The sequence below is a fragment of the Diplotaxodon limnothrissa genome, linkage group LG9 (genome assembly GCF_057381915.1).
Source record: "Diplotaxodon limnothrissa isolate DT_005_m linkage group LG9, D_limnothrissa_male_GT1.1, whole genome shotgun sequence".
NCBI lineage: Eukaryota > Metazoa > Chordata > Actinopteri > Cichliformes > Cichlidae > Diplotaxodon > Diplotaxodon limnothrissa.
This window is the reverse complement of record NC_140604.1, coordinates 11,921,796-12,059,101: the sequence shown is the minus strand read 5'-3', so window position 1 is coordinate 12,059,101 and position 137,306 is coordinate 11,921,796. Positions and strand designations below refer to the sequence as shown.

The window sequence follows — 137,306 nt, the reverse complement described above, 5'->3', positions numbered from 1 at the left end:
GTGGTCTATTTGTCAGGAAGTCCTTGATCCAGAGGCAGATGGGGGTGGAGAGTCCCAGGTGAGACAGTTTCTGGACCAGGATCTCCGGGATGATATGATTGAATGCTGAGCTAAAGTCCAGAAAGAGCATTCTCACATAGCTTCCTCGGTGCTCCAGGTGACTCAGCGCAGTGTGGAGCGCTATGGTGATAGCGTCCTCGGTGGAACGATTTGTCCTGTAGGCAAATTGGTGGGGGTCCAGAGTGGGAGGCAGACCGGCCCTGATGTGCTGACAGACCAGTCTCTCAAAGCACTTCATCACTACAGGCGTAAGTGCAACAGGCCTGTAGTCATTTGGGCTGGCCACAGCTGTCTTCTTGGCGATGGGGATGATGGTGGAGGTTTTGAGGCAGGGCGGGACGGTGTTTGATGACAAGGAAAGGTTGAAGATTTTAGTGAAGACTCCGGTCAGTTCGTCAGCACATGCTCTGAGAACCTTTCCATGTATTCCATCAGGACCTGCCGCCTTCCTGGGATTCACTGACCTTAGAACACACCTCACTTGGTGCTCCCTAAGTGTTAGTGTGCCAGTGCTGGGGGCGGGTGGAAGTGGTGTGGCAGCTGAGGGCTTGATCGTCTCAAAGCGGGCGAAGAAACGGTTTAGATCCTCAGCCAGTGAGGCATCAGTCCTAGATGTTGCCTGGTTATTGCTTCTGTAGTTGGTAATGTGATTGATCCCCTGCCACATTTTTCTGGGGTCGTTGACCCATGTGCCTACTGCTAAACCCCAAAATAACTGTGCTGTTCCACGTCCACATATTTTTTTCCTCAACAGTAATAAAACCGTAGACTTATTTAAATGAGAAACAGTATTTATTCTGCCCCTGAGCTGCAAATCTCAGCAGAGAAAGCGACTGCCTATCAGAAAAGCATCCAGCTGTAGGCACTGAGGCATGACTTCATGGACGGACACACACCGCACAACAAGGACAGATCTGGATGGCGCCTGTTAAGAAAGTAAATCCCAAATCACTCGCAGGGGCACGTAAATCTGAACGGGATGGCCCTGATTCACAATCAGCCCGAGGCAGGCAGCTCTTTGCCTGTGAGCAAAGTACAAATCCACCAAACTGTGTGGCCACATCCTCCTCCCCCTCTTGTTCCCCACTAATCCGTTTTCAATCATGCACTTTTTGGATTATGCTTTTCTGTAATTCTTCTCAGGTATTGTTTTATAACTTAATATGATATTTCAATTTGGGTGAGTTGGGTTATGGGTTTAGGACACCGTGCAGGATTGGATAAGCAGCAGAGGTCTGCAGGCAGCAGATTGGAGCGGAGGGTTAGTGCCCGACTGAAAGGAGCACGATAAACGTTTGACACAAAGTCCGAATGGAGCAGGTGCATAATAGTGGTGAGGCTGACCTGATTCAGTCTTTTCCAAACGCATCCCACCCGGTGACGTGAGCCCTGTGTTGGTCCTGACACTTACTCACTGTCTCACCTCCAAAGAGACACATAGATGCTTTACATAGCAAGCTATGACTCCCTGTCATCACTAAAAGGTGATTAAAACTTGAATAATAGTGATTAAAATGAGATTCCCTAAATTTCCTTCCTCAACTTTTTGAATGTTTTATAACCAAACAATATGAACTCACCCAGTCTCCACACAACTCTGAAGGAATGTGGAGATTTGTGATATTTAAAGCAATGCAACAGTGTTGTGTTGAGTTAAACATTAATCAGCTTTGGTACTTTACCCACTGCCGTTATTGCATTTAAAAACATTGTAGCACCTCATGTATTTGTCAGTGGCACAATCTACGACAGCGCTTTCAGTGTCTGTAAGTATGAATTGCAGAAAAGTGTGTAAGATGTTTTCATTCTTGTTCATGTTCAGAATACTTCTGCCACTATCTTTCTGACACAATTTGACTAGTTTGTGTCATTTTGAGGATTTTGTATTCTAAATTAATTTTTAGTCTTGTTTTTATTAGTTGCAGTTTTATGTTTCTGCTCTGTCTCATCTGTTAGCATTGTTCCACTGTCTCTGTCATATGTAGCGCAAGTCTTTTTGCTTCTGTGTTAACCATTTGCATTTGGTTTGTTTCCTGTTTTACTTTGAAGGTGTGATTTCTTTCACATCTTGTGTTAGTTTTACTTGCTGCTGTGTGATTATCCTGATTGTTTTCACCTGTGTGTAATTTCATTGCACCTGTGTCTCATTCCCCCCTCTTTTGTGCTCCCAACCTGCCCAGTGTGTTTAAATAGTCCCTTCTTCCTCTTTGTCCTTGTCAGACTGTTTGTCAGCTGCATTGTTATGTTTCTGTTTGGCCTCCCTGTGCATACCCTCTGTGATCTCCTTGTGCTTCTGGGTTACTGATTATTTAACCCTTTGGTTTACTTTCTGCCCTAGCATGCCCTCTCTTTAACTTTTACTATTACTTGCACTATTCCTGTATTAATAACCTGCCTTCCTCTCCTCCTTCCACCCCATTGACTAACGGACAGACTCTTCTGGATACCGGCAACATTACCGTCCATTCAACAGGTGCAAAAAATTCAATACATCCGTCCCTGGCATCCGCCAGACAGGGATGTGCAAAAACAGCGTAACTCATCAATTTACTAATAACCATCATGAAGAAGAAGAAGAGGAAAAGGAAAACAAAACTTAACAGCACATAAGTGAAGTGGTGAGATACTGGAAGAGTGGGCCTCGTGATTATTGGTCTCTTAAGTAAAGAGCCATCTATTGAACCCACTGATGGATTTGATGGCACATGGTCATTTTGTCCTTGAATAATAATACTCCTCCACATTCAAACACACCCTCCTTTCATTTCCCTTGCTGACCTTTAGTGCGTCTTGTTCGTCACAGCCTTACCTTAACATGTTAACATACACGGGGTTATCTCTTAGTATTCAGGTACTTTAGCCTTTTATTGGCGAATGGCTTCATTTACAGAATCCCTGTTCAAACCCAGTCTGCGTGAGCTTAGTGTTTTTAGGCCTTGAATAAAAGACAGAATCGGGCATGCTTCTGTTTGATTTATCAGTTGATTGACTTGCTTAACCCCTCTAGTGTTGCAATATGTTGTCATTCACAGCTTATATAATCCATTGTTCCAGCTCTTTGCATAGCAGTATAAGTTTTACATGTTTGTCTACTCAGACGGTACACCTTTGACTTTTAACAACGTGACTTTAAGCAAACAAAACACCTCTCTGGAAGCAGCTGCTCGAAATGAAGACTAACAGAATTACTGCCAGCCGTTTTTCCATAGAGCTTTTTTCTTTTCCCACTCAGTAGCGATGCTCCTGTTTCCAAAGTTTTAATGCTGTCACATATTTAGACAGTGCATTTCCTACTTAAAGCCATATAATTGTAAAAAAAAAAAAAATTAAAAAGAAAATTAAAAATTAAAGAATATGTATATTTCTGTTCATGGTTGCACTCAGTAGAATTAAACTTCAGGTGAAAGCCAGTTGTCAAAGCCTCACCACCTCATTGTGTCTGAGAGCAGTGGGTCTGGCCACTCTGCCGTCTCCGAGGATCTTCTTTTTTTTTCTTTCTTTTTTTAAGGGGCCACTCGAGGTATCTCTGTGTCTCTCCTTTTTTTTTTTTTTTTTAAATCTTTCTTTCTTTCTTTTTCTTTTTTTTTTTTTTATAACCAAACGATTTAAAGATACAATTACTTTGTGGGATTTTCTCCTGGAAAAATCTCCACCTGTGTGTCCAGGTCTAAGTGACGTTGCGTCGGTGCAGGGAGCTCCTCTCCATTCCCCGGGAGCGGCAGAGACAAGCGGGTCGCGGAGTGTGCCGTTCTCGCGCCGTGCTAAGATGTCCCGTTTTAAAGCGGATTTATTTGTCTGCAACAGGCTACATTACCGGCTGCTACCGACGGAATGAACCACCGAAGCCCAAGGTGAGAGGCTCAGGCAGCCGATTTATTTCTTTAATTGATGTCCAGCTGGATGGAGGGGCGCATAAACTTTTGAAGCTTCGCTACGACGCGCGCCAAGTGGGCAACCAAAAGGTGCGTCGTGATAAGAGAAAGTAAGGCGACTATTTTGAGATCACATGCTATTTTTTTTTTTTACCTTTCAGGTTCTCTTTGCTGTGCTTTCATTCGGCACCACACTCTCCCGTGCGGAGAGATGCTCTAATAAAAAGCGGTACCTTTTCTGTGGTACATCCAGTATGAGATCAGGTGTAGCCTGAATGCCGCTGTCCTACTAAGAAAGTGCTGTTTCACACTTTCTTTGAACAGAAAGATTTATCTTAAAATCTTGCTCCAAATCACTTGTATACGTTGTTTAAAGGACACGTGGATGCGCTGTAGGTGCACAGAACCAAAGCAGGAAGCATTTCCACGTCTAACTCGAAACGAATCAGCACTGCTGCGTGCCGATATTCCCACTTTAAAGTCAAACTAAAAATTACAATAACGCTTGGCAGACACTTGTCATCAAATACTTTTTTTTTTCTCTCAGGCTCTTTGATCGATATTTTAAAAAAGAAGAAAAAAGCCCAACGAACGTTTTCTATGAAGTCTGTGTGTCTGTTCTTTCCTTTTAACCACATCCTTGAACATCACCAGCCTTAACACAGGTTGGTTTCGGGTAGGGGGTGACTAGGGGCCTGTCTTGGCCTTTAGAGACTAGATAGACTGTAGACACTCGTTCAACTGTAAGGCTGTCAAGCTACTGTGAGGTTAACCTGCGCGCCAAGTGTCATGACCTGACTCCTTAACATCCCGTCTTCTCTTGCTCCTTGTGTTAAGGGGTGATAATACAGAACACACTGGGCGCTAACTAAATAATAATAATTATTATTATTATTATTTTTAAAAAGTAGGTTATGAGATCCTTAAATTAATATAAACAACGTTGCTTCTTCACCCACAGGTGTTAAACTTCGAATGTTAAACTCTGATAAACAGATTTTTGTATTATTTATATCTAAGTAATCCCACGGACGTATTCACCCACAGTAACTGAGTTTTAAAATTTTAAAATAGACACTTTCAGTGGAGCCTTCTCCCTTATTTGTTCATTTCCATTTTTTTTCAGTCTTGGTTATATTATGCTAATCTGTCCCAATTTACACGTATTTGGAATTAAAACAGCCCGTTTAACGAGGCGGGACCAGTGAACGTATGGTACCACTGTTTTTATTTGCGTCAGAGGGATTTTGGAGCAATTACGCACCATTTTGAATAGTTACAACACACATTAAATTCGCTTTACTAGAACTATAGCTAATAAATCTAATTATAAATAAGATCCTGGCATTTCAACACGTTCACACTTCACAATGGCTTTGCATGTGAAATCAAAAGCACAAATATTGTTTTTTTCTTCTATTTTTTTCCTCTCACATGCTCGGATGGCTGTTAAGTAGTAATCACCAAGAGTATGATCCCCCCCTCTATTTTGCCCGGATGCAATCATTCCTTTGAGACTATATTCACGCCCACATTTGTTGGATAATTTAACTCGATCAGCCGACTCGTGTGAACTCAACCAAACAAGGTTCAACTACAGACAATCCCCCTCCCTTCTGAGTTTCTAACGGGTCCCGAAAGAGGATTGTGCGTGTTGATGTCTGTGAAGAAGGGGTGTGGGTGGGGGGTGGAGGAGTATGTCGAAGTGGAGAAGGGCTGGAGGGGTGTGGAGAAAAACCATAGGTATGCGTGTGTGTGGGGGGGAAACACGCTGAGTGTGCGTCTCATCTAATAGAGCCTCGGAACGCATTATCTTCCCCGTCATCTCCGTCTGTGCGGTTGGTGCTGCGCCTTGCTGGGGAAACGGCCAGGAGAAGATGCGTTGATGCGAGCGGATATTCTCAGCAGCCGAGACTAATTGTCTGTGATTCATGTCCCTGTTGAGTGGCTGAAACCTATTCATAGCCAGGGAGAAGGAGAGAAAGGGGAGAGTGGGGACGGGATCCGCGCAGAGATCCGCTCTCAGCAGTCTTTGGAAATATAGGAAGCAGATCGCAGAGAGGAGGAAAGCGCGCCAGCAGGTCAAAGTTTCTTTCGCGGTACTGCGTGTGTGTGCGTTTGTGTGTATGGGATGGGGTGGGGGGTTCCCTTTTCCGTGGACATCATTGTGCTTCAGGTTTGACACCGTGATGGAATGACACCAGAAAAGAGGATGATGGACACTTTGGCACCGGAGTCTTGCTCAGAGATCCCCCGCGTTTCCAGCAGGCGCGGTGCTGACCGAGCCCTCAGGACGGTGATCAGTCATTTGTTTTGAAGTGGCAGGAAAATCCTCCTCTTGATTGAAACAAGAGCGAGAGATGGTGCGCGCAGCGATTCCTCGGAGACTGACGTGCGTACTCATCACGTTCCCGTTAAGGAGCGCGTCTTAAAGAGCTTCATTCTTCGTTCATGTTCATTCTGCTGCTCTGAACTTGTTGAGCGGCGTTAAAGAGCAGCGGGACTCCCAGAGAGGCACTCAAAGAAATGTGAGTTTTCCATTTGCTTGTGAAGTTTACTTTTTCTTTTGTGCGTTGAGGAATAATTTTTACACTCCGGTTAATAAATTCTAACATTGCTGGAAGTTGGTGAGTCTGGTTTATATGCATTTATCTCCAGCAATAAACAGCTAAGGATGGGGCAGGCAGCTGTTGGGCTTTGGTTTCTGGACAGCTTGACAAAGTTTAAAGCAAAGAAGACGTGTTAACATGTAGAAATAAGGTGCCCTTGAATTCATCCAAAAACATGACACAATTTCCTCAGGTCATTTTTTAGAGGCGCCCCCTTGTGGAACTTATTACAACGTCCTTGCTTCACTGCCATGTATAATTATATTAGTGTCACGCTGCAAGCAGTTACTCCACCTTTAATGCATCCTTGTGTTGTCTCTTGCATTTAGAAGCTTTTTTGGTATATTTGGTTTAGGTGTTGGTCACTTTTGCACATTTGGTAGCTCCTGGTGTGATTTAAAGATGCTTCCTAGCCCAATGAGTGACACCAGGTCTGTCACAAAGCAGTATGTGGCAGTACAGTTATGCTATTTTTTTTTAAAATAATAGTTATAATCTTCAAGACTAGAATGGCTTCACCTTGAATTAGTCTAAAAAAAAACCCTTGCTGTTTTAAGCAGATGCCTTTAACCATTATCATTAAACATGAGCGCTCTTTGGTTCAGGCTCCATCCAAATTCTGACTGGAGGATCACAGTGTGCATTGGAGGGTTTCTGGATTTAGTTTACACTTCATACACAGCATCAGCTACACTTGTTTTTGGCATAAATGAGTGACTGATATCAGATTTGAAGTCACTTTGTGCTTTATGTGCTTTGTCATTTATATCTAATGCTATCAAAAACTCGTAGGTAACACTGAGCCATCATTTGTGTGCTCCAAGCGTCTGTCGCTTTAAACTGTGTGACTATTCCAACCTTTTCACAATACTGTCAGCTTGAGAGAGCTACCTGGGTGAGCACATTCTTCAGAGCTAAAGTGGACATTTTGAGCATCGAGACATGTCACTGTGGTTGCAGAATAATGTGCTAGCAGCCTTTTTAGGAAAAGTGTCTTTAATAATGCATAAGGTGTTCCTGTGTCGCAAAGAGAAGCATGCTCGGTGGCGAGGGGAAGCAGAAAAAAGGAGGAGGGAGGGAGGGAGCAAGTAGGAGTGATCTTGTCTCACTGTCTCATCGGGTGCCCCACGCGCTGCTCTATATGTGCAGCTGGAGTAACTGACGCCCGAGGGCGTTCAGCTCGACTTGGGTCAGCATCGCCACAGTCACCCTGTCAAAAGTGCTGCTCCCGCACACACAGAGCACACAAGGCAGCTTGAGCAGCTCAGAGGAAGGGGTGGGGGTGGATGGAAAGAGGGAGTGATGGAGGACGGTGGCGGATACAGCTGGTGGAGGCAAGTGAAGCACGTCTTCTTTGGCCGTCAGGGATTTGTGCGCCTTCAGAGGCCTGACCTGTCTGGCTCCAGTAGATGCTTGATTCAAAGACAGACTGCAGCCACATCCTGTTTAAGGAATGATTACCTTAGAGTTCCAGCATGGCTTTTTGATAGCCAGCACTATCCAGTTTTCACTGCCTATTATCTTGTCCATTTTTCACTTTTTTTATCCTGAGGGTGGGAAAGCTTCTCGGAGAAGAGCAACTGAAATTCTTAACGAATGAACATCAGGTTGACAGAACTCGTGGCTCTGTTCTTTTATTGCATCTGGTTCCGTCAGACATTTATCACACCAGGAGAGGAAAACAAGGGCCAGTGCAAGCCCAGTTAACAAAAACAGGCAAATTATTTGTCTAACCCCGCAGCGGAGCTTTAACTCTGAGCTCTTGTGAGTCAGCCCACTCATCTCCACCACACAGTCTCTTCATAGCTTTCAGCACTCCACCCATTTGCTACCTGTCATCATTATTAAAAGATCATAAGCCTGCCAATTGAAGGTGGCGACATTTTCAGAAGTGGAAAAAAAGTGCTAAGTGATGGACTGAGTCGCAGGCAAGCTCACTCGCATTATAGGCGTGCTCACATGAGCGCTGGTTGTCATGTTTTCAGGGCCATGCTCCACTCTCCGTATGTTTATTCATGAGGACAGCGGCCCTATTGGCAGGTTGTTAACAGGCAAGATTAGGGATTCTGAAAAAAAGCAGGCAGAGAAATCTGGTGAGCGGCGCGCAGAGAGCAGGCAGGAGGGTTTTTTCTTTCCTGAAGCCTAGCCAGCTTCTATCTTTATCTATCTTTCATCTGTTTCCGACTGTCTGCCATCCTGTCTTTCTCCCCTTCTCACTCCTGCGTTCTTGTTTCTCTTATAGTAAGGCACTGGTAGGGAATATGAAACAGGTGGAGTCAGAAAAGATGAAAGCAGGTAGCGACAGGACAGAAGCAGGGTCAGAAATTGCCCTTGAAAGTGCATAAAATGTGTGAAATTAAAAATGAAAGGCAGGAAAATAGCTCAAATATCAGCTGTAAGCTCGTAATTTTTCCACCGCACCTTGACCTGAGTGCACCCTTTAGAGCTAAAGTGGACACTTTTTACATTTTGGGACATTATTACTCATCAAATTGCTTTATAATGTGGCAGGTGTGTAAGTACTGCCCCCTGTGGGCCATTGTAGATGGTTTGGAAGCGATTATGACCTGATAGTTCTTTTTGGTTGGGTGACAAAATGGCCTCTTTTGTTCACAGGCGGACTAAAAAAAATAAAAGAAATGCTGTCCGAAGCAGTGGAGAATGTTGGCAGTCAATCGCAGGAGAAAATGCTGAACCCACACAAACCACTGGTCAACAGAAATGAATTTTCAATATAAACAGAAATTAGAAAGCGGAAGAATGGGGAATTAAAGTGGGACAAAAGCACTGGATTTAGATTCAGACGTACACATTTAGGGCTAGAGTGAGAAAAAAGGAAGAACTACAAACTGATAAGGAGTCGTCCTTTCATTAGTTTATTTGACAATGTGCATGGTTTACAAGTTACTCCCACTAGTAGTGAAGTGCAGCTCTGGGGACATGCACGTAACTTTTTCCTTGTGATGAGGATAAACAGTCAGTGCTCATGTGCTCCTCTGGGATGAAATGGAAGAGGACGCAGAGGGCCGTTTCTCAGCCCCAGAGAGAGGTGTTCAGTTGGGTGAAAAGGCTGCTTTTGATGGGTGGTGACCTCACCAACCGAACAACCCCATCCCAGTTCTACGGGGCCTTGTGAAAGATTCATGTGTCTAAATATAAAAGCTTGCAGGTTGCAGCCTGGCGGGTTGATGTCTACAGTCCCCTGATGTTTCAGACAGGCTGTGAGGAACTGCTCTACTGTATGTGGTTTATGACACTGCCTGAACAAGGCTCTTGAATACGTTGCTATTTTCCCCGGAGTGACTAACACTTTTTGTTTCTAAGATTTTTTTTTAATCACACTCACACTTCTGTAAAGACCTTTAATAGAAGTTAAAGCTGCTTTTTATTTCCTCTGCCCCACCTTAAAATCACTGCTTTAACGTCTTGAAGTAATTTTTCTTTACAATCCAGTTGTAAGCATCTGTTGTTCTCCAGGCTCTGTGTTCAACCCATTCAGGTTGACATATAGTAACTGTGCATTAAAGCACCAACACCTTAAATATGTTTAATTTCATCGGGTTTGTGTCATTATGGAAACAACTGAGTGGAGACACAGCGCAGGGATTCATTTGGACAAAGCAAATCCTCACATATAACATTTTGGTGAAAACTTTTGCAGTAAATGATGGCCTGAAGTCTTTGTCTCGCAGATATCAGCAGATGCTTGATGCTCTCTCCGGGCTTCACTGTAATCTCCTTGAGCTCGTGGGTTCTGTGGGGTGTCTGCTCTCAGCCAGTGGAGGAAATACCTCGTCTTTACTCTAAAATGTTCTTTGGTTGTTTAGGAAAACAGTCTTGCTGGATGATGACAAATTTTCCAGTTAGGTTTAACCCATCAGTTGAATTTGTGCACCTCTGCATCGTGTCATGTGTGAAACAATCCGTTCCACCGTAAGCATTTTAAGACAAAATAGCTGCAACTTCCATGTTTGATGCTCTGGGTGGAGCTGCTTATTTTTTTAGTTTTCCTGTCTTTCTTCTTTCTACGTTTAGACAAAACTTGCTCCCTCATTTCATACGCTTGTGCTCCAAAACTTTCTTTTTGGATGTTTATGTGAGCTGCAGGTGGCCTTTCTGCTTTTGAGGCTTACCGTGGTTTTGCATCTTGCAGCAGGTCCTCTGAGCATCTGCAAGAAGTCTTCTCTTGATTGTTGACACTGCAACCTGTGCACACACATGCTGGAGTACCTTCTTGACTAACTGCACAGTCATAAAGGGTTTTTCTTCAGCATGCAAATTAAGATCTGTTCAGCTCCCAGACTTGTGCTCTCCAGTCTACTGGGGTCTTTGCGTCATTCTCCCGTACAAATCTGCTTTTCAGAAAATGAAAACTTCTTTAAATCCTTATGTAAGATTTTTGAGACTTATTATTTTGCACGGTCTGCCCTAAACCCCTCATGTTCACTAAAAAGTCTACCTTCAGTCTAAATGGCAACTCCACTCCGACCCACACAGTAGGTCTTTTGCACATACAGTCATATCGAAACAACGTCCCTGCTGAAGAAACAAAGAAACAGTTATTTTAACTTAACAAAACAGAGCAGAAGCAAAATAATGTATGGCTGTATGTGTAAAAATCTTAATAATTCAATTTCTCAATCTAATGTTCATGTTTTTAAGCTTACTGCTATTCAAAACGTGCTCCATTTGTCACTGCTTTACTAGGATGTTTGGCCTTCAGTATATTTCACAGTGCGTGCGTGTGTGTGTGTGCTGTTTATATTTTTACCTTTTGAAAGTTTCTTTATGCTCATTTCAACTCGGTTTAACCCATTTATGTTGATGCTGGAATTTGATCAATTCTTTCACACTGATGAAAAGTGCGAGGCTACAGTGGCAGGGTTTCTTAACTTTAAAAAAGCAAAAGCACTCGTGGAAATATGGTTTCCTATGATTAAAGTTTTAAAAATGTATGCTCTTAATGACCAGAACGATGAAAGGACAATACATTCTAAAAAAAGGTTTTCCAGAGCAGAAAGAAATAATGAGAGATGTAGATGGAGTTTGGGTTTGCGTAGAATTGTATTCCGATCAGCTAATAATGTGTTTAAAATGATAATGTGACACAAATCTAGACGAAAAAAAGAAATGTGCGATACAAGTATGTGCAACTACGTAACTGTCAGACTTGTCAGCCCAAATCTGTTTCTCGCCATATCGAGATTTTATTTTATTTGGATTGATTTTAGGAATTGTGGAAAAAAATAAAAAAAATTATGAGAAATGTAAGTTTGAGTGTAATTCATGCTGCCACTTGCAGAGCGCTATAGAGAGCAACATGGAGAATAACAGATGCCAAAGCAAATTATATGCTGCTACTTTGTTAGGGAAGGCTTCTTAGAAAGCTGCGTCACAAGTGGAGCAATGCAGTTACTGACACTTGTGTTGTTACCGCAGCAGCTCATGCAGATTGGTTCTGGTACTGTCTGGATACGCAAATCTGATCCGATCACTGGCAAATACGAAAGTCAGCAGTCTGCCCTTAAGACCTGATCTGAGAAACAAATCCGATTTGCCTTCAGTCACAACAATGCCAGAGTCAAGGATCTGGAGGTAAAGCTAATTAGTGCGATTGTTTAAATGTTTAAAACTCCAAAACCAATTCACTCTGTGAATTCAGCATTGCCTCTCAAGCCTAGAAAAGAACATGATGCACATATTTGGTGTCGCACATCTACAGCGTGTGAAGGTGCTCTGTTGGTAGCTTTGTATCCCTACAGCCAGTGTGCACTGGTTTATTTTCAGTACTTGTCCAAACTTACCTGAAGTGCCTGTTATTCCATTTTTTTGGTTGTAATCTTTCCCTTTTTATCTTTTCAGTTGATTTTTTGTTTGTAAACTCCCATCGCAGACTGTGGAGATTTTTTTATCTTATTTTGGTAAACATCAGCATCCACTTGACATTTTTGAATAGAAAATATGATATTTGTTTTTATGACACAGAATAGACATAAAATACATGTCAAAGATAATAATATAAAAATAGGCATACCCATAAATACCATAGCAACCTGAGGGGCACCCACAGACATGGAGCTGTAGTTCTTACCATTTTTCCATGAAGCTGCATTTAAAGGTTTTATAATACTCTAATAATTAGAAATATCATAATTAAATCAATAAAAAATTAAAGCAACTCTTTCTTCCCAATATGAGATCATAGGAATTTATATTTCCATGACTGTATTTTTTGTGACTGAAAATAAAAAGTAACGATTAATGACTGAAAACCTTAAAAATGATCATTGTTTCAGACATTTGTTAACAGGATAAAGATGTGAGATCCAAACTTTTATTAGTTATAGCCTCATTTATAACATATCTGTTTGTGTTTCCACGTCTAACAGAAGAAATGCTGTGGGGCTTTTCTTTATCATACTGAATATATTTTTTCATCAACTGGGACAGGTCTTGTGACGTATTTAAACTTTTTCTAATGACTTGATTGTTTTTTTAACGTACATTACAACTTAATACATCAGTGTAATAACATTTTTAAAAAGTAGTTAAATCCCATATTTCTGAATGACTAGGCAATTGAGCAATATGCAGTTCTGTTGAAAGAGAAAAGCTATTTTTTAAAGAGTTTTAAAATAATACTTTTTTTTTCTACGTCTGCTCCTCTCTCATATTCAGCGACCTCCCACTGTTACTTGCCGTGTGCATACGATGCAGTATATATTCCTATACGTGGAAGAATTTTCAGGCTTCCTCCGAGCGCACCTCCTCTGATGTCCTTAGACCTTGATCGATGGTTGGAGGAAGCAGCCTGCCCTAAAATAAACCATTTTCTCACTTAAGATGCACATCCACACTTCTTCCATCTGCTCTCCTTTTCTCGCTCTCACCTCGTCTGCTTGGAGCGACAGAGGGTTATAAGCAGGGAGTAATGAGAGGAAGGGGCTGCTGTGTCCAGGCTAGTGGAGTAATAATGACCCAGCTTTTGTGATCTCTATTGCTTGTTATCGAACCCCTCGCCCGTGCTTGTTGTCTCATTACCCATGACTCGAACCACTTTTTATCCAGAGGTTGCACGTGAGGCGTGCGCACACGCTATTACACACACGCTATTACACACACGCTATTACACACACGCTATTACACACACGCTATTACACACACGGACACTTTCCAGCCATCTCTTTAGTCTCCTTCTTAACACGGTAATATTATGTCTCTTAATGGGAACAGGGAGCTCTGTGCCAAGAGTTCGTCTGGATAATTGGCTGCTTCCTCACCTGCTGACATCTCCCCCATTGACATTCTTACATTTTACATTTAAGGTGCTTCAGTTCTGCCCCCCCCACCTGCCCCCAAATCTCTTCCTCCCTCCTCTGCCCACTGACCTGCAATACTTTACTCTATATTTCACATTGTATTTCTCGCTTATTTTACCTGCAAAATTAAATTCTTTCCACTAATTCTTGGATTCTTGAATGGATTTTTTTTTTTTTTTTTAGAATGAATGCTAAAGCTCGGGATATGTGCTTTAGTGATCAATTGGAGTTATTTTTTTCATCTTATCTTGCCCTGTTTTTAGGTACCTTGCATTTCTGCTTATATCATCTGGCTTCCAACATTATTAATGGATGTTTTCCCACTTTGTGCCTCTGCTGCTTTGCACAGTGTATTTATATGCTACTGAGTCTTTGCCCCTGACCTTGACTGTTTCTAAAAATTATGATTTACATTCAGTCGGATTGAAATGACTCCAAATGCCACAGTGTGAAACACAGAAGCATCACATATCTACCCTACTTTGGTACAATGCGTCCAATTTACATTTTAAGAGGCAAATAAAAATAGCCTTATTGCTACATTTGCATGTGAAATAGAACTAAATATGTCTTTACATTGTCCTTAGTGGACTCCCTTCATCTGGGCATTCATCTCCGTCTCTATTATGCTTATGCTCATCTACTCATTTGAACACATCTTTAGGCTTCAGGTAGACCATTAAATGTGACTTCAGCTTCTATAGAAGTGTATTATTTCTTTCCACATACTGACTTTCTCACACTCTCACACTACACTTCCTTTTATAATCCTGTCACAGCTTGTGCTCAGCTGCTTCTTAGCACATTTTGATAATTCTGAGCTTTAGTTTTTATTCAACTTCTCCTTAAATAAATAAATAAATATATATGTGTATCTATATGTGTGTGTGTGTGTGTCTGTAGTATGATAACATGATCCAATTTTACCCATAGTATTGCCCTTAGGGTTTATTAAACATGGCTGTGTTAATTGCAATTAATTGCAATTAAAGTTAGCAATTAAAACAATACTACACCATCAGTGAACATCAGAGATCGCTTAGACCTAATTTAGTGTCTGTTAGGTGAAAGTGATCAGGCATGACTACAAACTGTGTTTTGTTGCTGCACACATACTGCAAAAAAGCAGCACAACAGAGACCAGAGAAGGAGCCTTCAGTCTCCAAGTCTGCTCTCCATCAATCACTCTCAGTTGGGCTGCTGCTTGAAGGCAGGAAGCAGGAAATGTTCACATAACCTACGACCTTGGTCATCTGGCTTGCTTTTTGAAATATAAAGATAAATGTGGGTCGGAGACATCTTTACTTCAAAGATGTTTTAAATAAGTAAAAAAGAAACCTAAATTCACAAAAACTGGAATAAAAAGCGTATGTGGAAAAAAATAAATAAGAGAAGGCTGAAGACAAAAGAAAAAACGAGGCCATAGCCCACAATGGTTGGCAGTTATAAATGGATCCTATAGACGCTATGAAGTAAATCACTGTATGTGATATAGGACTGTGGCTCCTGCAATGGACAATCCACCATCTGCGAGACTCCTTTAAAACTTGTGAACAGTCATGAACTAGTAATGCTGAAATGTGGGACAATCTCAAAAGTGGCCACTTCATTTTTGTGGAGTACGGTTCACTCCGTCCTTCATTTAAGGCAGCTTTAATCACTTGGTTTATATCAGTATGGATCAGATAACTGTTACATTTATTTGTAATATTCTGGTTGCATAGACAAACCCATAGAAAGGAATTTGGAGTACACATGAGTATTTCACTGTCTTTCCGCTCATTGTCTTGATTTCACTGCTTTGATTCATTCTCACAAATCTCATGAGTATCTCTTCATCTCATCTTTTCATCTGTGCACTTGTTACATAAAGATTTAGCAACCCTGTTTCTGGGTCAAAGCCTCTACTACCTGGCTGAGGATGTTGTCTTGATTAAGTGTGATATGTCATGAATACAGTATTTTGGAGCTCCATGACTCATTATCCAGTCATCATTAATTACTAACCTGTAATGTTGAAAACAGTTTTGTCTCTTTATTCTTGCCATAGGATGTTTGGAATTATTGGATCACACACACAGGGGCTGCACCTTTACTGAGAACATTTTAACTTCCTATAGTGTTTTTGTATTGCGGTGGCTTCTAATGATCGGTCACAAGTTGGTATATCTGCTAACAAACTTCCACAAACAAAAAACGTAGTAACAGAGAGTGCAATGTTCTGCGTACAAATTACCCAGAATTCTTACATATACAGTAGTATACTTAGACTTAGCACTAGCTAGAAAGCGTACCGTTTTACCTCTAACTCTGCTGCATCAGTCAGATGAGCTTACAGGGTGGTGAGATGTCTGTCGTCTGCCCATCTCTCCATAATTTGAAAGAATTGCTGCTCCAATCAGAATTTAATCAAAGTTACACACAATGGGTCTTCATCCAAATTGTGCTCAAGGTCAAGGTCACTTTTACCTTTTTTCAGTGGATTTTTAATTCTCATTCGTTTGTGCAGTGCAGCCAGCTATTGTCAAGAAAATGTTCCCACGTACTTCACACATTACACTAACCTTTGAATAGTGATGGATGGTGGGCCGGACGAGCTAGCTTTTTATGGACCCCCGGATGCTATGCTCGATTGTAACAACTAGGAGAGCTCTCCCAGGTGAAGATAGTGGAGCATTTAATGGAGCATTTGATGGGGCTCTTTGTTTTTTCTTTAATGGATTTTCATTAATCAGGTAGATAATAAATAATATTACCTCTTTATTCTCTGTGTCCTTCACACCCTTCACAGTTTCTACAAATGTTACATCAGCTTTATCAGGGAGTCAAAATGTGTCTTACCATTGCCTGCAAGTGAAAAAAAAAATCAATCAATCTCTGTTTGAGTACATTTAATCAAGAACTTAAACTTGAACTGGAAAAAAACAATATTTATATATTATTAATGACAACACGGACATAAAAGCCTCCCATGACTCCCTGTTGGATCATCGACTCCAGTGCTCATGATAGCTGTTAAAGTATCATAATACTCCCGATGTTGCCAACTTTTATTTTTGAACTACTTCAGGGTTTTTCACTACACAATTGATTTCAACTGTACAATATCATTTTTTCCATCCCCCTGTGCAGCTGACACAGTACAAGTCCTTGATACCTCGGACAAAATGTTTTATCTGTAAGATCAAATTTAGCATTAATACACTGAACCGATTGGTACTTATTGGTATTTTTGTTTTCATATGAACTTTGGTGTGTTTGCACATGTATATGCACCAATACAAAAGTGCACACGCATGTCTGTGTTTTATAGATGTGAGGTTTTTGCACATTTTCCCTGCTGTAACTTGATTTTTTGCTGTATTATCCCATAAAGCACTGATACAAAGTGGCGCTAACCAAAAAGAGAAGCTGAAATTTGCATTTAGCTTAAACCATTAAGCAGCCATTTAGAGTACTGTCCAGTATTTATGATTAAAGCAGCACTGAGGTGAATGGTTTCCATGAATGAACAACACATGAAATTTTGTTATGTTCTGCATGCTATTTGTCCTTTTTTCCCATGCATTGTATGGTGTTTGAGTTGACTGAGGTGTAAGGTGAGTGTGGTTGTGGGAAAGCTGTAACACTGTAGGCTTAATACCGCTGAGTGTGATGAGGGTTTGGCGTGAAAGCAGCAGGATCCAGTTTACTCCGGTGGCCTCGCTTACTGATTTTCTGTGTTTTGATCGACAACCAACACCAGCACGGCACCTTTTTCTCGCACCCATCCAACTTTCTTTTCACACATACACCTTTTACTCATGACGTGGCCCCAGCTAATGTTCTCTCACTGTCAAATCCTATTCCCATAAGTGAGGTATATTCACCCCGCCTCTTCTTCTCCTTCTCCTGTTTCTCTGCAGTGCCAGATCGTCACGCAGGACGAGTACCATGATTGACAGCCAGGCAAGCTGAGGAGACCCGTCACTCATCTTCCTATCAGCGTGTCAGAGGGCTATCTCCGTCTTGCCTCCCCCCTCTTCCTCTTCCTTCTCTCCTCCACCATCCTCCTCCCTCCCTCGGTCCTGTCTTATCTTCTCAATGGGCTGGTAGCCTCACCATCCCTCAAATCATCCACCGCCCCTCGAAAACCTGAAAGAGACAGAAATTGTACTGAAAAACACTCGTAAAGCAACCCGTGCTCCACCGAAAGGGAGTTTGGCATGCCTCCTCACTCTTCTTGAGTGAATTTTAGTAAGTGGAAGTCGAAGAGCGATCCCTTGTTTGTACACCCTTCAGAAGGAGATACGGCTCCTTAACAAGGAGCTGAGAAAGGGCCAGTCATGCGTTTCCACTTTGCGCTGACGCTGCAGGCACTGTGGACTGGTGTTTGCCAGGCAGCCATGCAGCACTACCCTGCTGCAGCATGGGGACATTACGATGTGTGCAAGTCCCAGGTTTATTCAGATGAAGGCTTAACCTGGGACTACATGGCCTGCCAACCCGAGGCAGCAGATATGACCCAGTACCTAAAGGTGACTCTAGATCCTCCCAACATCACTTGTGGAGACCCTCCAGAGACGTACTGTGCCCTGGTGAGTACGCTGAAAAGTGAAACTTTTTTTTTTAAGTTGTACACCTAGTAGGGGAAAAAAAGACAACCTAAGGCGTCTTTCTTATCTGTTCCTGTGTATCAAGTTGCTTCTCGGCTTGTTCAACCCCACAGCCATGACAGACACTTTCAAAAGCCTGTGTGACTCAGATACCTTACTGTGGCTGAAGAAATAGAGGCTTGTGCCCATTGACGTCATGTTCTGCTGTTTAGAGAGCTGCTTCTTGGTGTGCACTGCAAACACTGTCTGATGTGCTGTTGACACGGCAGAAAACACAGTATAATGTGACTTTTCAATGAAAACACAAGCGCTCACCTCTTTCTCTGCACACACAAAAGCCTCATATAGAAATACAGCTTCCTCAGTCGTTCTGCTTTCAGAGTAAAGAGACGTCCCAGCACAGCTTTGCTGTTGCACCCATGTTTGTGGATGAGTGAGTGGCTTAAAAATTCAAACAGTTTCTGGGTGGGTGAAATAGTGCACAGGTGGACTAAAAATATAACAGTGTGGTGCATGATGGTATATGCACAATGTTTTTACCCATGCAGTGTTCAGACATATTAATCAGTCACACAGCATTCCTTATTATTCTTTTGTTATTTTTTTGGGAAGCTCTGAAAAAAGATGTTAGATGTTCTTCTGTGAGGAAAATATTTTCTCATATATAAACATTTTAATGCTGTGACCTGCAGGGCCAAACTGTACGCATCAGCAGGATTTCTTACTGTATTTATTTTCAGTTTTATGATCAAAAAACACTTTAAAGTGGAGTTGGAATAAATAAAATAATTAAACACATTTTAGAAAATTATCCAACGAGCATTTAATATCACAACAAATTCAACAAGGAACTACCCAGCAAATGATGGGGATGTTTTGCGGGATCAGACTGATTTAAAAAAGCAAAATTCAAAGCAGCGACTGGTTGATTGGTTTACCCTTTCAAGTGTCAGCGATGGTGTTGATTCTGCAAATTATATCGCAATCATGAAAATTACAAATTCCTGATGGAGCTGAAAGTGAAATGAGCAAAAGATGCATATTAGGTCAAGTATTTAATTAGCAAAACACCCTCCTCCTTATTTCAGGTCCTTTTAGCTCTGAAGCTCACAGCTGGTCGCCTCAGATTAGCGCTGAATGATGAATCCATTTTGGGCCACCGTGTGTTACCAAATCATCAAAGATTCTCTCAGAACAAATGTACTCCTCAACGGCTTCAAGAGCTCTTTAGATAAATAGTGAGATGTTCCAGGAAAAGTAGTAACTTTGGGAGTATAAATAGACACTCGCCATCAGCAGAACGTCAGCTGAGGGGAGAGACAGAGAAACAGAGAGGGATTAACAAAACACAGATGACAAAGGCAGTGAGAATGATCAACGGAGAAGTGAGAAGGAGTGAACGTGAGGGAGACAGAGACTCCGAGGACCGTGTGCGAAGCATATGATGACTGAAGAACTAATATCTCGAGTGTAGGGAGGCAAGGAGGCTCTGAAATGTGAATAATTCAGCATGTTTTGTAGCTAATGTGTTTTATTCATAGGACACATTATTCAGCCCGACATCTCTGAGGCACTTTTGAAAAATGCTGACTCCTGTGATTGGCTGACTCCAAGGTTGGTTGAAGGCAAAGTGAGTTAGAGGGCATGGGATTCCATATCTGCGAGGTCATTGTCAAAATGCAGCCACCCTCTGCTTTTCTTTCCCCTCCGGGTGACTCCCTGACCTCCGAGCGATCCACATCTGAGTCTGAAGCGCGTCGTAGTATCTGTGCGGCCTGCCGCGGCTATGCTGTGGATAAACTGGCTGAATCCTGGACGAGCAGCCATCCGTTTTTGATCTATGTTCTATTTCTAGACTCACTGAGAGGGAGTTTGTGATTATTAATGCCAGCCTCTTAACAACAGTGTGATTATTGCTTATTGAATTAGCGCGAGTTTGTGCCGCGCTGTCGCCCTCGTGTCTCCGGCAGTCGATGTGATAGGAGTGCTTCAATTAAACAGGCAGCGGTTAGCTCCCACATAACCATTTCCTCTCTCTTGCTGCACTGTGCTGATCGCAAATCACACAAACATCAATGAAATATGACCCCTGCTGCTTACCATGGAGTCCAATTCTGTGCAATTGGTTTATGTTTACCCCAGGCAGTAACGTGGCTCCGAATCAACATTGGAACAATTATCATTGATATTTCAGCTACTCTGGCTGCCAATACGCTGCTACAATGCCAATAGTGGTTTGTATCATAAGTCAAATCACGGCAGATCCAGGGCAATTATCATTATGCTGCATTATCGGAGAATTCCATCTCTCTGGTAATTGATTTTGCGCTCGTAGAGGCGGGTGTATTTTAAAGCGTTGTGTCTGCTTCCTGGAGTGCTGAAGGTAACAGACACCGAAGCCTGACGAGAGGAGACCGAGACGGAAAGAGATGCAGTAGCTTGAGGGCGTGCTGCTTATATGAGCGTGGTTATCTCGGGTTGCGGCTTTCATCCCAGGGTCACAGATAAGGGAAGACAACATCACACACACCACCCTCCCCAGTAAAGACTTTTTAATTCTCCTTCTAGCCCAGTGACCTTTTCCTTAGCAATAAGCTGGCATTCACTGAACTCCGGCACATGAATCTGCCATCATATGAGTTTTCACGGTCCCCTCCAGTTAGACTCAGACTGGCCTTTAAAAGCCTGGACGGCTCCCACAGCCTCAGCCTGATGGTCGGGTTTGTGCAGCGTTCACGAGGGCATCTTTGAGCTCATACAAAATTAATGTGCAATCTCCAAAAAAGCCAGTTCTTGTGCAAAACAATTAACTTTGATGATTGTGTATTTGGAAAACCTTAAAAACATAAAAAAGCTGCATATTTATAAAACCAATGGAAGTAATTATGTTGCATTTAGACACGTCTTTGTTTCCCAGTACAGGTTGATTAAACCGAGAAGTAGCTGCGTTTCCTCTATGTCTAGCCGCCGCATCACAGTCAAGAGCACTCAAGGGAATTATCAGCGTTTCATTTACCTCGCCGCAGAGCTTTTTGGGCTATAAAATGATCGTTCAGCGTAACGCACAGTTTTGTTCTTCTTTGATGCACGTGGCATTAAACATAAATGAGTCTACTCAGTAGGTGTGGATATATAAATTAAACTGTGTTTGGAAACCATGCTCTTGCATGCATTGATGTCCTTCTGCATTCCCGTGCAAGTACTGGATGCTTCTCTCGGTGCCATCAATTTACAACCAGGAAGTGCTGATGAATGCTGAAACCTGAGTCCTGCAGGCCAGTACATTTCATAGCCAATCACATCTAAATGAGGAAGCTATGGGGATTGTTAGGAGGTGGTGCAGTGTGTGCCTTTTTACCCCATTTCAGCCTCAATCAAAGGACTGTAATGCTGTGTCAGAGGACAGTATACCACACATGGCGTTGTAACTAATTTGGATAATTCATTAGAAACTAATATAGGCTTTAAAATGTGAACTTTGTTAACCATTGCCATTTCTAAGCCTGCAAACATACCCATATCAAGCTTTTCATAGCATGTCGTATTTTATTTTTTCCCCCTTAAGCTGCAAATATGCAAGATATATATTTATTTTTTTTAATCAAAGTTTGACTTATTGTGTACATGTTTAAATCCCAGTAAAAAAAAGAGCATATATAAACACATAATTCAACCCGGTTAGTAGGCTTACTCTCAAGGACATAAAATACAAGACTTTACTAGTACTTTAATCAGTCTCTGTTGTAGGATTATATTGCTATACAAAGACCTACAGAACAATGAAAAGGCAATTCCCTCTGCTGAGAATCTATAGCTCTCTTATTGATGCTCATCAGGGAAAGCCAGAGGGTTTAGACCTTCTCTGAACACTCTTGCCCTCCTAAGAGACCCTCATGATCCGAACACCGAGCGTTGCAACATCTTCTACAAATGGCGCTGCCAATTTCCAAGAGAATTGATTGGTCAGTAGTTGGTGCTTTTATACTTATTGATTTGTTATCTTGAACAAAACCTGCTTAGGAGTATTTGTTTGTGCTTATAGCCAGTACTAGGAAGGCTTTCATTTTTCTGTAACAACGACTCTTTTTTTCCCATTATAACCTGCTATTCGATGTTGCATCTTGGTCATCCTTTTAGATGAGGTTTTCTAGATGTATTAACCAGTGAATGGGAGGCAAGGTTGTTGTGAGCCCCCATAGATTTACTCAGAGGTATACAAATCTCCCCTCTTCCTAAGCTGATCCCGATTAAAGGTTTGAGACAGCCAAAGCGTTTTAACTCTCCCATGCCTCAACCATCCCACTCCGCCAACGGGCTCCACGTTGACATTTCCTTGAGAAAACGAGTGCGCTGTCAGCAGCAATATGTCTCATTTCATACTGCAACGCTCAATGCAAGGGTTAGAGGAGGATGATATCGAGAGAAAAGAGACAGCTGCTTTTTCACAGGGCTACAGTGTTGTCTGTGTCTGTCTCATAAACAGTTTATATTGGATTTTTTTGTGAGGTGAGATTGCAAAAACAAGCACAAAGATGGAATTTCAGATGCACTGATTGGTATAAAAAAGGTCAGATATCAGGAACATTGTTACAATTAAACACCAATAAAAAAACATTTTCTATTCAGTAGAACTGTTTAACACTGGAGGACTAAATCAGTGTGATCCACTTTATGTATTGTCTTTCATCTTTGCCAAACAGGGGCAAACATTTATTGCATTTTTTGAATTTTTTGCCAAAACAAGCTAATAGGAGTAAAAAAAAATCTGTGGATAATCCACAGATTCTTTCAGCATAGCTTTTTGTTTCATTGTTTGATTACTGATAGCTATCTGGAGTGGCAAACAAAGAGTTATTATTTTTGTATAATTACCCAGCAGGCGATGTTTAAGCAGAATTTTTCACAGCTGATTTTAATCTGCGCTCAAGGGAATTCTGTCTCTTTTCTGTGATTTAATTAGCCTAATCAACCCTCAGCAAACAAGTTGAGGCGAAGGTTGTACTCAGTATAGTGCGTATTCATTTTTTTTCTTAACGTGACACACTTCAAACACTCTCCTTTATGGGCAGAGCGGTTTTCATCACATAAGAGCCATAAAATTTACTTTATTGTTTCAACAAGCTACAAGCTGAAGCCACATTCCCACAGACATGCCTGCTAAATACACTGTGCTTTAATTAGTCCATTTGCATCAATTTTGATGCTTAGATTTATTGCTTTAATGAAATATGATGAACTGATGCATTGTAAACTGAAAATCACCAGATTTGATATTTTTTCAATTTAGTTTTTTGTTTTATCTGCAACTAAAAAAATAGATGAAATTCTCTATATAATCAGTAGGTAAAGTAATACTTATGTATGTAAGTATGTACTCGATATATCCTCCATAACAAGTGGGCCAGGCTTCCAAAAGTTACTATAAAAATATTTTACACTCATAACATGAGGTCATTCATTATTTTAAAAAAACTGAATTATTCTATCAGCAACATAATGTCATGCACACTGATTTTAACAACACCGGGCTACTGTTTAACACTGTAACTTTAATGACACAGCTTGATTACTCTTTGGCAGACATGTGTTTAACAAAACACATATTTATTTGAATATATAATTTCATACATTGTATATTGAAACTGTCAAACCCAGAATAACTCAAACAAACCATCAAGCTACTGTGAGAGATACACATATCGACGGGGCCGGGTTATGTTAAAAAGTATAAATGGTTATACTTTGTTCATTGGTTCAAAGGTACCCCACACTTCTTTTTTGGTTGCTTGTTTGTTCTGGTATATTTTTCATTTGAACTGTTATTCTGCCAGAGTACTCATATTAACCAGATGGCATTGAACGCCCCATTGGTGTGTTAGGAAAACTCTTTTGTACATATGTTCCTGGAAGGGGTTTTGGAGTGGTTCTTTTTCCACCGCAGCAAAGGGCTAGGAGTCGGAGAGGAGCTGCTGTATGTTTTTGTGATGATCGGATTGTGAAATAAAGCAGATACAGTGAGAAAGCAACTCCAGGAGTCATCCCTGCCTTAAAGCTGCAACATATCATGGCGAGCCAGCCAGGAGGAAGGTTTGAAGAACTTCCCGCACGAGAGTGAAGCAGAAGCCTGGTTAGCGCCATTAGCGGCTAACGTTAGCGCTACCGCACGGCTGAAGAAAAACCTTTCTCCAAGCACCGGACCTGAAATCTGACGGACTAAAGACAAGCTTGTGAGTACCCACAATGGAGATAGAAGCCCGACGAGATAAGATCACCGCCACACTCTGCCAGCTAAGTCGTGATCAGCTCATAGAAGTGGGTTATAAGGTGAAAGGCTTTGCTACACCGCTAAATGAGCCTACAAAAGACACTTCCAGACGCCAACTGATGAAAGTTATAGAACATAAACTGGACGAGGTGGAAAACAGTTATACACCAGACGATGCTGTACAGTTTGTGAAAGAACTTTTATCGTTTTTGGGCGAATATAAAGCTAAAGACAATACGGCCGAGAGTGATTTTTCCCGCCCTTCAGACGCAAGAGACAAGTATGACGAGCTGCAGGAAGAAGTTAGAGCGATAGGGCAGAAACTCAAGATGGCGGACGCTGCCCCGAACCTGCTGTCTTCTAAAGTACCAGAGGTGACAATTCGCAGGGAGTTTCGCATCTGTGGCCAAATAGGTGAGGGAGGGCAGCGCGATCGGCTGTCCTATACCAACCTGCTGCATCAGATGGAAAATGGACTCCGCAAAGGCCACAGTGAGTCAGAAGTTATTGAAGCAGTGATAAGAGCCATCAATCCAGGTCTCAAACTGCGTGATATGCTTGAAATAAAGACTGATTTGACACTCACACAGTTAAAGACAATATTAAAAGGACATTACCGAGAAGATGACACATCTGATTTGTACCAAAAACTGATAAATATTTCCCAAGATCCAAAAGAGTCAGCTCAAGACTTTTTATTCAGAGCCATTGAGCTTAAAGATCGCCTCCTGTACGCATCCAAGGACAAAGAAGCAGAACACTACAGTCGGGACCTGGTAAAAGGGAAGTTTTTGAGATCAGTGGGTACTGGGCTGCAAAATGACAACATAAAGTTCCAGATTAAAGCCCTTCTTGACAACCCAGATGTGACTGATGAAATGCTGATTGAGAAACTAAATGAAGCTGCCAATCTCGAGACAGAAAGACTGAACAAGTTAAAGAGGAACAATACAAAACCACCAAGAATCAATGAGCTACATACTAGGGATGAACCACGCAGCAGCTCACAGATCCCCGCCACCAAGGAAGACAAGAAAAATCATCCTCCACCCGAAATGCACGACCTGGTGAAAGAGCTGAGGAACGAGGTTGCAGAGGTGAGGCAGATGGTTCTTGCTTCCCTGAACGCTGGCAAGTCGCAGACTACAAAGAGGACATCAGATGCTGCCGCGGGTACCTGGAGGAAGAAAGGCTGCAGGACCTGCCAGAGCAACGGAGAGGGAGACAACTGCACCCACTGCTTTAAGTGTGGCCAGCCTGGCCACATCTCCAGAGGATGCCGAGCTCCACTTCAGCTGCAGGGAAACGCCAGAGGGCCACTGCCACGGGACCAGCAGTGACCCCACCGCCACATCAGGAGTCCCGCCGCTGTGGTTGCTGCCACCAGAGAGAGTCGGTCAGCACCCCACTCCAGAGGTGTGCAGGCTGCTCATCTGTCAGTTACTGTTCTAAAGCCTGTCAGGGACAACACTGGCACCATCACAAACATGTATGTAAAGCGGTGAGGCTAGTTGAACAACATTTGAGGGAAAGAGAGAAAAAGGGGTGGTTGTCATACATGGGATATTCTGACCTTCTATCAGATAAGCAAGGACAAAAATTAGTGAAGCTGATTGGTAGACGAAAAATGGTGAGATGCACCTTTGACAATGTACCAGTCACCGCATTGTGGGACACGGGTGCACAGGCTACCGTAATAAATGAGAACTGGAGAGTCGAGCACTTACCTCACACCACTATCAGGGGGATAGATGAACTCTTAGGTTCAGAACCATTAAATGGGCTCGCAGCTAATCAGACAGAGATACCATTTATGGGGTGGGTCCCTGTAGAGTTTAGACTGACGGGGGTGGAGACGACCAGCTCGAGTCTCCTAGTGCCCGTATTGGTCTCTAGTGACCCAAATGTAGCTCAGGATCCCATTATTGGATACAATGTTATAGAAGAGATCATCAACGAGCAACTTAAACAACAGGGTGTTAAAAACAGTGACTGTGCTGCAAATATTGTGAGTAGTGCTTTTGGTATTGACGTCGGATCTGCTAAGACTTTTATCCAGTTGATAGAGACACATCGAACAGCTGCAGAAGAGATCCAAGTCAAGACAGGGCGGAGTAAAGTTGTTTTAGGCCCTAGTGAAGCTACTACCATTCGCTGTCGCACACGCATACAGGCTGACGAGGACACTGTAATGTTATTTTGTCCTGTTCTGAACCCCAGCCTGCCTGAGGGGCTTCATTTGCAGGAAGTATTGTTTAAAGTAAAAAGGGGCAACTCAGCCATGGTCCCAGTATCTGTCACAAATACCACATGCCATAATATTACTGTAGATCCGCGTGTGGTCCTGGGGCACATTGAGGGCGTAAAAGCAATATACCCAGCTGCCCTAAAACCTGTAGAAACTCCAACAACTAAAACAGCAGACGATGCAGGTGTCGAAGTCCCATTAGCCCCCACAGGTGAGACAAGTGGTGTTTGGGATCCCCCTGTAGTTCTAGACCATCTAACGAGTGGCCAACAGTCGGCGGTGAGGATGATGCTTAGGGAGGAATGCAAAGCTTTTGCAAAAGATGAAAATGATGTAGGCTGCATTCCTAGCCTTCGGATGCACATCACCCTCAACGACCAAACACCAGTTCAAAAGACTTACAACAGTGTGCCTAAACCTCTGCATCAGGAAGTAAAAGCTTACCTGCAAGACTTGATCAATAGGGGGTGGGTTACAAAATCCAAGTCGCCTTATTCGTCACCGATAGTCTGTGTTAGGAAAAAGTCCGGTGACCTCAGACTTTGTGTGGATTATCGAGAACTTAATCGCAAATCGGTGCCTGACAGACATCCTATTCCCAGGATACAGGACATGTTGGACAGCCTCACTGGTATCTCCTGGTTTACAGTACTAGACCAGGGAAAGGCTTATCATCAAGGATTCCTAGACGAAGACAGTCAGCCACTCACTGCATTCATCACCCCCTGGGGTTTATACCAGTGGGTTAGAATCCCATTTGGACTCAGCTCCGCCCCAGCAGAGTTCCAGAGGAGCATGGAGGAGTGTCTTTGGGGTCTGCGTGATGATATCTGTCTACCGTACCTTGATGACAATTTGGTCCACAGTAAATCTTTTGAGGACCATGTTGAGCATGTAAGAGCCGTGCTACAAAGGTATCAGAGACATGGGGTCAAACTTACTGCTAAGAAATGTGAACTGTTCAAGCCTAAGGTCAGGTTTTTGGGTAGAGTGGTGTCAAAAGATGGCCATAGTATGGATCCAGCAGAAGTCGCCTCCGTGATGTCACTTAAAGAGAAACACCCTAGTACAGTGGGGGAAGTGAGACAGATTTTGGGCTTCCTATCTTATTATAGAGCCTATATACAGGACTTTTCACGTATCGCCAAACCTTTGTATGAACTGCTAGCAGCCCAAACAAATGCTAAAAGTAGCCCACAGGACTTAAAAACACAGAACAAGAGAAGGAAGGAGAAAAACAAACAGGCTAAAGGACAGTTGCCTTCATCAGCCCCTGTGAAATGGACAGAGTCACACCATCAGGTTTTGTCTTACTTAGTCAATAAACTGGCCAGTCCTCCGATCCTAGGCTACCCTGATCTAGACCAACCATTTGTGCTTCATACTGATGCTTCTCAAGCAGGGTTAGGAGCAGTGCTCTACCAGCGCAGTAATGGCAAGTTAAGAGTCATAGCTTATGGATCTAGAACGTTAACGCCGCCAGAAAAAAATTACCATATGCATGCTGGCAAACTGGAGTTTTTAGCTCTCAAATGGGCTGTCTGTGAGCGCTTCAGAGATTATTTGCTGCATGCGCCATCGTTTGTGGTTTATACAGATAATAATCCACTCACCTATGTGTTAACGACAGCAAAGTTGAATGCATCAGGTCAGCGTTGGGTGGCTGAGCTCGCAGATTTCAACTTTACGATAAAATACAGGCCAGGAAAAACAAATGCAGATGCAGATTTTTTATCCAGGATGCCCCTCGATTTTGAGGACTATATGAACTGCTGTACACAGACGGTTAGCCAGGACGTGGTTGTAGCCTCACAGCAGGGCATATTAGTGCAGCAAACAGAAGCTCTAATGTTTAACGCTGTCTCCTTCCACACCCTTCAGCATCAAACACAAGCAGAGGAACTGCTGGACATGATTCAGCCAATACCGAGAGAGGAAATCTGTGCAGCACAGCGGCAAGACCCCGTGATAGGTAAAATGTACGAGTCTGTAGTGCAAAACAAAAGGCCCACCACACAGGAAATTAAGACTGAGAGCACTGAGTTTAAAGCATTGGCTAGAGAGTGGAGCAAACTGAAAATCAGAGAGGATGGAACTATGTTCAGAGAGACTCGACACAAAAAACAACTAGTTCTCCCCTCAGTTTACCACCCACTAGTGCTCAAAGAACTACACCAACAGATGGGCCACTTGGGATCAGAAAGGACCCTAAATTTAATTAGGGATCGTTTCTTCTGGCCTAAGATGCAAAGAGACATTGAACACTTTGTCAGTAATGTTTGTGAGTGTCTCAAACAGAGGAAGCCAAACAGACAGGCACGGGCACCTATGTTGAGCATAGAGACCACTCATCCATTTCAGTTGGTTTCAGTTGACTTTTTGCACCTGGAGCAATGCAAGGGGGGGTGTGAATACATACTTGTAGTTATGGACCACTACACCCGCTTCGCTCAGGCCTACGCAACTACAAATAAGACAGCTAAGACTGTAGCAGAAAAACTATTCAATGATTATTGTCTCAGGTTTGGTTTTCCAGAAAAACTACACCACGATTTGGGGCGAGAGTTTGAGAATAGACTATTGCACCATTTAAAAGAACTGGCTGGTGTTAAAGGGTCACACACTACTCCTTATCACCCACAAGGAAATGGGCAGACCGAAAGATTCAACAGGACCTTGCTCTCGATGTTAAGAACACTAACAGAGGAACAGAAAAGAGACTGGAAAAGCCACCTCCATAAAGTTGTACATGCCTACAATTGTACTGTTAATGAGGCCACTGGCTACCCTCCTTTTCTCCTAATGTTTGGTAGGTCACCACGGTTACCAGTTGACCTTCTCTTTGGCATTGAGCAGGAGGACAGTTCAGGCTCCTACCAGGACTATGTGGACAGATGGAGAAGGAGAATGGCTGAAGCTTACACTGTCGCCTCCAAAAATGCAGCTAAGTCAGCTGACCGAGGTAAAAGGCAGTACAACAAAAGTGTGCATGGTCCACCACTTCAAATAGGGAGTCGTGTCCTTGTTAGAAATGTTGTGGAGAGGGGTGGGCCAGGTAAAATCCGCTCCTATTGGGAAGACAACATCTACATCATTAAAAGACAAAAGGGAGAGGACAGTCCTGTGTTTGAGTTAGAGCCAGAGAATGGTAAAGGCAGGACAAGGATTTTGCACAGGAATATGTTGTTGCCTTGCGATTTTCTTCCGCTCCCAGCAGATAAGGAGGCAACTGTAACTAGTACTAAAACAAGGAAAAGACATTATAACAAACGGAAACAAACATGCATGACTCCGACACAAGTGGGGAGTGAGGAGGAGGAGGACACAGATGAGTTTTCTGATGCGGTTTTCACCTGGCCTTATCCTGAGCCTCAGTGTTCACCTACATTGGACCCCACAGCGGCAGAGTTTATGCCACTAAGGGACGGGGGTGAGCCAGATGAGCTTCCTCACATGTCAGGAGATGGCCAGGGGGACCCCAGCCAAGCTGATGAGGAGAAAATGGACAATAGGGAACCAGAGGATGTGGCTATTGTGGGGGCAGGGGAGGTGGACAGCAGCTCTGATGTCGAAGAGGCTTTGGAAACAGACCAGCCAAGTCCATACCCAAAGAGAGAAAGGAGGAGACCACAGACTTTGACCTATAGTAAACTTGGACAACCAAGTCTTGAAGAAAGAATAGTGGCCACCAAATGTGTGAATATTCAAGGTTACTGGCGACCTTGGTAAAAGGGGAAGATATAATGTTTACACTTGGTACCACTATTTCAGATTGTAACAAATGTACCTATGTTGATTGAAATATTGTGACACATGGATTGCAGGCCGAACATGTGTATGAGTAAAGGGAAGATGCTTAGTGTTCAGATGAGATGTGGACAAAGTTAATGCCTTTACAGGAGAGTACAAATAGCATGGTAATTTGATAGATTGAATTGTGGACAAAAAAAAAAAAAAGCTGAACTGATTATATCAGGAGTATACACAACTACAGTGCACGGTAGTTTGGGTAACTTAAAAAAAAAAAAAGAAGGGTGTAATGTAACCTGGTACATAGTCCATGCCATTCTATTGTTCTCTATGGATTGTCGATTATAAGGTACATTTATGTCGGGACGACATTTCTCGAGTGGGGGAGAGTGTGAGAGATACACATATCGACGGGGCCGGGTTATGTTAAAAAGTATAAATGGTTATACTTTGTTCATTGGTTCAAAGGTACCCCACACTTCTTTTTTGGTTGCTTGTTTGTTCTGGTATATTTTTCATTTGAACTGTTATTCTGCCAGAGTACTCATATTAACCAGATGGCATTGAACGCCCCATTGGTGTGTTAGGAAAACTCTTTTGTACATATGTTCCTGGAAGGGGTTTTGGAGTGGTTCTTTTTCCACCGCAGCAAAGGGCTAGGAGTCGGAGAGGAGCTGCTGTATGTTTTTGTGATGATCGGATTGTGAAATAAAGCAGATACAGTGAGAAAGCAACTCCAGGAGTCATCCCTGCCTTAAAGCTGCAACACTACTACTGTGTTAAATACATTTGTTTGTTTAGTTCCCTACTTTTTGTTCCCTTCTTAAAGCTTTTGGACTGTCAGCATCTCTGCTTTGTGTGATTTCACATTGTCTGAGCATAGAAAAAGACAAAATTGCTAATTTCTCCAATTATGCAGAGAAATCAGGAAATTTTAAATTTTACTGTATTTTATTTTTGTGAGAAAATTATTTTGTTTTCCTTTTTTAAGGATTTGAGCCGCCACTGTGACCAGAGTGCAAAATCGCTGCACGGTCCAGACTCTCTGGCAACAATAATTAAAAAATAAATAAATAAATAATGAAAAATACAAATTGGATTTACTAATGAAGAAGCTGCTTTTGGCTGCTTCCTTATTTACAAAGGGTGATATTAAGTAAACAGAACTGTTTAGTTATTATACAGACTAACAGATGGGTTTCTATAATGTCAGTCATGTAGTGTTAACATTCATATTTAATGAGTTGAAACCTACAGCCTGCACACTTTTCCCCCGTGTTCTCCAAATATGAACCTTTCAATCTTTAATTTTGTAGCTTGATGAATTCAACTGCCGGCACGGCGAGAATAGATCTAATATTGTCTAAGACAGCAGATAACTGTTAGACACCCACACTGTAGCTGACCAGTGTGAAGGTTACAGATACCGCAGTGAGGGGAGGATCTCATCATATTCTGTCCGACACATCCTGTGCTATAAACTTTGCATGAGCGTCGGGCACCGGCTGAATTTTTATCATTTTCTTATTTCCAAGCGCTCCTTCTCCCGAGCCTTCGAGCACCAATATGAACATGGGCTTGTCAGCCAGCCCAGACCAGGCTCAAGAGAAGTCCATTAAACAGGTGTTGGCAGAAAATCCCACTTCCTGTTATGGGCATGTTGTGGCTCAGCCTTGTATAGCAGTACTTTTGTTTTAAATTTCAGTTTCTGATATGAATTCATGGAGTTTTGAGTGTATGGTTGCCACATCATCTTTGTGCTATGATCAAGGATCCAGACACAAAGACACAACAGCAAAGTGTGTTTCCTCTCATGTAAGTAGCAATTACTAGAGTCAGGAAACAGCAGGCTAGCAAAAGAATAAGAACAGCTAATTTTCTGATGTAACCAGTTAACCGCAGTGCGAACCTTGTATTCACACTGGATACAGAGCCTAAATTCACTTACTTTGTTGTGCTATGCATTTGTTTGAGTTTGTTGCCAAGTGAAACCGCACATACAACACAAACAGTACCTTCTGTAATATTTCCAAATCAATTGGATTAGCGTTGATTTTATTATGCTGTAATTCCCTGAAGAGGTGCATTTCCAGCCGTTCTGCAAACTGAGTTGACATGTTTGAAATGGGAGATACTGTTGATAGCAGAAATTCAGAGTTGCTATGGAAAAACATCTTTGGAGTTTTCAAACCTAGTTTTAAGTTATTATAGTTATTATATATTCTTTCATTGTGAATATTTTCATGTACTTTCTAGCAGACACTAAAACACAATGGAAGGTGCACCAGGTTTGATTATGGATACAGTCTTTGATCAGACTCTCAAATTGTTTCACAGTCATTCACTTGGAAATATTAAATGGGACCTATTATCCTCATTTCTACTAACATATTTTTGATCTGGAGCTCTGCTAGAGGAGCTTTGCATGATTCACACTTGAAAATAATCCTGGCCCTCAGTGCAGCTGCTCAGTTCATCCTCCATCTAAAATAAGCTTCTTCCTCCTCCCTCTAAGCCCACATTTTTCTGATTGGCTGCCTCTAACGAACAGAAGGTGGGGACAGCAGGTGGGCAAGGCTCCTGAGCTCACAGCCAGAGCTGTGAGCATGACATGACCATAATAGGGAGATCTGCTCTTGTTGACATCATCAAAGCCAAGAGTATAAAAAAAAAAGCTATTTGAAACTGAGTATTTAGAGCAAACAGAAGCCAGAGCGTTTGGATTGCACGTACACGCACCCATTACTCAAAAACTTTTGCGATGTTTACTATGAGCGTCTACTACTGCAGAATAATTCATGTGACAGAAAATAATGATTTTTTTTTCCTTTTAATGAGTCCGCTGGATACTGCGTTGTAAACCACCTCATGGTATGCGGAAAATATTTTTACTTTCAGCAGGCATAACAACGGCCACCCGCAATAAATGAAAGACTTTGTTTTGTTTACCAAGAATTTTAAGTAGCAGAGCTGCAAATATTATTACAAACTGAGCATGTGTCATAGGAAAATGGAAAACTTTGCAGATGTAGCAACACTTGAGGGGGTGTGGTTTAGTGATCAATGTGAGCAATGGCATATTACACCACCTCCTATCATTACAATGTGTCATTGTTTATTTTTGTTTTTGTTTCTTTTGGTTGTACATGAATGAAATGGGAGGACTTTTTGAAAGTGTGAAGAGGAGGAAATGTCTACTCCCAGAGAGGGGGGAAAAAAGTTTGGCAAAGTGAAGTTAGCGAAAAGTTGGTATGCAGAAAACATCAGGTGTTGCTCTGTGATGTTGTGCTGTGTGAGTGTATGACTTGTATATCTGGGCTCCATCAAGGCGTTCGGTGTTGCTTCACCATTTACACTGCCATCACAGGATGACGGGTGGCCCCCTCGGCTCCAGCCTCCCACAGGGTTTTCTGTAGATTTTTTTATTTTAAATTTGAAGCAGAACATTTCCTCCTTCACCATAAACTATGGCGAGGAACCTCGGAGAAGCTGAAGGATCGTTATTGTGTTTAAATGTGAACTCACATGTTGGACTGTGAAAGAGCAAATCAGAACATATTCTCTTACATGTATAAAACAAAGTCAATAGGAAAAGGGCTAACGTTTCATCCCGGGAAGCAAAAACATTATATTTCCCTCTCGTTCAGCTTTGGTTTCCAGATACTGAAATGATATATTCCGAGAAAATTGCTATTGAATATAAGTCAAGGAAGGGATGATCTCTCATAGCTCAGATTTAGCCTCTGAATATCTTTAAAAGTTCTTGCTATTGACTACAAGTCACCCAGAAATATCACGTTTTCTCACAGTTAAGTGGTCACCATACTCTAGGGACCGGAGACCTCACAAATAATATATACCAACCATGTTGGCCCTCACAGTCTGATTTCTGCTACACGGGAACGTTTTTCTTTTCTTTCTCCGTGTATTTTATTTAACAAAGGCATTTTTTTTAACCCTCTTTTCTCTCCTATAGCTCCATGGACTCAAAATCCCTCTTGTGGTAATGGGGGCTTTTGTTGCATTTCACAGTTCATCAGTTGAGGAAAATTATGGTCTGGAACACCCACACACCCCCTCCTGTCCTATAGCCGTCCCTGTTCTTCCTCCTCCTTTGTGCGCGAGGGGTTGGAGAATATATATGGAGATACAGTGGTTGGCTTCTGCAGAGATCCGTTGACTTTAAATGACTCTTTGACCCTCTAGTGTGGCTTTCCCCTCGGAGCTCACTTGGTTGAACACTGATTTTCTAAATATCCCCCTTCCCTCTTTGGGAACTGAATAACAAATGGCATTCACGAGCACAGGCCGATAGAGAGAAGTTTACAGAGCCCCGAGCATGGCATATGGTAGCATTCATATTTTGAGGCACTCATGTTTTCATTTAGCTGTGTTCGGGGGGGTTTAATGTTAATTGCAGCAGATAAGGGGGTGTGTTCTGAATAGAGCAGTCCCAGTGATCCCATCCCTCATTTTTACCCGTCGTGGGGGGTCAGATCTTCCTACAGTTGTGGCAGACGCTCTCCCTCCTCTACTCAGCATTTCAAAGCAGCAGGGCCTCCCATCCCTTATCAGCACAATGAATACCTTGTGTTGTGTGACTAGTGTATGTGTGTGTGCCACTTTGCTTCTATTTGTGTCTGTACGTACAGACACACTTTGCTAAATTTTGAACTGCAGTTCACATTGTACTATTTCAGAAGGCTTTTCTATCTATTTTGGGATGTATGCTGCTGTATACTATACTAATGCAAAGTGATATGTGTTTTAAAAAAGCAGCACAACATGTCTGCAACATGTCAGAAATGATTAATTTCCACCTATATGCAACATAATTTTGTCCCTCAGCCAAATTCCTATGCTACCATTGCACTAACACCATTAGCATCATCATAGCAACACTGATTGTAGTTTAGTTGCACAATCTAAAAGTTATATCCTCAGTTATGTAGGTGTTTATTTAACCTTTATTGGCTTGTAATGTCTTTTCTATAATGCACTACTGTGTATTAGGACATGTCTCAGAGTCATTTGGAGGTGGATGGAGTTGATGGAGGGCATACTGTCACCACACCTTAGTAAACCACACTGTTTCATTCTTAATTGGACTAATGACTGGTGAAAAGATGGGGATTAACGTTTTCTCGCTGTGTTAACACAAAAATGAAATTGAGGTGCAATGTCCTGTATTTGGTGTCACGGTTTATTTTAATGGAAATGTAATATAAGAGATGCACATCTGAAATAATACAGGTCACTCATTCATTCTGAAAACTTAACTCTCAATAATTTCCTTATGATACAAGAAGGAAATGGATGGATGGATGGATGGATGGATGGATGGATGGATGGATGGATGGATGGATGGATGGATGGGGATAGAAACCATGCAAAGTGTAGCTGTAGTATAAACACATGCAATAAGGAGTTGTAAAGCATATTGAAGCCGAGTCATCTGCTAACACAAGGGGCTGATATAACATCATCTAGTCAAAATGCATTAAAGAGAATTCGTTATTGTTTAACTCAGAAAAAAGAAGGGGGATATATTTTATGCACTTTCAAAGTTCTACTTGCTTGTTTAGACTCGCCCTATGAAACACTTCTCTCTTCTCAGACAGCTTTTAGGCCAACAGTGTCATTCTCCTTGTTCGAGGGAAATGTGAGTCGGTGCACTTCACCCTGGACAGGCTTTGAAAAAGACCCCTGGATTACATCGAGTGACAGATCCCAAACCATAAAATCTGTTATGTCTGGCCCGCACTGAGCACAGGGCAAACTCTAGATCAATAGCAACACTATCAGTGATGGAAATTGAATGCGGAATCTGAACGATGAGTACCCCCTCATGAACTGCATAAGAGCATTTTTCCAGTGCTCGTCTCAGTTATATTTCTCCCTGGCAGATGTGAGCACAGTCGCAGCTAAGAGAAAGTGTAAAGGTTGTTGGAACATATATTAAGAGTGGAGCATAAAGATAGAACTCAGAGAGATGAGCAGCAATGGATGGAATTGTTTTCAAAGTACAGAGTCGGCAGTCTTTTAAAGTGTTATTCCACTCACCTTATTTTCTTGTGCACTCAGCTTGATCTGACTCCGAAAAGTAATTTGACAGTTACCGCCATGTATCATTTTGGATAACTACCCGTTGGTAGTTTCAATCAGGCTGGAGTACTAGTTCGAAACCACGACAGAGAACAAAGTAAGAAACATGAAGTGACGACTGGGCTATGAACTCTCTTATCAGACCCATAAAAGCACATATATAAGAATGATAAAAAAAATACCAAAAAAGAAACTATATGAGCTGTCATGGAGTTTTTAGCCATTTGAACTTTTGGGAGCACATTATAATGGCTTGTCTGTGCACTCTCCTACACATGACCGAGTTGCTTTGTAAGCTAGCATCTGCCCCGCAGAGGGAACTGGAGTGGTCAGCGCACAAGACAAAGACCTGGAAAATGTGCTTGCTTAATTAAAGAAGGGGAATAACCAGTGCAGCTATTTACACCTAATTCTGACATAAATCTGCAGTTATCGCACTGGCGAGACTGTTCTCTCCCCAATTTAGGAAGTACCCGAGAGCTTTTCCTTAATAAGCAATCCTCCTGATTAAGCCCAGGCAGGAGTATATTTCTGTGGGAGAGAAAAGGACAAGAGAGGCTGAATTTAACTAGAGGGGACGTAGTTAGCAAAATGTCGTCACGGATATTGAGATGGTTAGCATTTTATTAACCCGAGTCAGGACAGAGAGAGCAAGTGGTAAATTGGGTGTAGACTTGCGCTGTCTCTAGGACTTTGGCCTAAGGGTGCTGGGATATAGACACTTGGTATTTCACCCTATCCATCTCCCAAGCCATCTCAAACTCAGGCAATACCGTCTGCCTCAGTCCATTGCTCCTCTAATTAGCAAGTTGTTTTATTTCCTGTGGCTACCAAACTAGTTTCCTGACTTTTTTTTTTTCAGGCCTTGCCATCTGCATTGCGAGGACATGCATTCAAAGCATCTCCCTCAAGGTGTCAGACACTTGTCACAGAGGCATGATGTGACAAGGGTGCAAACGGTAATCTGTTCATTATGTTCACAAGGATAGTGAGCGATTGAGTGGCTGGCATGGAAATGCATTTTACATCCCCTCTGTCTGCACATCAGAGGCTCTAAATGAAATGATTCAGTTAGAGGTGCCAGCCATTAACTGTTACTCTGGGACACACATTGTTGTCACATTGAAGGCTCTCTTTCAACGACAGTCAGCGCCGCTTCAGATTATTCCCCCACCGTAAACACGAAGGCAATACGCCAAGCTGCAAACACAGTGGCGGGGCGCATTGGTGTTTGATATGACTGCAGTACCCCTCCTTGCCTGAATTCCCTTGGATTTCATCAAGGGTTTTCTTCTACCTGTATTATTAGCTGGCTTTCTGGCTTGCCATCACCATTGTCACTTTAGAGAGTAAAAAGATACTGAGAAGTAGACAATTACAAATTAGTTTTCAGTACATTAATATTTTTTTTCTATGTAGTTACAAGATCTGTTTTCCTTCTTACGTTACTGCATTGCTGACTGTATGCTAACTCTAGCGTCACTGAGTTAGCATACATGCATATTTGCCTTTTCTGATCCTAGAGAATTTTAATTGAACAATGTCTTCATAAACTGCTTGAGCCAAATGACAACTTTGATTAAACTCTACATTTCATGATAGATAAGAATGAAACCTCCCATATCTGTGTGCTTAACTTCCACAGCTCTACATAGGTTAGCTTAGCTTAGCTTAAAAACTGGAAACCGGTCAGTAGAAACTGGACTTGGAAAGGGAGAGGAGTTACAACAGCTCATTTCAGATGGTGGATGAATTGTGAGGTCAGTTTAAGTTAAATAAGGGCGACACTAGTGGAGTCCCACAAAATGTTTTATTCATTGGAAGATCATTGTTTTTCATGTTAGAGCTGCTGACTAGACTTCATAACAGTCACTTTGACTAACACATGGCATCGCTAGTGTCACCGATTCCCACCATGTCAGGCGTGTAGCAACATTGTGTCTCACACTGTGGCTTTTCCCCCCCTCTTTTTCTAAAAATTGAGTGTGCACTTTGGCTGTCAGTAATTCTGAAGTCATTTTCAATTTAGCTCTGCAACGACTGAGCAATTTGTTTTAGTCCCAGCTGAATAAAATACGTCCGTGCTAATAATCCTAATTAGCTCCCCTAATGTACCCCCGCCCACCCTACACACTCCTCTAAATACTCCCTCTGGTGTGCAATTGAGGTTGGAACCTATTCAGCCACTACCTCTAATCTGTCTGCCTGATGAAGAGTTTCAGCCACTACAAGAGGTAAAAGTGTTGCTGTTGAAACTCGTATTTAGCACAATAAGAACTTTATAACCTTATTTTACCTCACAAAATGAGATATAGTTTTACCGTTTATTATTATATTATGTTTGTGAACAGTAAATATGCACTTGCAGAAATGCTGTGTGACTTTAGTTTGCCTTGATGGATTGCCTTGAGTTAGAGCTGCACCACAATAGTTTGCAGCAGAGGAAAGTGATATTGGTGAACCTTTGACTTCTTGTGTTGTGCAGAGTTGTGAAACTCATAGCTCATGGGAGACGTACAGCTCAAATTGATCTCAGACAGGCTGGACCAGTAAATCTATGGTGTAATAAACTGTGTGAAAAGTAGCATTTAATTTAACCTGTTTACAAACCAGATGATGAACAGCATGAGATATCTTGCAATTTTGACAAACAGCAAATGTAACATTTTTATAAGTAAACAACTTACATTGTATGATTATAAAAATGTATCCAGATATTTTATATTTAGTAATAATAATTACTTTTCACATTTTGCACTGCCAAACGGTGGGCAGCCTAACTCGCCCCTCTGGCATGCATGTTCTGCAGGCCGTACCTGTGATCTGGTGCCACCATGCGATTTGGAGGTTTGTGGTTGTGACTTAATTCTCTTCTATATACTACTAATACTATAACTACTATATTAATTTGTGGATAATGTGGTGCATCTATTCAGGTCCATAATGAAAAACTGAAAGAGTGTATTGATCTTTTAGTTTTAAAAAAAACTTTATCAGTATTTTTGGTTTCTGGAAAAATACATGCAAATACATGTAATTCCACCAGACTTTGTGCTTATCAATAACTAGCAAATATTACATGATAACCATACAGGATTTTACATTCTGTTGTTGGTATTTTATCATCCTTAAGTAGTCTAACCCAAACCAGTTTAAGACCAAGCAGTTTTTGCTTGATTATTGGAGACAAGGTATTAATAGCCGTTAACCCTTAGGAGAATATTGCTTACATTTTAGATTTTAGATGCCAAATTTCCTAAACAGCAAACATTTGATTTATAATCAGGATCGGTATCAGGCAGTGTATGGAAGATTGGCCGTGAGTATGGGTTCCTGTATTTTGAGCTTTGCCCAAGAATTCTTCTGCAACATTATTGTTGCCAAATTTTAGCAGCTGTCGTGAGAAATTAAATCCATCATAGTACTTCATTGTCTTAAGTCTGAGCTAGAAATAGAATAATGATTAAGTTGAGGAAGTATCAAAATGATCCTCACAAAGAAGAAGCACAACTGATGGTGAAACAAAAAACCAAGACATCCATATTTACAGCTTTTCTCCTCATGTTAATGATATAACTAAGCAAAACCTGGCTCAAGCTCCTGATTTATTGCTAGCGATGCTTTTGAACCTGCGGAAGTGCTTTGGGGGAATAGATCATAAAAGCCAACGTGTGTTTGTGTGTTTGTTGATGTGTGTGGCTGCGTCTCACTGTGTATCCGGGTGCCATGTGGCACTGAGCGACTCGGCTTTGCTCTGCCAAGAGATAAGAACACAAGGTAAGCTGCTTGCTGCGCCAGCCTACTGGATTTCACCTCTGAATCTTCTTTGTTGGAAGTTGTAGGGCTGCTCTATTTCTAATGTGACAGTTCTTGCAGAGTGCCATATTGACTTTATGTACTGTATATGTTCAGCGCAAGAAGCTATTTGAAATACATTATCAATGACAAAGCACTTGAGAGCAGTTAAAAAAGCAGTTAAATCCTGCCATGGCAAGAAATGGTAGGGTTGTTAAATCATTGTGCATCGAGGACAGCTTCACATGGCGGTTTGGGATATTAGCGTGTAATAGGTAGGTCTAATTGTTTTAATTATGAAAGTACTTTAAACCTAAGCACCTTATTTCATTCCAGCTCGGCCGTGTGATAGATACTGTTTAATCTGTTATTTTAGATCAGTACAGAGAGGGGAAAAAGGGGGAGACTGGCTCCTGAAGTAAAGGTGTTAGACTGTTGTGCTGACTGGATGCATGCCTTGCAGAAGATTTCTGCCAGTGAAATGTTGGCAGCAGTCAGCAAACGGGTCGGCAACAAGAGGGGAGTGCCTGCTGGGAAGTCGAGGTGGAAGCTGGCATATGGTTGATGGTGCTCACCAGTGCTTACCCTTGTTAGGCCGCCTTTTTAGCTTGTTTCGTGTGTGCAGAACTGAGATCATTTTCAGGTTCTTATATTGTTAGGCAGCAGGGTCAGTGAGCACGCAGTGTCATGCCAGTCATTTACCAAAATTATCCAGCAATTAATTCCAATATTTTTAGACTAATCTTTCATTTGCTAAATATAGACTTCTTCTATATTAAGGGTTACCAGCTGGATTAATGGGTGTATCTGGATATAGCTGGAGAAAAGGAGGAGCTGTCTAATTGAAGAAAAGGGGTGATTGGTTAACAGGAAATGTTGCCTTTATGTGATTTAGTGCAGTCTTGTCTGCGTTTTGGTGTCTTTGCCTTTTAGATTTTAGATGCCAAATTTCCTAAGTCGCTGAATTATGAAGTGTGAAAATGATGTAACCCATATGCTGGGGTTTCCAGAGCTCTTCACAACCATCATCAAAACACCAAATAAGGGAATGTTGTTTTGGCGGCATGATGTCTCAACCAGGAGAGCCTTAGACTCACTGCCAGCACACTGAAGCTACTCCAGCAGTGTGCAGCAGCCCCGCAGCTACTCACATACTCCTTAGTGGTTTTTATTTTTCATCACTTTGTCCAAATGTTGCTACAGCACACCTTTCTAACTGCTAGTTCCACTTAAAAACAACACTTTTTGGTGCTATGGGTAGAGGATCCCAGTTGTCGCCTTTACACTTTAACATGTTAAACTAACATAACAAATCTAGTTAACCCTCTGTGACCACCATGAATGCTACCTGAAAGAATTACAGTACACATGAAAACTAAACTTTACTCTATTTTTGGCTAGTTTTCACCAATCCAGTGTTGACTTTGTTGTAGCATGGTTTTTGTGTTTTCTTTAGCAGTTTTGATGGATGATAAAATAATTTTTTTATGAATATTCAGAAGAGAAACTTTTACTTGAAGGGCTAGTAGAAGTATGATATAGGTTTGAGTGACAGCCACTAAACACCCCAAACAAATCCCTTCTGGACACCGCCTGGCTGCCTCCAGCACAACAATTTAAATCCCACCTGATAATACCTCTTGTCGTGCTGACAGCTGTCATCAAGTCAGCCATGTTCACTGTTTAGTTCGCTTTTTAAATTAGCGAGTGGATATTCTCACAATGGTCTTTGTTTTTCCTCTGCTGAAAAAGAAAAAAGTACACCCTGAGGGAATGCAGCCAGGCATGGTGCGAGTTGTGTTCGCGTTGCTGAAAATTGACAGGCAGTTTGATTTGACATTTGCAGCAGTTTACTGCCACCATTAACAAAGTTCTGAGTATTTCGGTTTGGATTTGCTGCGTATGAACAGTGCTTAATCTCTTTCTTTTGTACTGTATATGGTGCAAACTGTCTTCTACCATATGTGCTTTAATCTTCTTCATTATAGAAATGATGAAGCCTTGATCTCCCGCATAAGCACTGCCCACTTAGTAGTCAGGACAAGCTAGATGAGTACAGGGGACCAAAACTTTGAAAAAACACTCCAGATAAAGTTATATTTTTGAACCGTTTGACAGCTCAGTGAAATATCTAACAAAGGAAAGTTTGATTTGTAGCTTTGCAGTCATTTAAATGACTAACAGGTGTGGTTTTGCATTCAGAGTTTAAAAAAAGGCGAAGACAACTATGCAGTAATTTGGACTTAGTTGAGCTGTCAGCATAGCTGCTGGGTGTCATATCAATTTCTGTTAAGCATCAAAACGCTTGTAGACCTCAGCTGCATGCAAAATAGCAAAAGAATCATTATGTTAAATCACACCAGCATTACGGCAGTGATTTAGGCTCATTGTTGGCCATAAAACGCAGCGTAAGTGGAGCCTGTGGAGTTATCAGCTAATGTTCTGAAACAGACAAACTAATATTTTATTCTGCTGAAAGACGTGGAGGGCTGAGGCAGACCAACCTGTAAACACTGGACTCTCCCATTAGCCATAGACCATACCTGCAGTAGATGAACCAGTGTTCGTGACCTGTGCCTTGTGTTTTGGATGTGTGCAGAGGTCCTGTGCTGAGGGCTAAATAGATGTACTCAATTTCACAGAGTCTCTTGAAGGTAGAGATCTAAAGCTGAGATCTGGATGTGAGTTGGCTCGTGTGAAGCACGCTGAGGTGAGGAGCAGACTACCCTGAATTATTGACAGCCAGCCTGGCTGCTGATCACACCCTTCCTACTCCCCTGGTAGAGAGATCCTGCTGTGAGGAGCTACAGGTTTGGGTAAAAACACCAGGATTTCTCTGTAGCGCTCCTCTTCATCGCTCTCTTTCACTGTGTCGTTTTTGTTCACTGGTTCGTCTTTCCTTAATAAAGCTGTTAGACTCTTTTGATTTTATTCACAATTTTAATCTTTTTCTTTTTTCTTGCAAACATCTGCTTTACAAAACATTTTTTTCTCTTCCTTACCTGATTTACAATGGAGTCTGTGCTTCCAGCTCATTTAATGCAGCCTCACATATGTCTGAATCAAGGCTGTGATGTACAAACTGCAAACCTTTAGTAACAGAATTCACAAAATAAAGCCACAAGTCTTTCTTTTTTTACTCCACATCTGAATATCTGGATGAATAACTCAGCATCCCTCGCAGGAGAGCGAGGGTTAAGAATCAGGCCATCTGTCCGGTCTCTCCAGCTTGTGTCAGCATCACTGAGGAAAACAAAAAGAAAGAACAAAATTATCAACATTTTGTATTGTCATGTGCATTGTCTGCATTGCTAACTGTATGTCTTGTCATTAAACTGATCATATTTTAGGATTAGATTTTAGATTTATTTTTGTGGCAATAAATGTGTATTACACGTCCTGCAAATGAAAAAAGTGTGTTTCCCAATTGTCTTTGATTTTGGTTTATTAAAAAAAGCTTGTTTCTAATCTGAAAATACACAAAAATCCAACAAAAAAGGCAGCACTTAGCATACACATAGATCTGTGTGGAGACTGCACATTAAGCTTTTTGTAAATGGCACTGACTGTGTATTATATATGGACTGCACACCACTTCTATAGAGCATCCTTTGCATGCCTGCTTTCTATGCTTCTGCACAGCTCAGCATAGTTTTCCATCTTCTAGTCTGTTAAGCATCAGAATAAACTCTTACACTTAAAACATCCAATTCATGAACCTGTAAAGTGTAAAAACGTCACCAAGTGTTTGAGTTTTTGAAAGTTTACAATCCAAAAATATCAGACTTGAAATTTGTATGTTTTTATTTGATAATTCTTTGGTCATTCAGTGTAAATAAAGGGTTTCATTGTTGGGAGAAAGTTGGATCTATGGAAAACTGTGTTGCCCACTTGGAGATCCTACAGTATGCGTTGACGTCCCCTGCCAGAACATGAACAGTTCAGTTTTCATTTCTTTCCACGTGCCACGGCTAATTTTCAAGACTTTCTTGATATTTGGGAGATTTATTAATTCACATAGATTGGCTGCCACGTTCCTATTAAGAAGTTAAATTTGGGAGGAGGTTTGGCTTGGCCGTTCATTCTAGCTGCCAACAGACTCTCTCCAAGGGTTTCAGTCTGGAACTGCAGGCAGACACACACACTGAAACACAGTGCAGAGCCAGTGAAACGAAACAGCTTTCAGTGTGCGTGTCAGTGCAAGTAGCCTCGTGTGCTGTGGCTTCTTTTTGTGGATTAAGTAATATATGAAAACACCAAGATTTCTGCTAGCTGTCAGTGATTTGTTTTTTGTTATTTTGTATCTTCATCCAAATGCTACAAGACAAATTTGATTTTGTGCTCCACAGTCACTGAGTTTACATAATACTGAAAACCTGTTGGCAATGATAACGTGCCTAAAATGAGAAGGTCTGGGTGTTGGCTTTGGAAGCTTCTATGTAAATGTCACCAAATGCTCAAAGTATTTTGATGTGTGTAAACTTCCCTAAGAAAATTGAAATGAAACATTTTTTATTTTTATTAGTATTATTATTATTATTTCACTGAGTGTTCAGTTTGCCCCTGTAGGTTTGAAGGCCACAGGTTACCTTTGTTCATGTTTGACTGAGGAGATTTTATTAGCGTGCCTGTGGGAATAGTGAAACACACTGTCCAAAAATATGTCACATTATCCTACTGCAAAGCAGCAACCTGTCAGCTTGCATGCAGGGTTGTGCGGATCAGAACAGAGCATCACATGTGATAGGCCTAAAGGTCTGATATGTGATCAGACCTTTAGGCCTAACTCTGCCAGATGATTCTCCACTGGAGAGAAATGCCTTTGTGGCCCTTACTTTGAGCAGAGTGTCACTGTCTGGTTGAAAGAAGAAAAAAAAGGCTTTCTTATAGTTGAGTGCATATTTTTTTCCTTCATAACATTCTATTACACTCAAATTAACTGTGAAATATTGAACTAATTAGACTGTTATAGTTTTAGGACCATGGACAGAGCATGTGGGTTTCATTGTGATGCCATGAGTTGTGCTGTAGCACATAACAGGTTTCAACTGGTGGACCTACACATATTCAGCTGCATGCAGTATGTTAGATCACACACACACACACACACACACACACACACACACACACACACACACACACACACACACACACTGTTAACACCACCAGCCGCAGAGTGTAGAAATAAACTTTTGTCAATCAGGCATGTATGTTTTGTTTCTGTTTTTTCCCCTTAAAGGGATTATAGTTGTCTTAATACAAGACTGCTACAGACTCTGCATGGTTCACAGTCAGACGTAGATCAGAGGCTGTTAATTACTGAAGCCTGTTTTCATTATAACTACTCTGTCTGTCACTGCCACATGACTACATTTAACATATACATCTATGGCCTACATTTTTATGCTTTTCTAATTATAATTCACACTGTGCCTATCCTGTTAGCATACCTTAAAAAAACAACAGCTGAATATCATCTTTGATATTCCACCAAGGGGAGGGCCAGAGGGGGCACTGGCCCTCTGGCCCTCCCCCCAACAAGACTGTCCTATGTTGGAAATAATCCAAATAGATGTGAGCACAAGACTGTGGAAGGCATCGAGTTGAAACACAAACTTGATATTTATTCCTGCTTAAAACAGATTATTATGGATTTCAAAATGTATTTGGTTTTCATATGTACCTATTTTCAGTGATATTAACTAGCAGGGAATTATTTAGACATATAATTCTTTTCTCTCTTTCTTTTTGACATATTTTTCAAGTAATCTATATTTGACAACAGCACAATAAAAGAAAAAATTCTGTTTTTGTTCTGTTGGTGTGTCACCCCAATATTTTCAGTAGTTCCCATATGGCCACCCATATGAAAAAATTCTGGAGGCACCACCGCTTACTCTGTGACCTTGCTCAAAATTGCATAACTGTTGGCAGGTTGGACTCGTGACATTGAAATGAACTGACTGCACCTTTGTTTAAAAAACAGCAAAATATTTGTTAGTCACCTGTAATCAGCAAGATTGTACCCACATGCTAATTTGCCCTGTTTAGTAAATCCAGCCAAAAGATTTCTCCATATATATATATATATGACCATATGGACATTAACATCATATGTCCACATACAAATGTGTGTAAAGGTTTTACACTAGCCCCAGCTGATGATAATGTGATATAATAGGAACTTACATATCATCATCAGTATCACCAAATCTGACTCATTATTGATGTGAGTACACACAGTACACCAAATCTACAAACCCACACATCCAGGCAGTGGGATGACAGCGCCCAAGAGATTAAATCCATAGGGAAGGCTGAATTACAGCCAGCGCTCATTCCCATCAATACTGTTGAGTCAGAGGAAAGCTTGAAGTCTGTTCAGCCTAATAGTAAACTATGTTTACTTCTTGTATGCATCATTTGAACTAGGAATTTTTCCCTTCGGCATCCATTGCCTTTTTCATTGCCACCTCTTCCCTGCCAGCATGTTCTCCCTCGCCAGTAACAAAACTAGGCCAGCTGAAGAGAGTAGGCACAGAGCAGTTTGCCGGTGTAGTTGAAATGAGAGATAAAGGCTGAAGTCAAACAGGCGGTGGCAAGGCAGAGCATCGTCGCTTGTTTCCCAAGTTGCATCCGAGAGCTGTCGAGGCGTTCGCTTCCTGCCATGTTTAGCGTTGTGACAGAGCATTTGTAACACCTCCGCCCATGGCTTCCACAACTCTGTCACGTCAGATGAAATCAACTTTCAGAGAGGAGAGAGGTAAAATAAGAGGTGGTGGAGGAGGGAAAGGGAGGAGGCACATAGAGGAGTCAGAGCAGGATATTTTTCTGCTTAGCGAGGAGATGCTGGCGATGAAAACACTGCACCCCAGTTTCACTATGTATTATTATTGTTGTCAGTCACAAGCAAAAAATAAAATAAAATCTTACTTGTGCCCCGGGTGTGTGTGGACGTAGAGGGAAGTGCAGAATACCTGAACAGGAATCCAAGGGTGAGAATAAACAGGAAAAGCACACTGAGAAGGGAAACGGTGGTTGTGCGTTAAGTGCATGGGAATTAAACAACCACGGTGTTTATAGATACTGTCCTGAATGAAAATAGCAGACCACTGAGGTGTGTTACAAAAGTTTGCTGTCTGTGTGCTGGAAATGCACAGTTATTGTTAAAACAGGTAAACAGCAAAAACAGAGGAAAAGGACCTTGTTAGCCCTTATTGCTCAAAAGGAGAAAAATCCCCCAACTAGAATGCCTTGCAGTCGGTTCCCACAAAGACCACATATATTTGTCTCCATCCTGGCTTCTTTGGAGAACAGAGAAAAATAAGGAAGCATAGAGCCTGTGGGCTGAAGTAGAACATTGATTCTGAAAATCTACTTCTCCCCATGATGAGCAAGAGGATTTCAGCATTGAAGCACGCCTATATTTGATAGTTTTGTAGTATTTATCAAAATAAACCTCACCTGTTCATCTCACCATCCATGTTATTCTACACAGACAGCCTCATTTACACATAGAACACCACAGATGGTAATATATGGTCAGTAGCTGAGACCTGGAGATCATCACTGTATTGGGATTTCATTCTAGTGACAGTCAAGTCATAGACACCGGGCACACAATCTGTCAAGTGTAGCTCATAAAATACAAATTAGCTTTTTAATTAAGCATAGCAAAATATTCGTGTGTGACTTAACTCGACAGAACAATACAATGAACCTTTATTAGAATTTGAAAGTCATTTACAGATCCTCTTGATCTTTTACTTGTAGCTACAGGTGTTCAGTTATGCAGTTAATCGAGGGCTTATTTTGTTTGGAGAGAAAGGGTTTGGGGTGTTCTGTGTTACCTGTGATTACACCTGTGCACCACCAGGGTTTGTTGGTGTACACACACTGTGACGCACAGGAGAAATGTATAAATCAAAGCCCATGCTAGAAGTAATTGCGCACATGAATTATATGTGAGGTTCGAGGCTGTCATTCACATACGCTTGATTTCATTAATTAATGACCCTCTTTGTGGCTGTGCCTAGTAATTTATGAGTCACTTGCAAATGCACACGTGTGGTGCTTTGGGTAAAATGCCATATTGTGCATGTAGGAATCCAACTTCTTAACATCAACATATGTGTTTCTAACCCAAGTAAAGAAATATTCCTGCAGCACAAATATTTCCTCGGCATCTTCTTTAATGGGCATCCTCAGAATTTAAAAATATACGTTGAAATCTGTCTGTGGTTGCACAAATGCAGTTTTGATTGCTTACATTTCTGTAGGATTTCATAAATAGTCAAGGACCAAAATAGGGCATGGGAGCCTGCAGTCAGCACTGTTCTTTCATATTACAACCCCAGTCTACAAAAACCTGCTTCTAACACCTTTACAAACAAGGAACGGTAGAGCTGGGGGAGATTACTTTATTCTATGTCCCAGATCAGATTGTACACTGTAAGAATTTAGCAGTTACTGTATTTAAAAGAGCTAAAGAAATGGACTAAAAGCTGATGGTGACAGATTCCCAGGACAGTTAGTGAAAATCTGAATGGTGTTTGTTACACAATTCCCACAGAGTTAGGGATTATATTAAAACACATGCACACACAGACAGACACACACACGTACTAAATAAATACACATACTTTGACTTTGTTCTAGCATCTGTCAGACAGTAGACTTGTCTGAAGTCTACCAATCAGCTCTAACTTAGTGTGACTCGTCCCCTGTAGGGCTGCCAATCAGAGAAGCAGCTCATTAGCGGAGAAGCTGCTTATACTCCACTTGTGCTAAGTTTAAAAAAGCACCTCAGAAGAAGCAGAAGCAAAACGCCTGTCAATGTTCAGTTTTAACTTTTTGATATTTAAATGAATACGAATACGTTATTTGGACATCAACACCTACAGATGGTAAAGTTTTTTTCCGATTTTTAAATTTTTTTAGACGAGAGATCAGAAAAAAACCATTAAATTTAACACTCAGACTTTTGTGGAGGTCATTATGGATCATTGATTTGATGGGCAGCGGGGGTTTAAGCCTGAGCTGTTTTGCAAAGGTGTTTTTTTTTTCCATTTACTTATCCTCCCTTAATCTAGGACTTGACAGCAAATGAGAAACTAATGAGCTGAAGTTAGATACTGTCGCATAAGTTTATGCATAATTGCTAAATTTACTTAACCACTAGAAGGATTGCATTACACCCCAAATGTGCGTTTAGTATTTAACATTTTTATCATGTAATGCAAGAAATGCCATCAATATAAAAGCTTTCCCATCAATTCACATAAAAAAATGAAATTGCCCCTTCTGCTAACCACATAATTTACTCTTCAATCAAATCTCTTTCCTTTTTTAGGGACAACATGAACAGTAAATATTTGCGTTTATGAGGAATCTTTTGTTAAAATACAGCAGATTTACATTTTAATGTCCTCTGAGTGTAAACAAAGAGTTTCTCCTCCCTGAAGCCCAAACACTACTTGCAGATATCCCTTTCTCTCAGATATTTCTAAGCCTGTTTTTTGGCTACTTAATGAGCACACCCTGTGTGCAGCGATCACAAGATCAGCCACTGCAGCTAATCCCTCTTCAAAGTGGGTTGCAGCCTGAAACCTGTGTGCTTCTGCAGTGTTTGGTACCAGAAATGTACACAAGAAAATTTAACAGGCCACCCCCCCCTCACCCAGCCATACCACCAGTTACAGACACACAAGCATGCATGCAGCACACCCATATCTCTGTATGGTCTCATTAGTTTGAATCTCTTGGTTTAATTAATCACTAGTAGAGAGCTTAATTCATCTATAATTTCAGCAGAGTGGAGTTGATTAGTGTAGTATTTCCCTCAAGTTTTTGATTTCCTTTTCTGATTTTTTTTCTTACCCTGCTACCCTCCACCCACTGCAGCGTCTCTCTCATCTTTTATAATGGCAGCTCATCAGGAGCTCAGAGACAATCAGCAGGCAGAGCACCCTTGACTCCTTTTTGATGGTTGTGATTACAATGGCGATGGGTGCTTGAAGTTGCGGTCGTGGAATTAAGTGGATACACTCGTGTTTCATTGTTGCTGGCTGCACGCCTTCACATTTCTCCTTCAACTTTTTAAATGTATTTATTTTATGGACTGCTGCCTTTTATTAGCTCATATGGTGATGAGGGAGCCATACTTCTGTATGGCAAAGTTTCTAGAGACTTAATCCTTTTGCATGGGTGCACTGCTGCTTGTAGTACTGAAGGGTTCTTTTAATTTTGTTTTAATGATGTATGATGATGGACAACTACATGTTTTGGTGTTTGATTTGTTATTTATGGGGTTTCTGGTGGCTGTCTTTTTTATTGTTGACAGTTCACAGCTGTTTTCTATAGTTGTGAAAGAGGAATTTGTCATGATAGCATACTACTGAGACCACATCTACAAAAACAGCCCCATGGCAAAAGTTGAAAGTGCTGACTACAAAGGGGCACGGACATTTTTAGTGGTTACAACTGCTCACACTAATTTGTGATTAAGGATAAAAATGATTTGTCCAGAAATATTAATTCTTAGTCTAGTGTAAGACTTTCTTTCATATTTGCAAATATCCTAAGCTGTCAAAGATCATAGGAATAGTGCCAAGTCAATTCCACTGTGTGCTTATGTGTGTCACTACTTTTTTCTGCAATGTTCTGTGTGACTTGCCTTCAAAAAGAGCGCGTTTGTGTGTGTGCGCGCGCATGTGTGTGTGTGTACGCACTTTGCCTGTCAGTGCGTTTGAGTGTCGTGATCCTGTGAGCCGTGAGAGAGGAAAAGGCCCAAGTTCTTTTTCCCAAGAGTCATCTGCCAATCATTTTCTGAGATTCTGCGGTAAGAAAAAAAATGGCGGGAAGGGTAAGAGACTGAGAAAGGAGAATAAAGGGGGAAAAGAAAAAGAAGAAAGTATCCCCGTAGAATGACTAAATAGACCTTCAGTGATCTGACACACAGGCCTGGAGCTGCATCCCAACTACGCTCTGCTCTGCACAGTTAAATATCCGCGCTGGGAATGCTGAGCTTTACCACGCTATTGATTTTAATCATCCTTTTAAAAGCTCAGACTTTTAAGAAATAAATAAAATAGGAGACCCTAAAGGCCTGAGCAAAAAAAGAAAGAAATGGAAAAGAGATCTTGTGAATCCGTAAGATGATGACTGATTGAAATATTTTTGACATCTCGAACATTCTCAGACCACTTTTGAGATAATTATAAGGACCTAAATTTACCTCCTGCTCTGGCCGCTGCTGACCGAGTCACAGAAGTGCTCATTAAGGGGAATAGATTCTTGACGTTCTCGTGGCTGTCTGTAGAGCCACTAATGAGGGGTGAAGCTTGATTGAAAAGCCTCCACTAGAAGTGAAATGTGATGGCACTTATACGACTGTAAGAGCTTTCAGAGCAAAAATCATGTGACGGACAATACGCTGCTCTGCTTATTCTTCGATGGCAGCAAGCCAGACGCGAAGCTATTTCCCCTGACAGTGTTCGTTTTCATCACCGCTCGTGTTTTTGAGCTTTATAAGGAGAAAATGTTTTTTTTTTCAACACTTCCAAAACAGAACTGGGGGGGAACTCTGGCATATATCCAAGAGCCAATATCTTGTTTTTGGTCTGAGGGTCAGAGCAGCCATTTGCAGGGGAATCAAATATCAATTAATTGAAAACACTCCAAACCCTGATTTTCTTACAGTCTTTTAACCCAACGTCACGAGGTGTGTCAGTGAAAAACCTCTGTATGCCACACAAGACTCCAAACCTCTTAATAGACTAAAAACAATGCTAACATGTTAATAACTCATATCATTTACATTATCATAACTTATTTCTATCCATAACCAATGTGACTTTACAATACCTTACACTTACAGACACAGGGACTTGCTTGGCTAATAGAAAATTAATGTAAAATAAATCAGAAGCAGCCGAACAGTTAATGAGTCATTTATCAGAAACTAATAATTACTCATCCAGGACATTATTAATGGTAAGCAATAGCAAAGTATCAATATGCTTAAAAGGAGCTACTGAGCAAATAGCGGTTTTGATGGTTTACTTTACTTGATTGGACACAGACGCAGTAGTGAATGGTGACGTGATCCTAAAGTTAAAGGGAAAGCAACTACAGGGTAAGTAATCAGTAATTGATTAGAAGTTACTGATTTGTGTCACTCAGTGTTTGGATCAGAGTTTATCTGCACTCATTAAACAGTGAGCTATTAATTCCATTAGAGACGATTATGAACTGCCCAATGATTTGCTAAAATATGTTGGTTGCTTTTGTGTAAACAATCATGATCTATCAGATAGCCATGATTTTAACCTTGTTAAAGCCTCGTAAATTAGTCGGTACAGCCAAGGGGCAGGTCGTTACAACAAATGACTTATTCTCAGTAACTCTTTAATAAATTAGCTTAGCTTACTGTAAGGTTCACACGACTCTGTATTACTGGTTGAGTCAGCTCAGAAACATTAAGAAGCATGTGTATGTAACATCATGTAAACACTTCACGTTAAAATTCTACCTCTCCATTTGCCACATCTGGAAGCAAGTCACACGCCGTGACAAGAAAAATATAAGGAAATACTCTCACCAAATATATACCAATGTGCTATGGTATGTATATGTTATGCTTAAATATTTCCTTGCACAAATACGGTGAAACAGTAAACACAAATTTTCAAAGCAGAGATCAAAAAGGTTATCCTGACATACACATCTGTGTCGGTACAAAATTTTCCAAAGGTCATTGACTCAAATGTCACCAGAGGAAAACATGGGCTGCTCCAAATTCATAATCTAGTAACTGCAAATGTATGTTTGTAGCAGTCTGTCTAGTCGAGGTGGACATATTTTTACTGGATAAGTGAAAGAAAATAAATAGTGATGCTGGATGCAAAAGTCAGAGATCGGCCTATAGCCATTAGGCATCCATCATCATATGAAGGTCACAACTGGCCACAGTGTCGTGACCTTTCATTTAGGAGTTGTGGAAATATTTTATGCTGGACTAAAGTGGTAGAAATCAGTGATAGCATGAATGAACTATAAAGGTAAAATAAATATAGCGATGTAAACACAATAGCCTGGTCATTTTTAATCACATGATAGAACAGTAAACATTTGTTCTACAACATTTATACTCAATGGGAGAAAAAAGCACACGCACACGCTGTGGTCAGAAGTTTTCATACCTTGTTATCAGCGTGATGTCACCGTGATTTTGGGCTTTTAATCATTTCTTTGAATTTTTTTATTGAAGAATGACTGTACAGCAAACTTCTTTAATGGCTTTAAAAAGCAAGAATTTGGTTAATTTTCTCTAATGGCTCAGATATGTATATATACACCCCACTATTGTTTTCTTAAATGTCTTTTAGCAGATTTGCACTTCGACCACACATTTTGATATCCATCAACAAGATTCTGGCATGATTCTGGGTGGATACAGTGGGGCAAAAAAGTATTTAGTCAGCCACCGATTGTGCAAGTTCCCCCACCTAAAATGATGACAGAGGTCAGTAATTTGCACCAGAGGTACACTTCAACTGTGAGAGACAGAATGTGAAAAAAAAATCCATGAATCCACATGGTAGGATTTGTAAAGAATTTATTCGTAAATCAGGGTGGAAAATAAGTATTTGGTCAATAACAAAAATACAACTCAATACTTTGTAACATAACCTTTGTTGGCAATAACAGAGGTCAAACGTTTACTATAGGTCTTTACCAGGTTTGCACACACAGTAGCTGGTATTTTGGCCCATTCCTCCATGCAGATCTTCTCGAGAGCAGTGATGTTTTGGGGCTGTCGCCGAGCAACACGGACTTTCAACTCCCGCCACAGATTTTCTATGGGGTTGAGGTCTGGAGACTGGCTAGGCCACTCCAGGACTTTCAAATGCTTCTTACGGAGCCACTCCTTTGTTGCCCGGGCGGTGTGTTTTGGATCATTGTCATGTTGGAAGACCCAGCCTCGTTTCATCTTCAAAGTTCTCACTGATGGAAGGAGGTTTTGGCTCAAAATCTCACGATACATGGCCCCATTCATTCTGTCCTTAACACGGATCAGTCGTCCTGTCCCCTTGGCAGAAAAACAGCCCCATAGCATGATGTTTCCACCCCCATGCTTCACAGTAGGTATGGTGTTCTTGGGATGCAACTCAGTATTCTTCTTCCTCCAAACACGACGAGTTGAGTTTATACCAAAAAGTTCTACTTTGGTTTCATCTGACCACATGACATTCTCCCAATCCTCTGCTGTATCATCCATGTGCTCTCTGGCAAACTTCAGACGGGCCTGGACATGCACTGGCTTCAGCAGCGGAACACGTCTGGCACTGCGGGATTTGATTCCCTGCCGTTGTAGTGTGTTACTGATGGTGACCTTTGTTACTTTGGTCCCAGCTCTCTGCAGGTCATTCACCAGGTCCCCCCGTGTGGTTCTGGGATCTTTGCTCACCGTTCTCATGATCATTTTGACCCCACGGGATGAGATCTTGCGTGGAGCCCCAGATCGAGGGAGATTATCAGTGGTCTTGTATGTCTTCCATTTTCTGATGATTGCTCCCACAGTTGATTTTTTCACACCAAGCTGCTTGCCTATTGTAGATTCACTCTTCCCAGTCTGGTGCAGGTCTACAATACTTTTCCTGGTGTCCTTCGAAAGCTCTTTGGTCTTGGCCATGGCGGAGTTTGGAGTCTGACTGTTTGAGGCTGTGGACAGGTGTCTTTTATACAGATGAGTTCAAACAGGTGCCATTCATACAGGTAACGAGTGGGGGACAGAAAAGCTTCTTACAGAAGACGTTACAGGTCTGTGAGAGCCAGAGATTTTCCTTGTTTGAGGTGACCAAATACTTATTTTCCACCCTAATTTAGGTATAAATTCTTTACAAATCCTACCATGTGAATTCATGGATTTTTTTTTTTCACATTCTGTCTCTCACAGTTGAAGTGTACCTCTGGTGCAAATTACTGACCTCTGTCATCATTTTAAGTGGGGGAACTTGCACAATCGGTGGCTGACTAAATACTTTTTTGCCCCACTGTATTTGACCACTTTTCTTGACAAAACAGACAAAGTTTATTTAAATTTCTTGTTATCTTATCACAAACCGGCCTTTTAAACATAGACCACAAGTTCTCAACAGGGTTGAGGTCAGGAAGGTCATTCCAGAAGCTTAAAGCGATATTGCACTTTTTCAATTTTTAAGTACTGATCAATCCAATGCGTGCTATCAGACAAATCCTATATGTACCAGTTGATCATGATCATGACTGAGAAGTTCATAAGTTGAGTCTTGTCAATTTAAAACACATTATAGAACCTTAAGCACTACTTATTAAAAGATTAACTTGTGAAGTAGCTGTTAAAGATGTATCCTGTGCAATCATCCCACCTTACAAAAGAACAAAGAATTAATTAAAAGCCCCAAATTACAGTGACATTCATCTCCATGATGAGTGTATGTAAACTTCTGACCACAACTGTGATCGTATTGCTCTGGTAACCTTTTTTCTGCTCCATTTTATTGCTAATAATTGTGCGACTTTGCTGGCAAAAGGGCTTGACCAGGTCGTTTTGCAGGTCTTACAATCAACCAAGCAACCACACAAAAATACACAGGAGGGTTCCCCCAACACAGGCAAGAGAAACCAAACAAGCGTAACGCTTCACTTAATTTGATGTTAAAAAAGGGAAATGAAACCATAAATTGTCTACATGAAAAAAACTTAAAGGACAGAAGTAAAATATATGAACGAAAAACATCGAGAATTGTACTGAAAGTGAACTGAAAACAAGAACTACAGTAGATTACAATGATATTGTGTAAATAGCACCTCCCGGTTAGTAATTACACAGTAATTAAGAATTACAGACGCAACCAACTTAGTGTCAAAGAGTAACGTGGGAGTAGCGACAAAAACACTATGTAGCACAATAAAACTGAGAGAAAACTGAATGACAGGCTAACAAAGCAGCAAAGGAAATCTCTTCCATAAAAGGACCGGCTACGGTTGTCACATTTTTTTCTAACAATATTAAGTCAACTCTCGTAAAGAGGATACCTTGAGAGCCCCAAACGCTCACACAATCTTGTGTGAGTGTTCTGGCTTGGCAGGGACTGTTCCGAAATTACACAGTGATTATCTCCAGCAGGAAACTTGCTTCAAACAGCAATGTCACCCACCAGCTTCTGTACCTTTAAGCTTCCTCTGAGGGCATATTAACAGAGCAGCAGGGGAGCAGGCGGAAAGCATTGGTCTGAAATGTATTTAAAAGTCTGCAATCTGGATGGGCAAACAAAGCAACAGCATTAAGCTGCAACCCACGCAACACACCTCGACCGGGGACTGAGCAGGAGCGCCACAGCAGCAGTGGTGGAGGAAGATCAGAGCTTGCGTGAGGTTTTTATTTCCTGTCGTGGCGCGTCAGTTAATTGAATTGGCCGCACTGTGCACACGAGGCCCTGATGTGAGGCTTTACGTCTCTTTAACCTCCTGGTTCTGAGTGGATTTTACCTATATGTGCTCTGTTTGTTGTCTAAATTCTGCTACAATTTATCGATAAGATGAAAGAATTACTTCATCTTATCACGTCGTAGCACATCCTACTAAACTTTCTCCATGGCTGTAAAAGCTCTGTGTACTTTAAAATAATGCACTTAAAGCACACATTGTGATACAATTTGCTGATGCAAAAACTAAATTCCCATGCTTTTCTTTGCCATACCAATAGTAACTGACGTCAGTGCCTTTCTATATAGCTCAAATATTCCTTTGTGTTTTCCACTCATTCGCCTTTGGCAAATGATCTGGAATTAATTTGTAAGGTAGGCTTATTGTTGCAGTCAGGCAGGGTTCGTGTCCACGGGGAGGAAGCCAGGGCAGCTCCCTGTGCTGGGCTTTAGACTCTTAGCTTGGTCAAGGTGACAGTGATCCATGTCTCTCTGGAGGGCCTCCATGTAGGATGTGTAGCACTATTATAACACTAAAAATACCAGTAGATTGAGAGATGGCAAGAGAGAAAGAATGGCGACAGGCGATGGAGTGGGGTAGACAGCTTTTGATGTAGCCTCAGCTTTGTGTTGTCAAGCCGTGAGGGATTTCACAGCTAGAAGTTAAGGGGTGATCATGTCTACAGGTTTCTGGTCCTAATGTGTCGTGAAAAATTCCAAAGTCTTCGTTTTATCTGACAAGACAGTTTGATTGAGAGATGTAGCACTGCAGCAGCCAGCGGATCGATTATACCCTCGTGTATTAGTTCACTGCAGAAATGTCATCTTAATGAAAGAAGAGACGAGAATGACAGTGAAAAATAACCTTCCTCCATTTGCGATTTGGTGCAGGCAGCAATGCAGTCATCCAAAACATTTTTTTAGTAGTTTTTTACTACAAAAGAACCAAATCTACAGCACTGTATAGAGTTTTCCCTCCATGAGCCACACTTTGATATGCCAGGAATAATATATAATCTATAAAATCTAACCAGCTCCAGACAGAAGTTAAACAGAAAAAGTTTGAAACTTATTTTTGGTTAAGTTACTTGTGCATTATTAATGCTCCATTACACTTTATAGACTTGGGGGGAAAAGGCTTAGGCTTTGAAATGATGCATACTTTTTTCTTTTTACATTTCAGCACACAGCCGTTACCACTGGGTCCTCTTTGAAAAGACCTCACAGATATGTAATTATTCTAAAAGTCTTCTACATAAGTGGTTTCCTGCTGGAGCAACTGTTGGCTACTCCTGGGGTAACCTCGTGTGCACTGGAGACAAACTGTCTTTGCAACATGCAAACTGGTTTTTGCATGTTGCACAACTTCTTAATTTCCTCAAATGCATGTTCACTGTACAGGAAGGAAGCAGTGAACTATACATTCATGTGCTGCATGAATAAATTTTCTTAATTTGGTGTTAAATGTGCCAGAATACAATGCCAATATACTGTAGCGGGCCATTAACCTGTCTCTGTTAAAGGTACACCTACAGCCATCAAACACTCCTTGGCTCTTGCTCTCAATGGGTGTACTTACCTCGCTCTCACAAATATAACATCTTTTAAGCAGGAGGTGTTGTCCTGTCCTCCAAACCATATCGCAGTGGCACCCTGTAGGGCCCGCATTGCCATATAAAAGATAATGGAATATAAAATTGTTTTTATATCCTCTGAATGTGCAGAGGCCGCATGCTGAAGGCTTTCCCCGCTATTGTTTTAAGGCTCATGAATCTTCTAAATCGCTGCCAGTGATCACGATGAATGAAACAGGAGAACATTTACACATCGTCTCACCTCATAACCCCTCCACAGTCGACTGGACGGCCCATGCTGTGGTGCTTAAGGTGGCTGAATGGTGCAGCTCACTGCCTTTTGGATCACTATTGGATTTCCCCCAGTGGTGCTACAAAACAGCACATTTCATCTATCGGACCCTTTGAGCTGGTGGTCTGCAGTCAGTGCTTGTGTAGGGCTTCAGCACATTTCATGCTGAGTCTAAGCTCAGTATGCTGGTATATGATGGTTGTATATGATAGTCACATACAGGTTAGTGGTTCATATAGACACATTTTGACAGTCTTTACGGTCAACTTAGCTAACCGGCGGCTAGCTCCAACTCCAAAAAGTGTCTCAGCAAAAAGAGCAAATAAGCGAGAAGTGTATTGACTATTATTGCTTTGATATATTATTCTAAAACTTTATGATGTATTATTTTATTTTCCTTAATTGTTCCAGAGTTTAAGGCCTTCATCTTCCTTGTTTTGCATGATTAATGACCAGTAGCTGCACTGGTTTAGTAAAAAGTGTTTATATTAACATCAGAGCTAACATTATATGCAAAACCATGCTTTACACACACAATTGGCAGAGGAACCTGTCTCAGCATGTGTAAGTGTGGGATTTTAGGGCTCCCTCTGGGTTGTTGAGCACAGTCCAGGCTGGACGACCTCCGGCCGACCCTGAGCCATTTGAAAATATGATTGTAATCCTTGTGAGGATTTGACCAGGGTGTCTATTACCACTGTAATCTGTCACACTGGCATCCAATATTCATTCCACGTCCAGGTTAAGCTCCTCTTTCTGTCTGCACCACCCATCACCATGGGAGACGGGGAGAGGGAGAGGAGGGATCCACTGAAGGTGTTGGCATGACTAGAGAGAGCGAGAGAAAGCGAGAGAGAGCGAGCGAAAGAGACTGAAATTGAGAGAGCAATGCTTCAATCAAGCCACTGGGTTGGGGTGAAGAAATCTATTGTGGAACACAAGGTCTCATTAATGCAGCAGGGATAGCTTTAACCCCCAACCCCCACATCCTACACACATGCACATACACACTTATACACACACCTGGCTGAGGAGAGAGAGGTACAAACATGGAAGAGAAATAGATTTATATATATATAAGGAAGGGATTATAGATTTCTGCAGCGGAGGTGGGAGGAATTCTACACTGTCAACAAAAAAAAAAAGATTTCCACAAATGGTACAAAGTTAGAGACATTTAACACAGAAATCACAGGAGCTTCTTGATTCATGTAAAACTGATGCCCCACTCTACTTGTTTTATTGTAGATTTATTGCCACATACAGAATGATGGTGCATCTTTTCCATTTCCGCATGATTTTTTGCAGAATATGCAGAAGAACAATGTTTAGATTCCTTGAAAAATGGCAGTACAACCACACCAATACTGTTTTTGACTATCCCGTTGCTATATAATATCCTGTTTTCTAATACAAACCACAGATGGATGGTTAATGTCCAGAAATGTTTCAAATCATTTTTGGTTCCTTTGATCAAATCTGCAGAGGCTGGAGGGCGGGTCAGTGAAATAAACAGGCGTTCTGAAGATGTGGTATTGATGTGTGCTTAGTGATAAACTGCAGCCACTCATCATCTGTCTTTGTCTCTGTTGTTTGTTACAAGAACCCGCAAGGAAGGATTGCTCGTGTGTTTTGGTTAGATAGATGTCTGCCATATCCGCCATCATCTATAACACTAAATTACACATGGATATTACACTGATATGATGCGTGAAGTCTGTGACACAGTATCCACACCAGAGCATGGTTTCAGAGTGGAGTGATTTCATCAGCAAGGTCACTGGAGGTGTACCGCCTAAACTGTAAGATATTCACTGATTAATAACACTGATATGCAGTGATCACCTGATGAAAAGTCCCCCCATCGATTTAATATGCTTTATTTTTCTGTACTACTTCTAATGAAGTAGTACAGGTCCTGCTCCAGTAAGTTCCTCTTAAAAGAGTAAGAAAAAAAAGATCAGGCCACATATTAAAATTGATTTATTTCTCTTATATTTAAACACTGATCCCACTCTGAAATGAGATTTCTTAGAACATGAAACAAAGAACAGGAAGCAAAAGAAAAAGGGAGCGAGTTAGAAAGACGAATCGATGGAGTGTGAATTCAATTTGCTATCTGGGTTGCACGTCCAAGACATCTGTCACACAAGCGGATTGGTTTGATTGGTGTGAGCCCATCTATCAAGATGGCTTGTCTGCAGTTAGTAAATTTATATTCCCTCAGGTCCCATCCTCCATCAGTGGTTACTGTGTGGCCAGGCCAAGGCTGTCAGCCAGCATGGTCATATCTTATTTTAAACCTCAGTAACTTATCTGCTCTTCTCTTCTTTTGTGTATGAATTCGCCCGTCTGCTCATCATGCATCCGCTGAAGCCTCCGTATCCAACTGTTTGGGTCAAAGATCCCTTTGAAATAAGGTTAATGCGACCCTTTGTTGTACAGGTGATGAGAAAATGCTAACAGGAGATCATAACAGCATGCTGTTTTTTCCACTATAGTACAGCATAGATACACATGGAGAATTTGCATAAAACTAAGAATATATTTATTTTTTCTAGGATAATTGGTTTTGTTAAGTTTAATAGGACGTTTTAACTGCAGCTGCTTAAATTCCTGATGATTGTTCACTAAATCGTAGCAGTTACCGAGTCACAATAAAAGATCCAGGATCTGTAATTTGAAGCCAAAATGGTGTCTTGTGTTACTTCTGTGAGTACAACAGGCAAATTGCTTAAACATATCTAAAAGCCTTTAGCCTGTAAACAAATAGGCAAACACTTCCCTGTGACCTAAACGCTACAAATAACGCTGGTCTGTTGAGTGCAGCTGAATGAGATGAGTCTAATTCATTACCCACTGTGTTGCAGCACTGCTGATTTTTATTCCTCTAGCCGGTTGGTTAAATTAGCCTGAACAGTTTGACTATAATGGGGACAACACCAAAGGAATTTAGAGCAGCTTCCTGATATTATCCACCCACAACCACATACTTGGTGGTATATGAACACCCACCTGCAAACACAAACACACTCACATGCACACCACTGCTCTCTCACACTATATCACTGCATCACAGTGCTAATAATCCAGTGTGTTTTGGGTGGGTTGACTGCATCTCTATTAGTGCCAATTTGGCATGACCTTTCCGCTCTTGCTATCTCAGCGCTGGCTTTGTAATCTCCGCTGGCTGCCCCCCATCTTGGCCACTTATCATCACACTGGGATTAATAGAAACATCTTTTGTAATTACAAAAATGCTGCTGTTGTCGTGCCGGGTCCTGTCAGATGGTTAAACGCGTGCCAAACCATTAATTCACTAGTAAAGGCCTTAGCACTACCCCACAGTAAAACACAGAAATCTAGTATTGATCTTCATAAAGGCGTATACTCAGCATTTTATCTCCTTGCTCTTCTCTGGCAGACCAGTGTGGTTATTGATCTTCATAAAGGCAGTATTTTGTCGTTAGGCGAGAAGCGGAGGAGACAGTAATGAAAGGTTTTTAACCTGCGTGTTCAGGGGATCGCAGGACCACTGGTCAGGGCTGCAAGGTGCTACATGCAGCAGATTTTCAGCTGCACGGCCACAGGGATCGATAGGGATACATCTTTGTCTGATTACTGTGATGTACCGGCACTTTGTGTGAGTAGCCTGGGTGTGTGTGTGTTTGGATGTTACAGTAATAGCTGATCATTGGATCAGCATTATTTAGACTTAAAGGAATAAATAGGGTTGACCTCAGAGATGATATAGTTGCTCCCACAGAGACATCCTAAGACTGTTTACTTCAGCCACTGGCCTAAGCAAGTAAGTCACAGATGTGACCCCAAAACAAGTGCCTTTCAACTTTGTATAGCATGGCATACTATAAGCTGATGGGCATTCATGAGAAATTTGCTTCTTCAGACGTATTAAAGCCAAATCCTGCTCTAGCCATTTTGGTACACTAGGGAAGATCAACTGGCAGCTTTGGGGCTGAAAAACACCCCCAAAAACCTCAAACTCCAATGTAAAAGTGCCAAAGCCAGAGTTCATTACTGAGCAGATGCCAGAAATGAACAAATTCACAGCCAACCAGCATTTTTGGTCTCTATAGCTGTTTGATCTCCACTAACACTCAAATATAACCATTGTTACTGGGTGGTCGCAATGAGCCACACAATTCATCTAAGTTGACTTGAGTCACTGATTAGTCATGATGGCTTGCTTCATACTTAATTTTGCTAACAGACCATCCAAGAAGTCTATGCTCAGGTCTTTTCTAGTGTCCAGACCACCATAGTGTCTGGAGATCCACCGTGCTGAACACTTCACCCTCATATCTACATAGATTCAATTCAAATTAATTCATTATTATTTATGTGAGCACTTAGAAAAAAGGAGAAAGGATTGGCTATAAGGTAATGTCAATGTGAAAGGTTTAAAAAGTGACGTAGCGTGGATGAGATTCAGTACAAAATCCTGCTGATAATATGTCTTTACTTGACTGATGTGTTGAATTCGGTTCAGAATGACATTCACGTCTGATGGAGTCTATTTACTACAATGAGCTAATTAAAAAACTAAATTCTGCAGGAAAGCAAGTAGATAATGACTCAGTGTAAGAATGCATAGTATGATGTCAACAGCAGCATTCATTATAACTAAAAACATAATTTAATAGGAAATAGCATAAATAGTTTAGTTGCTATGTTAGAAACAGCGGGAAAATCTACAACAATAAATCCAAATTTTCTTCCTTCTTGAATCTTATATGAGCTCAGTTTTAGGTCTCTCTCAATAAATACACATTCCCAACAAGCCATAGAAACACAGCTATTCTGCATGCCAAGTATGTTTTTAGAGACTTCCCCCACCCCCTAATCATGCATAACTGTCACATGTGACTTATTACACATCTGTCTGTGGCTGCACGGTGCACCAGATGCTGCAGTTAATGCCACACCTAACCTACGCCATTAAGTCGGTATAATAAAACCCAAGTGGAATTTTCCACTGCCAGCCTGCCTTCCTCTGTCACCGCTGTCCAGTACTGGGAGAAGCCTGTAGGGGATAGCCCAGACAGGATATTAATGGGTCCCTCCAAAAGTCAGAAGGCCTGACAGAGCCCTGTTTCATTGTCACCTTGCCTTGGAGGACGAGGAAAAACTTGCAAAGCTTATTAGGTGAATAGAGCTGTTTCTCACTCTAACTTACTCGATCTCTGCCTCGCCGCTTCATTAGACTGTCTTACATCAGAGACCCGCTCCTGTCCCTGTTTCCTCACCACATCGCCACACTCACTTCCACACGCACTCACACACACAGGGTGACATCTCCCACCTAATCAAGTAGTGGATTATCTTGTCCTGATAAATTGGAGCTTGTAACACTTGAAAGGTCCTCTTGGAAGAGTGCCTCCTCCCCCTGACAGCTAGATCGAGCCCCCAGGGAGCAAGGAGAGAGAACATTGCCTGGTAATGATTTGTGGTAAATCGGACAAATGTTTTTGGAGAGACCTCTTTCAAGCAAGGAGCTTGATGAATTTAAAGAATGTGAAGAAACTCTGGAAACCTCAAGAGAAATTTCTGATGTGAAAATTATATGTTATGTGTGCATAATTTTTTTTTTTTTTTGAATGAAGTTGATAAAAGTGATTCAACTGCCCACAAGATTTTAATGAATCTTTTAAAGAAAATGAAAAATAAAGTCAGACAAATATGAAGGCCAAAGGAAACTGAAAAGAAAGTCACTTTTTAGGAGATATTTCTTTTATCATATAATTTTGTTATCTTTACATAAACTCTTATATGTTAAAAACAGAACAAGATCATTTTCCCCACATATCACTACAGACTGAAGAATAATTTTTCATGGCCCAGCTTATCATTAGCTTATCCAGGCATGGCTGCCATATATAAGCAGGGGTTAAAGTGGCATTTGCCAGGGAGAATCCTAAGATCTGCTATAGCCATGTGGTGGTGCAGCACAGGGAAAAGAATCACATAGGGAATAAAAATGCAAATTTGCATAGTGAACTCCAAGTAGATTTGTTTTCTTTGCATACAGGATGTGATCAGCTGACCTTGGATGCTGCTGCTCTAAAGTCTCCTGCTTCTTGTAGATTTAATTGAATTAACTGACATATATAAGCAGCCCAATCAGATCAAACTTAAATGTCTGCTGCTTTCAATATAACATAACATTGACCATGAACACCACAGCCTGCTCTGCACCACTCCAACCCAGCATTGTAAACCTTACACAGTACTGCAAACGAATTAATTTAGCCTCCATCAAGGAGTACTCAAGGACCCTTCAATTTATCTTTCAAGTTTTTTCAGAATGTAAAAAAATATAACTTCTGCAAAACATCATAGACGCTGTCTGACTTATCAAATGTCACTGTGCTGTTTTTATCTTTGAAAATAATCTCTTCTTCCTCTCCTGTCCTCTCTTACTGACGTCTTTCTCCATCTCTTAGACTGAACTGATCACACATTGTTATTTTGTTTTCTCCCTGGGAAATACAGTGTTTGCAGACACACTGTGGTCCAGACTGCACAGAAACATTTGGTGTTTAGAAGTATTTGTTGAGTTGTTTGAAAAATTTATAGTTACCTGCCAATTTAAATGTTTCTCAGATATGCTTGCTGATCTAGTGTTAGCCAAAGCCCTCAGCTAAAGGACAAAGTTCCACAAGTACAACTTTATTGACATGAAATCATGAAATCACAGTGACAAAAAAAACAAAAACAAAAGAAAAGCATGGGTTGTCATACTTAGTACTATGCAAGTATCTCCATGACATCAACTGGAAACAATGCCAGACAGCAGCACTCAAAAAATGAACTCTCTTTACAGTACTATGTATTAAGCTAGGTTAGCTAGCTTAATGAAATTTTGTTACCAATTAATCAAAGGTGCTGTTCTGGATAATTCTGGTCCACATTAACCAACCCAGTATCACAACATACTGTGTACAGATGTGTATAGACACGCCAGTCCACCGTGTTCATGTCACTTGTCCATTTGGCTATTCAAAATTTGAAATGTACACCCATGCAGAAGTTGCATTACCGGCAGAAGGAGATAATATATTTAAAGCCAAGAAGCTGAAGTGCAGAAAATGTATGAAATACATTGCAGGGTCCTTAATTGCTGGAAACGATTAAGCTAGGCAGGCTAGGCATATATATATATATATATATATATATATATATATATATATATATATATATATATATATACTAGGGGTGCAACGATACACAAAATTCACGGTTCGGTTCGATACTTTGGTGTCACGGTTCGATATTTTTTCGATACAAAAAAAAATGTTCATACCTTTTTAATTTGTCATTTATTAAAATTATAAATATATATTTTAACTCAAAAGTACAGTTTTTAAATTTAACCCTAACCCTTGTGCGTGTTTTTTATTTTGACAGCGAATGCGCACCTGCGGACCACTTATGTGCAGCCCTGGTTATTTAGCTCATCATATCGCAGCCACAGAAATTCTTTTGTCCATGAAACCATAAAGCTGCACTTTCTTTTTGCCTTATAGTCTGATTTGTCATAACTTTTCCGTTTTGTGGTAAGCTTTTCTTTGGCTGTCACTTCTTCACCCTGACCTGTCTTATTTGGCTCAGCAGAACAAAAATATATATCTGTCTGTGAAGGTTCTCAGTCATCCAGGTCATCGTAGTCAAATATATATCCTGCTGCTTTTACACACGCACTCACATAACGCTCAGCGATTCTCTGCATCCTCTTACATGTTTAAGCTTGCTGCGGGAGATTTCACTTGTCATGTTTGCATAGTAAGCTAACGATTGATAAGACGATGTCAGAGGAATTGGTGCGCAAATTATCATCACTCACCAATCAGTGCTGTCGCTCTCTATACACAGTTCGCGCGATTGCAAAGTGAAAGCAAAAAACAAGCGCAAATTCAAACGCGATTTCAATATGCCACATATTGACAGTGGCTCACCGATGCCAATGACATAATTACCCAGCTACATTTCCGAAAGAATGCAAAAGCATTGACATATATTTTTCCTTCCTACAATAGCCCGAAGGGCAGGGCAGAGATAGATTTTGGTAGCCCGACTGGAAAAATCGCTATCCCCAGGACGTCGGGCTAGCGATATTGCGAGCCCTGTATCTGATTGAGGAATCACTCATCTTTGGAAAAGAGAGTTTATTACAGAGAAATGTCTCTTTCCAAAATAAAAGCTATACTATACGCTTCTTCTGGGCTATATTCTCAGCAGCATATTAAACATATCAGGTCCCCATAAGGAGAATCATGTGCTAACGGCTGTCTAAATGACTCGGGTAAAGTTTGTAGCATGCTTGTCGTTTTTGTCTGCTTCCACTTGTCTTTGCACTAGGATGATGTCGGCGTAAATGTGCAGTCATATTCGTTGTGTTCCCACTAGTGCTTTCAGGTTAATCTCGTTGAAATGACCTTAACGCCACAACACGGCAAATCTCCATTAACGAGCTACCCCTGATCGCCCTGTGCATGGGGCTAGACGGCCAACACGTTAACGATCTAACTGCGCTAACACACTAGTTCCCACCCATGTAATTGAGCATTGCGTGGCACATCCAACATACTGTTTTACTTTTGTCCATGACGCGCTTACCTTCAGGGTCATACGTCACATGAAAACCAAAATAGTTCCAAACGCCACATCTGAATGAGGGTGGGGGAGGTTCAATTTGCCATGTTGCAAGGAGAGCTTAACTTCTGTCTCGCTAGCTTGCCCTGCGCTCTTCCTTCTGACTATGCTGTCTGTGTTGAGCGCTCAGTGGATCTGCGCTCGACAGTGCAGCCTAGGCAGAGTAGTCGAACGCAGATTCACTGAGCGCTCAACACAGACAGCATCGTCAGAAGGAAAGTTGATAAAATAAATTACAAATTTTGTATTGTTTGATACATATGCATACCGAACCGAAAGCACTGTATCGAACGGTTCAATATCGATACGAATATCGTTGCACCCCTAATATATACATATATATACATGTAATGTCTGTTTAAATGCTTTCCTTTGATTATTTTCGTGTTGGCTTGAATTAAAATATTTCCCTCTGCTGTTACTGCACCTTACTGCAACTTCTGCAAGCGGGACATTTCACGTTTTGTAGAGGCATAGCGTGATGGACACGGTGGACCAGCGTGCCTGTTATACACTTTGCATGATATCGGGTTGCTTTAACCCCTGATAAGCATGCTTCAGGGACTTAAATCCTTATTTGAGGAAAATAGTCTAGAATCCTTGCTATAGTTTTTGTTTTTGCCCATAATGTCATTAAAGGGATGTGTTTTTTTAATGTTTAAATATTTGTGTGGGAACAATGGCCATAGTAAGGGTTCAGTGAGAAAAATAGTAGTTACTTGATGCACCTAATTATTTACACAAGCTTCACAATTTGGTTTGCCAAGTGATCAAATTTTAGTGGCCACCTCTTTGTTCCACCTGGCAATAGGTTGTTGGCAGACTCTTAAATGATAAATGTGCAACACAAATCAGTGCAGTGTGTCTTTGACTGCTTCTAATTGTATGCCCACTACTGAGACAACCTCACTCTTTTCCTGCTTGCCTTTCATGAATAGCTCATGTCTTCAAAAATCGCCAAATATCTTGGTGTTGCATGACATTTACAATTCAACTATTATATAAAGTTTTCTGAATAATCAACTCTGACAATGGCCTGATTTGTTCTTGTTAGTTGTTGTTGTGAGCAACATTTTTATTGCTTTCTCTTCTGCTCTTTGCTTCCTCTGTTACCCTTATGTAGGAAAACCCTTACATGTGTAACAATGAATGTGACGCCACCACTGAAGAGCTCGCCCACCCCCCAGGGCTGATGTTCGACACTGAGGGCCGCAACCCCACAACCTTCTGGCAGTCCACCTCCTGGAAGAAGTACCCAAAACCCCTACTGGTCAACATCACTCTATCTTGGAACAAAACCATTGAGCTGACTGAAGACATTGTCCTCACCTTTGAGTCAGGCCGACCCGAACAGATGGTCCTAGAAAAATCACTAGATTATGGACGAACCTGGCAGCCCTACCAGTTCTACGCCACTGATTGCTTGGACGCCTTCACCATGGAGCCCAAGACGGTACAAGACCTAACTCAGCATACCCTGCTGGACATTATCTGCACCGAGGACTACTCACGAGGGTACGTGTGGAAGAACGACAAAACTGTACGCTTTGAGATCAAGGACCGATTTGCACTGTTTGCTGGACCCCGGCTCCACAACATGGCCTCACTTTACGGCCAGCTAGACACGACCAAGAAGCTGAGGGACTTCTTTACCATTACTGATCTGAGAATCCGCCTGCTCCGGCCTGCCACAGGAGCAACGATGGTGGACGAGAACAACCTGTCCAGATACTTCTATGCCATTTCTGACATCAAAGTTCAGGGCAGGTAAGACATAAAATAATCTGTACAAATACTGTTTGATGGACTCAAGGCTGGATTACCAAAAACGAAAAGGGGGTTCCAACCCATGAGCCTCAGACTGCAAGGGACTTTAAAAAAGCTAGGTCCAGTGTTTGTCTTAACTTTGATAAGTGAGTCAGTTCAAATTTTCATATAAATTGGCAGTGAATCAGTTATCGGCCAGCAGGGGCGTAACAAAAAAGGTGCCCATATAGGTTAATCTAACAATGAGTTGACTCATTCATTGTAAGGATCCTTTTAGAATCGACTGTTTCATTTTTTTTCTATATTTTCTATATTCATTATTACAACTACAGTGCAGCTGCCAAGAAGTGAAGAAAATGTGTTGACTGTTGTCCATTCTTTCCAATTAGGCAGTGGATCTATAATGTTGTGCAGAGTTCACCAGTTGTCAGCATGTCTTAATTAATCAAGCAGCTTACAGTTTGCTGAAGCACTCTACTTTAGACAAGAATTCACTCAGCTGTCTTTTAGCCCACGGAGCACATCAGATGTAACATTTCAGCCATCAGGTCACTGTACGCTGTAATTAGTGTTTGATTTACAAAGTCTCTGGAGGGTCATATAACATCAAAACAAGACTCCGCTGTAGTGTTAGCGCAAAGGTTAACGAAAGCTTCCCCCGCTTCGTGACGCTATACTACAAGAGTCAGTGAGGCGTCGACTTAAGTGGATCTGTTTTACACCGTGTAGTTTTTCAATTTAACAGACGTGAATGCGGTAGTGTGGGTGGAGGAATGAAGATTTAATTACTCATGTTTTGCTCTTCACATGTGAGAGACTCAGCTGTACAGAAGCACAGTGTGCAGAACGTCACAACAATTCGAGGAAATATGTGGAAGTGTTGAAGTCGGGCTGGCACACAGCAGTGCGTGTGTTGCAGCTTTTCTCAGCCTCAAGACAGACTTGGAAAGAGGACTAGAAATATAAACATCAGCAGTGTCCTGTTCAGTCTCATCAAATAATTGTTTGAGCCAGTGTAGTTGTTGGGGAAAAGTAAATCAAAAGTTCTGAATATGAGCATCAACACTTGATAGGAATTTAGAAATGGCGTCATTCTCATCATACTCGTGGCATTGCATGTTTGTGTGGCTCTGATAGTATTCACGTTATATTGCCAAATGCCTTATGATTCTCTAATTTGTTGATTTGCTTAATATGCTATTGAAATTGCCTACAAATATACTATGGATCGCTCTAATGCACAGTAAATGGGCAGGTACCCTTCAGCACAAAGGCTATGATAATGAATGCTTCTCTCAGAAATTGAATTTTTGACTTTTCTCGTGATTGAGAAGGTCATTCAGCAAAAATAACTGGAGGGAATTTACTAACACAAAAGAGTTGGACGTGGCATCCATTTAACACACGGTGAAATGAAGAGGGCTGTCATAAGAGCAGATTATTTATTCTATCTGACTAATCATGACTGAACTCATACATCGCTATGGGGCTGTATATTTGAGCAATGGCATTGCGGCACTGTTGGGCCGTGGTCGTTTACCAGCCTGCTGCTTTTAGAGTGACGCTCGACTAAGAAATATTCCCCACTGTTTACCAAAGGTAACACACAGTTCAGCCATAATGAGATACACTCTACACAGAGAGGCTTCACTCTGCTCGCCCCCCCCCCATGGCGAATCACTGCTCAGCTCCTTTCTCCATGCGCCGTATACTAGACATAAGCTCCTTAACCCCCAGAATACAGTTCTGTGAGACGCACCAGGAAAGTTTTCGCTGGGGCAGTGAGGTTGAATCTGGCATATTTTACTGTGCTGGACTCATCTACCATCCGCCTGGATCAGAAGCAGGAGTGGGTGTGGAGGAAAATACAGTAGGAGAGTTTGCAGATTTTCTGCCCTTGCCACAACAGTGCGAGAAACAAAGGAAGGAACCTAAGCTCTTTGCCAAAGTAGGTCAACCTAAAAATGAGAGAAGAAGCGCAGTTTTGCAGAAGCAGTCCTCTTTGCATCTTTAACATATAGCTAAAGTTGGTACAGGGAAGCCAGGAGTGTCATGCATGACCATTCTATTATAGCTGATTACAAGAAAGAAACAGACCAAAGGCACAAGGGACCGAAAAATCAATGCTGAGAATTTCAAATCAAACCAAGCATGAAGCTGCGAGATGGATGTGAACAATGCATTTTGGCTGGTGACTTAAATGAATTTGACACCCTCACTGTTTCATTGTATCAGCTAAGCTAAATGGATGTATGCAGAGAGACACTGTGGTGGGTTAGGGGGAATTTTCTAATTATCTACTGTATGACTTTGGAGTAATTGCTCAAACACCCTGCCCCCCTCCTTTTTTTACAAGCTTTACAGTAACTACAGCCGTAGCCAGAGAGACAGTTTCACCAACTGTCTCCCTCTCTTCACTCGATCTCCCCTTCCTTTTCCTTCCTCCTGCTTCTGATCAATATAGTGTAATTAAAGCTGGAGAAGATTCAGGCTACTAAAAGATCTCTTTCTGGCTATCGGTTTTTCTGTTTCAGGCCTGTATACATCAAACAGTTTTATATATATTTGTGTGTGTTTGTGTGTGTGTGCCAATCACATACCCACAAAAGCACTTCCCACTATCAAATCAAGAAAAATACAGCTAATAGGAAGAACTGTAGGTGGGATTTCTGGCACTTCTCTTTTTAATCACCGTCACGGTTTTTAATTGCCAAAATCTACCAGGACAATCCTTTTAGGCCAGAGATTTAAATAACCTCCCAATCTGGCAACAGATTGTTACAAACCTTTTTCCCACTGTCAGTGCATAAAATATCATTTAAGAACCATCATGAACTACTTTTCCAGCCTGTTTCCAACCTGCTTGTGTTAAGCAAATGATTTGATAAGTGAAGAGAAAGTTTGTTTTAACAATTTATCCCTCTGCCTGGAAGTTGTGATTCAATTTCCAGAGCATACAGGGCTCTAGAGTGCGACCAATTTGGTCGCAAATGCGACCAAATTTTTCAGTGGTGCGACTAAAAATAAATATTTGGTCGCACAGGTGCGACCAACTGTTCCGGTAACAAAAAAAAAATCTCTGTAACTCTCCGTGTGGTCAACAACAGACACACATTATGCCCCTATCGTGGACTAAACCAATCAGAGATAGTCAGGGGCGGGACCTCTCTGATTGGCCGTGGTCCAGTTGAAAGTGCAGGTGGAAGAGAGAGGTGAGTAGCTTGAATAAAGCGATATCAATTCATTAACGGATTCCACACAAAGACCTAAACACGGAGCGGACCCAACACATCAGAATCAGCTTCGTCTTTCTCGGCTTTCTCACCCGACGGCCTGAACACGGACACGCTGTCGGAGCTTAGCGATTCTTCGGGTCCGCGCTGTGTTTACGTCTTTTTGCGCTGATTCTGAGCTGCAGGTTTTGCCTCTCTCCAACCAAAATTCACCGAGCCTGCAGCAAAAGAAGCAGCAAACTGCGCTTCACATTTGATCAATGTCGTCATGAATTCCCTCTGACTTTTGCTGTTTTGCTTCCACCACGATAAAAATCACACTTCCTGCACAGCTCTCTCTCTCTCTGTACTTCAGGAACAGTTTCCCGTCTCAAATCTGTTTTCTGCATTATTCATTTGCTTATTACCCACCAGTCTAGCGTTGTTTACAGCGCTTTTTCTTTTTTCACTTAAATGACCTCGGACAAGAAAGCCTAATTTCTGCTGTTCAATACTGAAGAAATTTAAATTTCTTAAAATTATGCAAAATTGCAGAATATTTTTAAGGTTATCTGCTATACAAAGCCAGACCAGGAAAATCTCCTTCATGTTTTCCTGTGTTTTATTCTCAGTTACTTTCACACAAAGGCATCTGCTGTGATTTTCACAATTCTGATGAAGTCTCATGTGTATCAGTACTGATAAATGATCAGAATTATAATATTTCTGACTGTCTGAGGCTAAATTGAATCAAATCAGGACTTTGAGAACCGGAATTGAATGGATTATAGAAATCAGTGATGATACTCAGCCCTAGTGAGCAGCCTAGGCCTGAGAGAAGTGGATGTACTGTAGCTGTGGGTAATAAGAAAAGATGAAAAGAACTATTGATAACTTTTTTGTTAAGTTAAGGCCTGATCTGTCTGAAATTCATAGCCAGTGCTCTGACACGGTGCCATCAATATTTGAATGCTGAAAAAGCACAGTGTATCCAGAAAACACATTATATGCTGCAGTAAATGCACTGCCCAAGTGTCCCCTCTCCCCACGGCCTTTCAGCAGCAGACAGCAGCAAACAGGTCGTCAGAGGAGGCCAAGATGATGATTACGTTTTTAACATTTTCTACAATATTGACAAAGCACTTTAAGCACAAGTTTGTTAGTTAATAATTTAGAAATTAATATTGTCTGTATGGACTTCCCCCCCCCCCCCCAAAGAAAGTGCACATGTAAAACTGCGGTGTTAAGCGATGCGGTTGAAAAATTTGAGTGCGCCTAACTTTTGTGCCGGTACGCCTAAATTTTTAAAGTTAGGCGTACCGGTGCGCCCATGTCAAAAAGTTAGTCTAGAGCCCTGGCATATATGTGCAGAAATGGAAATATCATGGATCATTGGATTTTTTACATTTTTAATATATTTGTTTTTACTTTTTAAACCATTTAACATATGACCCTAAACTATGAATTACCTAAAAATCATTTTCATTGTACACTTATTGATGAATATGTTCAGTTAAAATAAGGACAAAAGGATTTTTTAACAGTAGAACCTTGAATTTTTAAACATATTAGTTTAGTTTTCTTTACAAATCATTCATTATTCAGAATTAATTAAGGAAAAAAAAACGCGGGGTCAATATTATTAGCTTACTGAAAATCTGATATTTTTCAGTGACCCATAGCACAAACCACTCCTGTGCAATGACCTGCTTTAACTTGTTCAAAGCTTGTAAAATCGCACCAAAAGTGAGGTTTATCTTCTAATTTACACACTATAAATAAATTGGCTTAGGCTTTGAGTTGTCACTTAAGAAGGGATCAAGCTAAAAACTAAAGAAATCAGTTTTGATGCTCATAAAGCAGGACATGGATATATAAATTTATTACAGCTTTTCAGATGTCACAGTGTCATCAACAGGACTGAAGTATTATCAAGAATTATAAAGAGGTATGGTGAGGGAAGTGCATCCTTAGAATAGATGAGACTAAACTAAAACTCTATAGCCACAGAGATGCTGTTTGGAGAGACACAGGAGAGGCATACAACCCAGAAAACACCGCCTCGTAAAACATGGTGGTGGGAGTATTATGCTTCATGACGTCTGGAACTGGGAATCTCGTCAAGATGGAAGGAATCACCAAAGGAAGAAGGATATGGGAAGATATTAAAAGTAAACCTCAAGCAGTCAGCAACAACACTGGATCCAGGTCATCCTGAGTCTCCCAACACTACAGCGAACCAAAACACACATCATTCCTGGTGAAGAACTACCTCCAAAAGACCAAACATGACTGACCTGCACGGAGCCCTCACTTAAATCACAATGAAATTCTGTGAAGTGAACTGAGGACCAGGATTTCACGCCAGAAGATCATCAACTCTGAAAGACCTTGAGAGATTCACCTGGGAAGAATTGGGTGGGATTGCTCAGGGGACGGACCAATAGTTTGGACAACCAACATTTGGTTTCGGTGTCCAAAATTAAACATCCATCCATCCATTCTCTTCCACTTATCCTTGTCAGAGTTGCGAGGGGGCTATAGCCTATCCCAGCTGTCTTAGGGCGATTAGGCAGAGTACACCCTGGACAGGTCGCCAGTCTGCCGCAGGGCTAATACATAGAGACAGGCAACCATTCACACTCACATTCACACCTATGGGCAATTTAGAGTAACCAATTACCCTATCCCCACTAACTGCATGTCTTTGGACTGTGGGAGGAAGCCGGAGTAGATCCTTCTCTCTCTTCTCTCTCCAAAATTAAGCAGCATTTGGGAAATAGTTAGATTTTACTGCAGTGAGTCATTCAATTTGAATAAATCACTACAACGAGCAAACTGATAGCCGTGCGGTACTGTTGATGAACAAACCACATGACCACATCAAATACATGCTGCAGTTTGAAATTCACCTGCCATCTTACACTGTCACCATGTAATAAAGGTAACAAGTAAACAATCAGTGAATAAGTAAGTGAGTATACTAATTTACATAGTGCTATTCAAAACAAATACTGCATAAACTAAGTCTACTGAAGATATTTTTGATAAAGATTATTTCTTGTGATGCAATGATCCAACTTTTAGCTTCAACACAATATTGATATTATTGTTTTGGGTGTCTGCCGACATTAATTACAGATCCAAACTTTGTAAAATAACAGCACAGTCTCATTTCAGCTCTGTGTATGAGTCATTAGGCTAATGTATACTGTGTCCTTTACACTTGTGCTATTTTCTCATTTCATTTACCTGGGTTAAAAAAATAGGTTGTTCATTCTTAAGTTTACATTAATAAGCAAAGAATACACTCCACTCCAAATAAAGAAAATTTGGATTATAATCATTTCTGATCTTATATTAACCCTTGTATGGTGTTCGGGTCTGTGAGACCCGTTTTCACTTTTTTTCAAAAGAAAAATGAAACAATTAATTATTTTTTCAACCTGAAATTCATTGGCTTTGGCTTATTTTCTGTGAAGAACATAAATCCGAACTAATTTTCAATGACCTCATACTGTACCTCCCCCCACGCATTTACATTACATACAAGGTGTTCGGGTCCACTGGACCCAGGTCTAATAAAAGTGTTGAAAGTGAAGGTCCTGTGTTCCCACACTCTGTCTTCCTCCTTTCTGGTGCTGCTGATAGTGTTTTCTTCCCCTCCTGCTCTCGCACAAAGTTGCAACATTGTTGAAAATTCAACTATCAACACCGTCTGCTCTGACATTCCCGCACATTTTACCCTCTTTCTTGAGGGATCCAAATTTTATTTTCTCATTCCTTGTCCCTCCTGCTAATTAAGGGCATAATACTATAAATAAGACTTTGCCAGTGTGGTTCTTTATCACAACTGATCAAGATGGCAAAAGATTATCTGCTGCGAGGGCCATCCAATTGATTTTGGAAGAGAGAGGAGCTTCGGATGTTGACAAAGAGGTTTCAGAATATTTCACATTTCTGAAAATTCAGAGTCTGACAGTGACTTTGAAGAAGAGGATGAGGTTGAGCACCATTTAGTAATAAAACGAAGACGAGTACCCCATCTGCAGCCAGCTCCAGGACCAGAACAAGCCCACCAGTCAGCAAGTGAAGAAATATGGATGTCAATAACTGGTGAAATTGGATGGTCTTCTTGCCCAAGAAATGCAGAGCTGTTACTGTGATAAGCCAGGGCCAACACGGCTGACAGTTACTCATGTGCAGGACATCAAGTCTTCATTTGAGCTTTTCATCCCAGATTCCATCCAGAAAATTATTCTGGATTGCAGTAATCTAGAAGGAAGGTGTGTTTTTGGAAAGAAGGAAGGAGATGGACCAAATTCATCTAAGAACCCCAAAGGCCTACTTTGGGGTTCTTATCCTTGCAGGAGTTTTCAGGTCCAAAGGGGAATCGACAGAATCCCTGTGGGATGCAGAAACCGGCACGAACCTTTCCGTGCATCAATGTCTCTGGAAAACTTCCACAAAATTTCCTGGATTATCTGTTTTGATAACCGAGACGACAGACTAGCTCGACGGCAGAGAGACAAGCTAGCTGCTTGGACAGTGTGGGATAAGTGTGTGCGCCACCTCCCCCTGTTTTTTACCCTGGGCCTAATGTCACCATTGATGAACAGCTGATCCCATTTAGTTGTGAAACATATTGCTTCACGTGTAAATGTGTTGTGTCTTTCCACTCACTCCACTTGATTATAACTGATTTTTTTTATAACATTTTATAAAAAAAACAAAAAACGAGAAGCACATTAATTCATAAATATGATCTAACAAAGGTAAAGGGAAAAAATTAACCATGTTTGCTGTTCATATGGTTTGTAATTGGGATGAAGTGAACATCTGTTGAGTAATTTAACATAAAATTGTTTGATAGTGTTCATTTCAAAAGCCAAAACTCTAGCGGGTCCACCAGACCCATGAACACTGGCTGAGTAACAAAAATATGAACACCACACAAGGGTTAAATCATATCTGAAAATAGATTTTTTTTTTAACAAAACTGGCATGAAATTGATCTGTAGCAATCGTATTACTGTGCCCATTCTCACTGCCCACAGAATATAATCACGTCATCATGCCTTCACAATTTAGTCTTCATTCCCACCCACCCAAAGGAATATGTGTGTGTTTTTGGCATTGTTTGTGTTTGATGAATTGCTTTGAAACCACTGTAAATCTGCATTGCTGCACGTTTTGCAATAATTGTACATCACTTAGAGTGAGTTGTCGCTGCTATAGCGGTGTCATTACTGTATTATCTTTTTGGCTCAAATCCACAATACTACAAAAAAAATGGCAATGAAAGGAAAGCTTTTCATCTGTGGAATGCAGAAACACACCATCTGTAAGGGATTAAACACTTCATCTCTCCTACAGACCATAGGTCGCACTATTGCTGCATTATAATTGCAGTATAGTTCAGTCCGTGTGTGCTATGGATACAGCTGTTCCAACTACAGATCAGCAATTTGGTGAGTGATGGCTCCATCGAAACTCCCCTGAGGCAGGAATAAACAAGAAGTCGATCTGCTTTTTTTTTTTTCGCTCTCTCTCTCGCTCCTTCTCCCTCCACAGTGCTTGGCTTGCTCTTAGGCCTGCCTGTAGTCGACAGATAATCTATTTGTGCTAATTTCATGTTTCTTACTGCCCACTTCCCCCTTAAATAAGTCATTTCACTTGTCTACCCTCTTTAGTCTCTCTCTGTCTCTTTTCCTCACTCTCTGCCGCCATGAGCATCTATTTACATCTAGCTGTGCTCTGCATTTCATCCATTTTTTTTTTTTTACCAGCATTCTACATTAGTCACTGTGTGGGAGAATGCCATGTTTGTAGGACAGGCCAAGAGACTGGACCAGATAACTTTGCACCATCTGTTAAAAAATCACACCACATGTTAGTTTGATGGCTGCAATCAAATGACCCAACGGCCTTTTGTTGGTTGAGAACGATGTGTTAAGTGAGCCATTTCAAGAGGTAATGAGGCTGTAAGACAAAATATCTAGTGTACGAGTATGTCTCTGTCCATGACGGTGGAGGGAGACTCATCAAAGAGAGACAAAGGAAGTATGATGTGGCTGTCACTCAAAGGCCAGAGCTGAGAAAATAGTGTAATCATAGACCCAATTCAGTTACATTTACAAGATACTGTGGTGTCTAAATTTAAATTATTTCCACATATAGGCCCATCTCATTCATTCCAAGCTATTGATTATTTTTATTTTCAACTAATCTGCAGCATATTAATGCAGACTCTTGCAGCAGCTTGGGATGCGGCTCAGTTTAACTGTTTCATATACAGTGTTGTACTCACAAGATACATTTGAGGTGTTTCGATTTAATCTGAAATAAAAAAGAAGCAGAATAAAGGAAACAAAGAAGAAGAGTTTTTGGAAGAAGTCTCATTTTTATTGTTAAATACACAAAAGTAAATAAATAGCACACAAAAAACACATTCAGAAAAAATTGACACATCTCAGGTTCATCAATTTATTGCAACCATGTTAACAACAAACATGTCCTATTGACCTTCATCAAGGCATGAGAGAAAAATATTTTTTTATCAGAAAAAAAAATCTTTAATAGTTGGGGGCATTTTGAAAGAAAGATTTAACAAAGTAAGCATTAAAGATGAGGCATTAGTGGTTTTATTAGTCCTACAAATAACTTAGATATTTTCATTGTTCATTGTAAGGGTAAAATATATTTTAAAATACACTAATAAACAATGGGTAGAACGATACAAGAGAGCACAACACATTGTAATAATTTAATTATTGTAGAAGACCTGCAGTCTCTCTCATCCACCGTCCACACTGCCCTGCCTCAGTCTCCAGCCCTCCACCTCCTCTGCTCCTCACGCCTGAAATACTGTAAAATCTGGCTACTCTGCTCCAGATTTCACTCTTTATTTGTTCACCACACTCTGGACTCTGTGTTCAGTTCAGCTACACTTCCTGTGCCAACAACACAGCCAGCAACACGCCAGTTCTCCACACCTTCCATCACACACTGACCCACCCTGACCCACAACATCCATCCATGACCCACTCAGCCCTGCAGTAATTATTCATTTTTTTATCTAACTGCAGTCTCCTATATATTCATCTACCAATCGCACCTCCCTAGCTGTGGCACACTACATAATAAAAATGTGTATAACAGATACATGTTGCTAGGAAACCAAGCATGCCACAGATTTTTTTATCCCACACACTGGCGAATTCCTTATATGATGAATAAACACATTATAGGAAAAGTTCAATAGAATTCAGTTAAATTAGGTTTGATTTATCAAACAACATATCACAACAACAGTCACCTCAAGGTGCTTTATATGTAAGTTAGAGACGGTACAATAATATGGAGAAAACCCCAACAATCAGATGACCTTTAAGCAAGCACTTGGTGACAGTGGGAAGGAAAAAACTCCCTTTTACCAGGAAGAAACCTCTGACAAAACCAGATGCAACTGGCTGAGGGTGAAGGGAGGAGACAGCACAAAAAAGTAATGACTTATGAGATGGTTTATTTTAACAGAGTTAAGGGGTCGAAATAATCTGAAAAGTAACTAGTAAAATATTGACCTACTGACCCCAAGTTTTCAGATGAACTCATACCTCTTCTCGATAGTTCATAGTCACCACTCTGGAGACGTTTTTGTTTTTTCTATTTGGCCCAGCTTTAGCCTGCTTTAAATGGCTCTACAGTACAACGAGTTTACTTCTGGTGTGAGGACTGAGATCCACTTCATAGCTTAAAGGAAAATAGATATTGACATCTTGGTTGACAGCCATGAGGAAATGCTATGCTTTTGATGGGCCTTCATTTATCTCAGAAAGCCTCTTTCGCTCACATTATTATCTCGCATCTGTGTTCCCTCAGCCAGCTACCACACAGCCGTCGTTGCCTCTTTATGTCTCTCGCTTCCTCCGTCCATCAACACCAAATCACCTGTTGCTCCAGACTTCATGTCTTAGCCATTTCTTTACCTCCGTGTCTTTGATCCTCCTCCTTTAGTTCATCTCTAGCTGACACCCTCCCAGCTTGACATTGCCAGGTTGAGGAGCTCAAAAGAAATTTTTATCAGTTGGAGCAGAAACTTTACTGTGCTGGAAGAATCTGCTTCAGAAGGCTGTAAGAGCTTTGAAAATTGTGCATACTAGATGTAAGGTTGTTTGGACAAGAGCATCTGAGTCTTTGGTACCAACCTGCAGCTGCAGAGAGGTGGAGGCAAGCAGGCAAACACTCACATACGCCTGCACAAACTAAATCCTGGTATGATTTATTAGTGCCACCTGTCCCTGTAAAGTATTTAAAAACTCAACAGATTCCTCGTCTTCTTCTCTTGCAGCTCATGCTGTGACATCTCCATTTTTAAACCTCTTGTTAACGTCAGTAATGAAAGCAATACTACTTGAGTGGAGCATTTAGTATTGACGGTCCAGTACCTAACATGTACCAGTCTGAAGCCAGCTGTCGTTGGTGTGTTCCCCTGTGAGCACTATTAATATAGAAAGTTACCTCCCATCCAATTAATCTGATATTCCCAAATGCAAAAACTTGCCCAAACACTACACATATGAACCGTGAAGGTAAAACAGAGAAGGGAAAGAGCAAGTTTGAAGGATTCGGCAGTGCACAGGCCACAGGAAGAAAACATATCGCGGCAGCAACAGCAGAGCATAGTGCATCGTATTTAGAGGCCACAGCTGTGTGAAGTCATCTGTATACAGCTAGTGGCAAAGTGTCACCACATCTGTGTTCTCTGTGACAGTGGACAAAAATGGAGATTATTCTTGGATGGTGAGACCAAAGTGTTGTGAGCAGTAATGTACCCCGTCAATCAAGGCTGCCTTAATTAACTGCTATAAAAGGCACTTGGTACATTTTTCATTTTTATTCTTTTTTATTTTAACTTATTTTCAGTTTTTTTTAAGGAATTCATTCCTGGTTGATTTGTTGACACCTGTAGTTACTGTTAGTGAGAGCAAGGATGGATGATTACTGCAAGTCACAGAACTCTGGAGGCGACAAAGGAAGCTGCTGCCTTTACAATAAAGACGTCAGTTACAATGTAACAAGTGTAACAATATAACAGTTACAAGGTAAATGTAATTATTAAAAAATACATTTTTCTAATGAGAGTAATGTCATGTTATCTGAACTATAGCGCAGCATTTAATGAAACACCTTGTCTCTACCAAAGCAGTCATTTTTCCCATGAATAAAACCTTTAGCATTACATGCTCATTCCATTCATATTCACCTATTTAAGACGTTTAGGATGTAACCTAAAACCACCGAAACCCCCAATTCTGAGATAACAGGTATCAAAACAGTGGTTATTAACTTCCTGTGAACTCGGGCTTTCTGCTGCAGGATCACTGCACACTTACGCAAAAGGGGGGATTTGACATCTTTTGAGTCTTTTCTTTCAGCACAAAATGATTCAACTGACCACCGAATCTTGAGAGTCTGCCTTCAAAAGGAGAAAAATAAATACCCTAACTCATATTCACAGATTTATTTCAGTGCATTTCTAACATGACAGGTGCACACAGCCCTGTATCCTTGTCCTGATATGTTAAAGGTTAGACACAATGTTCAGCTCTGACACTGCCCCACAGAGTAACGAAGGAGGCGCGGGAATCGCTTTAGGTTGTCACGAGATCAAAGTGGAATTAATTTTATTGATTGACGAGGTATTCTCAGTGATAAATAGCAGAGAAATGTAGCTGATCAATTTTCTAATCTGTGTCCATGTAGCTGCAATACCAGCAGTGTGAAAAAAAAAGTATTTAAAGCAGATTAGAAATAAGCAAGATGACATTTTTACATTTCTTACACAATCAGCTGAGTGCAAATTCCAGTGACAATGCACTACATGCATTTTATGCTGTTGTAATTTTAGAGCTGATGTACAGCTTAATAAGTTACCTAGATAAACCTAGATATGTTTATATAGATTTGGTTCATACAAATTTCCTAAATGGTGAACTTGAAGTGGGCTGTAAATAAAGATGACAGTGAAGTGAAAAGATGACTCTTCCATCCAACTTAAAAATTACAAATTAAAAATAAGGGGGCACCTTTATAACACTGCACACTCTTAGACTCAGTATCTCTCACTAAAGCTCATGCTACACCCCTCAGGAGAGGACAGACTGAGGATTAGACTGCAGACCAATGTCAAAGCACACAGGGAGGAAAAACTCAACAACAACACAGATCACCAGATTTACTATTTGAGTAACAAAGAGATCAAATCACGAATACAGTCCTCCAATGAAACACTAGATTTAAAAAAGGATCAACACTGGCACAGGCTCCACACACTCTGATAAACACACCGAGCAGTAAGGTTTTACATTATGCAGGCACCAAGTGTTTGAGCTGTCCACCCAGGGACCGATGGTGAGTATGAAGGCCATATCCATATAATTTTCATACTCATCAAACCATTCAGTGCCCTGAGGACAGGGGCTTTGTCGTCCTCCAAAAAGGTGATCTTTCTAATGATTTACAGCTGTCATTCCTTTAAACCATGCTAGTAAGATGCCCCACCCTGAATACCACCATATCACCTTACTGAAGCAGTTACTGGTTTTCTTTCTATATATATATATATATATTTTTTTTTTTTTTTTTGCTGGATCCCTTAGTCCAGAAAAATCACATCAGTTACAAAGACCTTGAAAAGTGAAAAAAGGAAAAACTGTATCTATTGTGTGTATGTACACTTTTGGGGTTAAAAGCAGCATTCGGGCAAAATTTGAAAACACTTTAATACAGTTTTGTTTGTGAATGAAAGGAGGGTGGTATGGGGAAGCCTAGAGCTCACAGGTTGAGACAGGACACGGGGAACACTGGGAGACTGGGCATACAGCACATGTAAGCACAGCATAGCTTAAACAATCTGAGGCGAGACTGAACAAAAGTCACAGTTTGGCCATTAGGAACACGTGGACGATTGAACAATGGGGTGGAAAATAGAGTGTGGAGTTGTGATATATGTACTGCAGGAGCCTGACTGGTAGATGAGTCACAGGTGTGCAGGTGAGTCGGGAGCAGGAGAGAAATGGGGGGCCGTGAGAGAGCGGACAAACGGGCGACCGAGAAGAAACACAGTGAAAGGTAAAACCGCAGAAACACTGGGACATCAGGAGCACAGGTGGGACCACAACATTTCCACGTGTAAAGTGTCTTTTACCAAGTACAGCTTCTTTTCACTCCCTTTCAAACCTCCTCTGTCTTCTCCCTTCAGTGCCTACCACTTGCACATACAAATAACTGGATGAAAGAAGGATGGATTTTGACTGCTTAGTCTCTGTTTGCTGAATAGCCCCTTTCCAAAGACAATCCAGCTTAAACCTATTGTACTGGACTTTCATAAGACCCCTTTTTTATTTTATTTTTTTAATAACACAAACAGCAAAGTGTTTGCCTTCTGTTGTTCCCCATCTGAAGTTGTTGCAGCTTAAGCAGAATTTAAAAAGAGGGCAGCCTATAGAAATCTCTGTAGGTGTAGTTTGTGTGAGGAGAGTCAGTCAGGTGAAAGTGCAATCTTTGCTTTTGAGATAGTGCTTTCAAATTATTGCTGATGTTTGAAGCGGATTGCTATAATGAAAAAATCTTTCCCAGGTCAGCTGGTAGTGACATACATAAAATACACAAGCATAAAATGTAATTCAGGTTTTAAACAAACTACAAAGGACATCATTCAAACCTCTGAACAGTCATGGGGAGTGCATTACTTTTGCAAAACAGTTTCTTATGATAATTATATTTCATTTTAGTCAAGTCAGCTTTTAGCTTATTTAGCTTCCACAGTGGTCAGAATTAGAACATATGCACAATGACCACTTCATTAGGTACACGTGTCCGACCACTCATTAATATGAATTTCTTACCAGCCAATCACATGGCAGCAAGTCAGTTCATTTAGTCATGTAGACATGATCAGTGCAACCTCTGTGCTCATTTCAGTCAGTATGGACCAAAATCTCTCATTGTTTCCAGGACTTTGTTCAATCTGTTTGCCATGAAGCAAAAGGGGGTCCATCCCCTTTTAGCATGGTGCACTTAATGAATTGTCCCGTGAGTGTATATCAACATATTCTCTTTCTTACTAAAAACAGCTGATGCTCATATTTACTATATGCATACCAAAACAAATTGTAGAAACAACGGATTTAATAGCAGAGCACAGTTCTGTCCAACTACAGGATGAAGTACACTCAAAGCTTCTTGCACAAAAAAATCAAGAGCTAAGCCACCGTTTCACTGACACTGAACCCACAGAAGGTGCACGAGCCAATCCGTTCTTTTTATCACAGGCCAGAGAAATCAACCAAGTCCACAGATATGAGGAGCAAAGCGACAAGTGACATGAAAGATTATATCAGCAGAACAGAGGACAGGAGGCACCTCGCCTCGACAAATCCTTTTCTCGTTCTCAGGGATGCAGCCACATTCATTTTTTTACTTTGAAAGATGACATTAACACGTCATACAAAATGGATCGTGTGTTAATTTCCGTGCGTATATATAAAACTGATTTTTTTTGACTGAAAAATATATGTCTTTACAAATAGTGTACTCTTTATATTGCAGCACTTGCAGGATTTCTACTATTAAGACCAGGTGTGTCTTTCATACATATGCGTGTGCATTTGTGTGAGCAAATGTGCCAGGCAATAGCTCTCCGTTATTGTTCTGCGTAAATCCAAATCTAGTTCAATGGGAATTTTACCTAATTCGCACACATACACACACGCACACATATCAAGAGAGATAATGCAGTCATTTTTTAATCCCAGCCTGATGAATAAATATAAATACTCCCATACAGATGATAAACTCAAAGGGTTTACGGGCGTTACATTAAAATCTCGACACTGTCATTGAGTGTGCAGTCAGACATTTTTCAATCTGATTTCTCATAAAACCATCTTATCCTCAAGCCAGGTTTTTTTTCCTAGAAAAGGGATCTTAGTGCAGAAACCAGGCATATCAGAGACATTTTTCTCTTCCACACCGTCCACCGAGCGCATTCAACATTCATGCGGTGACCCATTTCATTAATGGAGAGAGCCTTTTTCACCATGTCTCCTCCCCTTCTTCTTCGGCTGCAGTCGTCCTCATAATCGGCCCTCCTGTCGGGGTTTCATGACTAATCTGCTCATTGACCTCTCGTTCACTCGCAGCCACCTCCACCACACTGATGATTCAGTAACCGCTTTGAAGCTATTGACAGGGCAGTTATTGACACTTGCATCAGGAAAAACATTCGGAAAAAAATAAAGGGCAAGTTTAAATACACTTCTGTGTTTAACTGTAAATCATCATGCAGGCATGTGCAGAAAATGTAGTTGTGTTAGATGGTTTAAAAAATTAATTTAGATTTGATGTGACCAGATTTTATGTGTTATAAAGGCCTGTGCTGGGCCATCAAGTCTAAAACTTAAAACCACAGCCCTTGACCGTTTGTGCTTCGTAACACTCACTGTGTTGCTTTAACGTGAATGTGTTAGAGGTTATTTTTTATGCCATTCCTCCCACTATCTGCAAGCGACTCTGCAAAAATTAATTTCATTGGCACTGAATTAAATTCACCCTGTTTCCATTTATCCCCGTCCCCATCTCAGTTTATCCCCATATCTCTAGGAAATACATTCATATCGACTCGATGCGTTACCTGAGTTGCTGCTCAACAGTAATGTTTAGTGCGTGATTGGCCAAGCAGCAGGGATGCCGCATGCATGCAGTGGCAGCATGTATTGAATTTTAAAATCCTTCCAGAAGACATTAAAAAAATAAAGTATTTCAAAAAACATTTTTTTCAGGGTGTAAGTGGATGGACTAAGATACTGTTTTGTCTGGTAGGGTTGGCTCACAAAGCAGCACTTTTAAACAGTATCCACACATCATTGTAAGACAGCGCCTACTTACAGCTACATGACAGTCCCAAATAGTCTCTCAGAGTTATTCTTATAATGACTTTCTGACTTGAAAATAGCAAATGTGAGACTTTGCAACAAACATGCTAATAAACTAAGAACTTAAAGGCGACTGAGACGCTCATTATGACCTCATTGAAAGAATGTGATGATTAGTTCTACAGTGGTACATAATCTGAAATAGCAAAAAGAGTTTTGCTTCATTTTATCAGTCAGACCTCCCACCGAGCTAGCCATATCGGCATAGGCGACATGAGAAGAGAGCCTCGTCAGTGAAGAAAACACCATATGGCTGTATTTCCCCCTCACAAGCGTCGTCATACTGTTTCTGTTTGTCAAAATCACCTCGATCGCAAATAAATACACACAGCAACAGCGGCGTGTGCATTTCTGTGGTAAGATCCAAAACCTCCCCGAGCAAGATATTTGATTCTGATCTGAAGACGACAGGGAGTGATGAATAAAAACTGCCTGATAATGGGATCATTGAAACATGAAAAGCCATTCTGAGCGAGTTATCTCTTGCGGAGGCCAGTGAATGTAGGTGCTCATTATGTATTGCCATCTGATGGTGCTTTAGCCTTCAAGCAGAATGGGAATGCACAATAGAGCTGCAACTAACAAAGGAGGAGGAGAATGCATTCAAACAAAGAAAAAGTGTCATATGGAAAGTTCCAGATTTCAGTTCTTTAGGAAGGTACTGTAACTTTTTGCAAGGTAATGACTGAGTGATGGGCTAACAGCTGTGATTGAAGGTGACTGTGATGTTAGGTGATGGGGGTTAGAGACAAAGCATATTTTATATTTTATTTCTCAGCTGATTACCACCATGGCAGCATAAATATTCTTTTATCTCTGGTAAATGATTTCGCTTTTAGAGCAGTTGAGATAATTTGGAAATGAATAATAATTAACACTTTGCAATATGCTGTTTAAAGTTATAAACATATACTGTATTTATTGTGTGTGTTTAAGAACTGGTTGATTGGATATCTGAATGTGAAAACCATTTATAGATTTCAAATATAACAGAATTAAAGAAAACCAAGATTGCTACTGTAGTTAATAGATAGTTCAAGTAGTCCAAGTCCCAGCAGGTCTCTTATATCAGTGCCAGCCCACACCAGCAAGTACACCATTGGCAAACCAATAGCTGTTTAAGCTACATTAGACTGCCCACAGTGTCAACACATCTACAAGCCACTTTGCAACCCACTTCCATTCTAGCTTTTTCAATCATGTCTGGCTTAATAGATGCCCTATCTATTGTCACTGGTGCCGAATCTGTTCCGTGCTGGGGTTTGTGGCTGCTTTCCCCACTTCCAACTCTGCACGCACACACATGGAAGTGTGGACAGCACACAGTGGGAAGGTGTACTAGCCACACCATGCCTCCCAAATAAAAAAGAAGGTCAGACCACACCAATGCAATCAACGTCCTTCATGTGGTAGGTGTATCAAGCGATTTCTTCATGAATGTAAATACTGTACAGATGGTTTACAACAAGGTGGAGACCAGTGGTTACACTCAAGGTTCGACACCTAAAAGAGCCTCCACAGCTCTGAGAAAGATTCTTTGGACATATGAAACCTAGATGAACCTGGTTGATGGGAATGATGGAAAGAATAAAGTATGGAGAAGGAGAGAAACAGCTCACAATTCCAAGTGCAATGTACAGAGGCAAAATGACAAAAAAAAAGGTGTTGTTGTTTTTTTACTTTTGGATCTAATTTTATACATTTCTGCACATTTTTTCCATGTAAATTAATTATTATCAGAAAAAAAAATCCTAAATAAATAAATAAATACTAATAGTTATAACAATAATATTGTGCAAGATTTTTGTGAATATTCTGAGTATTTTTTTCGAGTCCGACTTTGGCATGATTTCCACTGACCAAAGAGCGATTACAGATTTCAGCTCATGTTGTCATTGGTTGTGTGTCTGTGGTGCTGAACGGACAGCTCCCATAAAGTGATCCTAATAGCATTTTGCTTGTGCTGTTCAGCTGTTGTTTGTAAAAATGTCCCTTTCTACTTTCATTTCTTTTTTAGTTTTATCTAGAAATACCTTCTAATACAGTGTCCTTGTGTGTAGATTTGCAATCACAAAGCAGAGTCAGTCAGATAGTTATATTTTGATGTATGGCTCAAATTATCTCCTCCTCACACCCACTTTGTTCTTATACTTCCGGCTCATTCGGGAAGCCCTGCGATCCCTCATTTCGCTCACTGTAGATGATTGCGCTACAGGTCTTTCAGGGGATTTTCTTTTTTAAGAAGCGAACATAGTAACCACCTGAGCTACTAATGACCCTCACCCCGGATAAGGAGCAAAGTGTACTAAGACTTAACCCCTCTGGAAAACTGTCAACATTTTCTGTAATTACACCTGCTCTTTGGGTCTTACCCTGGTTTCAGATTATGGCCCCTAGTGGGTGTAGCCGTGTGAAGTGTCTGCTCCAGACACCGGGATTAAATAACAAAGAAGAGTGTTGCCAAAGTTTAATGGATAGTGATGTTAGTAGGAAGCAGTGAGATAAGACTAAACAAGGAAAAGTGGGGTGTTTTATTATTTTTTGATGCTTTTTTTTTAGTTGTATGGTTGCAGATTGACTCTATATCACTACAAATCATCGTTACAAATGCTTGCTTCCTCTCTGTCTCTCTCTTTCTCTCTCTCTGACACACACACACACACAAACAAAAGCAGTCACCCCTCGCAGTCTGCGGACCCAAACTGATCAATGCTGCAGCGTCTTTAGGGAGTTATTTCTGTCCAGGGCTTCAGTGTCTCCAATGAAATGATAGGATCAGCTAATGTCGCTTCTCCACCTGGCCTCACCTCAAACTGTGTGTCTTCCCTATGATGGAGCTTTCTCATGCCTCTGCGGTGCGTTTGCTGTCGCTGGGTCCACAGCCAGTAGTCTTTAGCTGAGCGCAGTATCACTGAGGCCCAGCATGTCGATTCTATTGAACTGGCCTGGCGTGTCACAGGCAGTAAAGACCTCTTGATTGACTCCTGCTTGGATAGCATGTCCAACCCCATACATTAGTAATGCTGAGGATTCGATAGATGGATGACTCGGGCTGATTGATGCAGGCAGGCTCCGCATTTACACTTTTCTGCATTTTCAGTGGATGAGACAAAAGGAGAACCACGTTTGCACAGCAATTGTAAAATATACTGTAAAGTTTTCTAGGCGTCATATGGATTGTAATAGATTGAGTGGTTTAAAGAAGTATTTATTGTCAAGGTTATGTTAGTCTGGCAAGATCTTGTTGTTTTTTCATATTTAGAGTGAATAATGTTGAGAGTATTACGCAACAGAAAGCAAGAGTTGCTCATCCACTCACCAAAACAAGCACTGAAATAATTAAAAGTCCTGCAAATTTTAAGTTCACAGGCTCCCCACTGTGTGTGCCACTTCAAGACTTAATTGCCTCCTTAAGCGTATCACTTGTCCAGTATTTATTATCGTAAGGCGCGCAGCCAGCCAGTGCAACTCGCTGTTATGACTGTAGCTTGCACTGCCCGTTCTGGCCTCACATCATTTTCTGAAACTGATATTTTGTCTCCTGCTCTCTCCTGCTGCCAGCTGTGCGAATAAATTAAAAGCAGACTAGAAGGTAACAGAAATAAATGTTTAATATGTTAGAAAATAAGAATAAAAAGATTTCCACCAAATCCAAAGGTGGAGGTCACAAGCACTCGGGTTGTTTAAAGCTGGGTATTGTGTTGAGGAATTCAAATCGACGTGTGAAGGCATTTTATGTTCAGCATCGCTCCTGTAAGGTTAAACTGCGAACGTATTCACTTAACAGATCTGTAAGGTCTGCTCGTTCATCGGCTGTGTAAATGTATTCTCTCGTGCAAGTTAAACCCGAAAGAGGCGAGGAGTTCGGTGAATCTGCCGTGATTTTTCTCACAGCCTGCACTTTTCTCTAACCGTCTGCTTTCTAGTGAGAAGAGAGGGAGCGATGGGGAAGGCGGATATAATTAGGGGGAAGGTTGGGGGCTGAGGTCCATCCCAGGAGAGCTGTTGCTGAAATCTCACTTCTTCTACTTCCCACAATGCACCGCAGGCCGGGAACAGGGGGGCAAGAGGTAGAAGAGGCAATTAGCAGGTAACACGTTAGCAGGCAGGCTGATCCATTTTAACTTACTACAGACAGCAGCTGCAAGCTTACATGTCAATGCAGGATATTACGATAGATGCACGTGTGTGTGTGTGTGTGTGTGTGTGTGTGTGTGTGTGTGTGTGTGTGTGTGTGTGTGTGTGTGTGTGTGGGATGAGATCATGCGGGACAAATATATTGTACAATTTACCAATCACACTTAAGCACACACCCCAAGACCTTTTCTCCCAGCCATTCCTGTTTTTCAATTCCATTCTGATCACACATCATTAAGCTGTACTGTTCTCTGATCCAGCTGCCCCTCACCCTATCGCCTGCCCCCCTACGACCCCTGGTGTGTTGTCGCTCATGTACAGCAGACACTGAATGCAGACGCGCTAAAAGAAGCATTTATTAACCGAGCATTTGACCCAGTTGGCTTGAGTATGAAAACACCTGGCCGTTTGATTGAAATTTAATTGCTTCACTTAGTTAACCCACTTAAGGACCGTGTTGAGTTTAGTCTGCTCAATTTGTTGGGATCAGCAGCTTTGTGCATCAGGGATGTTGTTGCTTGGATTGTGGATAATTACTATTAATTAGTGGCTGATACTTTTGGCTTTGATGCCGCAACGAGCAAAATGGAGCGATGGCTGGGAATGAACTCGGCTAAAAGGAATTACGCGGATAGTGGCTGAACCAATGGAAGGGATAAGGGTGTTTTTCCTGAAAACAACAGCTTTGTGTTGCCTTGTTTATGTTTGTTGTTGCTGCTGTCATCAATGGAAAGGCTCCAATATGTCGTCGGCACCCCCAGTGTCAATCAGAATCCCATTACTGCAGAGGTCATGGACAAGCTGCTGCAGGTAAGTTAAGTCTCAGCGGGCTGCTCTGCTGCACCGGAATAAAGGGGAAAAAATACATTTGTGCCCAACAGTATCTTCTATTTCCAACATTTCAAGGAAAACTTTAAACCCTGCTCAGATAGAATATGCTCGCTCCTTTCTCTTGGACAAAATGGAATCAAAACGTCAAAGTTTTTTTCCATCCTGTTTTTTTTTCTTCTTCTTTTTTGCCAGTCCAGCAATTTGAGCTCACAGCCTCATGGGTTATTTCGTGAATACATATCAGGACCTTTAGCTCACAGGTGGCTGGTACACTCAATAATGCCTTGAGCAATATCACTTTGAGAGCACCACACAAAAACAAAGATGCCTTAGGTCCATGAATATTTATTATTGGGGGAGACTGGAGCTAAGTAAAAAAATGACAGACTAATAGGTGGAGGGAGGAGAGAGAAATGAGGAGAATGATAAGGTAGGAGAAAACATGCCACAGAGCTTTCAAAGTAAAGCGGGGCCAACAGGAAACGAAGACACAACATCGAACTCGTGGGAAACCCTGGAGGAGATTTGCTATTAAATTGCTGTTAAATACAATTTTACTTGGCTCTTTCTCTGAAGATGTTGTTGCTAGTGCAGCAGTGAGGGAGAGTCCCCTGGTGTTCGCATTCAGGAGCCGATCTTGATTGGAAGCACAACAGCACTGGCGGGTATGAGGCCCGCAGGGCCTCACTGGCGGCCTCCATCATTATGCCGACGGCACTATCACTTCTGGACGCTGATTAAAATGTTGCAGATGTTAAAAGAAGCTGAAGGTTAAACCGCAAAGGGCTCTGTGTGAAGTCATTTCACACCACATTGCCTATCCACTCCACATACACGCACTGTAAAAATCTGATTTTTATAACAGAGTGGGGAGCAGCTGCGCTGAGCGACACTCCGTGAGACCCGATTCTGATCTTGTCTTGATTTTTAGCTGCGCGTGCACGTCAACTCAACTCGAGGCACTTTTTCTCAATCAATTTTGCTACGTCTCAGTGTCGACCGGGTAACGCTGTGATACGTTTAAGCCAGTGTAACAAAAGAATTTCCCAGTCAAGCTCAAAGCTCAAAGTGGACTCTTAGACGGGCCTCACATGGTGACTGTGAAATGACAGAGTTTCTGCTCTTATTTCTTTTTTAACGCTTTTTTAATCTGTAACACAGAACCGAGACAACAGAAAGCTTTCTGACAGATGCATTGCATGAGTAAAAATTCAGGAAAATATCACAAAAACTAAGAAAAGCGTGCCAACACCAAGCCATTGTTTCCCAGTCCACAAAGCAATAGACCCCCACTGTTCCTCATGCAGCTTATTCCCCACTGGGGCTCTAAATGCATTGAGGAGTTTGGTATCACTGCTCGTGGTGAGTTAGCTGGATATCTTATTTACTTTTTCCTGACTCGATAGTCCTTTCACCTCCATCATTGTGTGATCATGATTTTGGAGACATGATGAGGAGCTTAGTTTTTCCAGAAAAGGTCAGAATGAAGCCACCACTCCTCTGGATTGAAAGTAAAGTCGAGAAGGTTTATATTAGGCACACCAGTAGGGGTGACTCCTGGGTTAATAGCATTAATAGTATTGTGCACCCATTTATCAGGCGGAAATAAATAGACTCATTTCACGTGGTTGTAATGCATGTCAGATCTGAATGCTTCCAGTTAATCATATCCATTTTGGATGAGCTTTCACATTTGTAGTTTAAAAAAAAGTATAGGGAGATCCATGAAATAAGCTTTTGTTGTCTTAGAAACACTAAAGTTGTAGGTGTCAGCCTAATTATTATGCACAGCCTTTTGCTACAGTGTAACCTGAAAATGAGACAACCAGCATAAGGTAGCAGCGGCTTATTAAAAATATGCCTGACATCACGAGAAATAAAAGCCGTAGCATTACTTATCGAGAAAGCTTTTTCACACCTTTTAGTTTCTGTGCCACTTGCTCAAAACAACAGATGTCCCACATCAGAACTTTTGTGTGATTTAAAATGATACGATATGCATGGAATATTTGAAATGAATGTGACTACGCTAGTGTTGCTAAATTACAAAAGCACACAGTGTGCTCCTCGTGTTCTTGGAATGGTGTTAAAAAGTGAAGCGAGCTAGCCACAAAAAACCCCCAAAAAAACAAAATAGCCAAATAACAATGCTGGCTTATTATTTACAGACTTCATGGTAATTAGCTGTAAATGATATAATTTGCAGCTGGTGACATTTATAAGTGAAACGCGGGGTTCTTGGCAGTTTGTCTTAAATACCTTCATTAGCTCTGCAGCATTTCATTTAGGGGTGTGAACAGCAGGTTGGTGTATTTCCAGGGTCAGAGACAGTGTGTGATTTAAAACTTTTAGGAGTTATTGTGTTTATTTATGAGTCATGATGTGGCAAAGCAGGATGGGCAGGGTGAGAGAGGCCAGCTGGTACTGACGTTTCTCACTAACAGATAAAAGGCCAGTTTATTTCCCCTTAAATTTTGCCACATTTGTAAGGAAAATGTTTTAGTATGTTGAGCAGCAGAGTTGAGTCGATGAGTGGTACCCATTAAAAAACATGCTAGATCTTCTCTGCCAATGCCAAACAGCTTATTGTGTGACCAACACAACCACATCACTTGCAACAAATGCTGGTTGAAGAATGTAATGCCACCGCCAGTGTTGGGGAGTAACGGAATACATGTACCGCCGTTATGTATTTAAAATACAAAATATGAATAACTGTATTCCGTTACAGTTACCATTTAAAAAGGTGGTCTTCAGAATACAGTTACTTTGTTGAAATAAATGGATTACACTGCGGTACTTTCCTGTTTCATATTGTCACGGGTCAGGACTGTTTGGGTTTTGTTTGACAGCTACGTTCTGTTGTTCCAGGCGGCAGCGTTACGGTTGCCATGGTTACAGGGCGACTCTCTCTCTCTCTGCAACTGTGTGTTTCCTGGGTGAGAGAGCGCCTTTTCGTTGTTGTTGTTGTTGTTGTGCTAAGCTAACAGGCAGAATGCTACAAGCATAGCTCTAAAGAATGTAGCATCATGGGCAGTGTAGTCCGTGTTGCAGGGAGAATGGACTGCCATACACGTTATGGGTCTGTGAGCGCGAGGAGGGAGAAAAAGGGGAGTGGAAAGGTACGAGTTGTCATCGAGGAAAAACGGGAGCTGGAAGCATGTAAATATAATAATAACCACTGCAGCCAAGAAGAGTGCCTGACGAGCCCAGTTGTAAGTAAGCTATTAAGACTCGACTGTACACCGTGTTCGTGTTTTCCTCCGAAAACAATAAGTTCCGTTGGAGCAGCCTTTCAACGCCTCTCTCTGTCTCTCGCAAGAAAAGTTGACCCACACAACAAAGTAAAGCTATTTTTCGACTACGAGCCGACAGGGACCCCGCCGTATTAGTCAGAGGTCCCTTTACTACAGTTCGGAGTCGCGGACCTTCAGTAATAGTAATAAATCACAGCAATAGTACATTCACGTTGTTGTAAAAAGCATGATAATATATTAAGTAATCCAAAGTATTCAGAATACGTTACTGTCATTGAGTAACGTAACGGAATACGTTACAGAATACATTTTGGGGCATATATTCTGTAATCTGTAATGGAATACATTTTAAAAGTAACCTTCCCAACACTGGCCACCGCACAGCAATGTGTGACCAGCATGCAGAGGAGGCGCCAGGCTGTTGTGGGCATTTAGTGGTTCTTCCACATGTTACTGAGGCCCCTCTTTATTAAATGAGTAAGCTGTTAAACTGCCACTCTGTTTCATCAGCTTTCAATCATCCAGACATCCAATAAATGACACCAAACAAGCATCTACATCAGAATAAGTTGTTTGGCATTGACAGAGAAGATTTTGCAAGTTTTTCATGGGTACAACTCATCGACTCAACTCTGTTGCTCAACCCACAAATGCATTTTCCTTACAAATGTGATAACATGTAAAGGGCAATTGTGTCGGGCAGGGCCTGCGGTACCGTGCAGGGAAGGCGGACGCACCTGTACGGCATCTGCAATCACGCCCCGTCGACTTAAATATTGTACTGTCTCCTGTGGTTGGGGTTGTTGTGGTAATGTTGAGCAGCGGGAGAGCTGCAGCACTGTGTGCATTGTGAACAGCAACCGTGTGTGCTAATAAAGAATGCTGCAAAGCATGTTGATGTCACCGGGTCTGCTGTGGTCATTCACAGCAATAAATAGGCTTTCCAACAGTAAAAGATTGATTACCAAGAAGCGTTCTTACAACAAAGGAATAATCGACCAAACACAAATTTTCTTTCTTTTTGTGTACATTTCCTTTGATTTAAGAAGAAAGAAAAGACATTTGTAAGGCACTCCCAGTATGCTGAATGAAACTGCACTTTAAAATGATTGAGACAGGCTTGAACAGTGGCATTTTACCTGACTCTCAGCATTTTTCCTCCTCTCTCAAACTAAACAAATACAACACCATTAATCTATGGTGAGTCATGCCTGTTTCAGCCAGTGCAGGCAGTGTCTCGGGATCATGGCAGGTACTCTTTAAAAACAACACGGTTATGCTTGACGGTGATGATTTTGGGGAGTGTGTCGCGCCACCTTTTTCAGCATTAGCTGTCAAAATAAAAGTAGTGATTCTATAAAGAAAATGGACAAAATAACAAAACAACCGACATAACACTGGCGGAACCTGAAAGTAGAAATGTAGACAGCCATTGAGTATAAAAGATTTTTTTTAATCCTTTAATCTACTTGTGGGCAGGGAATATTCTCCTACTCCTACTTCATGTTTAAATCAGACTATGTTAGAATGCATTGTCACCAAATTTTCACAGTTCATCTCTGAGAAATGTGGAAACATTCAGTCATGTTGTTGTCTGCAGCAAAGGTCTAAAAATTCAAAGTGCTTGACTGAAGCTCATAAATTAAGTTAACAGATACACCCCCCCCCCCCCCCCCCCCCCCCCCCAATACTCATCTAGCCACAGCAGAAAATGAATCTGCTGAGTTTATTGTTAAATGGATGTTCTAGTGAGCAGGATGTGAGTGAGGATTTAGTGCACCTTGAGGGAGTCCCTCTTTCCAAACTGAAAATGTGCTTCTGAGATCTCATCTCATATTAATTTGTCATGGAGAAGGTAGTCATACTGTTGCTCCACGCCGCCCTCTGGCTAACTCCTCGGTATTCGTCATCTTTCGGAGCTGTGAGCCTTTCGACGTCTTCAATCTCCAAGTGCTTGTTTCGCAATTTAACTTAGCTTGTTTTCCTCGGCCCTCCCTGCACCTCTTTGTCCCCCTCTCCCTCTCGATCTTCTCGTGTCCATCAGCTGTGACCTTACAACAATTACGCATCCTCCAGTGGGACAATTAAAACCGAGCTACCTTCCCGAGTGGAGAGGGGGAGAAAAAAAGCGGAGGAAATAATGATGCCGGATTCATTCGTGCAGTCGCCTGCCTTCTTTGAACTAGCAGTTCTTGAAGTTGAGAAGGCGACTGTTTTAGCAGCTCTGCCTGTGTTCCAGTGCCACTGCTATTCAAGGACACGCTGCCCTTCAGCAGCATTGTCCAACAAAATAAAAGCCGTCTGTTCTCTATTCAGCACCGGAAAATTCACTCATGTTGACGTGCCTGTCCTCTTTCAACCCTGCCCCTCCTCTGCTTTGACAGGTGCAAGTGCAATCTTCACGCCAACAGCTGCGTGTATGACAAAGAGAAGTTGAGCTGTGAGTGTGAACACAACACCACTGGGCCCGACTGCGGCCGCTGTAAGAGGAACTACCAGGGGCGAGCGTGGAGTGCTGGCTCATACCTGCCCATACCCAAGGGCACCGCAAATATCTGTGAGTACACGCACACTCGAACACAAGCACACCTCTGACGTGTTGGCTAATTAAAAAGATGGATGACATGGCAGTGTAGGACTTTCAGGAGGTCTTATAGATCTCAACAAAATAATGGAAAATTTGTTGAATTTGTTTTTTAAAAAAATGCATCTACAGCGACAAGTGATAAAAGTCCAGTCCTAATTATCAGTATCCTGTGTGTCCTTTTAGAGAGTTCAGACGGTCGTTGCATTCAGAGATGCTGAGCTGTGGCGTTTCAAAGCAAAGTGAAGCAATTAACAGCATGCAAAAAAGATGTGTGTATGATTAGTGATGTTATGTTGAAGCAAATGTTTCCAGACCAGAGTGCAGTCTAGTTAAAAGACCACAGTGTAAATAGGATGTTGTTCTCTCTTCTACAGCTCTGTATTCTAGAAAATGTCCTTTTCTCGACCACTCTAATTAGAGTGAAGTGAAAGAACCTGCACTACGTCCTCTGGAAGCTCGTTATACGCTGATGCAGCCTGTGCAAAAAAAGAATCATTTTTCTCCCTTTTTATAGAGAAACGTGGGTAGCACTTTAGCAAACTAGTGTAAGTCCCCTGTAATTAACACTTGAAATTACAATGTAATTTTAGTTACCTACAGATATTTAAAGCTAGGTACATTAGAACAAGGGAATAATAAGTCAGGTTTTTACAGGAAACAAAGAAATAATTATACTGTAGGTAAATATAAGTAGTGTGTAACTTTAGGTATTTTACAGGAAAGGAGTATTTAAGTATTTAAGTATTTATTTATTTATTGTCATTGTCAAGAACAATGAAATTGCGTTTGGGGCTTCCATACAACCCAAAAAAAAGAAGAAAATAATAAATACCCCTTAAAACCCAAGTGTACATATTTAACCCAGTGTGACTCCAATGCAATAAGACAATCCTTAGCAATAATGTTCGTAGAAATTCAGACAAAGACCTGAGAAACATGACAAAATACAACAATGCAACCCATTCAATATTATTGTACTGTGAGATATGATATCAGATATGATAGTTATCTATTTAAGAAAGAGGGGGGGGGGGGGGGGGGGGGGGGGGCAGGAGGGGGAAGAGAATAAAGATATGATGCACCAATGCAGACCAGTTCATTGCTATTAAGAAGTTGGATATGGTTATTGTCCGTGAGAGGGGGGCAGAGAGTTCAGGAGCCTCACAGCCTGTGGATACAGGCTGTTGGCCAGTCTGGATGTTCTGGCCTGTATAGACCTGTACCTTCTCCCTGAGGGCAGCAGATGGAAAAGGTGGCGCGCAGGGTGATGTTGGTCCCGCAGGATACTGTGCACCCTCCTCAGACAGCGAGTGGGGAAGATGTTACTGATCTCTGGCAGACTTGTTCCAATAATTCTGCCAGCTTCACAGGAGACACAAATGATACTGTTTAACTACTGCTTAAGTAAATTGAAGTACTGTGTAGTTTCTTGGTAATTTTGCAGAGAAACAAACAGTATTTCTCCAGCTTATATTGCAAGCACACTCAACACTTAACAAGTATGTTTTTTGAATATGTATACATCTTTATATAATATTCATTATGCATGATGGTGCTCTATTATTTAACTTGTATTTTACCACATAAATGTGATAAGGGCCGTTTTCCCTTACTAACTTACAAGAAAAAGAAAGCAACAACAAACAGACTTTGCAGGACTGTGTGATCTTTAAATGATGGAGTCAACTTTGTTGTCTTTTATCATCACTGTCCAAGCATAACTTTGAAAAGCAGTGTTGAGGGAAGTATTGTCTGCTTTCCTGTAAAATACCTGGAAGTTTAAGCAAAGTTAAGTCACTCCAAACAAATTATGCAGCACTTAAAATTACTTATAGAGTAATTTGTGTCTCCTTTTTTGTAAAAAACAAAAACAAAAACAAAACAAAACAAAAAAACAACCCCCCCAAAAAACTTGAAGTTCCAGTACTTAAAACTACTCATGCACTACCTAAAATTACTAATAAAATATTAACAGTGCAATTATTTCTTATTATCTCCTTATTCTAGTGTGCCTACCTTTAACTATCCACGCGTAAATTAATTACAATGTAATTTCCAATAAAATACATTGAAATTTCATGTAATTACAGCACTCTTAGTCGTGGGCCATATTATTAAGTACTACTGGACAATATTAGTGGAATTTATTTAAAGGATGTTAAATCTTCTATGTTGTTCCAAAAGAGGATCACAGGTTTAACTGTGGTATCATCTGGTATCTGTGAACCTTTCTTAACCTGTCCACAGGTGACAGCCCTTTGACACTTGGATTAGTTTAGTAGCTCTTGTGTAAACTCGTTTTCTATCACTTTTTTTGCTTTAATTTAAGAACGAAACTAAACTAGCAACCAGCCCAGGGCGGTAAGTAAAAAACCTGTCACTTTCAGAGACACTTAAATCACCTTTCTTCAATATTCCCAACGCTCAGTTTGATATTTGACCATGTCTGCTTGCACTCAATCGCTACCATGTGATTGGCTAATTAGAGATTTACTGTCAGGTAAACAGGTGTACCTAAGAAACTAAATGCACCTGCTCGCTGATGAAATTCTACGTGGCGCATTGTCAACAATAAAGGTACTGATGAGGTTTTGCATCGCCTCTGTAGATGTCAGACTTACGGGCCTGTAGTTTTCCCGTTAACAGTGTGTGCCCTTTTTCATACTTCTTTCCATCCTTCAGGCAAAATTGATTTTTCTTGATTATATAAATCTGTGGGAGGTTCAGCAACCACATGATTATTTTGCTTAAAATTCTAAACTGCATTACAACTTTATTAGTTATAAACTTTTATTTCTACTAAACAGGAATTTCGAGAAGTTGCAATAGAACAGGCTGCTTACAAAGTTATGTAACGTTAGGCTAAATACAAACCAACACACACGTGTGCTCCTTTACTTTTTCATGCTTTTGAAAAATTACATCTTGGCTGCATTGTGTTGTTCAGTCCTGCTCAAAAGATGCAAGGAGTTCATAGTGGTCAGTAGGACCGCATTAGTTTGGCCCTTTAACCAGGACTGTAGGGCCCAGTTGGACCTGACAGCACAGCTCCTGGGATCACTCAGGCATACAGACCTCTTCACCATTGTAAGGTAGGAATTTTTGGAGATTGGATGAGGAGCTTAGTCATTCATGGGGAGCTCAGAGTAAAGCCGCTGCTGCTCTGCATTAAAAGTAGCCAATGGGGTAGCCACTGGCTACTTTTAATGCGTCTCGCTAGGGATGCCTCCTGGGCGTCTCAAAGGTGAGATGTTTTGAGCAGACTGAGGATACGCTGGAGAGACTGTGACTCTCAAACGGGTTGGGAAAACCTCGCTATCCACCGGAAGCGCTGGAGGCGTTGGTCAGGGGGACGAAGGTTGGGGCAGCTCTCTGCGATTTTGAAATGCGCATTTAGCAGAAGGCTTCTCTACTTTTGATCCCGAGGTGTTTTCGGAAACACAAAGGAATGTCACAATTAAAAAGTAGAATGCTAACAAATGTTGCCAATGGGGAAATTGTGCATCCAGACTGCATAATCTCATATTGTTATATTTTGAAGTGGGCTCGAGCTTTCCACTAATAAACAACACAGATTACAGTTAATAAATAATGTTGTTAAGCTGCAGCTGCGATGCTAATGTAGAACAGAGGCAATTACTCCTGCTCGAGCTGAAGTAAGTGGGCCAACCTCCTTTTGTCTAATGCGTTGGCATGACGTCACATCACATCTTCTTCTCACAGAGCCTGAAGAACATTTGCTGGTGTGGACCCATGTTTTATATCTGACTTAATGCAAGGACAACAAGGAATTCTTTGTTTTACACTTTTGAATACTTTTTGTTTTGCTTTTCAAATGCAGTTTTGTGGATGAACCAAGCAGAGAGAGTTCAACTAGTGAACTGACATCAAACCTCGGCAGTTGGTAACAAACCACAGTGCAGACAAGGGAACAAAATAACAATGAGGAGTGAAAATTAGTCCTGGGTTCACCAGGTGGCCAGAGTCATGACTTCATTTGAAAGCTCTCCTTGCTGTGTAAGGTGATGAAATGAAAATGCTTTGTTCTCAGCTTGCTCCCGCTGCCCCCCAGCAGCCAAATGATCATCATCACCTTCATCACATTAATCATAATTAATTGATTTTAAAAATGTGAGTTTAAGAAAGTTTGTTGAATCTCACTTGCAGCCCTGAGCAAACCTCAGGGAAAGAAGTATACAACTGCATGAAGGCAACTGTTTGTAATATTGGAATTTACAGTAAAACTTCCCTTGCCAAGAAGGAGAAATACAGCAGTCTATGAGCTTGAGAAATATGGAATATATTATCATTTCATGGCCTCTTTCCCCCCAGACTTTTACTGCTCGCTGTTTATTTTGTTCCTAAACTGAAAGGCAGGAATGTGTGTTCTTCCTGGGGTACACACACAATATGGGAAGTACTCTGTTCATACAGCAGTTTAGTGTCATTGAAATGTGGGGCTGGGAGATGATCCGGGTACTGCGTCTCACCTTTAGACTTTCTGCTGTTAGCAGACTTCAGTGTGTAAATAGGCGATGGATCTGTGAGTGTATTTAACAAAACAATTAGCACAAAAACAGTGAGTATCAACTGCCCCTCGTGAACACAGGCTCCAGAGCAGCCACTACTACTCCCTTACATCATTTCCAGAAAGAGTGATGAGCAGCAGGGCTATAACTTTGAGTGCCGTGGCATTAATATGAAAGCCCAACTTTTATTCCACCCTGTCTCCTTATTGCATCCGCTGTGATTTCTGCCTTTCTCTGCGGCGCTCGAGGGCTCCCGGCCGCCGGCCACTGATGACTTATTCTACCTCCCAGAGGATCCACGTTATGAGACTTAGGGAGGGTTAGTGAAATGCCCATTCCCAGAGCCCAGATTGACAGCACATTATTAAAAAAGGTGACACTCACACACACACAGGTGATCATCCAGGCCTGCATGCACACAAACATACACACATTCATAACTACACAAGGACACACTCACGCACACATGCTCCCTTTGCCCTGCAAGTGATGAAAAACAGTCCGAGTATAAAGTGCGTTATTATACTTTGTCTTGGAGGAAGAAAAATCCATAATGTAATAACGCTGTGAAAAATCTATAGGAATGCAAGGTTATCCCTCCTGAATAGAAAAGAAAATGCTCAAGGCTGACAGAAAAATGCACCTTGTGCTGTTTTGTAATTTTCAAGCCCATTCAACACCAATTCCAAAAGTCTCCTTCCCTCTCAATGTTTTCCCCCAAACCCAGCGAGCATATGGCAGCTCTGCAGAGACAAATTTGTCAAAGATGAAAATTTAATTAAGATTTAATTTCTTTTTACTATGCCCATCAAGTAGTCTGATGCGATAAGGAGCTCGATGAATCATCATTCAGAGAGGGTGTGGAGTCTGGGTGTGGGGAGGGGTGCAGTGTGTGTGTGTGGGTGGTGGGGTTGGGGGGTCGTTGATATGTCGTCTTACAATGGCTCTGTGTTGAGAGCGCAGAAGAAGAGCGGGATTTAGAAAGTGATGAAAAAAGGAATGGCAAGGATAGAAGGAGGGGAAGTGGGCATCGCTCTCTGTCACAGCTAACTCAGCCTTCTGGGGTGGCTCTGTCTTTCTCGCTCTTTTCATCTGCGTCTCTCACCCCCTCAGCCCCTCACACACACCCACCCACCCAGCCACCCCACCCATGCTTCTCTCATCCTCACTCATTCTTGCTTCCTTCCTCTGTGGAGACAGAAGGAGAGAGATCAGTTGGAGAATTAACCATGGCAGTTCATTTCACTGTAGGGCTGAGGACACTGAGGGAAATAGAAGCTGGCGGTGGAGGGGGCAGAAAACTGGTGGCCTCTGAAAAGTTGAATTCAGATTGTAAAAATATATCCTCTGTGTTATATTAAACCCAGAATCTGTGTATGCACTTCAAATGGATGACTTGATTTAGAGAACCCATGTTTCTCTGTGCAGTTTGTGTGCTAAAGAAATGAGTTAGTTCAAGTACTGCATGTGTATGATGTCAGTATGCAAAGATCCATTCATTCAATTTCAATTCGGTTCAATAAAAAAAATGATACAGCGCCAAATCACAACAACAGTTGCCTCAGAGCGCTTTATATTGTAAGGTAGAGCCTACAATAATACATACAGAGAAAAACCCAACAATCACATGACCCCCCTATGAGGAAGCACTTTGGCAACAGTGGGAAGGAAAAGCTCTCTTTAAACAGGAAGAAACCTCCGGCAGAACCAGGATCAGGAAGGGACGGGGCCATCTGCCAAGACTGGCTGGGGTTTGAGAAGGAAGACAGGATAAACACATGCTGTGGAAGAGAGCGTGTGATTCAGTGCAGAGGTCTATTAACACATAGTGAGTGAGAAAGGTGACTGAAAAGGAAAAACTCAATGCATCATGGCAATCGCCCAGCAGCCTACACCTATTGCAGCATAACTAAGGGAGGATTCAGGGTCACCTGATCCAGCCCTAACTATATGCTTTAGTGCATGTGAGAGCGAAGTGCTCTCATGGGGTGATATGGTTCTATGCTCATGAAGCATCATCTTCTTCAAAACTCTTCACATTTTGTTGTCACTTTACAGACTGGATCTCTTGATTTAGAGAACGTATGATACAGAGTATGTACAATATTGGGAAACAGTGAGAAAGTACATGCATCTAAGATAAACTTGAGAAGTCAAAAATACAAGTTTTTCGAATTTTTTTTGAAAGAAACACATAAACCTGATAACTTCTTTTCACACATGGAATACAGATGGATAGAATTATTAGCCTCCCTGATGTTAATAGTAAACTGTGTATCCTGTTTGCTGGATAGCAGCCTGCAGTCATTGTTGCAGACTTCGGTAAGTCTCACACACGTCTCCTGAGCAACCTCAGCCCTTTCTTCTCTGGCAAATCTCTTAATCTCCCTCAGATTTGATGGTCTTCTGGCTTGGATCTTGGCCTACAGTTCACCCCAAAGATTTTCATTGTGATTCAAGTCAGGGTTTTGGGAGGCCAGTCAATAATGTTTGCTTTGGTCTTCTGAAGGTAGTACTTTGCCAGGACCGATCTATGTTTTGGGTCGCTGTCGCATTGGAAGTGATGAGACAGAACCATTTTGCTGTTGAGTGCTTGAGGTTTCCTTTCAAAATCTTCACATATTCTTTTTTGTAATTTCTTCGGTCTTGATGATTCCCAGTTCCAGATATACTGAAGCATCCCCACAGCAAAATACTCCCACCACCATGCTTCACTGTGGGTATGTTGTTCTTTGGGTTGTATGCCTCTCCCTTCTTTCTCCAAACGGTTTCATCTCAGTATGCATAATCTGTCTGCAGGTTGTCATTAGCTTGCTTGAGTCTGGCTTGAAGGCAACTTTTCTGCAGAGGTGAAGTTTTTCTTGGTCTGCAACCTCGCAGTTCATTCCCGTGCAGGGTCCCAGTGACTGTCTTCTTTGAGACTACAATTCCCAACTTTAGTTATTGGCATAATGCTTTCTCAGTGACAGTGTCAGCTCAAACCCCTGCTTAAGTTTTTGTACTGTATGTAAATGGGAAGATAACCCTCAGTTTTACCAGCTTCAAGCATTACAAAGTTAAAACACATGTTTTCACAGCACTGGTTTGTGCTATCGGTCTACAAAAAGATCTGTTTTCAGTAGGCTAATAACATCGAACCTGGTCAATTTTTTTTATTATTCTGTTATTGTGTGCGAATTTTATGATATGATTTATGATCTCTAAAGGAAATTGGCATGTTTAGAACTTCTATGTTGAAAATACCTTGCTCTGTTTAAAAAATACTTTCAGGGTTTCAGGGTCATCTGTAGGTAACATTCCTGACTTCATCAGTCTGTTAAAGTGGCAGCAGTCTGTTATTCTGATGTAACTCACTTTTCAGTTAATGCTCCTCAGCACTTCATTCAGACGCACCCACAGCAGTGATGGAGAGATCCATGGTGCACATGTGACTTTTACCATATGTGTAAAGCACTTCTTGCACGTCAGCTTTAGCGAAGTGTAATCGCACTTTTGAACATTTAGTTCACTCTACCGATGTCGCTAAGAGCACGGCTTCTCTGTGTGCAAGTGTGCTGCACGGTGAGAAAGACAGCTGCCCCCACCCATCACACATAGGCACAAAGTGGGAGAGAAGGAGCGATCTCATTTGCAAAAATGCATAATTGAGCAATTTCTTCAGTACATCCGTCCCTTTCGGTGAGCTAAGCAACTCACAAAGACACATGAGAGAGATGTGCAGTAGTCACCTTCTGTCTACCCTAATGGGGCTGGGTGCACTCTGCATGCTGTAGGTCCAACCTAGTAAGACTGCTTGTTGACCTGACTTTTTAAAAGTAACTAACATGAAGCTCACATATCCATATATGTGGTTAGATTAAAACAAAGCTGTGCATGTGTGAAAAGAAAGTTAAGAGAAACTGAGTTAATATGTTTAGTGATCAATATTTTCTTCTCAGTAGCTAAACTAACACCTAAACACTCATTTATACTCCAAATCAGTTCAATTCATTTTTATTTATATAGCGCCAAATTTTCTATTCTAAGTTAAAGCCCCAACAGTAACACGACCCTCTATGAGCAAGCACATGGTGAATGTGGGAAGGAAAAACTCCCTTTTAACAGGAAGGAAGTTCTGGCAGCTGTGAGTTTTGTATTTGTCTCCTTATATTGTTTGTGTCTGTATCTGTAAAAAAATATTTTCTGCTCTCTTGGTCAAGTCACGCTTGGAAAAAGAGATGTTTTAATCTCAGTTTTAACTTGGAGAGAAACAACATACGAGCTGGGATAGGCTGCAGTGCTGACCTGTTTTAGGATATTACTAAACCACTTTTAAAAATAAAAGCATACATCCTTAGCTGCTACATGTTCAGCAGTGAATGAGCTGTTGCAGACAGCATGGGGAAGTAGAACAATAGGAAGCGGGTAGTCTGTGAAGTCGCACAAACAAATATGAATTTCCTTAAGATTTAAAATAAGACCAGCTTTGTACTTGTGCGTCACTACTCACACTGCCTTCAAATCCATTTCAAATTGCTTTCATATCTCCTTACAGTATATGCACTCATGCATGTATAGGTGTATTCTGTCTTCATCGAATGCAGATGGAAGAAACGATGAACATCACCAGTGAAAGACAAGCTGGTGGGACAGGAAAGAGAAAGGCTTTTGAAGGTTGTGACCAGTGTCAGCACGGGGATGTAAGCAGTGAAGTTATGAGGGGAGCATGGCTCTGCTGCACTGTGACAGCCTTGTAAAAGTTCAGTCATTGAGTTTGATGATAGCTGTTATGGCAGCCATAATAACATATCCTACCAGTCACCTGTAGCTATTACCTTTTTATGACGATCACACTGTTGCACGGCACACATGTAAGCTTTGGTTTATCGAGGGGCCGGCGTGCAGGTTTTTCATCGTGTGATGTGTTTGACTGACACTGCTAATTGAAAGTCTTTGGTGCGAGTGTCTAGACATTTTAATGGCCGTATTAAGGAGGAAATGATATAGTTTTTCTTCTTTTCTTTTAAACTTTTGCAACTTCCTTGCACTCAGAGAATGTTATTTTCATCCAACGACGCCTAACGTTCAGATTAATTAAGTCCCGATTTGTTCATTCTGCTCTCTGAATGAATGAATGAATAGATTGGCTTATCAGAGAAGGATTAAGAGGCACTTGTTCAGATTTAGCTAAAGCCAGCCTCGGAGTTTATGGATCCCCTTTGATCAAAGCAGTGAAAGGCGCGAACATGCAGTGGATTTCTCCAGCAGGATTCATTCCCCACCCCCAGCTGGAAGAGAAGATCCACCCCCAACCCTCAGCATCCCACTCACGCAGAACACCTTGCCTCTCCCACGTTCCACATTAGCATGATGAGAAGCGCTGTGATATCTGGAGCCGGCAGTGACAATATCAAGTATTATTTCATTGGACTTACACATAGCATGTTAATTTTTTCCTTGTGTGGTTTTTCTATAATGAGTGCCAACTTGAGGGAGCTGATCATAGGAATGTGAACAAACACACACACGCGCACACACATATTTAGGTTGCCTGATCGATCTTCCTCCTTTTGTGAGATTTATGTGTTTCAGCAGCAAGACCAAATCCCTCAGGAACTGATGGTGCCACCGTGGAATAAAGCTCACTCTTTCTTACAATTACTGTACTTGGGCAGATTTGGGCAGATATAAACACCCGTCTTAAAAAATGGTTCTTTTGCAAAAAGCATTAAAATGAATCCTGTGTGATGTTTTACCAACTGCAGTAGTAAGACTTTGCTTTACTAACCAATCCACACAGTACATTTGTTAAAGATATCATTTAAAGAAAATTAGCGCTTAGTGTTTTCTTCTTTTGTTTAGCTTCGTGGCTCGATAAAAAGGAAGGTCTGTCATTTCCTTTTGAATTTAAGTGAGGTCCAATAAATGTTTTAAATGTGGGTTTTTCATCATCTCTGAGCTCTACTGTGATTTCAATTAGTGTCATATGTTTATGCATCTACACACATTCATTCAGGAGCTTTGCTCTCATGTATAACACCCACTCATTTGAATTTTCATTTTACCCCCATTCTCCTTCTTTGTTCTCTTTAAAACTTATTGGCTGTTGTTTTGCATCCTGTCATTCTGCTTCTCCTGCTGCCCATCTTCCCCGCTACCTTTTTCTCTCCTCCTTCTTCTTCTTGCCTCTGCCTGTGCTCGCTCCATCTCTTTCTTTTGTTTCATGCTCACTCTGTCTTTCTCCCTTTCTTTCTTTTTCTCCCCCACAACACCCCCAACCACCCCAGAGACCAAGCTTGTTTACTCTGTCTTTTCCACATCTCGGCTCTGTGCAGCTGTGACGGTAATCTTTCTTTCAAATATTTGTTTCTTCCATCTCCAGATTTCCCCCCCTCCTTCTCACTTTTCGTGCTGCCACTGATGCACACCTCGTTCCATCCCTGAAATCTTAACTGTGCTTTGTCCATCTTGGCTCTTGGGGACTTCAAGGCTTTAAGACGTAGCAGGGAAGCCGAGCAAGACGTAATTTTGCTCCTGAAGAATTCAATCAGCTTGCATGCTGTATGCTTGTGTTTTGGCAGTCTTTCCGCTGCTAACCAGTTAGCAATGCCTGTCACCACCACTGAGCTCTATATAGCCAAAGAGCTCTAGATGATGATGGATTGCTATAAAACGATGGCAGCCTCGGAAAGTAATTACCAACTTTGCCTGCGGTGGAAATTCAGCTGATAAGCGCCTTTCCAGGGAAGTCCAGGTATTGCCAAAGCAAACAGGTGAGACACATTGAAGGTCAGAACAGAAGTGATACAGACAGAAACAACACAGCGACACGCACGGTCATACACGCGCAAGCACACACCAGCTGAGCCCCATGCTAACGAACGCTCTTGACAGTAAAATCTAGAAAGCATGCAGAAATTTTCCTAAGATGAGTGCCCTTTCTGCACATGTGCAGACACACTGAATAAATGACAGACGAGCCAGTTCAGTGATGCAACAGAATGCATGCCAAAGATTTAAAGGCTGAATATCCATGGGAGAACATTTTATTATGGGTTTCTGATAATCCATTAGTGAGATCTTGGATGCTTGACAGCATAGCTGGAAACCATCCGATATAGAGTAAACATCAAGCAATGAGACTTCTAACCACACTGTGAAGTGAGATTTGTTGCAAATCGGTTGATGCCCCACATGAGTCGGCCTGCACTGTATTGTAATGCACCGATCTGCACATGCGTCACATGTGCTGACCCCAAATGTGCGGTGAATCACACGGCCCGAGGAGATCATGTTCACCAGCCTAGCAGCTCAGAACTGCGATCTCTGCGCAACACATAAAAATCAATGGAGTCAACAAATGCGGCTCCTAATGCTCTTCCTGTGCGATAAGACAAAATTAGATTGGAGCCAGTGGCCCATAATGGCGAGGCCGGGCAGGTGAAGGGGAATTGGAAACGATGGCGGTTAAAAATCATTTCAGTGACCTGACTTCAGATCCATGGATCTGCTAGGACCCCACAGGCTGTGCCTAAAGCACTGAATAATTGTAATGACGGGCCACTGGTGTCTGAGATTATGACCTGAGAGAAAAAGTTCTATGGCCTTGAGCCCAGTGAAGTGGCAAAGTGTAATTTGTCAAATGAGTGATCACTGTGAACCACGTCTTTGTACGAAACATGATTTATACAGTTTTTATAGATACATTTAACCTGAGGATGGGTGGAGGACAGACCACGCTGCATAATGAACACATGGCTTTTAGACCGCTGTGATCTGTTTGGCATTTGTGTAGCTGGTACAGTGGAGCTCATAGTGAATATTTTCTCTGTTATGAAGAATATCTCTACTTAAATTGTAAACTTTCTGTGGTGCACTCTAATGAAAGTCTGTACAGTAATAACAAGACCTAGTGATCTCTCTCTCTCTCTCTCTCTCTCTCTCTCTCTCACACACACACACACACACACACACACACACCAGCTCTGCTTCTTTATTTATATCCTTTTCCATTAAACATAGTGGGTCCCCCTGCTAATCTTTCACACTAGATGCAGATAACGTTTGTGTATTATTGCTCTGTCAGCTACTTAACCAGCCCCCCCCCCCCCCCCCCTTTTTTTTTTTTTTTACAGTTCAGTTAAGGACCTAAAATTCTTCGTGAATATCCGGTTTCATTACATGCACATTTATTTCACAGGGGCAGTGGATTTTAATGGATATCTCTATGTACAAAAAAATATGATAACTTCATTGTGATGCTCTCTGTTCATGCACTGCACATTAGGTATCATGAACATATGTGCAGCATATCTGTTGCTCTCTGTGGCTTTGATTAGCGATCAACCAGGACCTGTGTGAAAAGAAGACTAATGAAACACTGCCTCTGGCATGCCCGTCTCCCAACAATTTTTTCATACTTGTTGGCCTCTATTTAGGAAAAACAAAAACAAAAACAAAAAAAACTATTTTTTTCTGTTGCACTGTGTTTTGTGAGGTGGCAGCTTTCATTTGCAAATGATTATATCCAGCCCAACTTCCCAAATCCGAGTGTGACAATGAAAATGACTGGGATCCTGATGGTTTCTGCCTCATCCTTCCTGTCTCAGGGTTAGCATCTGTCCACCCCCTTGAGGTCTGACACCCATTACACTCTGTCTCCATGTGTCAGCATAGACTTTTGTACTTCACGGTTATCAAGCAGGTCATAGCTTTGGCTCCTAAATACAACCGGCAGGCAGAGATCAGAGGAAGAGTGATTGAATGACAGCAGTTTGATCAAAGTGCACGAACACAAACACACACACTCGGGAAACCCTCGTTTCCCCTGAGTACTTGGAGATATTTCGTGACGGCTCCATTAGATGAAAGACCCCACCAAAAATCCTGCACATGTGCCTTCTCAGCTTCTTCAGCAGCAGGTGTGATAGCGAGTGAATGATAGGAGAGATGTGAGCTGGAGGGAGAGTGAGATCTCTTCTTATTTCATTTCTGTTTCTACTGTTTAGAAGAAGTATGGGTACTCTTGCACAGCATGCTTCTCTTTTCATGGCGAGCAGGTTGTTTGTTTTGGTGGGTAGACTGCCTTAATGAGGGCAGGGGGTAGAGCGAATGGGAGGGAGGGCCTCGCCTTAAAGGGATGATTAGAAAAAGTAGAGTTGAGAGCAAATTCCTCTGAAGACAAACGCTGACCAAAAATACACAGCCGGTGCATTCACGTGCCTTTGAGGAATACCGATGCAAACTGAGAAACGTGGCAGAGTCCTCGGCACTTTGTCTGACATCATCTTTGCTTCGTGCTGTCTGATGCGGCCACAAATGTGCGTCACTCGGTCCTGAGGTCCTAATTAAAACCCAAACCAAGATGATAGCGGCTGGTTCGGCGGAAGAAGCCTGTGAACGTCTTAGCGTGCTCAGATCCACAGCCAGCCAGTGTCCTGGTGTGTTTCTACTGTTTAGAAGAAGTATGGGTACTCTTGCACAGCATGCTTCTCTTTTCATGGCGAGCAGGTTGTTTGTTTTGGTGGGTAGACTGCCTTAATGAGGGCAGGGGGTAGAGCGAATGGGAGGGAGGGCCTCGCCTTAAAGGGATGATTAGAAAAAGTAGAGTTGAGAGCAAATTCCTCTGAAGACAAACGCTGACCAAAAATACACAGCCGGTGCATTCACGTGCCTTTGAGGAATACCGATGCAAACTGAGAAACGTGGCAGAGTCCTCGGCACTTTGTCTGACATCATCTTTGCTTCGTGCTGTCTGATGCGGCCACAAATGTGCGTCACTCGGTCCTGAGGTCCTAATTAAAACCCAAACCAAGATGATAGCGGCTGGTTCGGCGGAAGAAGCCTGTGAACGTCTTAGCGTGCTCAGATCCACAGCCAGCCAGTGTCCTGGTGTGGGAGAGATCTGGTCACCGTGGGCATGAGACAGACTGTATTATCTGCTCAGCGGCCGCCTGGCTCAAGAGATTGCTCGGCGGAGGGATGGGCGGTTAGGCAACAGGATAAGATATGTCCTCCTTTGGTGTCAGAGACTGAGTTGATGCCATTTGATATTTGCGTGTGTTGGAATACGTGCTGACAACTTAATTCTCATGAAAACAGGCACTGTTCACTAATCACAAAAGTATCCCATGACTGTCATGAGCCTGACATGAGTTTTCCAGTGATTTTTGTGACATTTAGGGGTGTGCACCTTTAGCTGTGGGAGAGGGCAGCAGTGACCTTATCTGACACTGCCAACAGCAGAAGACATCAAAAGACAAATAACAGAGGAAAACCACGAGACACCAAGCAGACGTAAGGATAAACGGGTACGGGCAATGCCGTTAAATCACGGTGCACACTGCTGGCATTGCTTTAGATGTCGTGGTTTCAGGGGTAGAGTTCAGCAGCATGAATCACGGATGTTGCTGCTGGAAGTCAGTCCCCCGTGAGGACGGATGGCAAAAGTAACTTTTTCTAATGTCTGTGTTATGTGCCTTAATATTCATTGTTGTTTTCTCTTCCTCTCTTGCAGGTATTCCTAGTAACATTGGTCCAGTTAGTAAGTAAACAGTTACAAGTAAACAATATGACTGCTTGATGCTTTGCTTTGCCTACTGTCCCACTCTTCACCGTACACCCCTAAACCCATTGCCAGGTGTTCATTTCTGATTCCAATCTTATGAAAAATCACTCAGCAATTGTCGACTAACCTTTTTTTTTTGGTTAGGGGGAGGGATAAGCCATAGCTGGGGGCTATATTGTCATAATGTGGGCATATTAATTTACTTTATCCTGATTCAACTCGACCAGATAATACTTGCCTGGCTCTGCATGGCAAATGTCATTTGTTTTTTTTCCCCCCTCCTTCTCTCCCATGCATTATAAATAAATGGCATCTAGACTTTATTAAAGTGCCAAGACCTCTCTGACAGTGTAATGTCACAGGAGGTCATTTTAATATAAGCCGCAAGCGCCTCGGCTGGTATTATCTTCGTCAAACAGTAGCCCCTCAGGAGGAGGAGGAGGAGGAAGAGAGGTGCCATGTCTCAAGTTACCGCTGCCTGGAAGGCTGTGTGATGCAGGAAACATAGGACTGTATTGAACAAGTCAAAGTGCATTCACAGCCTGGCTCAGTTCGCCTTAATCTTTTTTCTTTTTTTTCCCCATCGCCCTGTTCTTCATGAGTATCCTCTATTCCCGGGGCAGTGGATCGATTAATAAATTGCTTCCTCCTGATGAAGTTACCTGTTAAATTAAGATCAACAGCGTTTTTCAATATTTCCAATTATTTGTGAGCTCTTTTTAAGCTCAGTAGTAAATTGTTTTCATTTAATATCCAATTGTGTGCTCAAGCCAACCCAAGGTTCCCCAAAGGACACATGCGTGCTTGTCTTGTTTTTATCATTTAAAGGCTAAGACGACTTCTGGGCAAGTTTCCTAAAACGTGCTGCGAGCGACGTAGGGATTGTTCCCGGGTGGTTATTAATCAGGCTTTAGTGTGGTAGCTTACTCAGTAAGTGAACACTTGTTATAAAGTCTGATGCTATGACGTCATGAGTCAGAAATGGACATGTGGCCAAGACGACCAATTTCACCCCCCCCCTAACCCAACTACAGTCTTCCACTGCTTGCCTCCGAATTGTGCTTCGTCTTCATGCACGGCATTATTAGTGCTTAGTGTGTGTGGGCATGCTCTTCATACATGCTGTGTACACGTACATATTCACTGCTGCACATCCATCCTCTCCGTCCCTTCCAAAATGCCAGGCCAGACCATGTCCAACGGCTGTCCTCAAATCCTTTACAGGGCGGGTGTGCATGCTGATAAGTGCGTGTGTGTGTACGTGTGTGTGTTTTGGGGAGGGAGGATGGGCGATGTAGAAAGGACACTCTGACAAACCAAAGTCTTCGTTTCTCATCCAGATTGGCCCACGGGGATTTAGATTTCTCACGAGTGGCTGTCTTGTTGCAGCAGCCTTCCACAGAACCAACAAAACACAAAAAAATGAAACATGCTGACTGTCTTATTTTTTAAGCACACTGAAGAGGATGAGGCCATTTTCAGCGCAAACACAAACCAACGTTAAGTCGCATTATTAATAAAGTAAGAACAGGCTAAGGGGGGAAAAGGTTATGATGTCCTTGAGGTTTGTTTTTTTAAGGATTGGAAACAAAGCTACTGTTTGGGGGAGAAAAAACAAAGCCCTGCACTTTTTATGTTGTTTTTTGAAGGTAATTGAATTCCTTATTGACTTTCCTCAATTCTATTTCAAGTTTATTAAGCCAGGCAGAATTGCCTAATGCAGACCATTAAAGTGAAATTAATATTTTAAAAAACAATTCTGGCTCTGCAAGATTGCATTTCATTATAAGTATGGCATTGATTAAAATCCGTCACCACTCATTTCACTCCTGAATATTCCCCATAACAAAATAATTAATGGAACCTAGATGTGCATTACATCCCGTCAGTTGCCAACACAGAAACCCTGTTTCCAAAAGAATGCAAGTTTGGGAAATGTGTAAAATGAAAATAAAATTATTGTTATGATTTGAAACTGTATTTCACTGAAAGTGGTACAAAGACAATACATTGAGACTTTCTGCAGCTGTATTACCTTCATGAAATGAGCAAAACCTTCTCTAAAGAAAAAAAAATGCCAGCATTGTTGCTTAAGAACCTATATGTATTGTTTAACATTTATAGCATTACTTTATAAATTTGCAAAGTACCCAGTGTACACCAAAGCAGCCATTTACCAGCATGAAGGCTGGATTTTGGACTGTGCACAGATAACATTAAATGCCTGACCTCAGCTCATCTTAAATGAGCTCAGGTTCAGAAAAGGGCAGTTTTCTTTACTTCTTGTTGTCTTCTCCTTTAGCGTGGCTCTTTTGTATTTGCAGCTTTGAACTGTGTTTGCTGAGTGTTCCTGAGCTCATGCAGTGATTTCCAGAACCAAATGTGCCGTTCGAAGGCCCAAGAAGATCGCAGCCTTGTTCATTATGTAAAGAGATGTCTCAATATTCTCTGAATCTACTGATGATATTATGTACCGTGTATTATTAAATCCCTTTCAAATTTAGCACAGAGAATCGTTGTTGAACTGTTTGCACACCCAGTAATACACAGAGGAGCAGACGCCTCTCCATCACTACCTCTGAGAGGCTTTCTTGCTCTTTTTGATAATCGGTCGTGTTACTGACCTTATGCTAATATAACCAATTAGTTAGGAGATGTTTCAACAGTTGTTTAATATTTTTGTCTTACTTTGTTTTATTTTTGATGCTACACAGGTTCCAGGCTTTTGTTTACTCAGCCTTCTTTACTTGATGCTGGCAGCAAATTTAAAATGATCAAACCTGGATTTTTTTTTAATGTCTTTGTGCCGTTTTCAGGTAAACGATTTGACAAGGATTGTGCTTTATGTTGAAACACATTTCACACAGCACCACAACTTTTTTTGGAAACAGGTTGTGATTAAATATCATCATACTTTAGCAATTAGATCAGCTGTTCGACAGATCTAGACAGTGCAGCGTTCTCACCTTTTTTCCCCTCCAAATGTTCCTGGCAGAGCCTTTTTTTTGCAGCTGTTTTGACCAAACGGTTTCACTGCTAAGTGATTATCACACGAACAAAGTATTTCAAAGTAGATTTCAAAAAAGAGCTTTTTTTTAAAAGCTCTTTATTTGTTAATATCTCATTTTCAAACAGCATTTCATTCTGTGACTCGTGTGACTCAGACCCAGCGGAGACGTCAAAGTCGTCACCGATGCCAGAATCCCCACGAAGAATCAAATTCTTCTTTTGTTCGAGCAGTTTTGAAATCAGCACTGAGGGTATTTAAAGCGACTGTCACTCTGTAAAGACATACAAACCTCAAAACTAATGTTTTATTGAAATCCAGCCCACTTACAAAAAAAAAGAAAAAAGATTCGAAACCATTATTTCACAAGGGAAAAAAGTCATTATTTAAAAGATTGCACTTGGTGAACAGCAGTCATATTCTCTATTCACACATAGTTAGAGTAAGTGGCTTCTTGCCAAGACACCGCTGGATGTTAATTACCCAAGATTGCATGATTCATGGAGTCAATAGCGAAAGGACAGAAAGATCAAGTGAAGAGATGAAGGGGCACGATGAGGAAACTTATCCGTATTCCTCCCTTTGCTTGAGTCCTCTCCATTTCCAACCGCAAAGTATTTCCCTGACACGGAAATACTGACTTGTATGTAATTATGAGGTTATGCTACCCACAGCAGTCCGTCATTCCAAGTCCCAACACCTGCCATTATTTATTCATTGTTATTCCTCCACCAGAAATACACTGTAATTAGATATTGATTACTCAGTCAATGTGATGAATTAAACAAAATGCCCCCTAACGTCTTCATTTGCTATACATAGAGTCCCTTGCATAAATCATGAGCTAAATACTAAGTTTAACTGAGTTTGGGTTTTTTTCTTGATCTTTTGTCTTCAGTTTTTTTTCCCACTCATCATTGCCATTGCCATAAACATACAGTTGCACAGCAAGGTAATGGACGTCACACAAATTACATACAACGTCTCTCCGACGTCCTTTTAATGGCTCTTTGGATGCATTCTCTGCCCGTCCATGTCAGCCCTGCCCCATCGTGCTGTTTCCTGATTTACAGATCTGAGTCATGCTGGACATGTTCATATCTCCAGTTGTCTGTGTCCACTACCACATAGTCTCCCCTCTTTAGATGATCTGTAAAGTGCATCCCACGAGGACACATCATTAACTCCTGATTTCTCTCAATTGCACGCAGTTCGGCCGAATGTGTCATCCCTAGGTGTCGCTAACCGAAAAGAAGGTAGGCATCTAAGATTATGCAACAATTATGTTTTTGTTTTGCAGATTCATTTACTTCAGGTGTTTGTATAGTTGTCAAAAATGACTCTTTGGTAGCCCAAACTATCCTTCCCTTTTTCCTGGCTTCTTGAAAAGCCCAAAAACATTATAAGTCAGCCTGTCGCACCCTGGAGGCTCAAGAGGTTGCTGCAGCTCTGATTTATACATTAACACTGTTTCAGTTAGGTGCTCAGCTCTCAGCACCGTGTTAGCTCATTAGATAGAAAAGCAGGAGAGGTTTCACTTTTGTCTTTTTTTGAAAGTGTTGGGCTCAACTTAGCTTAATCCATCATGTAGATGCCGTGTTCAGCCACCTCACAACTAGCGCACAACCGCTCAGCTCTGTGTTTCCATGACTGCAGCCAAGCGCTCACAATGTATGTGGCAAGGGCTTATGTCACCTGGTACAATGGCAGAGGCCGGGCCCATTATTTCCTTTTCCCCACTGTTTGCTTTATAGCCGTAAAAGAATGGAGGGATTGATGTGTTCACTGCTAGCCAGTTTCCTTACCCACGCAGCTGTGCACAAATTTATAGTGTGAAAATTCTTGGCTGGCCTCCACCGAGGTGGAGAGTAGTTTGTCAGGGTATAGTTTCTGTCTGGGGAAACATACACAGACAGTTTTGAATTATACTAAGCACTTGTTAATGAAATGAAGCGTAAAAGAGGGTCCATAATATTTGAATTGTTGAATCGAAGGCATTTGTAACAGATGCTGCTACACGCAGCCAGCTTCACTTGGCAATGTCACTCCTTATTTCTCAATGCCATCATTCATCTTTATTGCGTATGTTTCCTTTCTTTTCTTTTCTTTTATTGTTATATTTTTATTAGGCGTGATGCTTGGTATCCTTAATTCTCTGGCATTACATGTGTTATGTTGAATTGCAATATCATGGGTTTTTTTTGTTTGTTTGTTTGTTTGTTTCTTTTAATTTGTCTAGTAGCTCCTCAAGTTGCATTGTCCACTGCCCCTTCTGTCCACGTTGCAAACAGCAAGCGAGGTAGGAGCTCTGGAATTCCCACATTGTCCCCACCCAATCCCAGATGACACCCAAAGCCTTCTTCCTGTATGAACTGATGTTTCTGCTAACCTGTGAGCTACCCCCCCCCCCCCCCCCCCCCCCGCCAACCCTCCCCAACCCTTGTGACACTACCCCAGTGCTAGAGCACTCTGTATCCGTATCTCCAGCTCAGAGCTAGACTGATGGCTTTCACTGGACGACTCATTCATCTATGGAATCGTATTCTAAACACTATAAAAGTCCCTTGGAATCATTTCTTTTTTCACTGAAAATAAAGTGGGTGTTTGAGGCTACAACTATTTTGGGGGGGAACATGTACCTGAGACTTTTTATTCCCTGTGCGCGCCGTGCATGATTTATAACCTTAGCCTATTTCTAGAAAGGAGAGATTATTTGTCTTCTGAGAGTATGCCTGCAAGAGGGAGGCATCTAACGTAGAGGACCTTAGCTTACATTTGGATAAGACTTGCTGATTTAGGTGAAAGGTAGTGTGAACTGGACTTGCTGTACCTTCGTTTCCGAGACGTGCCGAGTTTATTAGTGTCTGGACAGAGAGAACTGACCTCAATACAGATTCTTAATAAACACAATCCCTTGGACAAAAGCCTCCTGCACTAACCACTTTATCGTGGAGCTGTGAGTGGGCATTCTGTCCAAGCAGCTGCCAGTGTGGCTTAAGGGTCACATCTGTCTGTGCTGTGACACATGGTGTCAGTGGTCACTCGGAGTGACGGGCTGATCCTCACTGGAACAGAGCTGGGGCCGGACACGCCCCATCCTGCAAGCCTTAGGGCAGGACTGCCAGTGAGTATCATGGATTGTAGCAGCTTCGACTCAATATAGCTTTATCTAATTAAGCATGACTGCATAGTAGGCAATGTCACTTTCCCACCCAGCTGCAATTCACCACACACTCACTTGCCTCGCTGATTGCTTGTTGAAAACTCAGTTGGGTCGGACTAAAAAACAACTAAAGAAATGTTTGTTGGATGAATTAAGGGTTTTAAAGATAAGTAATACATCAGTCATTGCAAAGGGTTTTAAAAGAAAACACAAAGGTTTCATCTCATCCTCTCTTCAGACCAGATAACCGCTGACATTAAGACTTACACAAAAACCTCTAAATTCCCTCACACGCCTTTCTCAGCGGCTGAGACATCCATTTCATTCATGGTTTGACCTGCCTCATGCTGCGCGGTGCTCCTGATGTGATCGTGTCTCTGTGCTGTCATTTCAGAGCCTTTGTCGCCTCGTGCTGTGGTGTGCTTGAAGTGATGTGACCTCTCTACTAACGCCGTGGTGTTTTATGTGAAACTTCTGTTTTTTTCTAACTCTGGCCATGCCCATGCGAGACTAATCACGACCAACCTTACCTGTCATTCCCCCCAACATCTTCTCCTCAAACCATCTCCATTTTTAACCTCGCATGCCACGGAGCCTCCATCAGACTTGCTAACCCCACCGCCGTAGCACTCGCTGCAAAAGCAACAATTCCAACGCTCTCGCCCGCGTCTCTTTCTCCTTCTTTTCTCTCCTCCTCCCCTCTCCTCACTTCACACTTGCTCTCTCTTTGCAAGACTGCGAATGCTTCGGCCACTCCAACCGATGCAGCTATATCGAGCTGCTAAACACCGTCATTTGCGTGAGCTGTAAGCACAACACTAGGGGCCAGCACTGCCAGCTATGCAAGCTGGGCTACTACCGCAATGCCTCAGCAGAACTGGACGATGAAAATGTGTGCATAGGTCAGTCCCCCATCCGGGCCCCTTCACCACCACCACGCTTTCACACTCTCTTCACCTCACCTCCTGTCTCTGACTCCTCATTAGAGAAATTGTCAGTTTCATCCCCAACACGTCATCACTCATACACTCTCCTGTTTCCATGTCCAGTCATCTTCCTCTTTTGCTTCTTCTGCTTTCACACAAGGTTGTTGCTCATAAATCTCCTTGTTAGCCTGGGTGTTAGCAGGTGATGCTTAAGGGAGTCTTTAGCATCATATTAAAATTAGCAGTTTACCATTTATTAAATATACCTTTATTTTTACCTACTAGCTCTCATATATTGTGTTTTATTGTAATCTCTTGCTGCTAGCTAGGTTTTATTTGAAAGGTGTATATTGAAGCCAAAATGATCCTATTCTCAAGGTTTAGCATGTGGGCGAGGTGAGAAAACTATAATTTGAGGAATAAATGTCCTCCTGAATAGCTGCATGGTGATTAGAAACTGGTTAGTGTGAAATGGTCACAACAGCTACATCTGAAACGTTAGCAGGTTTGTGCCTTGTCACAATTTTCTGTACAAATTCTGTCATTAAGGAGAAACAGTTCAAATGTTAGGATATAGCTGAGTTAGATAAGAAAACTGAGAGCACTGTTATGTCTTTATGTTTATTATTAAGGTACAGACAGAAGCATGTTGCCTTAGCTTAGGACATTATAGATTAAGGATAACATTTAGTCTTGCTTTGTCCAAAGGTAACCTTCGAAACCTTGTATGACATGACATATAGACCACAAAGTGTTGAGTGACCCCTCATTTTTTAATATTTTGCTTCCCAGGAGTCAGATTTTATTATGTTTAAAGTGGTCTTGAGCAATAGTGAGCAAAACACAGGAGTGTTTTTTTGTTAAGCCACTTAACACATGTGAATCACTCAAAGGCACCTAACCTACGGGATGAATCACTGTTGTGTCCAACATTACAGACAAATGGGAAAGAACCAAATTTAAATTGTGTTTTAGGCACTTTCTTAGTAGATGCCAGTTGTGGAATCTACAAAAAAATCAAATAAAATGCCAAGGACAACATAATTTAACAGATATCAAATAGTATTTTTGCACCAACAGGTAGATTCTCAAAGAGCTATTAGCTAAAAGCTTGGCATGTCTGTGCATCATGTGTACCCTTATAAAATCTTAGGAAAGCAGGACAATATAAGAAGCGGCAGAACTTACAAAAAAACTATTTGCAGCAGATGAACAGTATCTGAAAGTCATGTCCTTAGGAAATAAGAAACAATTCCAGCAAACACCTGACACAGGACCTGAGAGATAGATTTGGCTCTTTAGTTGATCTGCTGATGACCAAACCCGCAACTTGTCTTAGTGGAAAAGTGGCTGTCAACAAGTCATTATCAAGCAAGGTAAATAATAAGGGGGGAGCTGAGGTTCTGCCAAATTATACAAGAACTGGACGGAAAATCAGTGGCTACAGGTTGGATGCAGTCTTGAATCCAAATTAAAAATTTTGGACATCATCAATATGTATGAAGGAGGCCAGGAGTGTGGTACAAAATTGAATGTCTACAGCCATCTGTGAACATGGTAGAAGCTCTGTCGTGGTTTGGAGCTGCATTTCAGCCAGTGGTGTTTGGGATCTTGAAAAAATTGCAGAAAAGTTCCAGCAGATTTTGATCCATCATGCAATAGCATCTGGAAAGAAAGAATTTCCAGCATGACAATGATCCCAAACACACTGACAGCATGCCTGGATAGAAAAAGCACGCAGTGGGAGGCTATCAGTCATGGATTGGCCTCCCCGGACGTCAACATTATTGAAGCAGCGTGGGATCATCTTGGCAGAGAAGGAAATAGAAGTTAGCAAACTTCCAAAGAAGAGCTTTGAATTTCCTTCAGGAAGTCTGGAGAACTATTGCTGAACAGAGTTCAGGCTGTGTTGAAGAATAAAGATGGTTATACCATATACTCATTCCCATGTATGATTACATGTTTGAATAATCACTGCACCTATTCTCCATTTTCCTAGCAAAATATTAAAAAAATTTGGAGGTGACTTGTGACTTTCGCACAGTACTGTAGGCTACATAAAATTGGTGGTGGAACTTACAAGCAAATGTATTCAGTATTGCCAAAATACTTGCTGGTGAAGCAAATGCCACCTTTATGGTTATGTCTGAGGTAAAAGGCCATTTCCACTTGGTGTTCCTGTTATTTTGTTCATGACTTTTACGCAGGCATTCATAAAATGCATTATCTACTTTGTCTATGTGTAAAAATTGCGTTTCCTACGGTTCCTAGGGCAGTATCTCGGTTCCCCGTTGAATTTTTTAGCTAGCACATGTAGTGTGAATTCACAGCGCTCAGTGCCAGGTGCATTTGTGAGTCCTGAGGGGGGATTCTGACAAGCAACAAGAGTTCTGAGGGAAATGTTGCAGCGAAGTCACACCGCCAGTCAGAGGTGCCACACAAGTGCATATGTCATATACATGAAATGGCCTCAGGAGCAGCAGCTGAAACCTGTCACAAGGCATTAAAAGTCGCCGAGGCGTTACTGCGTGCCAAACTCGCCGTCACCCTGCCTCTCTCTCGCTGACCCCCCACTTTGTCACTTGCTGTCACCTCTCTCCTCTTGCCTGACCCTTGGATTTCACTCAGGCGCAGCCGCGTGCAGCCAGCACAGACACAGAAGGTGCAATGTGATGGTCAGGGACTGTCAAAATAAGTGTCACTTTGACTGCAGAGTGTTCCAGGTGCTCTGAAAAGTGGGAAGGTCAGTTGAGTGTGAGGCACTAGAGACTGGGCGTGTTGCTTTCATGAAGCGCTTTATGTTCAAATTGCAGCCAGAGCACCGCTGTCTTCTGTTTGTAATAGGCAATTAAAGATGAAGCCAAATTCTTATCAAAGGATAACAATAAGTCTACAAAGCCATTTAAAAATTAGAGGGAATTAAAGAACATATTACTACAATGCCCATTTCAATGTACTCTCTCATTCCTCTGGAACATTCAGTCTTTATCTTTGTTTCATATCATTATCCATCTCTACCTTCTCATCACATTTCCTGTCTTCTCTTGCCATCTTTTGCTACCTCTACCTGTTTGAATGACTCAGATTTTGGAAGAGCATGTTCAGATAGGCTCACTTTGTCCATCTAAAAAGAAAAAATCAAAGCTACTGATAGTGCTTTGCATATCTGCTCATTGCACGCTGTGTTCTTTAAAACAGCCAAATTAATGCTATATTAATTACAAGTATGTTGTAATGAATAGAAAATGTTCATGTATCTAGAGCCAGCTTCATTCTCACTCATTCTGTCTCCATTACAGTTGAAATGGTAGCATTTTTCCCTGTATGAGTCTTTAAATCTATTCCCATTCTTTTACCAGTTATAATAATCAAGCACCTTCTTAAGCTAGAGCTCGAGGACCGCAGACCACGCTGTGAAAATCCTAGACTTGTGCTGGGAAGTCAAAGCACTACCCTTTTTTTCTCCAGCCTGTGTGTGTATGTGTGTTTTGTTTTTCCAGAATGTAATTGTAATCCCTATGGCTCAGTCAATGATCGCTGTAATGGCACAGGATTTTGTATATGTAAGGAGGGCACTACAGGGCCTAAGTGTCAGGAGTGTCTGCCCGGCTATTTGTGGGACAATGGCTGCAAATGTAAGTAGAACCGTAACCCTCCCCGTGCAGCTCCTGACTGTTCTCCCCCTCAGCTGTGTCTTTCTCTTCTATTCTCTCTCTGATGTCTTTTCTCTCTGCGTGATTCCTGAAGCTTTGGCTGGAAGAAAAAGAAACAAAAAAAAAACACTGCACACGTGCAAGACTGCCCAGCTGCCTTGACAAACACAGAGCTAACACATAACACCACCTAACCCGATATATACGAAGCCATTCCTTTCATAGCCTGTACCTGCATTTCACACTCGCTGTGGCTGCATTACCAGCGTCGAATCAGCAGGCGCCGTTTATGGCTCAAATAGAGAGAAAGCAGTGGAATGACGGGATGCATGCTGCTCGGTAACTCAGTTATTCAAGCGTGTCGCACACCAGCAACACAACAGCTGAGTCAATATTGACTGCTTGACAGGCTGCCTGTGATCTGTTTGAGTAGCCATCACCCCTTCACAGTCCACAACAGGACAATGTCATCCAACATCAACATTTTCTTTTAAAGGGGAATGCAGGTCGTTTTGAGTTCCAGCCCATTTATTACTGTCTACACTTTATATTTCCCCTGCTCATTTTGCAGTGCATGCCCTATGTATTTTTTTTTTTTCAAATGTCACCAATTTTTCATAGTTTCCTTCAAGTCAAATCTCAGTGACAAACCTGCAAGAGGTAGACAAAATAGAGTAAACACTTCAGGATGATGGATTTTAACTCTCTGACAAAGAACTTTAAAGACTGAAAACATCATTGCTAACACTGTTTATGCTCCAGGCACGCATTACTAGGCCTCTTTGGATCTATCTGACTAGTCGAGCGCTGGTTTAAAAAGGCTCGCGTCAATTTTTTTTGTCAGAACAGGTGATAATTGCTTCTAATTGGCGCTCACCCACCGCGACCCATCTTTGTATCAAGTTACCTCAGATTAATAGGCCTTTTCAACACGACAGTGACATCTATTTGCCCGCCTCCTGCAGCTCAACATTAATCTCTGTCCCGACTAACAAAGGCGTCCTAAACGAGGCACTTCAATAGAGTACGAGGACGTGATTTTGAGATTAAACAGCGACTCCACACTTTTATTACATCCTACAGAAAAGCCAAAAAAAGGGAAAATTTTAATTTAAAGAATTAATTTTTGGTAGTGTAATTTATTCTAGCTTTCTTTTTTAGACAAGTTTGATCGCTAGATATTAATTCTGTGAATTACATTGCCACTGTTTGCTTCAGGTTTCAACATCATTCTCGTGTATCCGAAATATTTGGACTAGGATTGGCTGATGTCTGAGTTTTACTGACTGGAGAGAAAAATATAAGAAACTATAGTTTCACTATTTTAGAAAGTTTAAGTGTCAATCTCTGAATATATATCATTCTAAAACATTAAAGTGCAGGGGAAAAAAACATTTATGACCTGAAGCTGATTCCTGTGCTTCTTCATGTGGATATTAAGTGATCATCAGCATAAGTAGAGTGTAATCTCGTGTTATCAATTAGTGAATTTATTGGGAAACACCCAATAAATAAACAGTGTAAACTTTGTGAAAAAACAAAAGAAGGTATATCATTGTGAACATGTTTAAAACACATGGCTTAATATTCACATTACAACAACAGTTACCTCAAGGTGCTTCATATTGTAAAGTAAAGACCCTACAATATTGTTAGAGTAACTGAAACAGCACAGAGAAAAATCGATTCCATATAAGGAAAAGTATCACTTTTTTCACAACAGCAAACTCAACATGCAAGGCAGGCAATGTGCGCTCAGTATGTTCTGTTTTATCTGTGGTGCTGTGGACGGAGATGAGATTGGTTAAAGTAAAGGGCTTCACCGAAGGAGCCACTTACAGCACTCGTCACGACTTTCTGAGATGCACTAAGTTTCACGATTTCATTATGCGAACTGTATCAATACAACACGAGCAGATAGAAGCGTTTCCCATTGAGTATACAGCGAATTAGCGACACCCCCGCTGCTTATACTGTGTTTGTTAGCATCCAACTTAAGAAAACGAATGCTTTAAAGTCTGCTGCATTGTGATTTAAATTCAGTGTAAAATGAGTCACTTGCTTTTTTTAGTAGTTCTCGACACAGAAAGACATTCATTAAAATTCGCTGTTTTTTGTGACTGTACTAATATATTCTGTGTGTACAGCGCAAAGGCACTGTCAGCATGAAAAAATCTGCTTCAAACAAAAGGTGAGAGACAGGCGTCCTAGCATGACCTGCAACGTGAGGCGCACAACCCGAACCTAATGATGTACCGAGAACGCTGAGTGGTACAAAAGCAGAAAAAAGCAATTAACGTGAAAATGTTTAAAACGGCGAAAGAATGTTTTTCGTAGAGAGGCGGCGCCAAGGTAAACAGATGGGAAGCCACACACAGCGGGAGTGAGCACGGAGCAGATCAGTTTGTATTTGTCAGATGAAGCAGTGATCAGAAAATCCACAAACATTACTGTTTGAAGTGTTTGTATGCTCTCAAAACTTCAAACTCTATATCCAAGAGGTCTGAGTAATACTTCACTTAAAAAGCTGCTAAAGTTAAAGATCCGCTCCAGACACGATGAAAGGTATAATACTGGGATTTGCATAGTAATGTGGGTCTGAAAAGAAGTTCAATTACATCTACACCTTCTCCCTGATTAAAATAGTAACACAAAAAAATCCAGAATGTCTTAACATGTAAATATTTTTTGGTCTTTAAGATTTAACTACTTGGTATAAAATTTCTCCTACATCACTCAAACAACAGCTCAGAGACATTCTCATCACATGAATTTGAAGACAGTCTCCGAAAAGGTCAAATATCTCAATGTTTTCAGCACAAACATACTTTGATTGCTTTAATATCTTTTGCCTACAAATAAAAGGCAAAGAGGTTCCTTTGTATTGAGGTTGTAATTTAATGCTTGTGCACTGACTTTTCTACATTGATCAAAGTATTGGTGGCATTTCAAAGAATGCAACATCCAAAGAAGGGGGATCTTTTAGCTGTAAATGTCATAGAGGCTGTATTAGTATGCTCATATCGAGAAAAAGAATAGCATAGTATTGCTATATTCCTGACTACAGATTTTTTCCCCTAGAGATTGATTTTTCTTCTTCATCTTCTTCTTTTTTGGGTTGTTTGTTTTGTTTGTTTGTTTGTTTGTTTGTTTGTTTGTTTGTTTGTTTGTTTGTTTGTTTGGTCACTGAAAAAAATTCCAGGCTCTGCTGCTCTGGCAGTAACACAAATGTGAAGTTTTTCACTGGAGTTTGATTCATCGCCCCAACAACAAATGAGCCACAAAAGCACCCATAGCAGTGCTTTCACTTCACAAAATGTCCTCTAAAGTAGGAAAGAGAACGAGAAACCCCCAGAATAATGTCAGTCCAAAACCACTGAGTGATTCTATGGCTGAAATGGGAAAACTCGACCTTCTTCTGCATCCCCGCTGCTGCTGCAGGAGTTCTGTGCGTTGACGAGACGCTGTCTGCATGCAGAGCGGGGAAAAAAATGCAATTAAAACTTAAATCTCTCGTCAAACACATCACTTTCCCAGACAGGCGCACCTAGTTCAGCGGCCCCTTCTCTAAATATTATCACTCATATCAAAAGCAAACACAACAAATCTTGTCTTTTACTGCCTGTGCCGGCTCTGTTTATGTGCAGTAATGCAAAATGGTTAATGTGAGAAAATGAAATCAGATAAAGGTGCGGGACAAGAAGTTCCTACTTCTGCTGTGTTTTCAATCTTACAACACTGAACGTGATCGTTCTTGTTTGTCATTATTTTTTTTATATCTTGATGATTTTATTGATCTTTTTTCCTTTTTTTGTTTTTTTTTAAGTCATCACTATCTGTTTGTCTTTATAGTCCCTTCAGCTGATGAATCACTCTGCTTCCAGGGAATAGCCATGACCTAAAATTTCCTTTAGAATGAACTAAAATTTCCTTTGAACAGAAAGATTTTTAAAATTATTTTAATGGGATTATTCTGAAAATAAGAAAAAAAACACTTAGCAACCACCAGTCACTATGGAGAAATTTGTGGTTGCTGGAGGTTGGTGGTAGTTGCTGTAAAAAACCCCATTCAGGCAGGCCTCCCCCTCTGTACCCAGCTGGTTGCTAGGCAACAATATGTATTTGTCAGCCTGTTGGTGAGGGAGGTTGCTGGCTGTCGCAAATCAGTCACAAAGAGGTATACAGTGCTGCACTTCTATATGATATTTTCAGTTTTGGATTCAATTTTTCAATCACAACAACAGTCGCCTCAAAGCGCTTTATATTGTAAGGTAGAATCTACAATAATGCATCCAGAGAAAAAAACAACAATCCAATCACATGACCCCCTATGAGCAAGCACTTTGGCGACAGTGGGAAGGAAAAACTCCCTTTTAACAGGAAGAAACCTCCAGAAGAACCAGGCTCAGGAAGGGGTGGGGCCATCTGCCGCAACCGGTTGGGGTGAGAGAAGGAAGACATGAGACAGGATAAAGACAAGCTGTGGAAGAGAGCCAGAGATTAATAACAAGTACAATTCAATGCAGAGAGGTCTATTAACACATGAGTGAGAAAGGTGTCTGCAAACACTTGCCAGCTTCTTGCTAAGCAGTCTTTCTGCTGTCCTCCTTTCCATTCACCCCCAGCTGGCAGCTGCAGATGACTTCCCATCCTTGAGCCTGGGAATGTTTCCTTCCCACTGTCACCTTGCTCATGGGCGATCATCTGATTTTGGGGGCTTTCTCTATATGGTGATAGGGTCTTTTCCTTACAATATAAAGCACCTTGAGGTAACTGCTGTTGTGATTTGAAGCTATAAAAATACAACTGAATTACACTGAATTGAAACAGTGAAATCAGAGACTGTTTGTCTTAGTAAGTAAACGCTGTATGTTTTCAAACATGTTGATTGGAGCAGGGATACACATTTTTCCAATGGGGGTCACTGACTAGTCTAAAGTCCAGTGTGACTGAAGCCTAACCTATCAACAACCAATCAAATTGCTGAAAATGTAGTTTTTACCTCAAATTTAGACAAATTAATCGAATCTCACCTTCAAAATGTTCCAAGCTTTAATCAACAAGTTAGGAAGTGGTTGTCTGTAAGTATGGATTACTTTCCTGAACATAGACTAAATCCGACGTTGCTTATATCAAATAGCAAGTCTGATTTGGCCTTAAAGATGTGCCTTTTTAAAGACGTGATCATATCTTATCAGACTAGGATAGTTTGAGATTTTTAGTCCAAAAAAGTGGGCATTCACAACCGTGTCCGACGTCTTTTTTCCAATTATTTTTCTAATCAATTTAGAGCACATTCTGAATAAAAGCCAGTCTGAATATTCTTAGAAATTCACGTTATCATTCTATTGTGACAGCAAGGAAGGATAAGATAGACGAGACGAAAGGTTATTGTCTAATTAAAGGAGTCTCTCCTGTGTACTGATCATATCAAGGCCTCATGATTCTTTAATTAATACATTTGATCGCTCTTCCTTGTCATCTCGAGGAGACAATCTAATTACCAAGTTTAGCCGCTGCCTCATCACAGAGAGCAATCAAAGTGAACAAAGGCTTTCCATAGAGTCTGTTTTGCAGTCTCATATTGACTCATTACTGTAGTTTCTCCTGAGTGGTTGAGGTGGTCATGCAATTGATATGTCAGATGAAAAAAACAAAACAGGGGGAACAAAGATAGAGTTCAGATGTCTTATTTGGATGTAGTTGTGCATGGTAATTGGTGAGCTGTGGCCTGGAGCAAAACTTACTGAGCCAAACAGCAGCTCTCTTCTCTCCCACGAAACACAAATAGGATTCGCACAGTCAATGTTTCTTAACAAGGCTCCCATCAAAGCTCTATTTGGCTATTCCTGTGAGACAGCATGCATCCAATCCTGATTATTAGGAGAGAGGTCTTATATTTGTTTGTGATATTTATGTCCCATAGAGTTCATAGATTGCTCACCGCATTGTTTTCCACTCCTATAAAGGACTGAAATGGGCAGAAGTGGCCCCTGTGTTTATCAGTCTCTGTTGGTTTATTAGTTTGTGCAGCGCAGCTTTGTTTGCCTCCAGCTTGTTTGACAGCTTGCCTCCGCTGGGAATAGAGTGGCCTCGGTGTCCCAGCTCTAAATATACACCAATTTTCACCTGACGTTCAGTTTGTCTAAAGTCAGTGGTGTTTGGGGAAAGCCTCGCAGGCTTTGAGGAAAGTGTGGATTTCTGTGCTGTAACGTAGCTGATTTGATGGGGCTTGAATAAGGTTTTGGTATTAAACAAATAGACGCGTCTTTTTAGATGCTGAAAAAATGTCCTGAAATCTGAAATTTGGTGTTATTTAAAGATTAGAGGCTGTAAAGTTAAACTGATGGGGAATATATGAAATGTTTCAGAGTCATTTAAGTAATAATGATGAAAAAAGACTGTGAAATTAATTTCGAGTGGCATTATACTCTTTAAGAGGTGATTAAAAGATAAAGCCAGTGTTCACCACCTTTTAATTACATGTGTATATATTCATTAGAGTTTAATAGCACTTGTATAGCGCCTAAGATTAATCTCAGCCTCTGTGTACAGTACATCTTTACCACAGCTCGAAGCAACAACATTACACAACATTTTCGCTGTCTTACAAACGTGTTTTGTTCAAATTTTACATCACATTTAATTATTTTCCTATATAAAATAGTCAATTTCATTTAATACTTTAATTTAATTTTATAATTTTACTAGATTTAATTATTAGATATGACATATAATCTATATTTCATGCATTTTACAATCCAAAATGTGCCAAATGTTGAAGCAATACTTGAACATGTTGGAAAATATGCTTATTTGGTTTCTTGAGTTTATTAAGAGATCTAAGCCTCTGCACATTAAATAGATCAAAACCAGGCTGTGCCAGCTAATCTGAATGTGCTCAAAGGTTTCAAAGACAAAGAGCATTGCCCACCAGCACCCATGAAACTTACTTATTAAGGGGTGATGTTACAACTTAAAATTATTATGCATTTCAGTTGTTATAGAAGCCATTTCCCTAAAACTACACGCTTTGCCAGTGTGGGGTCATGTAGTGTCAGGATTTGGTACATGCAAATGTAGATGGAGGCCATTGTGAGAGATGTTTAGTGTCTGAGTGGCCATAGTGGAAGAAATCTGACTCTTTTGCTTGAGTCGACCCACAATTCATTAAGGGAAGTTATGTTGCCCTACTTCATTTAGTACGCAGTTAGCTTAAAAACTATTTGGTTGCACAGATTGTCAGTAGTTTCTCTTATGCAAAGACTTGAGGGGATGTTGATGAGTTAGTGATTAATTCAGCAGTGTACTGATTGTAAATTCTGTTAGGTTGCTTTTAGACTTGTTTTTGTTGTCAAGAACAGTGATGAGTTTTAGCCGTGCAGTAGCCACCAGCACAGCAGCTAGCATGGTTCTCAAAATGCTTAATACGGCAGCGTTCCCGTATAAAACAAGAACTTAAATGTGGGTTAGATATGTGAGGCTATAAAGACCAAGCCCCTCATGAGGAATGCAGTTTCATATAGGTACACTGTTGTAGATCATGCTAGCTACATGGAAGATTAATGGTTTTAGGCTACCGAATCTAACTACATTTACTTTACTGTAATTTAATGGCAGCATGTGTTGGTGTATAGATTATGGGCAAATAACCACCCATGAAATTATAGACTACACAATTAGGACAGTATAACCCAATTCCCAGTCTTTGGGCTAAGCCTTGTCTCCATATTTACTGTACTGTAACTATCAAGACCATAAATAAGCATATTTTCAAATTTAAGATTTCATAGACATCAAAAATGGAATAAAATGTGGCAACGCTTTACTTGAAGAACACTTTTTGTCAGTCTTTGATTCCATAATTGGCCATCTTTAAAGCTTCTGCTGTGATGTTTGATAATGGGAGCTAATGAGAAGAGAATCTCCTTCATGCACCAGAACACACTTCAAGTAAAGTGTCACCCAAACACGTGTTTGTGTGTTAAATTCTCACACGTCTTTCCTGTCTTTACATTGCTTCCACCGCAGCCCGGGTGTGTGACAACGAACTCCTGCGCTGCCAAAATGGTGGGACGTGTATCAGCAACGTCCGCTGCAGCTGTCCAACGGGCTATACGGGTTTGCTGTGTGAGAAGCGCCGCTGCGAGTCAGAGCTGGGAGGCTGTGGGGGCCCAGATTCAGGCCAGGCTCACCTGACACCTCCATCCACCTCCAGGCTGCTGCTGCTCCTGCTGCTAGGCTCGGTTCTGCTGAGAGGGGTCTCCTGCCGGCCCGCTGTGCTCTAAAGTGACCCATTACCTGGTGGGAGTCGCACACTTCCCACCTTCTCCACCTTAACCCAAGCTCATCCCCCTCCCCTTTCAGATAATCAACAACCATTTAAAAAAGAACAACCATGAGCTTTCTGGACTGTAATGTTCTGAGCTTCTCCGCCTCCAGACTCAATGGACACTCGCACTGACAATAAAGGGAATGTGCCAGTCAAATGAGTGCAGAAGCTTTTCATTTAATTTCAAAGAATATATAGAAATAATTAAAAAGAAAAACTATACTTCTAAAAAAAAATACAGATATTATTAGAAATATGAGTAACTGAGGGTTTGCCTAACAAAAGTAAAATGAGCAGAGAATGGTGAGTCCCACCCCGACCCCTACCCTACCTCTCTCCCTCCCCCCAAAAGCCATACCAGGTACAGTACACGAGCCCCCTTCGATTTTGAGAGGAGATAACTAAAGATGACAGACTCGTTCACTTCTTCTCATATTGCCACGGCAACAACAGCTGCGACCAATCAGCTCTCGCACAAGCCGACGGTGGCCGCCGACCCCTTTGGGATGCTTCTGTGCGTTGTTAATGTTGGCTGGACTGATGCCGAAGAAAAAAAAAACAAACAACAACAACAAAAAAAAGCAAACTTGTCCCCGCTGAATGGCAAAGACTGGCCTCAGAAACAAACCCGTTACACTTCAGCGTGATAACAAACAGAAAGAGGTGAAAAACCCCAGGACGCATTCTTTGCTGTCAGTGCATTGTGGATAGAAGGAAATCTGTCCGGACTGCCACATTGTGACACAAAATCTTGCCCACGTTGATCCCTCTCTGTCTCTATCTTTCTGTCTCTCCTTCGAGCTCGGCCTCATCCTCTCGTTCATCCCCCTCCCTTCCCTCCGATCCTAGTTCCACCCCCAGACGCCGCCACTGACCTGTGCTTTCGTGAACGTTACTCTGTAAAACCCTTGTTGGTTGAAAGATTCTTTTGTCCAATGTTAGTGATGCACATGTAAGAATCCCCCGTCCCATCCCTCGTCCCCCTTTCCTCTCTTCCGAAAAGATACTCCAGTGAAGCTGTCTGATTCTTTTTCTATCTTAGAGCCACCACTCTCCCTACTGTCATGGTCAGGGGATAGTATTCACCTGAGCAGACGAGAAGTGCATAGAAAACCATCAGTGTATTTGCAAGTTCTTTTCTCGACAGATCAAACAAAACAACAAAAAAACAACAAAAAAAGAGAGTCATGTAGTCCTTTTGTATCTTTGCCGAACTGTGATTGAAAAAAAGGCAACCTGTATCTATTTAAGTCATTCAAATGCAGAAGCAGTTGGGTTGTTTTTTCTCTCTCTTTCTCTTTTATTTTCACTTCCTTTTTCACCTTTTCTGTTTATTACTTTTCGTTGTGCAGTTGATTTTCCTTTGTATTGGCAACGTGCTGGCATCAAAGAATATCAGTTTACATATACAGTATTAATAAAGTGTAATAAAATCCCACCAAAGGACATTATAAATGTTTTGTTCTTGCTTTAACACTTGAGAATTTAAATGAATAAAAGGTTAAAAAATTAAGCCCGTGTTGATCTTTTGTTCATGCTAAGAAAGAAAAGATGCGATCGCTGTTTTTTTCCACATCATAAGAGCATCGCTGCAGAAATCATCCATTCAAATTTAGTAGCTGTTTGGAAATTGAAATAATGACAATTAACCACATTGTAGAAATATCGGCAAACAAACACAACAATTTTAGCTTTAATGACTTTATCAAAGTGACAAATGGAATATGCAAGTTTTCTTATTTTTTCGCTATAAATGATGTCTGTATATATTAAAAAGAAGGTCTTTAGAAAACACAATTTCTATTATAGCTGGAAAAATCATACTGAGACTACATTAACATTTCAATAAAATGCAGTAAAGTCATTTCAGTCCAGACTGCAAGAGAGCACAGCCTGCATAGAATAACTGTATAATAATCTGCACAGAGACATGTTTGTGTGGATGTGTACATATAGCATACATAGTAATATTGTGTAGTTCTGCTTTTTCACAAAAGCAGCTGTTCGATTAGAACCTATTCATGCACAAATGCCTTATAATCCAAAAAGATATCATGACAATAGATCATGCCTTTCACTTAAAGCTTTCATGTACTTTATAATGGCTGCTTTTATAATCCATGCATTCACAGTCTCGCACTAATCTGCCTTTTTGTAATATACAAATAAAGTCAAACTTAACCACTAGAAATATGTGTTTATGATGTCCATGAATGCATTCCCATCTTAATTAGAACTGCACACGCAGTATAAAGGGGCACGCAGCTTCTGTTACTTCTTAAAATTGCTGACACTTCAAATAAATTAATATGCGATACGTGAAGCGAAAGCCCCAAAGAGGCAAACCTGACAAAATGATAGCATAAAAGTCTGTGTATCAGCTTTTGCGATATTTCCGTGCTATTTATCTTGAATTCAATCTGGTAAAGATTTGTTTCAGTGGGCATGCATTGTCGGAGGCACCAAATTAAATATTTACAACTATCGATGTGTCCCGGAGAGCCTGTGTTCAAAGTTTATATAGTGGGTCTTGTCAGACACTCGACAGTTCATCCATAACCTAAAATATTCAAGCCATTGCTCCAGCTTTTTTTTTTTTTTTGCTTTCCTTTTCTTTTCCAAGTTTAACTCAAAGGGAGGAAAAGAACTTAGGGCCACTGATTGTTCTGCTAATGCATCAATAACAAAAACAACAGATACTTGCTTCCTGGCAAGTTGGCTCGTATATGCCCGATTAATTGATTCCGATTTTGCTCACAGCCACCAACTCACATCCAAATCCCAAGAATAAATTCCATTCACAACCTTTTATTCTGCGAAACGTGGTTTTATCTAGTGAAATGAAAAAGTGAAGCCTTTTATGCCTTTTTTAACTTTTACGTTCGGGTGCTGGGATTTCTTTGTGAAAATATAATAAAAAAGACACTATTTAAGCTGTGATATTTTACTTTTCCAAAGCATGAATTTTTAAAAACACTGAGCTCCTTCCAGACACAGACAAATCTAGCTCAGTTTAACACATTAGAGACAATGACGCTACCATAAAATACGCTATAGATGGCACAATATGTGACAATGAGGAAGACCATTTTAGGGAAATCTGAAAAACTGAAATAAGGCCATATGGACAATTAAAACTAATACAACTTTCCTAAAACACTTTTGTGACTCCAGGGATGCCCTGATGAATTCAGTCAAAGTCACTTGTTTGTCAAGGTCTCCTACAGCGGCCCTAATTTTAACCATGTGTTCAGCCCAGGTGTCAATGCACCATGCTGCGTGGAGAATTAAAATAGAGTTGATGTCGTTTGGGGAGAGGACTTCATCCTAGATATCTCACCTCCAGCAGCTGTTGCCTGACCCAACCATGAAGCATCGCCGAAATACCTCGAAGCGAGCCATCTACCGCCACTGGATTATCTCTCCCTGTAACGTGCTTTGTGGAAACGACTGGTAAAACGTGTTTAAAGGGGCCACAGGTGTGTTATTTTTTTTATTTCTGCCCTGTAGCAAAAACAGCGTGGAATTTATCTATGGGGAATCTGTGACTCAGCGAAGGCATTTCAGCTGCAACAGCAATAGATGTCTTTGAAAGTGCTGTAATTAGGTAGAATTCTCCTGTCATATAACATCCACTGGTGTCACTCACAGGCCACCGACGCTCAGAGGGGACGAGCCTTTTTGTCACATTTTCGAAGATAAAAAGGTGAGTGTCAAATCAAAACTTCAAGGACTTTTCAAGGTGTCTCGGTGCAACAAGGCAGACTCAAAGAAATCAGATATTCTTCAGTGCCTTAGTCTCTGATCTCAACCCAGTAAAGTAAAACCAAATGCAGAGAGAGCCCCACACAAGCAGCACCTGAAGGTAGAAGTAAAGCCCAGGCCGAGCATCTCAATAGCTAACTAACAAAAGATTTTAATGTATTAAAAACGATTTATATATATATTTGAAATTACAGAAAGTGTGTCCAAGTACCTTTGATCCTCTGAAAAAAATGTATTTTCAGAAAACTTGAACTCTGACTTCTGGCCTTGCAGTCAATGTCACAGACTTTTAAACTAATCTGAGATTTTGGTATCAACTTGAAAATCCTAGGTGACTTCATCCTCAAGTTATTGCATTCACACGATTTTCAGAAAACCTGACTTCTGACCTCTGACCTTGACCTTGAGGTGTAAATCACAAAGCTTCAAACTCATCCGAGAGTTTTAGTAAACACCACACCGTTGCATTGATTACATCATAATATATATCAGTTTGAAAATCAAATCCTATGTTGTCTTTTCTTTAAAACCTCTGAAAATTGTCCAGATAATTATGCATTTAACTGTATTTCCTGTACAACCATACTACTCCTTTTAAAACAATACAGCAAACATTATAAATTTACTGGTTCTTAAACAGCACTTTTCTACACTACTGGAGCACTCAATGCGCTTTATACAACATGTCTGATTCACCCATGCACTTTTTTATCTAACATTTGCACATATTCACCCTCCATTGGATGCATCGGGGAGCAACTTGGGGGTTCCTTTGGCATGCAACTGGAGTAACGAAGAATCAAACTGCCAGCCTCCAAATTAGCAGATAACCCGCTTGTCCTCCCGAGCTGCAGCAAGCCATAGCTTGTAGCTTTGAACATCCATTCATAAAGTAGCATGTGGCCAGAAAAAAATGCTGTTTTCCTTTGGATTTTGGCCCAATTCTTCAGGAAAATGCATTAAATCCTAAAAGCTTTGCAATGTTTTAAAGCTAGTTGTTAACTTCTCTGCTGTTTGGAGTTGGATAAGCAGTACAGCCTACAGTCAGTTTTTAGAAATGCAAAGCTGCAAACTGCAGAGCAGTAAGACTGAACAAAACCAAAGCTGAAGGCCGAGCCAAGATAATGAGCAAAAAGTGTTGCTCAGGTCTGAGAACCTTGTATTCATTCATATTTAGACAATAATCATAGAGACTACTGCACTGTGCATGTTTCTCTAGCTAGCAGACTTCTAACAGTAAAAGAAAAAACACTGCATCGTGACATTGTTTAAGATAAAAGAATAGTACCTGCAGGCATCAACAGAAACATCACACATGTCAAACTGGTTTCTTTTCAGTGTATTTTAGCATCAGTGTCTGTACTTCAAATGTTCATTGACTGATGCTTGGAGGGCGGGTGAACACAAGCCTAAGTACACTCACATTAGGTCGGGCTGAAAAGAATTTACTTTGCCCCAGCACTATTATTCCCGCTATGGTTGTGATGTGTTTGTTTGCGCGATGATCAATGCACTTATCGAACCGCACGCAGCACTTATTGATCAGTGTTTCTTTTTTCTACAGTGTGGGTGCTGAGTGGCCGCTGCTTTTTTTCCATTGCCCGGTTTTCTCCACAGTGAGACCATTAATGGATACTAAGCTGCTACTCAGCTGGAGGCCTTTGCAGAACGGGACTGAAAGTCTTCCATACCCATATTTTCCTTTAGAAATAATTCTTTTGAACAACTGAAAACTTTTTTTTCTTTGTCCCACATCTTTTTTTTTAATTTATTTCTGAATCACACTGGCATTAGCAGGGTAATCTCACTGCTTGGCTGACTAATGAATACTTTCAAGGCTCCATTTTTCAAAGCTACAGATGCCTTTGGAGGCCAGGGCACCTGAGAGTTTCCACGGTGATGTTACCACAGCAATATGTCTCCCTTCTGGTGATTAAGTGTTACACATCTAGGATTTTTAATAGCTGCAGT

General features: G+C 41.2%; 1 protein-coding gene across 2 annotated transcripts; it reads left to right on the top strand.

The window, feature by feature from the left end:
- Positions 1-18,185: 18,185 nt before the first annotated feature.
- On the top strand, positions 18,186-131,526 carry ntng1a (netrin g1a). Of its 2 annotated transcripts, none has more exons than XM_085361950.1 (7): positions 18,186-18,437; positions 68,750-69,393; positions 97,212-97,384; positions 112,439-112,465; positions 119,394-119,561; positions 123,086-123,220; positions 131,270-131,526. In XM_085361950.1, the coding sequence occupies exons 1-7, from the start codon at positions 18,186-18,188 to the stop codon at positions 131,524-131,526; spliced, it is 1,656 nt and encodes a 551-aa protein (XP_085218076.1). The 2 variants fall into 2 exon arrangements, with proteins under 2 accessions (XP_085218076.1, XP_085218077.1); XM_085361951.1 differs by lacking the exons at positions 119,394-119,561; positions 123,086-123,220 and adding exons at positions 116,708-116,752; positions 117,736-117,795.
- The last annotated feature ends 5,780 nt before the right edge of the window (positions 131,527-137,306 follow it).

What these genes read in the sequence shown, in the direction of transcription:
- ntng1a (XM_085361950.1), top strand. Translation starts at nt 18,186, where the DNA reads ATGCGTTTCCACTTTGCGCTGACGCTGCAGGCACTGTGGACTGGTGTT. An exon ending in GACATCAAAGTTCAGGGCAG is followed by an intron (nt 69,394 to 97,211) that starts GTAAGACATAAA and finishes CTGCTTTGACAG; the next exon opens with GTGCAAGTGCAATCTTCACG. An exon ending in TAGTAACATTGGTCCAGTTA is followed by an intron (nt 112,466 to 119,393) that starts GTAAGTAAACAG and finishes TCTCTTTGCAAG; the next exon opens with ACTGCGAATGCTTCGGCCAC.